At 42.6% G+C, this 144,179-nt stretch overlaps 5 protein-coding genes across 11 annotated transcripts in view; 2 read left to right on the top strand and 3 right to left on the bottom strand.

Moving 5' to 3' along the window:
- The window catches only part of LOC149972812 (uncharacterized), a 25,248-nt gene extending 8,453 nt beyond the window's left edge, over positions 1-16,795 (bottom strand). Inside the window, exons 1-2 of the mRNA XM_090215581.1 lie at positions 16,481-16,795; positions 16,088-16,172 (exon numbers count right to left, since the gene is read on the bottom strand). Coding sequence (XP_090071707.1) covers positions 16,088-16,160 — 73 coding nt within the window. The 5' untranslated portion in view covers positions 16,161-16,172; positions 16,481-16,795. The remainder of the gene's footprint in view (positions 1-16,087; positions 16,173-16,480) is intronic.
- A 1,223-nt stretch (positions 16,796-18,018) lies between these two features.
- LOC110501415 (uncharacterized) lies at positions 18,019-23,579 on the bottom strand. The gene is given in 17 exon segments (XM_090216399.1): positions 18,019-19,048; positions 19,237-19,303; positions 19,426-19,605; positions 19,855-19,980; positions 19,983-20,995; positions 20,997-21,259; positions 21,261-21,315; positions 22,283-22,305; positions 22,307-22,414; positions 22,452-22,469; positions 22,589-22,649; positions 22,652-22,810; positions 22,978-23,015; positions 23,017-23,098; positions 23,101-23,186; positions 23,361-23,435; positions 23,563-23,579. Coding segments are annotated over 17 exon segments (2,577 nt in total). The 3' UTR covers positions 18,019-18,842.
- On the bottom strand, positions 23,413-24,927 carry LOC118936396 (ribosomal RNA processing protein 1 homolog A). The gene is made up of 3 exons (XM_036958774.2): positions 24,128-24,927; positions 23,920-23,981; positions 23,413-23,797 (listed from the first exon to the last, which is right to left on the bottom strand). The coding sequence occupies exons 1-3, from the start codon at positions 24,200-24,202 to the stop codon at positions 23,662-23,664; spliced, it is 273 nt and encodes a 90-aa protein (XP_036814669.2). The 5' UTR covers positions 24,203-24,927; the 3' UTR covers positions 23,413-23,661.
- A 35,264-nt stretch (positions 24,928-60,191) lies between these two features.
- LOC110501413 (glucose-6-phosphate exchanger SLC37A1) lies at positions 60,192-96,235 on the top strand. Of its 4 annotated transcripts, none has more exons than XM_090215579.1 (21): positions 60,323-60,458; positions 64,814-64,901; positions 72,865-72,946; positions 73,210-73,283; positions 73,620-73,725; positions 73,981-74,059; positions 80,596-80,731; positions 80,904-80,980; positions 81,119-81,285; positions 81,427-81,485; positions 82,075-82,155; positions 82,253-82,381; positions 85,897-85,987; positions 89,189-89,251; positions 89,499-89,584; positions 89,808-89,856; positions 90,046-90,119; positions 90,251-90,329; positions 90,478-90,575; positions 93,687-93,763; positions 94,864-96,235. In XM_090215579.1, exons 6-21 carry the CDS (start codon positions 74,013-74,015, stop codon positions 94,877-94,879), a joined length of 1,329 nt encoding a protein of 442 aa, XP_090071705.1. In that variant the 5' UTR covers positions 60,323-60,458; positions 64,814-64,901; positions 72,865-72,946; positions 73,210-73,283; positions 73,620-73,725; positions 73,981-74,012; the 3' UTR covers positions 94,880-96,235. The 4 variants fall into 4 exon arrangements, with proteins under 4 accessions (XP_036814651.1, XP_036814650.1, XP_090071705.1 ...); XM_090215578.1 differs by having other exon boundaries at positions 64,814-65,051; XM_036958756.2 differs by lacking the exon at positions 73,210-73,283 and having other exon boundaries at positions 60,192-60,458.
- A 446-nt stretch (positions 96,236-96,681) lies between these two features.
- LOC110501414 (high affinity cGMP-specific 3',5'-cyclic phosphodiesterase 9A) lies at positions 96,682-132,456 on the top strand. 4 transcript variants are annotated; one of them, XM_036958760.2, is made up of 19 exons: positions 96,682-97,350; positions 109,190-109,260; positions 109,596-109,673; positions 111,135-111,178; positions 112,710-112,764; positions 113,066-113,136; positions 122,089-122,173; positions 122,661-122,721; positions 123,729-123,803; positions 123,984-124,070; positions 124,224-124,328; positions 124,988-125,070; positions 125,189-125,345; positions 125,434-125,547; positions 125,774-125,878; positions 131,570-131,698; positions 131,813-131,908; positions 132,028-132,086; positions 132,203-132,456. In XM_036958760.2, the coding sequence occupies exons 1-18, from the start codon at positions 97,288-97,290 to the stop codon at positions 132,073-132,075; spliced, it is 1,527 nt and encodes a 508-aa protein (XP_036814655.1). In that variant the 5' UTR covers positions 96,682-97,287; the 3' UTR covers positions 132,076-132,086; positions 132,203-132,456. The 4 variants fall into 4 exon arrangements, with proteins under 4 accessions (XP_036814655.1, XP_090071706.1, XP_036814653.1 ...); XM_090215580.1 differs by lacking the exon at positions 123,729-123,803 and adding an exon at positions 123,577-123,651; XM_036958758.2 differs by having other exon boundaries at positions 96,690-97,350; positions 109,563-109,673.
- Positions 132,457-144,179: the final 11,723 nt, after the last annotated feature.

Here is a 144,179-nt window from a genome sequence, read left to right as displayed (position 1 = left end):
GGGGGCCGAATACTTTCACAAGGCACTGTAGATGTGCTGTAGCCACTCAGGTAGTTTAAATTATTGATTGAGGACCTCTATGTAGTTGAATGTGATTGCTTTTATTAAATATGTTTATTTTTGTTTATTGTGCTGAATTATATTGTTTTATACACATGTATGTTGTTTTAATATTCTGTTTTTATTGTGATGTGTACAGGGCTATCTTGTTTAAATAAAGGTTCAATTTAAAAAAAATACTGTCTATCAGACGGTGTGGAAGACTGGCGGTGTGGAAGACTATATCAGGCGGTGTGGAAGAATGGCGGTGTGGAAGACTATTCTCTCTGTTTCCGCAAGGCAAGCTGTACAGGAGCTTCAAGTCTGACACCATCAGCCTCTTGAATAGCTTCTATCCCCAAGCAATAAGACTGATAAATAGCTAATAAAATAGCTACATGGACTATATGAGTTAAATTCAAATCTTTGACTTATTTACAATTTGCACTCTCTACCTGCACACTCACAGGGCCCTACACTGCCAACTCAGTATAAATGTACGTGCATATTATGTGTAACTCTACACACACGCACATCCACTCACATACAAGCTGCAGCTACTCTGTTTATCTTATATCCTGTTGCTTAGTCACCTTACCCCTATACATATCTACCTCCATCACTCCAGTATCCCTGCACATTGTAAATGTTATTGGAACTGACCCTGTAAGTGTATATAGTATTCATATTTAATGTGTTCTTATTATTTCTTGGGTGTTTTTTCTAGTATTACCTTGTTATTGATTATTGCATTGTTGGGTTTTGAGTTTGCAAGAAAGGCATTTCACTGTATTTGTGCATGACACTTTAAAAACTTGATTACTTTTATTATTACCTGTTATTACTTTTATATTAGTTCTCTATTTTCTTTCTCTCTGCATTATTGGGAAGGGCAGTAAGTACGCATTTCACTGTGACTACACTTGTTGTTTACGAAGCATGTGACAAATACAATTTGATTTGATTTAGACACCCACTCATCCCAGCAATCCTCCATTCGTCTCATTTGATTGCATTCCCTATTTTCCAGCAACACTTTAGAGACCTCTTCCTGAGATTAAGTGACTGATACAGCTTTAATGCCTGGTCAGTCTATATATATATATATATATATATATACACACACACACACATATACAGTGAGCACCATAATTCATTAGACAGTGACCATATTTTTGTGAAGTACAGACTGTCCGCTTTAATTTGAGGGTATTTTCATACATATCGGATGAACTGTTTAGAAATTATAGAAGCTTTTGTACATAGCCGCCCCATTTTCGGCATCAAAAAACATTGGATAGTTTAACAATGTAGAATAAAGTAATCATTGTTAATATTTGGTTGCGTATTCTTTGCATGCAATGACTGCTTGAAGTTTGCGATGCATCGACATCACCAGACGCTGGGTATCTTCCCTGGTGATGGCTGCAGTACAAGCCTGGCAGAGCATCTTGAGTTCCTGCTTGTTTCGGGGACTTACTGACTTCAGTCTCCTCTTCAGCATGTAAAATGCATGTTCAATTGGATTCAGATCCGGTGATTGACTCGGCCATGCATCGATGAAGACAAGTGAGCCTGTTCCACTGGCAGCCATACAGCCCCAAGCCATAACACCCCCTCCACCATGTTTCACAGATCAAGTGGTATGCTTTGGATCATGGGCATGTCAATTTTTCCCCCACACTTTCATCTTTCCATCACTTTGGTACATGTTAATCTTTGTCTCATCTGTCCACAATACTTTTTTCCAGAACTCTTGGGGCTCTTTTAGGTGCTTTTTAGGAAACTGTAATCTGGCCTTTCTGTTCTTCAGGCTTATCAGTGGTTTGCATCTTGTAGTGTACCCTCTGTAGTCCTGCTGGTGTAGTCTTCTACATATGGTTGACTTTGACACATCTACACCTGCTTCCAGGAGATTGTTTTTGATCTGTTGGGCTGATGTCGGGGGGGGTTTCCTCATCATAGAGAGTATTCTCTGATCATCCGCTACAGTGGTCTTCCTCAGTCTACCGGTCTTTTGACATAATTGAGTTCACCGGTTGTTTTTTCTTGTTAATGATGAACCAAACTGTTTACTTGGGCATGGCCAGGGTTTTTGCAATGTTCCTGATTGATCGATTTTCATTTCTGACCCTTATGACGGCCAGCTTCATTTGCATCGACACTGCTGTTTTCCTCATGTTGTCACACCCCAACAACCTCCTCCAAAGGCTATAGCAAAGTCTAGAATCAATACGATTCATCAACAGCTCTCCTGCATTCACTTATGACACAAATGAATACACCTGCCTAACGACACACATCTGTGAAGCCAATTCAACAAATACCTGTCGTACCTTCAAATGGGTGGACCATGTACAATAGGTGCGTCAATTCTAAACGGCTCATCCGATATGTATGAAAATACCCTCAAATTAAAGCTGACAGTCTGCACTTCACCCTCAATGTATCCTTTCAAACAAAGTGCTAGAGTACAGAACCAAAATAACAAAAAAATGGTCACTGTCCAATGAATTATGGTGCTCACTGTATATAAAAAGTATACTTAAACCTACGTTGTTGTAGATTGCCATCTTCCCGTCTTCTCTCTGTGTAATCACTTTAGCTGCTCAAAGCTCTGTTTTCACTCTAAATATGACTAGCTATCAACTACTGTCCTAATCTTTAATAATGCATTGCAACACGTCATTCTACTGCCGGGTCGGACTACCCTTTTTTTCCAGAACAGCCTAAATTCTTTAGGGCATGGAAACGTTGCTAAATTGGTATCAAGGGACCTAACGTGTGCCAGGAAAATATTCCCCACACCATTACACCACCAAACTCTACTGTTGACACCAGGCAGGATGGACTCATGCAGCTTATGCCAAATCCTGATTCTACCATTTAAAATGTTAAGAACAAATTCTTATTTTCAATGACGGTCTAGGAACAGTGGGTTAACTGCCTTGTTCAGGGATAGAACAACAGATTTTTACCTTGTCAGCTCGGGGACTCGATCTTGCAACCTTTCGATTACAAGTTCAACGCTCTACCCACTAAGCTACCTGCCGCTCCTGTTGAATCATACCATCAGCATGACCAAACAGGAACCGGGATTCGTCAGACCAGGCAATGTTTTTTCACTCCTTTATTGTCCAGTGTTGGGGATTACATGCCCATCCGTGACAAGGACCGACGAGTTGTGCGTTCTGAGATGCCGTTCTGCACTGCGCTATTATTTGCATGTTTGTGGCTCGCCTGTTAGCTTGCACCATTCTTGCCACTCTCCTTCGACCTCCCATCAATGAGTTGCTTTCACCCACAAGACTGCCGCTGACTGGATGTTTTATGTTTGTCGCACAATTCTCTGTAAAACCCTAGACACTGTCGTGCGTGAAAAGTCCAGAAGGGCGGACGTTTCTGAGATACCGGAACCGGTGCTCCTGGCACCTATGATCATACCATGGTCAAAGTTGCTTCGGTCATTCATTTTGCCCATTCTAACATTCAGTCAAACAATAACTGAAAGCCTCAATGCCTGTCTGCATGCTTATATAGCAAGCAACAGCCAAGGCCGTCTTTAGGAGCGAACCATTTTCGTGAACCTAATAAACTGGCCACAGTGTACACAACCGGTCAAAGGTTTCAGAACACCTATGTATTCAAGGGTTTTACTTTATTTTACCATTTTCTACATCGTAGAATAATAGTGAAGACATCAAAACTATAGAATCATATAGTAACCAAAAGTGTTAAATGAAAATAAATTTTACATTTGAGACTCTTCAAAATAGCCACCCTTTGCAATGATGAAAGCGTTAAACTCTTTGCATTCTCTCAACCAGCTTCACCTGGAGTACTTTTCCAACACTCTTGAAGGAGTTCCCACATATGCTGAGCACCTGTTGGCTGCTTTTCCTTCACTCTGCGGTCCGACTCATCCCAAACCATCTCAATTTGTTTGAGGTCGGGGGATTGTGGAGGCCAGGTCATCTGGTGCAGCACTCCGTCACTCTCCTACTTGGTCAAATAGCCCTTACACAGTCTGGAGGTATGTTGGGTCATTGTCCTGTTGAAAAACAATTGATAGTCCCACTAAGCCCAAACCAGATGGGATGGTCTGCAGAATGCTGTGGTAGCCATGCTGGTTTAAGTGTGCCTTGAATTCTAAATAAACATAGACGGTGTCACGGGCAAAGAACCCCCACAGCCTAACAACTCCTCCTCCATGCTTTACGGTGGGAAATATACATGCAGAGATCATCCGTTCAGCCACACGCATCTTACAAAGACACAGCGCTTGGAACCAAAAATCTCCAATTTGCACTCAAGACCAAAGGACAAATTTCCACTGGTCTAATGTCCTTTGCTTGTGTTACTTGGCCCAAGCAAGTATCTTCTTCTTGTTGGTGTCTTTTAGTAGTGGTTTCTTTACAGCAATTCAACCATGAAGGCCTGATTCACACAGTCTCCTGTGAAAAGTTGATGTTAAGATGTGTCTGCGAAGCATTTATTTGGGCTGCAATCGGAGGTATAGTTAACTCCAATGAACTTATCCTCTGCAGCAGAGGTAACTCTGGGTCTTCCTTTCCTGTGGAGAGCCAGTTTCATCATAGCACTTGATGGTTTTTGCGACTGCACTTGAAGAAACTTTCAAAGTTCTTGAAATGTTCCGTATTGACTGACCATGTCTTAAAGTAATGAGGTACTGTCGTTTCTCCTTGCTTATTTGAGCTGTTCTTGCTATGATATGTACTTGGTGTTTTAGCAAATAGGGCTATATTCTGCATACCCCACTACCTTGTCACAACACACCTGATTGGCTCAAAAGCATTAAGGAAAGAAATTCCACAAATGAACTTTAAAAGAAGGCACACCTGTTAATTGAAATTAATTCCAAGTGACTACCTCATGAAACTGGTTCAAAGAACCCCAAGAGTGCGTAAGCTGTCATCAAGGCAACGGGTGGCTATTTGAAGAATATCAAATATATTTAGATTTGTTTAAACACTTTTTTGGTTACTACATGATTCAATGTGTGTTATTTCATAGTTTTGATGTCTTCACTACTATTCTACCATGTAGAACATTGTCAAAATAAAGAAAAAGCCTTGAATGTGTTCTAAAACTTGACTGGTTGTGTATATACTGTGGATAGAGAAACAACAGAGAGAGAGACATTACAAGTCCAGGTCAGTCTTTGAATTCAGAGACAATTAAATTCCTCTGAATTCTAATGTTGGGAATACAATTCTTGGAATTTACTTAATTCAATATTATCCCCAACAATTCCAATTCACTCCATCTTTCAGGTTGATCATGTCACTGTTCAGACAGCCTAGCTATACTGGAAATATTGTCACGGATCCCCCCACCGGTAATGTTGCTCATTCCGTGCACCAGTTCGAGGTCTATGTCACCGGCCTCTAGGTGTCACTGAACAGTCTGATTACGCATACCTGGTTCCCATTCCTCCTGAATAGTAATTGTATATGTGCCCACTGTTCACCATTGTTTTGCCGGTTATTGTTCCCATGTCCGTTGGTCTGTGCTTTGTTATTTTGGCTTTCGTGCTGCGTGTATTGTGCACTTGTTATTAAGTGTCTCGTCCTGTGTATTGTTGTGCATATGTCATTACGGGTCCCGCCCTGTATAGTGTATTGCAGGTCTCGTCCCGTGTATTTATTAGAGGTTTTACCTCACTCTTTTGTTTGGGTTACATCCCTGTGTTTTTTTATACAAGTTTGTTTTGGGCTTCGTTCTCGTGCCTTTTCATGGCATGTTGTATATTTTGGGTGGAGTATTAAACCCCCTATTAGGAATTCCTGCACCTGTCTCCAATCATTTCTAAAACGTGACAGAATAACCTACCCGAAAAATACAACATGCCATGAAAGGCACCCAAACAAAAGAGCGAGGTTAAACCTCTAATAAATACATGAGACGAGACCCGTAATAACATATGCACAACAATACACGGGACGAAACAAGTACACAATACACGCAGCACTAAAGCCGAAACAAAGCATAGGTACTCACAAGACCAACGGACATGCGAACTAACCAACTAAGAGGGCCAACTGAGTTCCATGGGGATTTTTCATTCATGATATTAAATGGTACTGTGTATCAATACCACTCTCAATTATTTCTGAGCTCCAAGATATGCCTCAAAACCCCCAATTTAGACACCCACTCCAAGCCATCTAATTGAGCCGCCCCGGTGAGTGACTCATCCTCTAATTGCATTTCCTATTTTCCACCAACACCTTCGAGACTTTCCTGCAGCCTTGTCTCAAATTAGTAGGAAATCTTATGTTCGGTATGGTTACATAGGACCGAAGGTTACTTAAGTCAAAAAAACGAAAGGAGGGTGGTTGGTTGAGGTGGATGGATGGATGAGCATATAACGCAAATGTCAGACAACTTTACCTTTTTAGCAACTTTCCAAATTAATATTTTTAGCTACTTTGCAACTACGTAGCATGTTAGCTAACTCTTCCCCTAACGCCAACCCCTAGCCTAGCTAACATTAGCCAGCAAGCTACTGTTAGCCACACCAAATTGGAATGTGTAACATATTGTACGAATTCCATTTTAGAAGATTTATAAAATAATTGTACGTTTTTCAAATTGGGAACATATATGAAAACGTAACATATACTACGAAATGGATGATGGACATCACAAATTAATACCATGTAAAACATAACATATATTAAACTGAGTATCTATAATTTACGTGCAGAATAATACAAAATGCTTTGAGACCAGGTTGTTTCCTGGGATTAATATACTGATATGCGGTGTTGAGACCACATATTGAGTGTCTCGGTCTTGTGTCAGATAAATTTGTCTCAGGCAATGAGAACTCATAATTTCTTCCGAGATCAGCTGAGACAAACTGAGTAAAAACCTCATAATTATCAGCTCCCATTCAGTCAGCACATAAAACTGCTTGGTCAGGCCAACAACATCCTCAGCACCGAGAGAACGATATATTTGTAACTTGTCAGCTCAGGGATTCAACACAACAACCAGTATATTACTGGCCCAATGAACCTAGCTGCTAGGCTACATGCCGCCCAACTCAAGGTGCAGCTGTGTAATGATCATGCTTTTTAAATCAGCTTCTTGGTATGGCACACCCGTCAGGTGGATGGATTACCTTGGCAAAGGAGAATTGCTCACTAACAGAGATGTAAACAAATTTGTGCGCAACATTTGAGAGAAATGTGTTTTTTGGGCGTATGCAAAATGTATGGTGTCTTATTTCAGCTCATGAAACATGGGACCAACATGCTTTTATATGTTTTTTCAGTGTATATTCATGTACTATTATCATCTTCCTCTCTTCCATTCTCTATGTGTAATTACTGTAACCGTCTCACTTGTTAAATATGACCAGCCCAATTGATCGACCGCTGTCCTACTCTTTAATAATGCATTGCAACACATAATGCTATCAACCAAGCTGTGCGTGATTAATCAGTAAAATTAACGATTCGATTCAATAATGGAATCCAATTATCTCCTCGTGCAGAGATAGAGATTTATACAGAGACAGATTTCAGAGAGAGACAAATCGAGATTAAATATTCTGTTGACTCTATCCAACTGAATAGAATCTCTGAATGCTCTCAGAATACGAAAAAAAAAACAGTTTTTAGAACAATAATGATAGCCATAGACAATTTCTGTTTTGACACAGTCCTCTACATAGAAATATAACCATAAGGATGGAGAGAGATGCTGTCAACAAAGCCTCCCAGGAATGTGTGTTAGTGTTGCAAGATGAAGCAAACTCTATCCTGAGGACTGTTCGATTTAATTACGATACGGATGACATAACTGTCATCTCACCAGTGTCCGTTCTATAAATTATATTATAATATGTGGGGCTCCGGGCAACCATGTGGTCTGTTGGGGACATTAACTAACCATGCCATGTTTGGTTCCAAGGACGTTCCCCCCGGCTCCTACAAGTCTCCCCCCCCACAATGTTAGAAGCAGGAAAAATGTTCCCTCACAATACATCATTATTTTTATTTTTTTAGAAAAACTAGTTGCCAGATTCGTTGAGGGACTTTCATTTTGAAAAGGCTGAGTCACTTCCTCCGGACCCACTGACTGTTTCTTCTCACTCTGGCACCGTGTGAATGATAAAAAGCACAGTGTGCAGCAGCACCATCATTACTCACCGCACCAGGGAAAATGATTGTTGTTAGCAACAACAAAGTTTATCTAAAAAGTACATGAATGGGAATAAACTTTGATATGTTAGAACGAACGTGAGCAACTATAAGCTTTATTTGTGGCTAGTAGCTACTTGGCTTTATAATTCATGTTTAGACATGTTTCATCTATATTACTAGCGAACACTGGGTAGTTCTGGCTGTGTGAAAAACTGATAGTGAAAGTTTTGAAGCCAAGAATACTTGCTAGCAACAGAATTACTTGCACATTAACTGTCTTAGTCTTCATCATAGGGTCAGCAAGTTAGCAAAGGAGTGCAAAGAAAAGTAAGTAAGTTTCTTGGCAATTGCCGCACACGTCCACTGGCAAATTAGCTGGCAACTTTCAGTGCTTTCAGCTTAGATGTCTATAACTTCATCACAGTGATTAATGGTCATGAAGGTGTGTTCCATGTGTTAAGACTTTGTTTGGTGCTATCATGATCATGGCAGAAGACAGACAGGCAGAGAGGGAGAGAGAGAGGCCACAAACCAACAGGTAAGATAATGAGAAGTGCCTCTCCAAACCCATAGAGTTCATAGACTGATTCATACTATGACAGATCAACAATCTGAATTATCATCTCTGATGAAATGATAGTCTAGAAGGTGTATTGCATGTGTTAACTTCATGCAGGAGAGAGGCAGCCACGATGATACCCACAGACAGACAGGCAGGCAGAGAGGCGCCACAAACCAACAGGTACGAAAGCGAGAAGTGCCTCCCCAAGCTCATAGACTGATGATCTGTCATAGTGTGAATGAACCTGAATTATCATATATGACCTCTGATTAAATGATAGCAGCTTACATCTCGAGGGTGTATTGCATGTGTTAAGTTAATGCAAGTGCCCCTCTGCAAGCCCCCCCCCCCCAGATTTGTACATCTGTCCATTTTTAAGTTAATACTTGTCAGTACCCTTTTCTCAAAGGTCATTTAAATACTTTTCTTCTTTTTTTATCCGGGGGCATGCCTCCAGACCCCCGTAGCAAAATGTGTGTCCCCCAATGTCGGAGTCGCTCCTACCTCCCTGCTTGATTCAATGTGGGGAGGGCTGTCTGAAACTCAAAGACAGATCCTTGAAAGAGGCCAAATGAATGGTGTAACAAAATTAAAGTTGATCGATAAGCAACAGAAAGGGAATGAGTGTTCTCCAGGATGCTGGAGAGAGGTCTGTTCTGCCCCTGACACTTTCTGTTCCCCCACTCTCCTGGATCGTTACCAAGGCTGTTTTGATTACACCACTCAATGAAACATCTCTGCAACACATTTTCTCTCTATCTCGCTCTGCACACACACACTCTCCCTCTTTGTCACTTTCACTCTCGTAAAATGTGTCACATTGTCAGGGCCTTGCACAGACCTTTATTTATTTGTACCTTTATTTAACTAGGCAAGTCAGTTATGAACAAATTCTTATTTTCAATGACGGCCTAGGAACAGTGGGTTAACTGCCTGTTCAGGGGCAGAACAACAGATTTGTACCTTGTCAGCTCGGGGATTTGAACTTGCAACCTTTCGGTTACTAGTCCAACACTCATGCACATGCCCCAACACTTTGGTGTGCTAAATTTTTTATTTTTTTTTAAAGAGCACCACCCCCCAAAAAAATCATGCAACAAGGGTCACAGACTCGTTGAATAATTATTACAAGAGGAGAATGCACAATCTGATGAGTAAAGGATTATGGTAAGAAAAGCCAACAATTCCAGTCAAAATAGAATATTGTAATACATACTGTAGCCTACCATTACTATATCCAACCAAACTCCATGTGTTGCCATTATCATCTATCCCAATGTTTTTCAAACATTTTGACCCCAAAACACTTGCCACCCCAGCGCACCCACATGCACACACAAACATGCGGGCACAATTGCTGCGCAAATGTAGCCTGTCATTACAGCCATAAACGATTATGCACTTTCAAAACACCAGATAGGCTACAGAAATGGAAGTGAAATCATTCATGTTAGCAGCCAATATCAACTAGGGATATATCATGTCACTTCTCTGGAGCACAGAGCAAGCAAAATAATGAGCTTACTTGTAGAGTAGGTTACAGGATCAGATGGAAAGCATGCACCGAGCCATCACTACGGAGGGCAGCCTGCCTGCAGAGTGCTCGTTGCCAGCCTGGTAACCCTGTTCTTCCTCACAAATATCGTAATAAATTTGCCAGAAAATTGTTACATCTTCATCCCATAATATTGAAGGCAATGTTACAGTTGCTTATCTTTAGACATAGGTCTATGGCTACTGACTATCTGAAATATGAAAATGATCAATCAAATCGCCAGGTAGCCATATTGTTCTGGAAAATATGAGTCAGTAGTAGATTGCTAGCGTATTTTATATGGATGATAAATGTAGGCTTCCTCTGTTTTTGCCAGGCAAAATTGGAGGAAATTAAACAAGTTATTTCTGGTCATTAATCAAGACTTGCAACTTTTTGGTCCTGAAGCATAGATGAGAATTTTATGACTTGCCATATGGGTTCAGAACAATGACAAAACAATAATCCAAATCAATTTGTGGGGGGGAAATTATACCTCCACCGAAAAGGGCACTTTGGACACTGGAAGGGGAATGTGCTCTGCACAGGTAGAGTAGAGCCCCACCTGTGAACGTGCCTGAACACAGTGACACTGAGGGTGTTCTATTAACCTGAGCTGTGGTGCACCGGTCTATGGCCCGTGAAGTGAACAGGCAAAAGCAGTGAGGGAAGAGAGCCCTTCTGAAATGTAACAGTAATCTGCACCGCTCTGTAGTTTTATAGCACACCGTAAAGGGGTTAGTTACCCTTAAAGAAAACACATGATTTCACATGTAAAATGTCCACGTTTTGTACAAGTAACATTTTATTTCACGTGAAATAATGTGAAACCATGTGGTTTTGGAACACTTCACATCTGATGATATTTCACATGAAGTTACACGTGGCTATTTTTCCTGATAACATTTCACAGGTGATGCCCTACAAAAAAAATAGTAATTAAGATGTCCCCGGAATGTCACGCAGTCAGTGTTTTCAACGTACATATTTGACACATGATTACATTGTGTATGTTCATTTATACAGTAATTATTATTCAACATGTTCTCACCTGGGATTTGAACTCACAACCTCTTGGTTCAATGGCATTACGATCTTCCTGCGACGCCACCATGTCTGTGTCAGTAACTCGTTTCACCTCCATTTCTACACTTTGGACCACTAGAAAAACGATTATATTTGTCGTAGTGATTCAGGAGTAACATTAAAACAGAATACCAACTAACATTAGATAACTATACAGAAAATCCTCAAATTGCTGAAATAAGTACATTAAATCAATGAGAGAATAGTCAGTTTAACTGAAATACCAGTGCAGATGGCACTATTTTGTGCATAGATGAATTATAGATCATTAATCTGTATGGGACTTCTGAGAATGCTACAGACTTCATGGCACAGCAGAAAGATCAGTGTTTCCCAAATCCAGCGGTTGTGAGTTCAAATCCCAGGTGGAAAGTCCTGACTAAGTGATCATGTCAAATGTAATCATACTGATTAAAGATGTTTACACTATTTTAACTGTACAGCATACCACTTACCTTGAAGAAAAAAAAGAAAAAAAAACTAAACCATTTATTTACTTGCCTTACAAAAAGCATTAAGTGTAGCGTCACATGTGAAATACCTTAGCTGTTTTTACACGTTGAGCTGAAAACAAAAGACACGCGAGGTCAGTTATTCACATGTGAAAATCGAATTTGCAGTTTTACATGTGAAAACTGTTTAAATACTGTCACGTGTAGTTTCTCTATGGTATTACAACTTTAAATGTAGCATCCCGATTTTGTCACATTACCTGAGATTGTGTTTTCACGTGTTTAGTTTTATGTTATCACATGTTGCTTTTAAATGTCGTCACATTAATGTCACATAAGATCACATGAAATTCATGTGGTACTTGAATTTGACAACAGCTTCCAGGAAACTTGTGGCAAGTAAAATTCTGTGATTTATATTACAGTACACCTATTGTAATATAAATACGGTATAAAAGCAAGTACTGTGTAATGACAGTACAATACCGTAAAATGTACTGTATTAAACTGTAAAAAAGTCAACGCAACCGTTATCGGGATGACTGGATGAAATTCATTGAGGGGAGGGGCTTTGTATTTCAGAGTATTTTACTGTAATTAAAAGGGATTGGTGCAAGCAGGTTGGATGCTAGGTGTTTACACATTACAGTATATTAATGAATATTTGGTGTTTGATATCACTTGCACTTCCAGAGGCCTTAAAGGCTTCCAAACTGGCAGCGATTACAGGGCAAAACAGACCAAAAGGACAAGGCAAAATGCTCAACCATTTAAGGTTTACGACTTGCTGCCCTATTCAGAATTGATAGAGCATTCTCACTCACAGGTGCAACAAAAACAGCCTCTTATAAGGCACGCCTCAAAATATGTTAAATACCATGCACCCACAAGCGGTCAAAAGGTTATTGGTGCTCTAAAGATACAGTACTGTATCTTGTGGCGTGGAGTATCTCGAGTACCAACTCGAATACAGCAATTCTCTCCCCACCCACAACATTTTCCCACAAAATGCACAATAATTTACAGTATGTTGCATTAAAAAATTCCAGAGAATTTTTCTGTCGATAATACCCCAAATTGCTGTATAATTTACAGTTTTCAGTTACAGCGGACATACAGTGCCTTGCGAAAGTATTCGGCCCCCTTGAACTTTGCGACCTTTTGCCACATTTCAGGCTTCAAACATAAAGATATAAAACTGTATTTTTTTGTGAAGAATCAACAACAAGTGGGACACAATCATGAAGTGGAACAACATTTATTGGATATTTCAAACTTTTTTAACAAATCAAAAACTGAAAAATTGGGCGTGCAAAATTATTCAGCCCCCTTAAGTTAATACTTTGTAGCGCCACCTTTTGCTGCGATTACAGCTGTAAGTCGCTTGGGGTATGTCTCTATCAGTTTTGCACATCGAGAGACTGACATTTTTTCCCATTCCTCCTTGCAAAACAGCTCGAGCTCAGTGAGGTTGGATGGAGAGCATTTGTGAACAGCAGTTTTCAGTTCTTTCCACAGATTCTCTATTGGATTCAGGTCTGGACTTTGACTTGGCCATTCTAACACCTGGATATGTTTATTTTTGAACCATTCCATTGTAGATTTTGCTTTATGTTTTGGATCATTGTCTTGTTGGAAGACAAATCTCCGTCCCAGTCTCAGGTCTTTTGCAGACCATTCTTCCAGAATGGTCCTGTATTTGGCTCCATCCATCTTCCCATCAATTTTAACCATCTTCCCTGTCCCTGCTGAAGAAAAGCAGGCCCAAACCATGATGCTGCCACCACCATGTTTGACAGTGAGGATGGTGTGTTCAGCTGTGTTGCTTTTACGCCAAACATAACGTTTTGCATTGTTGCCAAAAAGTTCAATTTTGGTTTCATCTGACCAGAGCACCTTCTTCCATATGTTTGGTGTGTCTCCCAGGTGGCTTGTGGCAAACTTTAAACGACACTTTTTATGGATATCTTTAAGAAATGGCTTTCTTCTTGCCACTCTTCCATAAAGGCCAGATTCGTGCAATATACGAATGATTGTTGTCCTATGGACAGAGTCTCCCACCTCAGCTGTAGATCTCTGCAGTTCATCCAGAGTGATCATGGGCCTCTTGGCTGCATCTCTGATGAGTCTTCTCCTTGTATGAGCTGAAAGTTTAGAGGGACGGCCAGGTCTTGGTAGATTTGCAGTGGTCTGATACTCCTTCCATTTCAATATTATCGCTTGCACAGTGCTCCTTGGGATGTTTAAAGCTTGGGAAATCTTTTTGTATCCAAATCCGGCTTTAAACTTCTTCACAACAGTATCTCGGACCTGCCTGATGTGTTCCTTGTTCTTCATGATGCTCTCTGCGCTTTTAACAGACCTCTGAGACTATCACAGTGCAGGTGCATTTATACGGAGACTTGATTACACACAGGTGGATTGTATTTATCATCATTAGTCATTTAGGTCAACATTGGATCATTCAGAGATCCTCACTGAACTTCTGGAGAGAGTTTGCTGCACTGAAAGTAAAGGGGCTGAATAATTTTGCACGCCCAATTTTTTCAGTTTTTGATTTGTTAAAAAAGTTTGAAATATCCAATAAATGTCGTTCCACTTCATGATTGTGTCCTACTTGTTGTTGATTCTTCACAAAAAAATACAGTTTTATATCTTTATGTTTGAAGCCTGAAATGTGGCAAAAGGTCGCAAAGTTCAAGGGGGCCGAATACTTTCGCAAGGCACTGTATGTTAGAATTTTCAAACATGTTTTTATTGGGAAGACAGATAAAGCGTTATCAAAAACAATCACTTTTGCATGTGAAAAAAATAGTAATTTTTTTTCTAAGAGTGTAAGATTCTATCTGAACCTAAAAAGCTTTCTTAGGCTGTCCCCATAAGACAAGGGGGGGGGCAACTAGATTCAGCCGCAAGCCAATTTTTGTTGGACTGGATGGTCGGAACATAATTATAATAATTTATACACTGCAAATTGACCACAACAAAAAGAGATTGTATATGAAAATAACAATTTCATACCTTGATTACATTGAGACACGATCCCTTATGTCTCTTTTTTTTATTTCTTATTCATGGAGATACTTGGGAACAGATGTCTAAATTAAACTTTTTTCCTTCTGAAGTCCTAGTGATTTTACAGTCTTTTTTGACAAAACATTTTTTTGCTGAATAAAAAAAAACTTGGGGGGACCAAAATAAATCACGGGCCTGTTGAAGAACTCTGCCATAGAAGAACCTTTGTTGGTTCTAGGTAGAACCCCTTTGGTTCCAACAAGAACTGTTTTGGGTTTCATGTAGAACTAGGCTACAGTTTCAAAAAAATTGTAATCACTTTTCACCCGGTGCAAACAGATAATTGAATCCCTTCATTGGTCAACAGTCACACCATGTGACTGTGGTCACACCCCATGTGACCATTTACCTTTGTAGTCTGGTCTCCTTCACCACCAGCAGTTACCATACCCGGTGTGCTAGGTGGTTACTACTTAAAGTCCCCAGGACATTCACAGTATCATGCAAGACTGCCTTCTCTTCTTGTGCACCAGAGGCATGGAATATTCTACAATCCATGCTTCATCTGTATATGTTAGTGCCACTGAATGGAATATTCTACAATCCATGCTTCATCTGTATATGTTAGTGCCACTGAATTAATTTAAAATATTGATGGGAGACTGTTACTGAGGAGTGTACATTTTTTAGGCTGGATCATGTTGTTGTATGTTTTAATTATGCAATGTATTGATTGTTGCTGCCTTCTTGGCCAGGTCTCCCTTGAAAAAACAAGACTCTGGGTCTCAATGGGCTTTTCCTGGTTAATTTTTTAAAATTTGAATTTGAATTTCCCCCCACCAAAGCTGTAATGGTCTTTTAGGACAGAAAGGCAAACTGAGTGGATTTTAAAATGGGAAACAACACCAACTCGGCTTTGAAGCAGACCTGACCAAATAGGTTGATTTGTTTCAACAAGGATGAATAATAACATAGGCCTAATTCAAATTCCTCAGAGCCCATTGGATAATTTCTCTTCGGATCCCTCAAATCAGTTACAGCTGCAGTGCCTGTGGGGCACATAGCAGCTGTGAATCAAATCAAATCAAAAATATACCCTTATTCAACATTCAATATGAAGTATGGCTGCAGCAGGTATCCACTAACCAGCCCCTGGCAGATTGTGTCCTTTGGTTTTAACATCCATTCAACTATTTACCAGCAACCAGGTTTCATCTCTTACCTTGAACAATGGAGAAAGACAAAAAGGCAAACAGCAGCACTCCAATGGAAACACATACACGTTCTGTGGTCATCTTTATAAAGTCCTGTATGGCAGATTGAATGATACAGTTCAGTAGTTGAACGAATGCAGAGCCTTCAAATAAAAATGATACAGGACATAAGACTGTGTGAAGGACGTGACTATATAGCATAGAACCAAAAACAATAACACGGCCAATATTGTAATTCAGAGGTCTACTACATACCCTAAGATGAATAAATGGCAAGCAACACGTGCGAAACAAGACAACTAAGACCTACCTAAGAATGCGCTGAGAACTGTTCAAATATCTAAAATGTACAATTATTCAATTGCGGTTTAAATTATGTGCAATAACTTCGTTATGCCTACCTCAATTATTTTAAATCTTCATGGGTTGTGCGCATCGTCCTGGTACGATAAAAAACCCTACACAACCGCAGGCGGATTACACAAACACATATATTTGAAGTGAGAGAGAACATAGCGATATTAACGTTAGTAGTCAAAATAAATGTACTTCTGTTTCTTGGTAATATTTTCCGAACTTGAAGCGCTGCGATGGATAACGCGTCTAGACCCAAAATGCATCCGTATAAACCCCAATTTGAAACATAAAGTTACATCTTCCGTCGCTGCTGAGCACACCGAGGTTTGCCGCACGAATTTAACTGACGCGTTTTAGCTGGTTCTCCTGAAAGTGCCTCTGCTTACATACTGAAATAGATTGTCTACTTAAGATAATACCACCAAATGACGGGATTTTTTTTCTTAATTAAAAAAAATCAGATAATCAAAATCATGTAGCCAACTGTAATGCGCGTTATTTCTGCATTATCATTCCCATACAATGAACAATTTTTTTTGCATAACAAAACAAATGTAATGCTGTTATCACTTGCAGCAAATGGAGTAACTGTAGAATGAAGCATGTCCACACACGAAGAGATGAAAGAAAGAAGGACAAAGTGGCAGAGGGAGAGAAGAAGCTGAGCCAGAGAAGATGAGAAAGACCTATAGTACAACTTGAAGAAACAGTAGATATTCCAACTGAAAATTTGGAGGAACAGAGGGGCAAATGTAAAGTTCCACTATCATGCAAATTACCACATTGAAGCTATTTACTAGAAACATTAAATTATATGTTAGTGTAGCATATGTAACGAGGCCACTTAAAGTGAGCGCTCAGATACATTGCAAAAGCTTTTAGTTGTTATGGCCTTTCAATTTAGGCAGACTGTCAAGCAGTCAATCCATATGTACATGATGTTCTCAAGACTGTGCATAGCAAAGTATAGTACAATGAATTCCCTATAGGATATTTCCTGATGAACAGAACCTAGACAGAGCCTACAAAAGGTGTCTTTTGCCATCCATTGATCTTACAGAATTGCAAACTAACCTAACCTACAGTAATTGGTTTGGATGAGTGGGTATTCACTGGATTTGAAAACGTAAGTGAACTGTATAAAATTGTCAGCACCAAGTCAGTTCTAATTTCAGACAAATTCCCCAAGAGACCACATTGGTCAAAAGTGCTTCGAATTTGATGCTTATGTTTTTGTCTGACATTAACATTGGAAGCTCTTAGTGAAAGGACAATCCTGTCCATCAAACTCCAACACTTTTTTCACCAGAAACATGTCTATGGCTTGGTATTTTCCAGAGGATTGGGTTTTATCTGTACTTCTCCCTCCCGGTTCCCCATATCTCAGTACAGCACAGGAGGTTGGAAGCACCTTAATTGGGGGTAATGGGTGGAGCAGAATCGATTCAAATACGTGGTTTATAGGTATTTGATGCAATTTCATTTGTGCCAGCAAAGTTTGGTAATATTTAGATACCAAATGTGCGTACTGGCAATCCTTGATTATGGCAAACACATTTTGAAGGGAAATAAATGGGCAGAATTAATACATTTGTTTTATTTAATAAAAACGAACTAGTGGCATCCAGGAAAAGAGTTGCATTTTTTGGGGTGGTGACAATGGTTTGTGAGGATTACAGTTTAACCCTGGGGTGCGTTTAACCCCAAGCCACCCTATTCTTTCTTCCCTGTAAGGTCTGCCTTCTTCTCCCTCAGCATTTGGCTGAGGCACATCTAACGCCATGCTTAATACAGTATTACAATTCTGACTGGGCAAATCACAGCAATAAACTTTTCAGTTTGTGCTAAGGTACATAAAAACAGGATTTGGCCATGGGCTTTTGAATTGACCTTCAACTTAGAGACAAAAATGGAAATGAGGCAGCTGTTATTTGTTCAGAATCTTATAGCTGAATATTTGATACTATTCAACCTGTTTCATCAGATGAACTCATGAATTTAGAGTTGAATATGGCAGAATGGATCATCAATTTCCTGATGAACAGAACCTAGACAGAGCCTACAAGGCTGAACAGCCTGTCTGGTCCCTACAATCCCCTAATCAGTGCAGGTTGTTCAACCCTTCTATATCGTGGACATAAAATTATTACCACAGCAATTCTTGGTACAGTGGTACACCGTCTGACCTACATCATTGAATAAATCAACTCGTCTCCACTTATGGGTTATAATCCACATCGCTGCCTGCCAATCCAAACGTTCTACTTGCCAATCAAACTTCAATCCAAGTTGACAGATTGATAGCCTAGGTGTCAGCCCATTTCTGATTTGCCCACCTTGTCATGTCTTTCCAAACAGCCAAAACTTTTCTTGCAGAATGAAGTGTCCTCTGTCTCACCAGTCTCCTCATGGACGACTAGAAAAAGTCAGCAGCAGAGTAGGGCGTTTGGGGCTGGCTTTCGGGATGCTCTTGGTCTTCTTCTTGGTGCTGTTGGTAAGAGAGGCCACTGGGGACTTCAGCACTCCAAACAGGGGTTTCTGCTGGGGGTCAAATGGCACTCTGGACGACCCTTCTGGACTCACCAGCAGGCTGCGATCGGTCTTCCTGAATTCTGGGAATCATAAATGGGCAAAAACAAATAGGAAAGTCTCCTCAAAACTATGGAACTTTGAACTGTAAATAAATGAGGACACATAAGCTAGATTATCAATGAACACGGGACAACCAAGTAAATACATTGGAAAATAGAGGTCTTGTCCGTTGTATGAGTAAATAAGGTGCTATCCGGTCCCCTCATACCTGCAGCTTTGTTTTTATGAAGTCCGAAGGTAACCTACTTGGATTCAGATTTTGGAGTCTGACACTTCTGTGAAAGAAAATGATGAAAAGGGATGACACATTTGTGAACAGATGTTAACAAGGACAGATGGTGATGAAGTAACTTGATGTAATAATAGGCATCTTCTGTGTTGAACCAGTGTTTAGTACCTTCTTGCTGGACAACGATGTGCTGGGGCTTCCCTTTGCTCTCTTGAAGAAGATGGGTGTAGGGATGGTGGCATGGTTCTGGAACGTAATGAAGTCAGCCTCCTCCCCTCCCTTATCCTTCTTGGGCATCATCATTTTTGTTTTCTTGGCGTTCACCGGTGTAGACGGCTCTTCGCTGTCCTGAGGAGAGGATGAAACAAAAAGCTATTTAAGTAAAGTCAAATTTATAAACAAGAAACCTGTTCAATGGCTACAAGCACATGGCTAACTAGGTCAGATCTGCTACACTTAAGCTAACTAAAATGTTATGCATTTAGGAACGAACTTCCAAACATGTGCATATTTGATTGAGGGGGACATCCATCAAATGTGGCAGGCTGATTCAACCTGGGCCTAGGAAGTGAAGTCAAATGGGAACTTAAAACTCACGTTGACTCTAGCAGCCTCTGCCTCAGCTTCCAGCTCCTCAGTCTCGACCTCAATCACTACCGGGAACTTCCGCTTCTACACGGGAGTCTCCAGGTCAACCTTTGTGGGCAGCTTCTCTGCTCCACTGCCATGGTGTCTGGCTCCTGCTCCTCAGATACCGGCGCTGCCTTCTTTTTCTTCTTGAGCGGAGTTGGTGTGGAAACCTCTACAAGCTCCGCCTCAGCGTCTACAAATGTGCGGTTGGAGTCTGCTCGCGTCTTTGTTTTACCCTCGGCCTCCACGCTCTGTTCTTCAGCTTTGGCCGTCTTCTTTTTGAGCAGGGTTGGTGTAGCGACTTCTGCCGGCACAGTCTCAGCGACTACAAGTATGACGGCCGTTTCAGTTTCTGGTTGCATTTCACCCTCGACCTCCACACTCTCCTCTTCAAACTTGGCCGCCTTTAGTTTCTTCTTTTTCAGGGAAGTGGTGGCGATGCGGACGTCAGCTGGAGGCTCCTCAGCTGGAGTGGCCATTGGTTTAGGGCCAGCTGGTGTCGTGTCTACCGGTGCTGAGTCTGTTTCAGCGACCTCTTCCTTTGTGCTCTCAGCACTCCGTTCAGCCTTCTTCCTCCTAGTCTTCTTTAGTGGGGTGGCCATAATCTCTTCTACAGCATCTGGCTTCGTCTCAACCTCCTCTACGGTGGTCTGTTCCTCAGGGTCCTGCTTGGTGCTCTTCCTCCTGCCCTTCCTCTTGGTTGTGCTAGTAGTAGCAGTCTCAGGGGCGCTCTCTGGCTCTGTAGCCCCCTCTGCAGCCTCTCCGTCCTGGGTAGCTGGAGCAGGCTGGTCTTCTGTCTCCGTGGCTTTCACACTAGCCTCCGACACATCTGTATTAGTCTCTGGTTCTGCTACCGCTTCCTCCTGTACAGGCGTTTTAGACTTCTTGATCTTTTTCTTCTTGGACGACGTGCTGTCTGGTAACGGTGTCTCGGATTGAGTCTTCTGTTCCATCTCCATGACAGATGATAGGCTCCCCACCACTACATCCTGTGGAGTTTCTGATTGGACCTCTGTCTCCACGGCAGTTACCTCTGTGGGAGTATCAGTGACCTTCATAGGAGAGGTGTCCTCCTCCAGGACAGCCTCTTGCTTCTCCCCAACATCAGTGCGCTCGGCCCGGGGTAGAGGTTCTCTTTACCCCCACCTCTCCGGCCTCTACAGAGTCTATTGGGGCAGAGAGCACAGTCTTTGCTTCTGTAGGTGCTGCCTTCTTAGCGTCTGTCGTTTCACTCTTTGTTGTAGGAGGAGTTGTGTCCACCTCAGCCTTCACTTCTGACTCCTCCGCCACACTGTTTTGCTCGTCACTCTTCACTTCTCCCATGCTCCTCTTCTTCCTCGTGGTGGTGTCCCCGGGTGTCTTTGCTGGTTCTCTCGTCCGATGCTGCACGCTGGTCTGACTTCCCTGGTTTTGAGTCGTTTTTCTTGCCTGAAGTAGAAAATATGGAGATACATCATTGCTAAGAACTACACTGAACAAAATAATGAACACAACATGTAAAGTGTTGGTCCCATGTTTCATGAGCTGAAATAAAAGAACCCAGAAATTTTCCATAAGCACAAAGTCCTTACTTCGCTCAGATGTTGTGCACAAATGTGTTTACATCCCTGTTAGTGAGCATTTCTTCTTTGCCAAGAGAATACATCCACCTGACAGGTGTGGCATATCAGTAACCTGATTAAACAGCATGATCATTACACAGGTGCATCTTGTGCTGGGACAATAAAAAGACACTAAAATGTGCAGTTTTGTCACACAACGCCACAGATGTCTCAAATTGATGGAGCATGCAAATGGCATGCTGACAGCAGGAATGTCCACCAAAGCGGTTGTCAGATAATTGAATGTTCATTTCTTTACCATAAGCCACCTCCCAATATAATTTTTGAACATTTCTCAGTACGTCCAGCCGGCCTCACAACTGCAGACCACGTGTAACCACGCCAGCCCAGGACCTCCACATTCAGCTTCTTTACCTGCAGGATCGTCTGAGACCAGCCATCTGGACAGCTGATGAAACAGAGGAGTATTTAGGTCTGTAATAAAGCCCGTTTGTGGGGAAAAACTCATTCTGACTGCCCGGGCCTGGCTCCCCTGTGGGTGGGCCTGGCTCCAAGTGGGTGGGCCTATCCCAGGCCCACCCATGGCTGCACCCCTGCCCAGTCATGTGAAACCCATAGATTAGGGCCTAATTTATTTATTTCAATTGACTGATTTCCTTATATGAACTGTAACTCAGTAAAATCGTTGAAATTGTTGCGTTCATATTTATGTTCAGTGTACATTCAACACTGAAAAAATGTATAAATAAACAAAGACACGTAATATCTATGGCAATCACGGTAACAAAGACTTCAGGTGAAAGGTTAGTGTATAAATAGTGGGTTTGATGTACCTTTACGTTTCTTGGCTGGTGAGCTCTTCCTCCTCTAGGGCTCTTCCCCTCTTCATCCTCTTTCTGCTGCCAAACATTTCATTGTCATCCGTTGACACTTCCTCGGGGTACTCGTCCTGTGGGAAGACTCCTGAGAGAGCGAGAGGAAGACAAAAGGAAAAGAGCGACGTCACTGAGATCCCGGAGACTGCAGGGGAACAAAACCGAAAAAATAGGAATGCCAGTCAGAATACACAAGCTGAACCAATTCCTCTTAATCCGAGTTCATTTCAAGCTCTTCTAATGTAAGTGTGTGCTTTTACTTACGTCTTGATGACTTTGTAGAGTCTCTGTCTGTTGTGGCTGGGGGTGTTGCTACGGCTGGCTAGCCAAACAGCCTGTCCGCCAGGGCAGAGTAGTCAAACTGGAGAACAGGTCCAATCCCCCAATCTTCTGGTATCTCAGACTCCAAATCGCTCTCCAGATGGAGCATTTCATCTTCTTCATCCGCCAGACTATATTCATCATCTGCCTCAGATGATACGGTGCCTAAAACCACAAAGGGAGGAGAGGACCAGACTTAAAATATTGAATACCTGGACATTTTTAATTAGAGGTCTTGTATCATTAATAAGACAATTCCATATAATGCAATGTAGACTTGTGGAAGTCAAGCTAATTTCTCTACCAGTTAGTCCTCAGAACTTCATGCCTACAGTTGGTCTGCTTTCCAGAGGTTTTCATGGGGATTTCATAGCAGCTTTTTCTCTTCCTCTTCTTCTTCTTCAGAAGCCTGTCCCGAGTCAGACTCCTCAGACCCTCCACCTGTAGCATTCACTCCTTCAGCAGGTCTTCAATGACGAAGGGAGCCTGGTCCACGATGGCACTGAAGATGCTGCCGCAGATAGCCTTGAGCAGGATCCGACTGGGACAAAGGAAACAAGGGGAGGAGAAAAAGAGAAGGGGAATGCGCAGAGTGAGTTAAAACAACAGTCAAAGGGTGATGGTCATTAATGTGAAAAGGGTCATAGATAAAGACAGTGGTATTACTCAAGGGGCTGTTGTCACCCCTCGCACAAAAGTTCCCTGTAACACTCACTCTTTGGTTTTGGATGCTGTTTTGCAGAACGGGTCGATAAACGTCAGGTTCTGAGCCGCAATCACAACAAAAGCGCTAAATCATTCAACTGTGGTGGAATCAATCTCAGCATGAAACTTAGCTCACACACACTATGAATTCCTAAAAACCAACAAACCCTAACCATTATGAAAGCCATATCATTATCATACTTTAGTAATACCACGTCTCTACCTTCATAAGCAGATTTATTACGTCACAATTACATTACTAATTGTAGCGGCAAAACTAAATCTCGATCAGCACTTACAGTAACCATGGGTTATACCTCAGCTGAGCCAACTGCAGCCAGCTCGGTCATGTAGAGGTCCAGTATGTGAAACTGCAACCCACAAGGGGCTCCGCTGGTGCTGTGGAGGACCTGAGCAGTCAGGAGCTCCAGAAACCTGGTCACCACACTGTAGAAAGACAAAACAAGTTATTTGAACATCACAGGAAGGATGCACGCAAAATGGCTTAAAGGGACATTACAGTTCAAAATCATAGTTTATCAGGTGTTTAGGGTCAAATAATCACCCACCTGGTCTCCCATTCTTTCATCTTCATCATTTCAAAAGAGTTCCTTAACACAAAACGAACCAGCTGTCACAGAGAAAGACAAAGAGAGGGAATGTAAGGATGTAATTTCTTCATGTCTAAATTATTTTTACAGTTTATTCTCCAGCTATATGTGATGATTTATTGGGTAAGGAAAAGCTGATAACATTTTGATGGATGAAAATACTGACCTGGAAAAACATATCCATGCGAAGCCTGTCAATGCCAGTCCATTCTCTTTTGATGGTCTGCAGGAAAGTCTCCATAAACAAAAACACAACAAAGGGGATTAGAGAGTCAATGGAAAAAATAAACAAATCTCAAATTGGAGTCAATTCTCCGAAAATTTGTTCACAGACCCATAGGAAATATTTAAAAAATGAAGAAGTGGCTTGTCCTGCATCCACAGGCAATAAAAGAGGCCCTTCCATAGTTTAAGTAACTCGTCGCCTGTGAAACCACCTAGAAAAAAGTAAATCGGTGAAACTGGATAAATTACTAAAGTTACTATAAAAGGAAGTTGGCAACTTTGTTGGTCGCATCGTTACTGGGCTTGTGCGACTTTTCTTTAATGTGTTCTACATCTTAAGACCTTTTACATAATTGTTTGCCCTAACGACAAGTTAACTATTGTATTGTTAAACCGTGAAATTCCGATGGTTTAACAAGCACAAACGAATCAAAGGGTTAGAAAACTAGCAATACGAAGAGATAATGCGGACATGCTGAGTATCCCTTCCACCGTCATGTTAAAAGAGAAGTGCGTGGTCCAATTTCTCCGTAAGCCCGTTAGCCTCACCGTTGATTTTCTGTGACCTAACACTGATATATTTTCTTAGCTTCTTGATGGCCTTTGTCCGTATGGGCTTCTCGTTAGATGCCGATCTCTGCTTCTTGTTGTATTGGCGCCATGTTCCCACAAATTCAAGTGGAAACACATTTCTCTCTGCTTTCCGCACGCGTTTTCCCTCGTCGCAGAATGATGACACTTAAAATAAATTGCCGCTATTCTGCATTTCGTCACAGGGCGGCAATGTTCACTCAACTTTGACTCGTCAACTAAATCAATGGCTACAGAGGGACCTATCTTTAAAAGGTAGAGTCCTAATAACCAAGGCTGAAGGTATCTCTAGACTAACATATGGTGCGCTATCTTTATATCTTGACCGTAAAATAAGCAAGGAGATAGACCAGATGCTTTTCAACTTTCTTTGGAGAAACCGTACCCATTACATTAGGAAAACTGTTGTAATGAACACTTATGAGAATGGAGGACTGAATTTTCTGGATTTTACTACTTTAAATAATACTTTTAAGATCAATTGGATAAAACAATTTCTAAGAAGACCCACTTCTATCTGGAATTGTATTCCTCATCATGTCTTCTCTACTTTTGGTGGCCTTAACTTCATGTTGTTTTGCAATTATAATATTGACAAAGTTCCAGTGAAGCTTTCTGCTTTTCATCGGCAGGTTTTCTTGTCATGGTCCTTAATTTTTAAACACAATTTTCTCCACACAGATATTATATATGGAATAATCGGGATATATTGTATAAAAATACCTCTCTGTTTTTAGAATATTGGTTCCAAAATAATATCCTATTGGTGAGCCAACTGGTAAATGCAGAGGGTCTTTTACTCAGTTATAAAGAATTCTTATCACTTTACAAGGTCCCTGTAACACCTAAAGATTTTGCAATTGTTTTAGATGCCATTCCCTCAGGTGTTGCTATGTTATTCAGGAACCTGTCAAGACCTGACCCTCAGAGCCTACCTTCTGTTGACCCTGTTGACTCATCAGTAGGAAAGATTTGTTTCTCTTTTGGTCCATTCAACAACAGAGCGATACGAACCTTGTTTCAGCAGGATGTTGTATCTATCTATACCATATGTCATGCCTTATTGGAATGGATTTATTGAGAATATCTGTTGGAAAAAAGTTTGGATGTTGCCACACACATACCTACTTGTTTACAAAATTAAGGAAGTTTCCTTTAAAATTATTCATAAATATTATCCTGCCAACCACTATATGAAGAAGTTTAAGGAAAACATCAACTCAAATTGCTCCTTTTGTAATGACCACCCAGAAACAGTGTTGCATCTTTTTTGGCATTGTATGCATGTAAGAAAACTGTGGCAAGACATCAGTAGGTTCATAATTGAACACATTTATGAAGATTTTACACTATTGTGGAGAGATGTACTGTTTGGATTCTTTACATACAATAGAAATAAGCGGAATCATTTTTATGTAATTAATTTCATTATTCTTTTGGCCAAATTTCATATACACAAATGTAAATTTACAAACAGAAAACCAAATTTTCATACCCTACAAAAATAAATTGAACTGTATTTTAAGACAGTTAAATGCTCTACTAACAAAAAAGCTGTTAGAATTGTAAGTATATGCATGTCCCTTAAGGTCCTTGTGTAATTGTAATGTGATATTGTACCCCCTAGCTCGATTGTCTATTGTGTGTAATCTATGTATGCTTGTGTTCCCTCATGTGCTTTATGTATTGATTTGAAATTAATAAAAAAAAATTAAAAAAAATTTGACTCGTCATTTCTACCCTGACAGAGTCCATGGAGGCTACTTATAATCACACTCAACCTTTTAATACTGAGAGAATTCCTCAGTGACATGCAAATCCCAGAACAGTAATTATGAGATAGACACTTAGGCTACTATAGTAACATCTTTATAATTGAAATAAACTGAACAAAAACATTAACGCAATTTCAAAGATTTTACTGAGTTACAGCTCATATGAGGAAATCAGTCAGTTGAAATCCATTAACAGCTCACTGCCCTAATCTATGGAATTTACATGACAGGGAATTTTTATTTTATCTTTATTTAACTAGGCAAGTCAGTTAAGACCAAATTCTTATTTTCAATGACAACCTAGGAACAGTGCCTGTTCAGGGGCAGAACGATAGATTTGTACCTTGTCAGCTCGGGGGTTTGAACTTGCAACCTTCCGGTTACTAGTCCAACACTCTAACCACTAGGCTACCCTGCAGGTATACATCTGTTGGTCACAGATACCTTTAAAAAATGGGCCGCACAATGTATCTCTGGATCTCGTTATGGTATTTCTGTGCATTAAAATTGCCATAGATAAAATGCAGACCACGATAAAAAAAAATTATGTACAGTGGCTGTATTAATTTGGTATCTATCGTCCCACAATGGTCCCATAGTCTGTTTGGAATAGGCTGTTTCTTTCTCGCACAGAACGACAAGCTGACCAATAGAATAGGTCAACTTTTCTACTATGGGGGATAGCAGATTGACATAGGCTAGTGATTTTGCGGTTCTTACTCGTCTGGTTGGCTGACGAAAAGTTAATGTGTTCAGTTATTCTATTATCAATATGCGCCTTGGAATTCAATAAGGACGCGTGCCTTTGCATCCCTGATGTGTCTGTCTTCACTTGTAGCCTACGTCAGAGCTGCAAGGCCTGTGAATAGGACCAGATCAAGTGACCGGCATTGGCTAATAAGAATTTAAATATCTGAGACAGCCACGTGAGTGAGAGGTGCTTTGGAGCACAGCGATTGGAATTATAATTATTATATTCAGCACAACGGCCACAAGGCATATGGATTTTTTAGGGAGCATTACAGCCACACAAGGGGGCATCGGCGGGCACTACAGTGGCGCAGATGAACAGCTACACAGCACCTTCTAACAGACTTCCTCTACACACCCCACCCACCAAGATCATTAAATGTTCTTTCCAGTCTGTTTAAAAGAAACGAGGACTGTTGCATTGTTGTTTAGTTGAGTACAGGACAAGTTATCTGTTTTACAATTACTTATCTGTTATGTGATTCTTATTGCTTTAACTATTTACTCTGCAAAGTGTTTTTAGAAAATGTTTTATTGTTCCTGCCTTTAGTGTTGTGAATGCAGATATACCCCTTTTATGTCCCGCCTACCATGTGGGGTGATTGGCAATAGTGTTGGCCAATCATCAGTCAGTACCACAATCATGTTCTGTGTAACTGTCATTTTGGGGGAGTTGAAATGTTGTATGGCCCTGGCATAGAATCCAGATTGTTCTGTGCTGGACCTAGTCAGTCATAAAAGTGTGTGTTGTTTGTGTACAATAAAAATCATGGAAAGAAGGTTTGTAATGGTCCTTCCATCCACATCCTCCACATCAGCTGTACAGTGAGTTATTAGTTAGCTAGATTCACAGTGCTAGACAGGTTAAGGTTAGCTGCTGAGATTATTGAGCATTAGCTAACATTAGCTCACACAGTGAAGATCTCAAACCACAACAACATTTCCTGAAGGGAGGGCCATCCATTTTCATTTCAGAGAGGTCCAAATTTCTCCATGTAAACCCTTAACATAAATAACATTCACTCCCTAACCCTAAAAAGACGTGTATCAATTTAACCTTTTGTTTTTTGGAAATATGAAAGACAAGGTCCTTATGCCTCCAAAACCGTATGGCAAGCAATGCGTGTTAATGTTCAGACCGAGCATCAGGGCTCTTAACAAAACTCCCCTGTACAGAAGACGCCTTCATTCAATGACTCTTATGTGTAATGTAATGGAACTGAGAATCATGATCAAGGGCTAGTTGACTGGATACTTCCTGGGCTTAAAGAAGAATCCCCATTCAAAGTCTCCTGGGCAGCGTTTACCCAGGCAGCCCAATTCTGATATTTTTTCTCTTCACTAATTGGTCTTTTTGTGATCTAATGTGACTAAAGACCAATTAGTGGAAAAAAAATATCAGAATTGAGCTGCCTGTATAAATGCAGCCTTGTAGTGTAATCCCAGATTCTGGTTCAGTTGCTAGCTAGCACTGCCAGCTCAAAATCTGCGGTTGTGAGGCCGTTATGCATTTTCTACTTAAGTGATAATGCCTTTGAAGCCGGTGTTTGGAAGTTATATTGGCATGGGTGTTGGAACCGAGACGAAGTCGAGGACCGGCAAACCATGCCAATATATCCCCCGAACACCAGCTTCGAGGGAATTATTACTTTTATACAACGGTTTACCAACATATTCAAATAATGATTGACATATTATCATAAAAAAAACATTATATTTCAGTCTTCCACAAGATATAGTCCTGACACAAATCTAGGGTTGCTACCCAAGGCGTCTTGTCGTTCGCTCTATTGGTTCGGTTGCTAGAGACGCGACCCAGTTGTTCAGTCTTTTTGTTCTTTATCTATGGACGGGACCCAGTTCTTCATTCTAAATTCCTATTCCTTTCTTGCTAACTTACAGTCTCGTCAAAAAGTAGAGCCAGAATAACAGCAAACTAGCTGCACTTCATTTCATTTTATCTTTTTTCAATCAAGATTTCTTTGTATATATCCATAAAAAATGATGCCAGCTTATTCATGATTTCGACTGGCTGAGAAACAATGCCTGCCTGTCTGTCTCGTCCCGACTTCCGAAACGTTCATTACTATAGGACAGCTGGAGATCTATGTTTTTTTGTTTTATTTTTATTTGTTCTTTTTTTAAAATGTTGCTCCTTTTCTCCCCAATTTTCGTGATATCCGATTGGTAGTTACAGTCTTGTCCCATTGCTGCAACTCCCGTACGGACTCGAGAGAGAGGTGAAGGTCGAGAGCCATGTGTCCTCCGAAACACGACCCTGACAAACCGCACTGCTTTTTGACACGGCGGAGGTCTTTGTGGGCTATACTCAGCCTTGTCTCAGGATGGTAAGTTGGTGGTTGAAGATATCCCTCTAGTGGTGTGGGGGCTGTGCTTTGGCAAAGTGGGTGGGGTTATATCCTTCCTGTTTGGCCCTGTCCGGGGGTGTCCTCGCATGGGGCCACAGTGTCTCCTGACCCCTCCTGTCTCAGCCTCCAGTATTTATGCTGCAGTAGTTTATGTGTCGGGGGGGCTAGGGTCAGTTTGTTATATCTGGAGTACTTCTCCTGTCCTATTCGGTGTCCTGTGTGAATCTAAGTGTGCGTTCCCTAATTCTCTCCTTCTTTCTCTCTCTCGGAGGACCTGAGCCCTAGGACTACCTGACATGATGACTCCTTGCTGTCCCCAGTCCACCTGGCCGTGCTGCTGCTCCAGTTTCAACTGACCTGAGCCCTAGGACCATGCCCCAGGACTACCTGACATGATGACTCCTTGCTGTCCCCAGTCCACCTGACCGTGCTGCTGCTCCAGTTTCAACTGTTCTGCCTTATTATTATTCGACCATGCTGGTCATTTATGCACATTTGAACATCTTGGCCATGTTCTGTTATAATCTCCACCAGGCACAGCCAGAAGAGGACTGGCCACCCCACATAGCCTGGTTCCTCTCTAGGTTTCTTCCTAGGTTTTGGCCTTCCTAGGGAGTTTTTCCTAGCCACCGTGCTTCTACACCTGCATTGCTTGCTGTTTGGGGTTTTAGGCTGGGTTTCTGTACAGCACTTTGAGATATCAGCTGATGTACGAAGGGCTATATAAATACATTTGATTTGATTTGATTTGACTGCTTTTTGACACACTGCTCTCTTAACCCGGAAGCCAGCCGCACCAATGTGTCAGAGGAAGCACCGTACAAATGGCGACTGTGTGCAAGGACATTCCGACCGGCCAAACCCTCCCCTAACACGGACGACGCTGGGCCAATTGTATGTCGCCTCATGGTTCTCCCGGTCGCGGCTACAGAGGTATCGTATTTGAATATTGAAACAATGTTGCAAATGTCGGAACAAGTTTAATACAAATTTCCGCTGTTGAAAACGAAATGTTAGTCTAAAAGAAATGTGAGGTATTGTTTAAATGCTTTTTATAGAGGAGATCAAGTCCATAAAGTGCCTGGCTGGGCTGATGAGACAGTGGATTGCGCAGTCAGATAGAACCGAGTACATCGGCTAAATCTATGACGTTAAAATGCCTGTGGTAACTTGTGGAATAGATGCCAGCAGGAATGCGGTTTTAACCAATCAGCATTCAGGATTAGACCCATCTGTTGTATAATTGGGCAATAAAGCCTGAGGAGGTGTGGTATATGGCCAGTATACCATGGCTAAGTGTTGTTCTTAAGTGCGAGGCAATGCGGAGTGCCTGGACACAGCCCTTAGCCGTGGTATATTGACCATATATCACAAACCCCTGAGGAGCCTTATTGCTATTTTTCAACTGTTTACAAATGTAATTAGAACAGTAAAACTAAATGTTTTGTCATTCCTGGGGTATACGGTCTGATATACCACAGCTGTCAGACAATCAGAATTCAGGACTCAAACCACAGTTTATTACAAGTTATAGCACACTTTTACTCACACCAAGGTAAACCTGATCATCATCAAAATCATCTGATCCGACATCTTTAGCTACTCGTTTCTCTGTGAAACATTCCTCTTAAGTAAAAATTAAACCAATGGACTCTTCTGTTTACAATTGTCATGACAAGAGGGGTTCATTTTTTCTCACCCGGACACCTGTGTAGACATGTTTTGCACTGGCTGAAAGTTGATTGCATTTGATTTGGAACCCGGCTGCCTCCCGGGCTCGAGCCATGTGCCCCATTCAAAGCCCAAGGCGAAGTCGGCTCAAAATAAAAGCATAAAAAAGCATGTGTAGTAATTAGTAGGATTCAGTGGTGTGTATTCATGGGTGCCAAGGGAACCCAGGCTTCCCCCCAAAAATAACAAAATAATGTATCTTTCGTCTCTGTGTTTCATAAATGTTCTTCAATTTGCAAGAGGTTGAATGTATCTCACCGGAGACAGCATCCAAGCGAGCGAAACAGCGCCCCTCTGTCTGTATGTGTAGGGCATTTATCTGATGCTGTCTGGTCAGAAAGAGTATGACATTGTTGCTGCCTCTAGCAGTGAATGCAAGGGAAGCCAAGTGAGCATTTGGCCTCCCTTGATAAAAAATAAAATAACAATAGCCAATCAGCATTGAGCTAAACTGAGTGAGCTGTGAATGGTCCTGGTGTACCAACAAAAATTGTCAAAGGAAGACAAACGCCATGCTTGACAGGATTTTTTTTTTTATTGTTGCATCTTGTTGTGTTGTTGTCCTCTGGTGGCTAGCTAGGTAACTAAAATTGTTTCTAAATTAGCTATCGATGGAGATTGGTATTTGGACTTGTGGTTTTACTTAATTCTCCATATTGGCCAATGATTATAAAGACGATTCTGATCCAACCCTAAATTCATACATTCATTGTGCCTATGTAGCTAGATGTAGTATGCTAATGTTAACTACAGTAGCTGGCCTGGAGTATCATTGCCCATGAAAGGAAGTTAGGCTAGCGAGCAAGTATTTTTGCTAGGTATTGTCACGCCCTGATCTGTTTCACCTGTCCTTGTGATTGTCTCCACCACCTCCAGGTGTCGCTTTTCCCCCCAGTGTATTTATCCCTGTTTCCTGTCTCTCTGTGCCAGTTCATCTTGTATGTTTCCAAGTCAGCTAGCGTTTTTCCCATTCTCCTGCTTTTTGCATTGTCCTTTTTCTAGTCCTCCCGGTTTTGACCCTTGCCTGTTTCTGGACCTTGTACCCGCCTGCCTGACCATTCCACCTGCCTTGACCATGAGCCTGTCTGCTACTCTGTACCTCCTGGACTCTGATCTGGTTTTGACCGTTTGCCTGTCCACGACCATTCTGTGGCCTACATCTTTGGATTAATAAACATTGTAAGACTCCAACCATCTGCCTCCCGTGTCTGCATTTGCGTCTCGCCTTGTGCCTTGATAGTACGAACTGGCCATGACAGACCCAGCAGACTTAGACCAGCTCCGCCACGCTGTCTCCCTGCAGGGGGCCACCATTGGGAGACATCAGGAGTTGCTACAGTGCCTTTTGGAAGAGCTCAGTTCCTTGACAGAACGCCACAACCATGGGTTAAAGGCTATTATGGAGCAAATCAGGGAGTTAGCTCAGAGACTACCTGCCACCTCTGGAAAAACCCAAATCACCCAGTAATTTTTTTCTATATCTGTGGGGAGTTTGTAACAGCCTATCCCGACTCCCAGTGAACCCCGCTTACCTCCTCCAGAGCAATATTCTGGGAATCCTGGTACCTGTTGGGGTTTTCTTTCTCAGTGCTTGCCTATTTTTGAGCTACAGCCATCTTCGTTTTCTTCAGACCGATCGAAGATAGCGTATATAATTACGCTAATGTCGGGAAGGGTGCTCTCCTGGGCTACGGCAGTTTGGGAACAACAATCTAACAATGCTAAGGCACTGGACGACCACTCTATAGGGGAAGTCACCAAATCAAATCAAATCAAATCAAATAAAATCAAATTTTATTTGTCACATACACATGGTTAGCAGATGTTAATGCGAGTGTAGCGAAATGCTTGTGCTTCTAGTTCCGACAATGCAGTAATAACAAGTAATCTAACTAACAATTCCAAAACTACTGTCTTGTACACAGTGTAAGGGGATAAAGAATATGTACATAAGGATATATGAATGAGTGATGGTACAGAGCAGTATAGGCAAGATACAGTAGATGGTATCGGGTACAGTATGTACAAATGAGATGAGTATGTAAACAAAGTGGCATAGTATAGTATAAAGTGGCTAGTGATACATGTATTACATAAGGATACCGTCGATGATATAGAGTACAGTATATACGTATGCATATGAGATGAATAATGTAGGGTAAGTAACATTTATATAAGGTAGCATTGTTTAAAGTGGCTAGTGATATATTTACATCATTTCCCATCAATTCCCATTATTAAAGTGGCTGGAGTTGAGTCAGTGTCAGTGTGTTGGCAGCAGCCACTCAGTGTTAGTGGTGGCTGTTTAACAGTCTGATGGCCTTGAGATAGAAGCTGTTTTTCAGTCTCTCGGTCCCAGCTTTGATGCACCTGTACTGACCTCGCCTTCTGGATGATAGCGGGGTGAACAGGCAGTGGCTCGGGTGGTTGATGTCCTTGATGATCTTTATGGCCTTCCTGTGACATCGGGTGGTGTAGGTGTCCTGGAGGGCAGGTAGTTTGCCCCCGGTGATGCGTTGTGCAGACCTCACTACCCTCTGGAGAGCCTTACGGTTGAGGGCGGTGCAGTTGCCATACCAGGCGGTGATACAGCCCGCCAGGATGCTCTCGATTGTGCATCTGTAGAAGTTTGTGAGTGCTTTTGGTGACAAGCCGAATTTCTTCAGCCTCCTGAGGTTGAAGAGGCGCTGCTGCGCCTTCTTCACGATGCTGTCTGTGTGAGTGGACCAATTCAGTTTGTCTGTGATGTGTATGCCGAGGAACTTAAAACTTGCTACCCTCTCCACTACTGTTCCATCGATGTGGATAGGGGGGTGTTCCCTCTGCTGTTTCCTGAAGTCCACAATCATCTCCTTAGTTTTGTTGACGTTGAGTGTGAGGTTGTTTTCCTGACACCACACTCCGAGGGCCCTCACCTCCTCCCTGTAGGCCGTCTCATCGTTGTTGGTAATCAAGCCTACCACTGTTGTGTCGTCTGCAAACTTGATGATTGAGTTGGAGGCGTGCGTGGCCACGCAGTCGTGGGTGAACAGGGAGTACAGGAGAGGGCTCAGAACGCAACCGTGTGGGGCCCCAGTGTTGAGGATCAGCGGGGAGGAGATGTTGTTGCCTACCCTCACCACCTGGGGGGGTGCCCATTCAATTACGGGTTTCTGGTAACCATAGTGAGACCATACAGTTCCTCCTCATTGCATCTCTCCATGTTCCAGTTGTGTTGGGATTTTCCTGGCTACAAAAACACAATCCTGTGATTGACTGGACAACCAGATCCATCCTGGGTTGGAGTCCTTTTTGCCATTCCCACTGCCTTCAAGCAGCACAGCCTTCCCCAAGTCGTCCTCCTCAGGATGTTAGACTGTGGATGTCTCTGCTATTCCTACTGAATACCATGACCTCCTGGAAGTATTCAGTAAGGCACGTGCTAATTCCCTTCCCCCACACCATCCTTATGATTGTGCCATTGACCTTCTCCCAGGCATTACACCACCTCGGGGTCGGATGTATTCTCTGTCCGGACCAGAGACCAAAGCTATGGAGGTGTACATAGAGGAGTCTCTGGCCACAGGGGCCGCCCGTCCTTCTGCATCTCCTGCTTGTGCAGAGTTTTTCTTTGTGGAGAAGAAGGACAAGACCCTGCGCCCATGCATTGACTACCGGGGACTTAACGATATCACTGTCAAAAATCGTTACCCCCAACCTCTCCTCTCATCGGCGTTTGAAGCTCCCCAGGGGGCTACCATGTTTTCCAAGTTGGACCTTCGGAATGCCTACCACCTGGTTCGGATACGCAAGGGGGATGAGTGGAAGACAGCCTTCAACACAGCCAGTGGACATTATGAGTACCAGTTCATGCCATTTGGACTCACCAACACCTGCGCTGTCTTCCAGGCTTCGGTCAATGATGTGCTTCGGGACATGCTACACCAGTTTGTGTTTGTCTACCTGGATGACATCCTGTTTTTTCCCCGATCTGCCCAAGAACATGTCCTCCATGTGAGACAGGTACTTCAGCTCCTCCTGGAGAACCAATTGTTCGTGAAAGCCGAGAAGTGTGAGTTCCACCGCTCTTCTATCACCTTTCTGGGATATGTCATTGCCGAGGGCAATGTTCAGATGGATCCTGGAAAGGTGAAAGCAGTGGTGGATTGGTCTCAACCAACATCCAGGGTGCAGTTGCAACGATTTCTTGGGTTTGCAAACTTCTACCGCCATTTCATTCGGGATTACAGCACCCTGGCGGCTCCCTCTCGGCACTCACCTCCCCCAAGGTACCGCTCAAATGGTCTCCAGCTGTCGACAAAGTGTTTGTGTACCTGAAGCATCGGTTCACAACAGAACCCATACTCATCCATCCGGACCACTCGCGTCAATTTGTGGTGGAAGTGGATGTTTCGGATGTTGGAGTGGGGGCCATCCTGTCCCAGCGATCTACCCAGGACCAGAAGCTTCATCCCTGTGCCTTCCTGTCCCTGTCCCATCGAACTCCCGGTGGTGAAGATGGCGTTGGAGGAGTGAAGGCACTGGCTGGAAGGAGAAGAACAGCCATTCCTGGTCTGGATCAAACACAAAAACTTGGAATATCTCCATTCAGCCAAGCGCCTCAACTCAAGTTAGGCCCGGTGGGTCCTCTTGTTTACCAGATTCAACTTTACAATTTCCTACCGTACTGGGACTAAAAATGTGAAGCCTGACGCTTTCTCCTGCCTATACAGTTCCTCTGCCACACCCTTGACTTCTGAAACCATTCTCCCTAACTCATGCCTTGCTGCCACTGTGGATTGGGTTATTAAGAACCTGGTTCGCGAGGCACAACGCTCCCGGCCTGGACCTGAAGGGGGCCCGGCTAACCGGCTGTTTGTCCCTAACCCAGTCCGGTCCCGGGTCCTGGAATGGGCTCATTCCTCCAGGCTGACCTGTCATCCAGGGTCCCGTCGTACACTAGCCTTCCTTCGACAATGTTTCTGGTGGCCCACAATGATCCCTGACGTCTCTGCCTTCGTCATCGCATGCACTGTGTGTGCTCAAATCAAGACTCCACAGCAAGCTCCTTCTGGCCTCCTGCAGCCACTACCGGTTCCTCATCGTCCCTTGTGTCATATCTCTGGACTTTTTCACTGGGCTCCCTCCGTCTGATGGCAACACTATCATTCTAACGGTAGTCGACCGGTTCTCCAAGGCCACCCATTTCATCCCTCTCCCCAAACTACCTGCTGCCAAGGAGACAGCCCAGCTTATGGTAGGGCATGTCTTCCGGATCCATGGACTCCCAGTAGACATGGTCTCCGATTGGGGTTCTCTGTTCTCGTCTCAGTTCTGGAAGGCATTCTGCACCCTCATTGGGTATACCTGGAGAAGAGCCAGGGCGGCTATTCTCAAGACCAACTTCAGGTATCGTCGACAAGCGGACCGTCGCAGGACACCAGCTCCCCACTACCGCATTAGGCAGAGGGCATTGATTTCCATTCGGGATCTGCCCCTTCGGGTAGAGTCCCACAAGCTGACTCCCTCCATTGGTCCTTTTCCCATCTCCAGATTCCTGAGTTCCACTGCTGTCCATCTTGTGTTACCCTCCGTATTCACCCTACCTTCCATGTGTCTAGGATTAAGCCTGTGTCTCACTGTCCTTTTAAGTATTCTGTCTCCAGGCCCATCCCTCCCCCCAGGTTATCGGTGGCCAGCCAGTGTGTATGGTGAGACTCCCCCTGAAGGTTCGACCACTGGGCAGGGGTTTCCAGTACCTGGTTGACTGGGAGGGTTATGGCCCAGAGGAGAGGTACTGGGTCCCGGCTAAAGACATCTTGGACCCGGCCCTCATTGCCAATTTCCACCGCCGACACCCCGGTCAGCCAGGTATGCGCCCAGGTAGGACACCAGGTGGCGTCCCCAGGGGGAGGGGGGCTACTGCCATTCCCTGATCTGTTTCACCTGTCCTTGTGATGGTCTCCACCCCCTCAATGTGTCGCTTATTTTCCCCAGTGTGTTTATCCCTGTATTTCCTGTCTCTTTGTGCCAGTTCGTCTTGTATGTTTCCAAGTCAACCAGCGTTTTTTCCGTTCCACAGCTTTTTGCATTCTCCTTTTTCTTGTCCTCCCGGTTTTGACCCTTGCCTGTTTCTGGACTTTGTACCCGCCTGCCTGACCATTCTGCCTGCCTTGACCACGAGCCTGTCTGCCACTCTGTACCTCCTGGACTCTGATCTGGTTTTGATCTTTTTGCCTGTCCACGACCATTCTCTTGCCTACCCCTTTGGATTAATAAACATTAAGACTCCAACCATCTGCCTCCTGTGTCTGCATTTGGGTCTCGCCTTGTGTCTTTCCAACAACAACAAAACTAAAAGTGTGTACTGTATGACAGAGGCATAGTCATAGACCATTTCGGCAACATGAAAGAGAATGGCATTGACGTTTCTCTACAAGTAGGGTGAGTCAACATGTTCTTTCTACTTGCATGCACACACACCACACACACACACACACACACACACACACACACACACAGAAATCAGTACCATGGACAGCTACATCTTATTTAACTTACGTTAATTCTACTAAAGAGTTTTTGTTATCTGTAAATTGTCACTGTATTAGACTAAGCATAGATGATTAGATTATGTTGAAATGGTGCTGGAATAGTGGAGGCAGCTCCTGTTTTCTTTGCGTCTTGCGGTAAGTCTCCGTGGTTCTAAATCAAGTTGTTTAATATTCCGAAAATGTCGGAAACATTACCTTGCTTGACCATGCTGTAGGTCATGTAACTGTTTGTTATATGCAATATGTTTTGTGGACTCCACCGGATAGATGTAGCTCTCCGGTTTTGTAATGAAACAAATGTGTGGTTGAATTTATTCTGCCACTGAGTCTTCTTATTGTCTCAGCCTATTATGATGGTGTCAAGGCATATGAACTAACCGGTTATACAGCAAACAATGTAATTATCACAACGCAGGTTGTAATATGCCTTTTTTTCTGGCTTGGCTTCACCGGTGATTTTACCCACGCACCGCTACAGGTATGATTCCGTGTTTTCCATGCAAAAGTGATTGCTTTTGATAAAGAAATGTTTTATCTGCCTTCCCAATGAGTTAGACAATTCAAACAGTTACTTAGGGACTATAAATATGTTTCTGGACGATGCACTATGCTTCCTTGTTGACATAATGACCAAGTGGTACAGATTACTGTTCGATTTGATATCAGCGTTCCTCCCTCCCCACTTGATGTGTGACGGGCCTTTGCCAGGTGCCCCGCGGCTCAGCATAATCGAAACCGTTCAATCCCACTGGTCGCCCAACCTCTCCTTTGGTCTACAAATGACGTCAGAATAGTACAAGGAACTGCTGTGTCTGATGTCTCTGGTTAGATATAAAACATGCCTTTTGGTGTGGGAATGAAGTGAACCAACAAGGGAATTACATTTTTTTTTAAGTATCTGCTACTGGAAAACCAAAAAAGGCCTGTAGTTGGCCTGTTTGAAGAGGATATAATGATAAGGATATCTAATCCAGTTCAAATAGGCCAGCTTAGCCTTGTTTGGTTTTCCAGTAACAGATAAATATTGTCAATAAATTATAAACCTAAAAAGCCTTTACGTGGAACCAAAAAAGTTATAATCTAAATGCAAGAGTTTTTAAGATCTTGTTTATATATATTTTTGCGTATGATTTGATGTTTTCCCCAATTTTCCAGGTCGGTCAAATGTCTGAACCCCAGTCCCACATTGAGGTAATTATTTTATGCTGGCCCGGGTTGAATCGGGCAAAGGCCTGTTACATAATCGTGCGAAAGTCGGGAGGGAGGAGCGCCCTTCTCAAATAAACAATAATCTGCGCCGCTCTGCCATTTTGTCAACAAGGCAGCATGGTGTATTGTCCAGACATATACAACATCTCTTTTCCATAAAATAAATGTTTAAACCCATACAGAAAACTCATGTATTATAATATATGTTCATACAGTATATGGGGGGGAATTCAAAATATATATGCATATACTGTACAGAATATATCTATGAAATGTATAACATGAGCACTCATATACAGTATTTACATAATCTATGTTAATACAATATATTTTTGAGCCACATGTATCAATCTGAATTGTAGTGTTGAGTCTACTGATCTCTGGTACCTTGGCATTAGGTTCCCAAAGGGGGGTTTGCATACAAAAGTTAGAATTGGCTTTAGTAAGAAGGAAATCCTTGCACTTTTAGCACAATAACCATACGGTCCAAATGATAAGTATTATGACCTGGATTTTGTGCCTTATATTATTTTCAGAAGGAGGAACTGTGGTTACATGCATAGGTGGAGACGAGCAGGTTGTGTATGCATGCAGTTGTGTGTGGGCGGTAAAAACTAGGGTCAAAACAAACAAATGATCTAATACACTTGTTCAAACAGTTGTAACTGCGCTCTCACGCTTATCAAGCTAATGATCTAATAACTGGTGTCAACATGCTTCATTTCGTTTGGTGGCTAGCTGAAGTCGGCTAGGCGAACTGAACGAGTGTGCTCGCATGCTCCCTAAAGAAAAGCTTGAAAAACAAAAACACGAAGTGGAAAGCGGAAATATTACCCTGGGACAGTAGAGGGCGATGAGCAGGTAATAGCCATCTACAGCCAAACAAGGAAGACACGGGTGGGAAAATAAAATAGTGTACACAGTATGCGTTTCAAACTCATAAAGGACAAAGGCTGCGTTTCAAACTCATAAATCACACATCCTCCTCCACTTACGCCCTTGGGGAAATCCCCGTCACCATCTTGGCCGTTGGTCCAAATGATTAGCCAAGCAAGGGAAGTTGGCAACGTAAGCCCCTCAACCGTTGTTTTTTATCGAGTTTGCTAGTGTACAATTATGTTCACTCCGGGCCTGAAACACTCCATAATTCAATTTGCGATGATTGTACATCCGCTAAGAAAAGTTTGCCAAAACTTAAAACCAACATTAATATGGAGAAGTCAACATAAAAGTGTAAGTAAAAACGAATGTAAATAAGTTAGAAATGTGCAAGTAGAGATACTGGGGTGCAAACGAGCAAGAGAAGAAGTAACAATATGGGGATGAGGTAGTTGGGTGTGCTATTTACAGATTGGCTGTGTACAGGTACAGTGATCGGTAAGCTGCTCCTACAGCTGAGGCTGAAAGTTAGAGAGCGAGATATAAGACTCCAGCTTCAGTGATTTTTGCTATTTGTTCCAGTCATTGGCAGCAGAGAACTGGAAGGAAAGGCGGCCAAAGGAAGTGTTGGCTTTGGGGATGACCAGTGAAATATACCTGCTGGAGAGTGTGCAATGGGTGGGTGTTGCTATGATGACCAGTGAGCTGAGATAAGGCAGGGCTTTACCTAGCAAAGACTTATAGATGACCTGGAGCCAGCGGGTTTGACGACAAATATGTAGTGAGGGCCAGCCAACGAGAGCATACAGGTCGCAGTGGGGGTAGTATATGTGGCTTTGGTGACAAAACGGATGGCACTGTGATAGCCTACATGAGTAGAGTGTTGGAGGCTATTTTGTAAATGACATCGCCGAATTCAAGGATCGGTACGATAGTCAGTTATACGAGGGTATGTTTGGCAGCATCGGCGAAGGAATGCTTTGTTACAAAATAGGAAGCCATTTCTAGATTTAATTTTCAATTGGAGATGCTTAATGTGAGTCAAGAAGGAGAGTTTACAGTCTAACCAGAAACCTAGGTATTTGTAGTTGTCCACATATTCTAACTCAGAACCGTCCAGAGTAGGGATGCTAGTCAGGCGGGAGGGTGCGGGCAGCAATCGGTTGAAGAGCATGCATTTAGTTTTACTAGCATTTAAGAGCAGTTGGAGGCCACGGAAGGAGAGTTGTATGGCATTGAAGCTCGTTTTGGAGCTTTGTTAGCACAGTGTCCAAAGAAGGGCCAGATGTATACAGAATGGCTTCGTCTGCGTAGAGGTGTATCAGAGAATAACCAGCAGCAAGAGCGACATCATTGATATATACAGAGAAAAGACTCGGCCCGAGAATTTAACCCTGTGGCACCCCCCTAGAGACTGCCAGAGGTCTGGACAACATGTCCTCTGATTTTTACTCACTGAACTCTATCTGAGAAGTAGTTGGTGAACCAGGCGAGGCAGTCATTTGAGAAGCCAAGTGTAACCAGAAGTGGTCTTGTGATAATTGTTTGTTTCTGCTGGCTTGAGGGAGAAGGTGCTCTGCGTTAAATGAATGGGGGCAAGAAATGTGAAATGTTTTGCTCTCAAGAAAAGTGTGCCATTGAAAGGAGTGATTACTGCGGTAGCAGTAAATGTAAAAGTTGACCAACTGAATTGGAAGATTCCTGGTGTTTGTGATGCTCATCGTTTGGTGCGACACAGACAGGGTGGCATGAGTGGTGAAACAGAGGAGTCATTTTCTGTTCTTTTGAATTTTTATGTGGAGTCTTTGCCCAACAAAGTGATGTTAGGATATATAAATTATCATGTACGTGCTTTTGTGCCAAATACATTACGTTGTTACAGGTGTCAAGCTTATGGGCATGTGGCAGCAGTGTGTAGGTGGGAGGTACCTTGGTGTGAGAAGTGTGCATAAGGACATAATACAAAGAAATGTGTAGCTTTGGGGAAGGTAGTGATATGTGTTAATTGTAGGGGTGCCCATGGAGCTGGGGATCAGAAATGTTCCGTGCGAGAGAGGCAGGTTGAGGTTTCCAGGGTTAGAGTTGTGCAGAAGTTGTCAAATGCTGAGTCAGGGAAGAAAGTAGAGGAAGATGGGTCAAGGGGTAGGGATCCTGAAAGAAGTGGTGTGAGTAGTAGATCTGTACCAGTACAGAGGGATAGGCCAACAAGTGAAATATGTTCCAGTAAGATTGGATTTTTCGCAGATATTTGAGATTGTGGTGGCAGCTGCAAAGAGGTATTTGGGTGTGCGAGACATAACATCAGGAGAGTTACAGGGTGTGTTAAGTGGTGGTGTCCCATCCTTTCAGGTTGTTGGCCTGAGGTAGGACTAAATAGATTTAAATAGTGGAGTAGGGTGGTGTTATTATTCTTCTTCTTTTTTTCTGAGTGTAGCGTTAGATGGTAGGGGATTTATTTTTTCAAGCAAAGTTGTACTCCAGCCTAGTAGGTGGTGGTAATGCCACATTTATTGGATGCCAACTGCCGTTAAACCTCATCAAAGAAGACACACACACACACACACACACACACAGAGAGAGACACTTGACGTGGGGAGGAGTTGGAAATGTCGGCGAGTAGTGCGGACAAAATGGAGGAAAAGGATGAAAAGTTGGTGAAGCAACAGCTGTGCTGGAATGCGAACAATGTGTGTGTCAATTCTGATGGTATGGAGCAGGAGTATGAGGGTCAAGGAACGTAATGGTCGGTTGTGGAAAGACATGGGAAGAAGAGAGATCATGATACAGAAAGCAATCTTGTAAAGAAAGCAGAAAGAGGGCCAAGGTAGGAAGCAAGAGTAAAGCGTTGGAGTGGAAAGTGGTGATAGTTTTTGATGAGACTACATGGCCTCACTTACACCCTATCCAACTAACTAATACAGTAGAAAAAGAGGTAGGTGAAGTGAAATTGGCTCGGTTCATTGGAAATGGTAGATTGTTAATATTTTGTGGTAGCCTGGCAAAGCAAGAGAAGACTCTGAAAATAGAAAAGCTTAATGGGAAGAAGATTAAAAGCCATGTCCCTGGTGCTTATGCTAGGTTGAGGGTAGTCATCATTGATGTCCCAATATCTATTTCCATAGATTATATTAAATCAAATGTGAAGGGAGTGATGGAGGCCAAAAGGTTAATCAGTAGGAAAGAAGGTAAAAGAAGTGAAAGCCTATCAGTGCTGCTGAGGTTTGAGAATGTTATGCCTGGGAAAGTACAGATAGGATTTATTTGTTTCAATGTGAGATAATTTGTCCCATCCCTTTAAATGCCAAATAATGGGATTATGTAGCTAGCGGTTCAATGTATAGGAAGGTAAAGAGTTGTCAAGTGTGGAGGGGAACATGATTATGGTCAATGTGGGAGCAATGTGAGGGTTAAGTGTTGTAATTGTGGTGGGGAACATAGTGGTGCAGAAAGAGGCTAGAGAGGCTCAGAGATATATAGTTAGTCATGATTGCATGCAGAACCTGTAAAACAGATTGGTGGAACTACATTGTGGAAGGATGGAGCTTCCATGGTTGCCACTGTAGTAAGTTGACCTAATGTCTGGGTTGGTGTTTCTGCTGGATCAGGCATGGTTAGGAGGCCTCTTCAGAAATCTTGCGCTCATGAATGTGCAGTGTCAAAGGACACTTTGATAATGAAAAAAAGTTGACTGCATAGTTTTTATTGGTAAGGTTATCAATACGACTCGGGTTGTGGAAAAATACACTGCTCAAAAAAATAAAGGGAACACTTAAACAACACAATATAACTCCAAGTCAATCACACTTCTGTGAAATCAAACTGTCCACTTAGGATGCAACACTGATTGACAATAAATTGCACATGCTGTTGTGCAAATGGAATAGACAACAGGTGGAAATTATAGGCAATTAGCAAGACACCCCCAATAAAGGAGTTGTTCTGCAGGTGATGACCACAGACCACATCTCAGTTCCTATGCTTCCTGGCTGATGTTTTGGTCACTTTTGAATGCTGGCGGGGCTTTCACTCTAGTGGTAGCATGAGACGGAGTCTACAACCCACACACGTGGCTCAGGTATTGCAGCTCATCCAGGATGGCACATCAATGCGAGCTGTGGCAAGAAGGTTTGCTGTGTCTGTCAGCGTAGTGTCCAGAGCATGGAGGCGCTACCAGGAGACAGGCTAGTACATCAGGAGACATGGAGCAGGCCGTAGGAGGGCAACAACCCAGCAGCAGCAGGACGGCTACCTCCGCCTTTTTGCAAGGAGGAGCAGGAGGAGCACTGCCAGAGCCCTGCAAAATGACCTCCAGCAGGCCACAAATGTGCATGTGTCTGCTCAAACGATCAGAAACAGACTCCATGAGGGTGGTATGAGGGCCCGGCATCCAGAGGTGGGGGTTGTGCTTACAGCCCAACACCGTGCAGGACGTTTGGCATTTGCCAGAGAACACCAAGATTGGCAAATTCGCCACTGGCACCCTGAGCTCTTCACAGATGAAATCAGGTTCACACTGAGCACATGTGACAGACGTGACAGAGTCTGGAGACGCCGTGGAGAACGTTCTACTGCCTGCAACATCCTCCAGCATGACCGGTTTGGCGGTGGGTCAGTCATGGTGTGGGGTGGCATTTCTTTGGGGGGTCGCACAGCCCTCCATGTGCTCGCCAGAGGTAGCCTGACTGCCCTTAGGTACCGAGATGAGATCCTCAGACCCCTTATCCGCTTCCTCTTATGTCTTCAGCCTTCGAGATCCTGCAGGGAGCCAGGTTTTTTACTAAGTTGGACCTTCGTAACGCTTACCATCTCGTGCGCATCAGGGAGGGGGACGAGTGGAAGACGGCGTTTAACACTCCGTTAGGGCACTTTGAATACCGGGTTCTTCCTTTCGGCCTCGCTAACGCTCCAGCTGTCTTTCAGGCATTAGTCAATGATGTCCTGAGAGACATGCTGAACATCTTTGTTTTCGTTTACCTTGACGATATCCTGATTTTTTCACCGTCACTCCAGATTCATGTTCAGCACGTTCGACGTGTCCTCCAGCGCCTTTTAGAGAATTGTCTTTTTGTGAAGGCTGAGAAGTGCTCTTTTCATGCCTCCTCCGTCACATTTCTCGGTTCTGTTATTTCCGCTGAAGGCATTAAGATGGATCCCGCTAAGGTCCAAGCTGTCATTGATTGGCCCGTCCCTAAGTCACGCGTCGAGCTGCAGCGCTTTCTCGGCTTCGCAAACTTCTATCGTCGTTTCATCCGTAATTTCGGTCAGGTGGCAGCTCCTCTCACAGCCCTTACTTCTGTCAAGACGTGCTTTAAGTGGTCCGTTTCCGCCCAGGGAGCTTTTGATCTCCTCAAGAATCGTTTTACATCCGCACCTATCCTTGTTACACCTGACGTCACTAGACAGTTCGTTGTCGAGGTTGACGCGTCAGAGGTGGGCGTGGGAGCCATTCTTTCTCAGCGCTCCCTCTCTGACGACAAGGTCCACCCTTGCGCGTATTTTTCTCATCGCCTGTCGCCGTCGGAACGTAACTATGATGTGGGAAACCGCGAACTGCTCGCCATCCGCTTAGCCCTAGGCGAATGGCGACAGTGGTTGGAGGGGGCGACCGTTCCTTTTGTCGTTTGGACTGACCATAGGAACCTTGAGTACATCCGTTCTGCCAAACGACTTAATGCGCGTCAGGCGCGCTGGGCGCTGTTTTTCGCTCGTTTCGAGTTCGTGATTTCTTATCGTCCGGGCTCTAAGAACACCAAGCCTGATGCTTTATCTCGTCTCTTCAGTTCTTCAGTAGCCTCCACTGACCCCGAGGGGATTCTCCCTGAGGGGCGTGTTGTCGGGTTGACTGTCTGGGGAATTGAGAGGCAGGTAAAGCAAGCACTCACTCAAACTCCGTCGCCGCGCGCTTGTCCTAGGAACCTTCTTTTCGTCCCCGTTCCTACTCGTCTGGCCGTTCTTCAGTGGGCTCACTCTGCCAAGTTAGCCGGCCATCCTGGCGTTCGGGGTACGCTTGCTTCCATTCGCCAGCGTTTTTGGTGGCCCACCCGGGAGCATGACACGCGTCGCTTCGTGGCTGCTTGTTCGGTCTGCGCGCAGACTAAGTCCGGTAACTCCCCTCCTGCCGGCCGTCTCAGGCCGCTTCCCATTCCCTCTCGACCGTGGTCTCACATCGCCTTAGATTTTGTCACCGGACTGCCTTCGTCAGCGGGGAAGATTGTTATTCTTACGGTTGTCGACAGGTTCTCTAAGGCGGCTCATTTTATTCCCCTTGCTAAGCTTCCTTCTGCTAAAGAGACGGCACAAATCATCATCGAGAATGTTTTCAGAATTCATGGCCTTCCGTCAGACGTCGTTTCGGACAGAGGTCCGCAATTCACGTCTCAATTTTGGAGGGAGTTTTGCCGTTTGATTGGGGCTTCCGTCAGTCTCTCTTCCGGCTTTCACCCCCAGTCTAACGGTCAAGCAGAACGGGCCAATCAGACTATTGGTCGCATCTTACGCAGTCTTTCTTTTCGCAACCCTGCGTCTTGGTCAGAACAGCTCCCTGGGCAGAATACGCCCACAACTCGCTTCCTTCGTCTGCGACCGGGCTATCTCCTTTTCAGAGTAGCCTCGGGTACCAGCCTCCGCTGTTCTCATCTCAGTTCGCCGAGTCCAGCGTCCCCTCCGCTCAGGCTTTTGTCCAACGTTGCGAGCGCACCTGGAAGAGGGTCAGGTCTGCACTTTGCCGTTATAGGGCGCAGACTGTGAGGGCTGCTAATAAGCGTAGAACTAAGAGTCCTAGATATTGTCGCGGTCAGAGAGTTTGGCTCTCCACTCAGAACCTTCCCCTTAAGACCGCTTCTCGCAAGTTGACCCCGCGGTTCATTGGTCCGTTCCGTATTGCTCAGATCATTAATCCTGTCGCAGTTCGACTTCTTCTTCCGCGATATCTTCGTCGCGTCCACCCGGTCTTCCATGTCTCCTGTGTCAAGCCCGTTCTTCGCGCCCCCGCTCGTCTCCCCCCCCCCCCCCCATCCTTGTCGAGGGCGCACCCATCTACAGGGTCCGTAGGATTTTGGACATGCGTCCTCGGGGCCGTGGTCATCAGTACCTAGTAGATTGGGAGGGGTACGGTCCTGAGGAGAGGAGTTGGGTTCCCTCTCGGGACGTGCTGGACCGTGCGCTGATCGATGATTTCCTCCGTTGCCGCCAGGTTTCCTCCTCGAGTGCGCCAGGAGGCGCTCGGTGAGTGGGGGGGTACTGTCATGTATTGTCATGTTGTGTCTTGTTTCTGTCCTTTCCCTTCACCCTGTCTCCCTCTGCTGGTCGTTATTAGGTTACCTTTTCTCCCCCTCTTTCCCCCAGCTGTTCCTTGTCTCCTCCTAACTACCTCGTCACCCCTTTTCCCACCTGTTCCCTTTTTCCCTCTGATTAGTCCTCTATATCTCTCTCTGTTTTTGTTTCTGTCTTTGTCGGATTCTTGTTTGTGTTATTCATGCCTGAACCAGACTATCGTCATGTTTGCTGCAACCTTGTCCTGTCCTGTCGGAATCTGCCGGTCCATCTGAGCCTACGTATGTTTTGTTATTAAAGAAGCCCTGTTTACGTTAGTTCGCTTTTGGGTCCTCATTCACGCACCTTAACACTTATATTATTTTCAGAAGGAGGAACTGTGGTTACATGCATAGGTGGAGACGAGCAGGTTGTGTATGCATGCAGTTGTGTGTGGGCAGTAAAAACTAGGGTCAAAACAAACAAATGATCTAATACACTTGTTCAAACAGTTGTAACTGCGCTCACAAGCTTATCAAGCTAATGATCTAATAACTGGTGTCAACATGCTTCATTTCGTTTGGTGGCTAGCTGAAGTCGGCTAGGCGAACTGAACGAGTGTGCTCGCGTGCTCCCTAAAGAAAAGCTTGAAAAACAAAAACACGAAGTGGAAAGCGGAAATATTACCCTGGGACAGTAGAGGGCGATGAGCAGGTAATAGCCATCTACAGCCAAACAAGGAAGACACGTGTGGGAAAATAAAATAGTGTACACAGTATGCGTTTCAAACTCATAAAGGACAAAGGCTGCGTTTCAAACTCATAAATCACACATCCTCCTCCACTTACCCTCGTCTTATGCCCTTGGGGGAATCCCCATCACCATCTTGGCCGTTGGTCCAAATGATTAGCCAAGCAAGGGAAGTTGGCAACGTAAGCCCCTCAACCGTTGTTTTTTATCGAGTTTGCTAGTGTACAATTATGTTCACTCCGGGCCTGAAACACTCCATAATTCAATTTGCGATGATTGTACATCCGCTAAGAAAAGTTTGCCAAAACTTAAAACCAACATTAATATGGAGAAGTCAACATAAAAGTGTAAGTAAAAACGAATGTAAATAAGTTAGAAATGTGCAAGTAGAGATACTGGGGTGCAAACGAGCAAGAGAAGAAGTAACAATATGGGGATGAGGTAGTTGGGTGTGCTATTTACAGATTGGCTGTGTACAGGTACAGTGATCGGTAAGCTGCTCTGACAGCTGAGGCTGAAAGTTAGAGAGCGAGATATAAGACTCCAGCTTCAGTGATTTTTGCTATTTGTTCCAGTCATTGGCAGCAGAGAACTGGAAGGAAAGGCGGCCAAAGGAAGTGTTGGCTTTGGGGATGACCAGTGAAATATACCTGCTGGAGAGTGTGCAATGGGTGGGTGTTGCTATGATGACCAGTGAGCTGAGATAAGGCAGGGCTTTACCTAGCAAAGACTTATAGATGACCTGGAGCCAGCGGGTTTGACGACAAATATGTAGTGAGGGCCAGCCAACGAGAGCATACAGGTCGCAGTGGGGGTAGTATATGTGGCTTTGGTGACAAAACGGATGGCACTGTGATAGCCTACATGAGTAGAGTGTTGGAGGCTATTTTGTAAATGACATCGCCGAATTCAAGGATCGGTACGATAGTCAGTTATACGAGGGTATGTTTGGCAGCATCGGCGAAGGAATGCTTTGTTACAAAATAGGAAGCCATTTCTAGATTTAATTTTCAATTGGAGATGCTTAATGTGAGTCAAGAAGGAGAGTTTACAGTCTAACCAGAAACCTAGGTATTTGTAGTTGTCCACATATTCTAAGTCAGAACCGTCCAGAGTAGGGATGCTAGTCAGGCGGGAGGGTGCGGGCAGCAATCGGTTGAAGAGCATGCATTTAGTTTTACTAGCATTTAAGAGCAGTTGGAGGCCACGGAAGGAGAGTTGTATGGCATTGAAGCTCGTTTTGGAGGTTTGTTAGCACAGTGTCCAAAGAAGGGCCAGATGTATACAGAATGGCTTCGTCTGCATAGAGGTGTATCAGAGAATAACCAGCAGCAAGAGCGACATCATTGATATATACAGAGAAAAGACTCGGCCCGAGAATTTAACCCTGTGGCACCCCCCTAGAGACTGCCAGAGGTCTGGACAACATGTCCTCTGATTTTTACTCACTGAACTCTATCTGAGAAGTAGTTGGTGAACCAGGCGATGCAGTCATTTGAGAAGCTAAGTGTAACCAGAAGTGGTCTTGTGATAATTGTTTGTTTCTGCTGGCTTGAGGGAGAAGGTGCTCTGCGTTAAATGAATGGGGGCAAGAAATGTGAAATGTTTTGCTCTCAAGAAAAGTGTGCCATTGAAAGGAGTGATTACTGCGGTAGCAGTAAATGTAAAAGTTGACCAACTGAATTGGAAGATTCCTGGTGTTTGTGATGCTCATCGTTTGGTGCGACACAGACAGGGTGGCATGAGTGGTGAAACAGAGGAGTCATTTTCTGTTCTTTTGAATTTTTATGTGGAGTCTTTGCCCAACAAAGTGATGTTAGGATATATAAATTATCATGTACGTGCTTTTGTGCCAAATACATTACGTTGTTACAGGTGTCAAGCTTATGGGCATGTGGCAGCAGTGTGTAGGTGGGAGGTACCTTGGTGTGAGAAGTGTGCATAAGGACATAATACAAAGAAATGTGTAGCTTTGGGGAAGGTAGTGATATGTGTTAATTGTAGGGGTGCCCATGGAGCTGGGGATCAGAAATGTTCCGTGCGAGAGAGGCAGGTTGAGGTTTCCAGGGTTAGAGTTGTGCAGAAGTTGTCAAATGCTGAGTCAGGGAAGAAAGTAGAGGAAGATGGGTCAAGGGGTAGGGATCCTGAAAGAAGTGGTGTGAGTAGTAGATCTGTACCAGTACAGAGGGATAGGCCAACAAGTGAAATATGTTCCAGTAAGATTGGATTTTTCGCAGATATTTGAGATTGTGGTGGCAGCTGCAAAGAGGTATTTGGGTGTGCGAGACATAACATCAGGAGAGTTACAGGGTGTGTTAAGTGGTGGTGTCCCATCCTTTCAGGTTGTTGGCCTGAGGTAGGACTAAATAGATTTAAATAGTGGAGTAGGGTGGTGTTATTATTCTTCTTCTTTTTTTCTGAGTGTAGCGTTAGATGGTAGGGGATTTATTTTTTCAAGCAAAGTTGTACTCCAGCCTAGTAGGTGGTGGTAATGCCACATTTATTGGATGCCAACTGCCGTTAAACCTCATCAAAGAAGACACACACACACACACACACACACACACACACACACAGAGAGAGACACTTGACGTGGGGAGGAGTTGGAAATGTCGGCAAGTAGTGCGGACAAAATGGAGGAAAAGGATGAAAAGTTGGTGAAGCAACAGCTGTGCTGGAATGCGAACAATGTGTGTGTCAATTCTGATGGTATGGAGCAGGAGTATGAGGGTCAAGGAACGTAATGGTCGGTTGTGGAAAGACATGGGAAGAAGAGAGATCATGATACAGAAAGCAATCTTGTAAAGAAAGCAGAAAGAGGGCCAAGGTAGGAAGCAAGAGTAAAGCGTTGGAGTGGAAAGTGGTGATAGTTTTTGATGAGACTACATGGCCTCACTTACACCCTATCCAACTAACTAATACAGTAGAAAAAGAGGTAGGTGAAGTGAAATTGGCTCGGTTCATTGGAAATGGTAGATTGTTAATATTTTGTGGTAGCCTGGCAAAGCAAGAGAAGACTCTGAAAATAGAAAAGCTTAATGGGAAGAAGATTAAAAGCCATGTCCCTGGTGCTTATGCTAGGTTGAGGGTAGTCATCATTGATGTCCCAATATCTATTTCCATAGATTATATTAAATCAAATGTGAAGGGAGTGATGGAGGCCAAAAGGTTAATCAGTAGGAAAGAAGGTAAAAGAAGTGAAAGCCTATCAGTGCTGCTGAGGTTTGAGAATGTTATGCCTGGGAAAGTACAGATAGGATTTATTTGTTTCAATGTGAGATAATTTGTCCCATCCCTTTAAATGCCAAATAATGGGATTATGTAGCTAGCGGTTCAATGTATAGGAAGGTAAAGAGTTGTCAAGTGTGGAGGGGAACATGATTATGGTCAATGTGGGAGCAATGTGAGGGTTAAGTGTTGTAATTGTGGTGGGGAACATAGTGGTGCAGAAAGAGGCTAGAGAGGCTCAGAGATATATAGTTAGTCATGATTGCATGCAGAACCTGTAAAACAGATTGGTGGAACTACATTGTGGAAGGATGGAGCTTCCATGGTTGCCACTGTAGTAAGTTGACCTAATGTCTGGGTTGGTGTTTCTGCTGGATCAGGCATGGTTAGGAGGCCTCTTCAGAAATCTTGCGCTCATGAATGTGCAGTGTCAAAGGACACTTTGATAATGAAAAAAAGTTGACTGCATAGTTTTTATTGGTAAGGTTATCAATACGACTCGGGTTGTGGAAAAATACACTGCTCAAAAAAATAAAGGGAACACTTAAACAACACAATATAACTCCAAGTCAATCACACTTCTGTGAAATCAAACTGTCCACTTAGGATGCAACACTGATTGACAATAAATTGCACATGCTGTTGTGCAAATGGAATAGACAACAGGTGGAAATTATAGGCAATTAGCAAGACACCCCCAATAAAGGAGTTGTTCTGCAGGTGATGACCACAGACCACATCTCAGTTCCTATGCTTCCTGGCTGATGTTTTGGTCACTTTTGAATGCTGGCGGGGCTTTCACTCTAGTGGTAGCATGAGACGGAGTCTACAACCCACACACGTGGCTCAGGTATTGCAGCTCATCCAGGATGGCACATCAATGCGAGCTGTGGCAAGAAGGTTTGCTGTGTCTGTCAGCGTAGTGTCCAGAGCATGGAGGCGCTACCAGGAGACAGGCTAGTACATCAGGAGACATGGAGCAGGCCGTAGGAGGGCAACAACCCAGCAGCAGCAGGACGGCTACCTCCGCCTTTTTGCAAGGAGGAGCAGGAGGAGCACTGCCAGAGCCCTGCAAAATGACCTCCAGCAGGCCACAAATGTGCATGTGTCTGCTCAAACGATCAGAAACAGACTCCATGAGGGTGGTATGAGGGCCCGGCATCCAGAGGTGGGGGTTGTGCTTACAGCCCAACACCGTGCAGGACGTTTGGCATTTGCCAGAGAACACCAAGATTGGCAAATTCGCCACTGGCACCCTGAGCTCTTCACAGATGAAATCAGGTTCACACTGAGCACATGTGACAGACGTGACAGAGTCTGGAGACGCCGTGGAGAACGTTCTACTGCCTGCAACATCCTCCAGCATGACCGGTTTGGCGGTGGGTCAGTCATGGTGTGGGGTGGCATTTCTTTGGGGGGTCGCACAGCCCTCCATGTGCTCGCCAGAGGTAGCCTGACTGCCCTTAGGTACCGAGATGAGATCCTCAGACCCCTTGTGAGACCATATGCTGGTGCGGTTGGCCCTGGGTTCCTCCTACTGCAAGACGATGCATGTGGCTGGAGTGTGTCAGCAGTTCCTGCAAGAGGAAGGCATTGATGCTATGGACTGGCCCGCCCGTTCGCCAGACCTGAATCCAATTGAGCACATCTGGGACATCATGTCTCGCTCCATCCACCAGGAGCATACAGGAGTTGGCGGATGCTTTAGTCCAGGTCTGGGAGGAGATCAAATCAAAATCAAATCAAATCAAATATATTTATATAGCCCTTCGTACATCAGCTGATATCTCAAAGTGCTGTACAGAAACCCAGCCTAAAACCCCAAACAGCAAGCAATGCAGGTGTAGAAGCACGGTGGCTAGGAAAAACTCCCTAGAAAGGCCAAAACCTAGGAAGAAACCTAGAGAGGAACCAGGCTATGTGGGGTGGCCAGTCCTCTTCTGGCTGTGCCTGGTGGAGATTATAACAGAACATGGCCAAGATGTTCAAATGTTCATAAATGACCAGCATGGTCGAATAATAATAAGGCAGAACAGTTGAAACTGGAGCAGCAGCACGGTCAGGTGGACTGGGGACAGCAAGGAGTCATCATGTCAGGTATTCCTGGGGCATGGTCCTAGGGCTCAGGTCCTCCGAGAGAGAGAAAGAAAGAGAGAATTAGAGAGAGCATATGTGGGATGGCCAGTCCTCTTCTGGCTGTGCCGGGTGGAGATTATAACAGAACATGGCCAAGATGTTCAAATGTTCATAAATGACCAGCATGGTCGAATAATAATAAGGCAGAACAGTTTAAACTGGAGCAGCAGCACGGCCAGGTGGACTGGGGACAGCAAGGAGTCATCATGTCAGGTAGTCCTGGGGCATGGTTCTAGGGCTCAGGTCAGTTGAAACTGGAGCAGCATCACGGCCAGGTGGACTGGGGACAGCAAGGAGTCATCATGTCACGTAGTCCTAGGGCTCAGGTCCTCCGAGAGAGAGAAAGAAAGAGAGAAGGAGAGAATTAGAGAACGCACACTTAGATTCACACAGGACACCATCCACCACCTCATCAGGAGCATGCCCAGGCGTTGTAGGGAGGTCATACAGGCACGTGGAGGCCACACACACTACTGAGCCTCATTTTGACTTGTTTTAAGGACATTACATCAAAGTTGGATCAGCCTGTAGTGTGGTTTTCCACTTTAATTTTGAGTGTGACTCCAAATCCAGACCTACATGGGTTGATAAATTTGATTTCCATTGATAATTTTTGTGTGATTTTGTTGTCAGCACATTCAACTATGTAAAGAAAAAAGTATTTAATAAGAATATTTCATTCATTTAGATCTAGGATGTGTTATTTTAGTGTTCCCTTTATTTTTTTGAGCAGTGTATATATTTAAGATTTGAGATTCTTCAAAGTAGCTACGCTTTGCCTTGATTACAGCTTTGCACACTCTTGACATTCTCTCAACCAGCTTCACCTGGAATGCTTTTCCAACACTCTTGAAGGAGTTCCCACATATGCTTAGCACCTGTTGGCTGCTTTTCCTTCACTCTGCGGTCCGACTCATCCCAAACCATCTCAATTTGGTTGAGGTCGGAGGATTGTGGAGGCCAGGTCATCTGATGCAGCACACCATCACTCTCCTTCTTGGTAAAATAGCCCTTACACAGCCTGGATGTGTGTTGGGTCATTGTCCTGTTGAAAAACAAATTTTAGTCCCACTAAGCCCAAACCAGATGGGATGGCGTATCACTACTGAATGCAGTGTGCCTTGAATTCTAAATTCTAAATAAATCACAGACAGTGTCACCAGCAAAGCACCCCCACACATAACACTTCCTCCTCAGTGCTTTACGGTGGGAAATACACATGCGGAGATCATCCATTCACCCACACACGTCTCACAAAGACACGGGGGACTCCAGACCAAAGGACAGATTTCCACCGGTGTCCTTTTTTTGCAGCAATTCGATCATGAAGCATTTATTTGGGCTGCAATTTGTGAAGCTGGAAACTCTAATGAACTTATCCTCTGTAGCAGAGGTAACTCTGAGTCTTCATTTCCTGTGGCAATCTTCATGAGAGCCAGTTTCATAATAGCGCAGGATGGTTTTTGCGACTGAACTTGAAGAAAGTTATTGAAATTTTCCGCATTGACTGACCTTCATGTCTTAAAGTAATGATGGACTGTCGTTTCTCTTTGCTTATTTGAGCTGCCATAATCTGGACTTGGTCTTTTACCAAATAAGGCTATCTTCTGCATAAAACAACTGATTGGCTCAAACGCATAAAAAAAAAAAGAAATTCCACAAATTAACTTTTAACAAGGCACACCTGTTAATTGAAATGCATTCCAGTTGACTACCTCATGAAGCTGGTTGAGAGAATGTCAAGAGTGTGCAAAGCTGTCATCAAAGCAAAGGGTGGCTATTTGAAGAATCTCAAATATAAAATATATTTTGATTTGTTAAACACTTTTTTGGTTACAGCATGATTCCATATGTGTTATTTCATAGTTTAAATATCTTCACTATTATTCTATAATGTAGAAATGAGTAAAAATTAGTAGGTGTGTCAACTTTTGACTGGCACTGTATGTACAGTATTTGAAACACTGCCGATTTTGCAGGTTTTCCTACTTACAAAGCATATAGAGGTCTGTAATTTTTATCATAGGTACACTTCAACTGTGAGAGACGGAATCTGAAACAAAAATCCAGTAAATCACATTGTATGATTTTTAAGTAATTAATTAGCATTTTATTGCATGACATAAGTATTTGATACATCAGAAAAGCAGAACTTAATATTTGGTATAGAAACCTTTGTTTGCAATTACAGAGATCATACGTTTCCTGTAGTTCTTGACCAGGTTTGCATACACTGCAGCAGGGAGTTTGGCCCACTCCTCCATGCAGACCTTCTCCAAATCCTTCAGGTTTCGGGGCTGTCGCTGGGCAATACGGACTTTCAGCTCCCTCCAAAGATTTTCTATTGGGTTCAGGTCTGGAGACTGGCTAGGCCACTCCAGGACCTTGAGATGCTTCTTACAGAGCCACTCCTTAGTTGCCCTGGCTGTGTGTTTCGGGTCATTGTCATGCTGGAAGACCCAGCCACGACCCATCTTCAATGCTCTTACTGAGGGAAGGAGGTTGTTGGCCAAGATCTCGCGATACATGGCCCCATCCATCCTCCCCTCAATATGGTGCAGTTGTCCTGTCCCCTTCGCAGAAAAGCATCCCCAAAGAATGATGTTTCCACCTCCATGCTTCACTGTTGGGATAGTGTTCTTGGGGTTGTACTCATCCTTCTTCTTCCTCCAAACACGGCGAGTGGAGTTTAGACCAAAAAGCTCTATTTTTGTCTCATCAGACCACATGACCTTCTCCCATTCCTCCTCTGGATCATCCAGATGGTCATTGGCAAACTTCAGACGGGCCTGGACATGCGCTGGCTTGATCAAGGGGACCTTTCGTGCGCTGCAGGATTTTAATCCATGACGGCGTAGTGTGTTACTAATGGTTTTCTTTGAGACTGTGGTCCCAGCTCTCTTCAGGTCATTGACCAGGTCCTGCCGTGTAGTTCTGGGCTGATCCCTCACCTTCCTCATGACCATTGATGCCCCACGAGGTGAGATCTTGCATGGAGCCTCAGACCGAGGGTGGGTTACCGTCATCTTGAACTAATTCCATTTTCTAATAATTGCGCCAACAGTTGTTGCCTTCTCACCAAGCTGCTTGACTATTGCCCTGCAGCCCATCCCAGCCTTGTGCAGGTCTACAATTGTATCCCTGATGTCCTTACACAACTCTCTGGTGTTGACCATTGTGGCGAGGTTGGAATCTGTTTGATTGAGTGTGTGGACAGGTGTCTTTTATACAGGTAACGAGTTCAAACAGGTGCAGTTAATACAGGTAATGAGTGGAGAACAGGAGGGCTTCTTAAAGAAAAACTAACAGGTCTGTGAGAGCTGGAATTCTTACTGGTTGGTAGGTGATCAAATACTTATGTCATTCAATAAAATGCAAATCAATTACTTAAAAATCATACAATGTGATTTTCCAGATTTTTTTTTTTTAGATTCCGTCTCACACAGTTGAAGTGTACCTATGATAAAAATGACAGACCTCTACATACTTAGTAAGTAGGAAAACCTGCTAAATTGGAAGTGTATCAAATACTTGTTCTACCCACTGTATATATCCCATAGCACAATGTGTGTATATTTTCATTTACAATTTAATTCATCCATTAAATAAATAATACTAGCACATCAAATTACGTTACTATTGTACACTAACATTCTCCCCTATTAACACAAGACATATTTAGGCATACTGTGTTAAGGCAAATTTGGTTTATTTGAAAATAACATATTTATTGTTGATAACGTATTGTCAAAAGCACGTAGGCAATATAATTTCCTAACAATATTGTTTAAATACTTAAATACAGCCCACTTACTCCTCAATCGAATCAAGGACATCTTGGTAATTATTTTCATAGTTTCCTTAGAGACAATCTGGGGCAGACACTCTCTAAATCCGTGTCTGCCAAACGAACACATTAATATCTGTGTCACAGCCGAGCTCTCAAAATCTATGCCTGTGTTTCACTCTATGTATGGTCCGTGCTATCCGGATTCCTTGGGACGTCCCTACCATGACCCCTAAACTATAACTCTTATCTTAACCATTTCACATTTCTACTTGATTGAGGTAGGGACATCACAAGGATCCCAAATAGCAAGTATCCTCTGGGAAAGCCTATGAACTCCTCTATTCGACTGAAAGCCACAGACACAACTCTTATGGTTATGTAATGTAGGCTACTGGGAACTGGTAACAACATAGTCTGTGATTGGCCAACAACATTTAGATCTGTATACAGCAAGATAAGATAACATGCTTTCCCATGGGGTGTTGAGGGAAAGACAGATTACCTATAGATTGGACATAATATTTTTTAGGCCATTAGCGATAACAGGAAATACACAAGCCGTAGGCTACACTATTGCTCAAGGTGGCTACATCCGAATGTTGGCTTGCACGGGAAAAACTAAGTTTCTAACATTTATGGTTGAGATTTAATTAATATACATTTAAACCATGCACCTTATGACTTTCATTAACACGCAGGCATCACGCAGACGTTAGTAAGGCATTGGTATGACGACATGTAAGTTACACGTTCAATGGTAGGTGACAGCCACACGATGGTACTGTTAACTAGGCTGAATTTAGGCCTTTATCACCCCGCATAGGAGAGCATAGATGTGAGAAGGAATACAATGTGGCTGCTATGAAAGTGAACTGTGTTTATGATTGATCAGGGGTGTATTCATTCCGCCAATTCTGTTGAATAACTTTTCTTAAACGGAAGCAAACGGAACGAAATGGAGATAAACATACCTGAATTTGTCCAGTAGAAGCTCTCGTTTGCAACTGTTTGATTAATGATTACACCATAGATCAGCTAGATACAGGCAAGAGTGTGCAAGGCGGTATTGAATGTGTCACTGTCTGTCACCTCAAATTTTCTCTTGACCTGTGCTCTTGACATTATAAACTTTCATTCACAGGCTAGGTTGTAGCAACCTCATGATGTGTACAGGGAAAATGTTAGTATCATGTAGTAGCCTAAACCTATCAATGTTACATTGAACTGGGTGAATGGAATATGAATGAGAGTCATCCAATATGCTGTATTATAAGGCCATGCTCATGAAAAGTAAAGATCATCCTCCCTCTTAAACGGCACCGACCGCCACTAATATATAATGTACAGTGTATATAATATATATTATCTTGTTACCTCTCATTCACAGGTATCCAACTCAATGAACCATGGAGTACCTGGAAGTACTGACACCCTTGTTGTCGGAGAGTCAAAGAATGCATTTGGCATCATGGCTGCAAGGATTCTTAGTCGTCCAATCAGTGTACCCCTGAAATGGTCATGTGTGGCCCTCCACAACTATCTGTCCTCCACGGATGAAGCTCATGAGCCAAATGCAAGATACGTGGCTCTTCTGTATGTTGTCAGCACTGGATGTTCAAATAGAATGCATTGAAATTGACCTTTGTATTGAGATGAAGAAATGCCAAAAGAGCTTTTTCAGCACACAAAAATAATCCATTATTCTTTCTTCTGGGCTCTGAAAGTAAACCACAATACAAAAGTGTCTGCTGAGAACAGATAAGCCAACATGTTTCTATGGCCTAGCTGCTACTCTCTAAAATATACTATGCACAGTCATCAAAAAGAAAGAGGACCAAGTGTTGACCATGCTATGCACAGTGTTGGTATTCGCAGGGGATTAAGGATAACATTGCATTGAATTCGAAAGGCATCATGTCTGCACGCAACTCCATGTCTCTTCGCATGAATATACTCTGTACATATATGTAAATATATTTTGAATTCCCCTCATATACTGTGTGTACATATATTATAATATATTAGTTTTTCCGTATGAGTTCAAACATTTATTATATGTTTCCATATTTTATTTTATGGAAAAGAGATTGTATGTGTCTGGACGATGCACTACGCTGCCTTGGTGACCAAATGACCGAGCGGCGCAGATTACTGTTCGATTTGATAACAGTGCTCTTCCCCTCACGTTTTTGTACTATGACGTGGCAGGTTTTGGCCGGGTTCAACCGGGCCAGTATAAAATGACTCCCTCAATGTGTGACTCGGGTTCAGACACGTAACCGATCGAGAATATTGGTAAATACATAAATAAACCCGCAAAAAAAAAAAAAGAATAAAGAAACATCAATATGTTCAAAACTGTTGCATTAAGATCCTAACTTTTTTTTGTTCCATGTAAAATATTTTCAGGCTTATCATATATTGACAATATGTATCCGTTACTGGAAAACCAAACAGGGCTAATCTGGCCTATTTGAACAGGATGATATATCCTTATCATTAAATCCCATTAAAATAGGCCAACTACAGGCTTTTTGGTTTTCCAGTAACAGATACATGTTTTATCTAATTCCCTTCTTGATTCACTTTGTTGCCACACCAAAATGCTTTCAAAAATATATATAGCCAGGAACATCAGACACAGCGGTTCCTTGTACTATTCTGACGTCATTTGTAGACCAAAGGAGCGGTTGGGCGACCAGTGTGATTGGGCGGATTCGATTATGCTGAGCCGCGGGGCACCGGGCAAAGGCCCGTCACGTCATCGGGAGAAAGCGGGGAGGGAGGAGCCCTGATATCAAATCAACCAGTTGTCTGTGCCACCTGGTCATTATGTCAACAAGGCAGCATGGTGCATCGTCCAGAAACATATTTATATTCCCTAAGTAACTGTTTGAATGTTCTGACTATTTTTCATTGGGAAGGCAGATAATAAAAAAATAAATAAAAAGCCATCACTTTCGCATGGGAAACAAAGAGTCCAACTAATTACTACACATGCTTAGATACGTCACTTTTGCTTTGAGCCTACTTCGCCGTGGGCTTTGAACGGGACACGTGGCTCACGCCTGGGAGGCAGCGCGGTTTCATATTAAATGCAGTCACATTTCAACCAATGCAAAACACGCCTACACCGGCGAGATTTATCGAAACCCCTCACTGAAGTGTGACAGTTACACCTTGGTCTGAAAGAAGAAGGAAGTTGTAGTTGACAACCTGCCGCCTTTTTGGACGAGAAACAAGACGTGTCTTTTGGTTTCCCCCCTGTATTTCAACCACGGCAAGTTTGATAATGTCTCTCGGTGTCTGTGAATTGATGGGCGCGGCGATTTTCCACAGATAGACCTCCTTTTCTGTCAAGCGTCGAACGCACGAGGATGAGCAGAAAGTGAATTGGAGAGCACGGTTACGTGCACACAATAATGCGATTATTGTGTATAACGTTAGTCGAATTAATAGAATAGTTAGATTCACAAATTTACATGTTTTGCAAGAATAACGATTAACCTAATAGTCATATTTTACATGGGCACATCTGAAATCAAGCTACCTGATGGCACTGATCAATGCAGACCATGTTAGTTTTGGGAAGGATATTTTATTCTAAGTAAGGACATACATTTTGTATGTGAAAACTACTTCAAGACCCACACATTTTTTTCCTGACTCATTTCGCGAGGGAGGGAGGCTCGCTCGGCTGGTGGTAGGACATGGGCAGATTAAATAAATTGCTCGAAGGCGGATTAAAAGTGTTTACATTTCGAAAGATTGCCCAGAAAACTAGGTGTTTTAATCGGTTTTGACCTTATGACGATTTAAGATGAGCAGAATAAGGTGTTTACATGACTATTGCATAATGCCTACTACCATACTCAGTTTAATATCGAGTTATTAGTGTACATATAAACATATGTAAGGAAATTGGAGAAACGATTGGTTACAAAGTAGCTGATGATCATAATCATTGAAAACATAGTATGGACGGTGGCTTACTAGCAAATGTCCTGCAGTATGCTTCTCTCTTTGATGGCTGTCACACAAGGACGTCCTATTTTGATTATATATATATATATATATATATATATATATATATATATATATATATATTTTTTACAACAACCCAAGATAATTAGTATTTGGCTCTGTATACAACTGATCTCAATTGGGATGCTAGATAATAAGTCCCTAAATTAGGAAAAATATATTTATTTTAAAATAACAGGTTACACCAGTATTGACTACTGAAGTTCAGTTGCCTAATTAACTTCAGTAAATCATTTAGAGGCTCTGCAACTGCCACACATCTAAATATAAAGCCTGGTCCAGTTGATGTGCAGTCCAAGATTCCAAGTATGAGGTTTTGCAATTAGCTCTACTGCAGGCTGCTGTAGTGAATGGTTGTGGTGGAGCAAAAGTTTTAGCGTGTTACTTAGTAGCCTATGTAGAATTAATCCATTCAACTTTCACTTTAAGTACTAAAATGACGGTGACCATATCAGTAGTGTAAATGACTAATGTCGTGGCAGAGACCCATGATGGAGTTAAATTGTACAGTAGGTGTAGCTACAAGCAAGCCAAGCTGTCGCTAGATACACAGTTGGTGGTTCAGTGCTTGGCAACGTCATGTTTTCAGACCAAGATTCCAGCATAGTAGGTTATTCATGTCTGGTAATAAAAGCAATGATACTTCTGCTCTCCTCTGCTACACATCTGATCCCCAGAGTACGAAACAGAAGTTGTTTGAATGCCAGGAATATATCTGATCCCTACTGAGATGAGTTGCTTGGTGGAAAGTTTACTGTAGCCTACAATGCCTTCCTTGGACATGTGCAGTGCATTTGGAAAGTATTCAGACCCCTTATTCCACATTTTGTTATGTTACAGCCTTATTATAAAATGTATGAAATATTATTTTTCTCACCAATCTACACACAATACCCCATAATGACAAAACAAAAACAGTTTTTTAGACATTTTTGCAACTGTAGTTCAGTTTTGTATTTGTAATATCACATTTGCATAAGTATTCAGACCCTTTACTTAGTACTTTGTTGAAGCACCTTTGGCAGCAGTGACAGCCTCAAGTAGGGTTGCACATTTTGGGGAATATTCAGAGGTGGAAACTTTCCTTGGGCATTTAACCGGAATACCAGATACACGGCACGCCACTGTATTAATACCATTTAAATGTAGATGTTTTTTGCATTGGATAAACACCTTTTACCTTATCATAAGTAGACATAATTGCAAATGTTTAAATCATTCCAAAATAAAAATAAAAAACAATTTAGTTACGAATTAAACTTTTAATTAAATTAGTTGACTCTTCACATGGGATGATTTCACTGAACAACAAAATAAAGGGAATATTGAATAATCCCAAATGATCCATTGTATGTTTTCAAATTTAAATTGATAGTCTAGAAACTAAAGCTTTGGTTGTCTTCCTCTCAGCCTTCCATGTCTTCTCCCTGGACCTCCTCAATGCCCACCTCTTGAACATCAGACTCTGAGGCCTTATCTTCACTGTCACTTCCCAACCTTGTTGAGGATGGCTCATTGTCAGGGTCAAAAAGACTCAAATTTGCCTGGACAGCCACCATTTTTTCAACCCTTGTATTGGTCAGCCTGTTGTGTGCTTTTGTATGTGTGTTCCCAAACAAGGACCAGTTGCACTCTGAGGCGGTTGATGTTGGTGGGATTTGGAGGATGATGGAGGCAACAGGGGAAAGAGCATCAGATCCACAAAGTCCCTTCCACCAGATGGCTGATGCAATATGGCAGTCGTGCCAACATATCGCATCTCCATCCCAAAGCCCTTGCTTTGGCAGCTTCAATGTGGTGCTCTTATTCTTCTCACTTTGCTTGGTGAGGTAGATTGCTGCTATAATTTGATGACCCTTCACATAACTAACCATTTCCTTGGCTCTCTTGTAGAGTGTGTCCATTGTTTTCAGTACCATGGTGTTCTTGAGGAGCAGATTCAATGCATGAGCATCACAGCCAATGGGTGTGATGTGAGGGTAGGACTCCTTCACTTTAGACCAAGCAGCCTTCATGTTCAAAGCACCAGTGCAAATAACTATTGTGGTCCTAGGTCATTGATGACTGCCTTCAGCTCATCTGCAATGTAGAGACCGGTGTGTCTGTTGTCCCTTGTGTCAGTGCTCTTGTAGAATACTGGTTGAGGGGTGGAGATGATGTAGTTAATTATTCCTTGTCCACAAACTTTTGACCACCCATCAGAGATGATTGCAATACAGTCTGCTTTCTATATGATTTGCTTAACCTTCACTTGAACTCTGCATCCAGCAAATTAGTAGATGAAGCATGTTTGGTTGGAGGGGTGTGTGCTGGGCAAAGAACATTCAGAAAAACTTCCAATATACATTGCCTGTGAACATCAGAGGTGAACCAGTTACATACACAGCTCAAGCAAGACATTCATCAGCATTTCTCTGACTACGTTCCTCCATTGAGTCAAAAACACTTCTGATTCCAGGAGGACCATGAGTTGTTGCTATCGATAAGGTCTCTGATTCATCATTTTCACCTCGACTAGAAGTAGAGGAACTTTTGTCAGAGGTTGCTTGTTGTGAGCGCTGAGGGAACTTTATGCACTTGGCCAGATGATTCTGCATCTTTGTTGTGTTCTTCACATATGATTTGGCACAGTATTTGCAAATATACACAGCTTTTCCTTCTACATTAGCTGCAGTGAAATGTCGCCACACATCAGATAGTGCCCGTGGCATTTTCCTGTAAAGATTAGGGAAAAAAGGAGTAAAAAAACAACATACAATTCCATGTACAGATAAATAGTTAAGCAGTTAGAAAAGGAGTTGTTTAATCTAAGAAATGTTTTAAAATAAAATGTGAATGGAAACAGGTGAATTAACACTCCCTCAGTTAGCAGGCTCAAGCAAGCTAAAACCCACACGGTAGCAAAAACGAACTAGCAGAAATTAAGTTAGAAGGGATTTAAACACACTTTGCTGTAGGCTACTGTTTACTAGTAAACAAAAAATCGTGCATGTCATAAAATATTCACCCCACCCAGTATTGTAATCAAAATGTACCAGAAAGCATGAAGTCCTTGGCTCAGACAGTTGTAGTAGTGTGGGCTCAATAGCATCTCATTAGTGTGCAAGATCCTGAGAATCAGCTGTGCATGTGATGGAAGAGTGCACTGTGCATGCAGAGGGTTGCAATTCCATTGAAATGGGGAGAGTTTAACCAAAATATGCCACAAGACTGAGAATTGCCTTGTGTATTTGATGAATTTAAGCAAAATTCCCAGCAAAGGGTCTGATTACTAATGTAAATAAGGTGTGTGTGTATATATATATATATATATATATATATATATATATATATATATATATTTTAATCAATTTGTCTAAACCTGATTTCGCTTTGTCATTGTGGGGATTGCTGAGTAATTTCCTTTATTTAATCAATTTTAGGATAAGACTAACGTAACAAAATGTGAAATAAGTCAGGAAAGTATTCAGACCCCTTAACTGTACATCGACAAAGTTGAAGTTATAGAACTTACATTATGGAATGGAGAGAGATGCCAATTTCAGAGACCCTGCTCTGTTTGAAACGTTCTTTTGTTGTTGTGCCTTTTAGGAGAACACTTCTGAGGGGTTATTCCAGAAGGTTCTTGGCCATGTCTCCCAGGCCTAGTGTTGAGCTCACAGGGTTCTTCTGGCCAGAGGTGAGCTGCAGTTCTGTGTGTTGGTCATCATTGCTGTGAGATCTACCTATCTGTTGACCCCTGACCCCGCAGTGCCCGTTATCACCCAATCATCATGGCCCCAGTGCCACCTGGCATCCGCTTTTTGGCCTCCTTCAACAGAGACCAGTGGTGAGTTTTGTATGTCTGTCTGTCAGATCAATACTTTCTGTTGGTTTGTCAGTACAGGTCTGGCTTACACGTGAACTGGCTTACACGTGAACTTAGTTGTAAATTGTTGATGACTTATGATGAAGAGACCTCAGGGCTCAAGCCATAATGTTCACGTGTGTGCCTGTGCAGGAGTGTACATGTGAGTGTGTCTGTGCTTGTAGCTGTTTCTATTTAGTCCTAATTACGTGTTTTCTGCAAGAGAGTGAATTGGCCGGGACACAGAGAAAGAGAACACTGTGCAAATAACAGAACTGTCCTCTAAGTTCCCATACCTCATGTAGAGTAAGGGCATACGTACCATCTACTGTATAGCCCTGTATACTTACAGGAAGCTTAATGATCATGTATCCCAGTCATTATTAGGGCCAGGAGTTGTTCCTGCTCAGGAAAAACTCCTGATCTTATTTATTATCAAGAACACTGTTCTGAACCTGACTTTGAAGTATTTCTTATAGCTTTATCACATTTAATTGCGTTCAGACTGACTTGTTATACAGTGTGAGTGACTGGCTGTAGCCAGTCCAGTCTCCCTCTGCACTGTCTCCTATATCATATTTTTTATTTAACCTTTTATTTAACTAGGCAAGTCAGTTAAGAACAAATTCTTATTTACAATAACGGCCTACCAGGGAACAGTGGGTTAACTGCCTTGTTCAGGGGCAGAACGACAGATTTTTACCTTGTCAGCTCGGAGATTCGATCCAGCAACCTTTTAGTTACTGGCCCAATGCTCTAACCACTAGGCTACCTGCCACCCCGTATGTCTGGTCCTATCAGAGAGTTGGCACCAGAGAACATGACTGACGTTTTACATTCTCCCAACCAATTGTGCAATTTTTGGGGATTTTTTTTTTGCGTTTTGTGGAACTTGGTTTTTAACTTATTGTGTACATAATGTTGGTGCTACTGTCTCTTATGACTGAAAATAACTTCTGGACATCAGAAAAGCAATTACTCACCGTGGACTGGAAGAAACTTTTTCCTTTAACGAGTCCAACGAGAAGAATATCCTGCTTTCACTGAAACAGTCCCAGATCCAGGCTCTTGCACGAAAAGGGGACGCAGATCGGGTATCCTTCTGAGAAGCCGGAGGCGAGCGAGTAAACTCCCAATGCCTTCCATTCTTCTTGCTAACGTGCAATCGTTAGAAAATTTAAATTGATGACCTACTATTAAGATTATCCTACCAACGGGACATTAAAAACTAACATCTTACGTTTCATCGAGACGTGGCTGAACAAAGAAACAGACAATATAGAGCTGGCGGGATTTTCCCATGCAACGGCAGAACAGAGACGCTACCTCTAGTAAGATGAGGAGTGGGGGTGTGTGTCTTTTTGTCAATAACAGCTTGTGCCTCTAATATTAAAGAAGTCTCGAGATATTGCTCGCCTGAGGTAGAGTACCTTATGATAAGCTGTCGACCACACTATCTACCAAGAGAGTTCTCATCTGTATTATTCGTAGCCGTCTATTTACCACCACAAAGCGAAGCTGGCACTAAGACCGCTCTCAAACAACTCTATAAGGCCATAAGTAAAGAAGAAAATGCTCCACCAGAAGCGGTGCTCCTAGTGGCCGGGGACTTTAATGCAGGCAAACTTAAATCAGTTTTACCACATTTTTAACAGCATGTCACATGTGCAACCAGGGAAGAAAAAAAATCCAAGACCACCTTTACTCCACACACTTTTGTCGCACTGCTTTGCTTTATCTTGGACAGGTCACAGTTGTAAATTAGAACTTGTTCTCAACTGGCCTACCTGGTTAAATAAAGGTGAAATAAATCAATAAAAAACACACAGATGCATACAAAGCTCTCCCCTGCCCTCCATTTGGCAAATCTGATCACTGTCCTCCTGCTTACAAGCAAAAACTAAAGCATGAAGTACCAGTGACTCGCTCAATACAGAAGTGGTCAGATGCCGCGGAAGCTACACTACAGGACAGTTTTGCTAGCACAGACTGGAATATGTTCCGGGTTTCATCCAATGGCATTGAGAAATACACCGCCTCAGTCATCGGCTTCATCAATAAGTGCATCGATGACGTCATCCCCACAGTGACTGTAAGTGCAGTGCCTTGCAAAAGTATTCATCCCCCTTGGCATTTTTCCTATTTTGTTGCATTACAACCTGTAATTTAAATGGATTTTTGTTTGGATTTCATGTAATGAACGTACACAAAATAGTCCAAATTGGTGAAGGGAAATGGAAAGAATTACTTGTTTAAATAAGTTCTCAAATTAAAATCGTAAAAGTGGTGCGTGAGTATGTATTCACCCCCTTTGCAAGGAAAAGGTCTGGTGCAACCAATTACTTTCAGAAGTCACATAATTAGTTAGTCCACCTGTGTGCAATCTAAGTGTCACATGACCTGTCACATGATCTCAGTGCATATATATACACCCGTTCTGAAAGGCCTCAGAGTCTGCAACACCACTAAGCAAGGGGCACCACCAAGCAAGTGACACCACGAAGACCAAGGAGCTCTCCAAACAGGTCAGGGACAAAATTGTGGAGAAGTACAGATCAGGGTTGGGTTTTTAAAAAATATCCTAAACTTTGAACATCCCACGGAGCACCATTAAATCCATTATTAAAACATTTAAAGAATATGGCACCACAACAAACCGCCCACCAAAACTCACGGACCAGGCAAGGAGGGCATTAATCAGAGAGGCAACAAAGAGCCCAACGATAACCCTTTAAGAGCTGCAAAGCTCCACAGCGGAGATTGGAGTATCTGTCCATAGGACCACTTTATGCCATACACTCCACAGAGCTGGGCTTTATGGAAGAGTGGCCAGAAAAAAGCCATTGCTTAAAGAAAAAAATAGGCATGTGGGAGACTCCGCAAACATATGGAAGAAGATATTCTGGTCAGATGAGACTAAAATTGAGCTTTTTGGCCATCAAGGAAAACTCTATGTCTGGTGCAAACCCAACACCTCTCATCACCCCTTGAACACCATCCCCAGTGGGGATGTTTTTCATCGCCAGGGACTGGGAAACTGGTCAGAATTAAAGGAATGATGGCTGGCGCTAAGTACAGAGAAATTCTTGAGGGTAACCTGTTTGTCTTCCCCCAGCTGCTACTCGCTGTTTGTTTGTTACCTATGCATAGTTACTTCGCCCCCACCTACATGTACAGATTACCTCAACGAGCCTGTACCCCTGCACACTGACTTGGTATTGTTCTTATTGTGTTACTTTTTATTATGGCTATTTATTTTAGCCTACTGGTAAATCGTTTCTTCTTCTTGAACTGCACTGTTGGTTAAGGGCTTGTAAGTAAGCATTTCATGGTAAAGTCTACACTTGTTGTATTCGGCGCATGTGGCAAATAAAGTTTTATTTGAGTTGGGACAGTGGTGGTGTTCTGTGGTGTCACAGAGCCACTGACATGTTTTTCACTAAATGACTGGCAACAAGGAAGACACACAGCCAGTGTCCTAACTGTCCCCTTCCTGTCATGTCTTATGAACACAACCCCCTCCCCACTCGACACATGGAGAGAGAGATACAAACACGCACACATGCTGCCCAGCTGTTGTGAATGTGTAAAGGCAATCAGTGATTCTTCCCTCTGGCTACTTTCCACTCCTTAGCAATTGGTCTCTAGGAATGGTTTATGGTGGTGTTAAGACATCCAGACTGCCATAAGTGGCTGTGTTTGGCTCGTGCAGGGGCAGACCCACGTCGAGGTGGCTGCGTTTGGCTAGGTCAGGGTCGTCCAGGGGCAGACCCACGTCATGGTGGCTGTGTTTGGCTAAGTCAGGGGCAGACCCACGTCGAGGTGGCTGCGTTTGGCTAGGTCAGGGGCAGACTCACGTCGAGGTGGCTGCGTTTGGCTAGGTCAGGGGCAGACCCACGTCGAGGTGGCTGCGTTTGGCTAGGTCAGGGGCAGACCCACGTCGAGGTGGCTGCGTTTGGCTAGGTCAGGGGCAGACCCACGTCGAGGTGGCTGCGTTTGGCTAGGTCAGGGGCAGACCCACGTCGAGGTGGCTGCGTTTGGCTAGGTCAGGGGCAGACCCACGTCGAGGTGGCTGCGTTTGGCTAGGTCAGGGGCAGACCCACGTCGAGGTGGCTGCGTTTGACTAGGTCAGGGGCAGACCCACGTCGAGGTGGCTGCGTTTGACTAGGTCAGGGCCAGACCCACGTCGAGGTGGCTGCGTTTGGCTAGGTCAGGGGCAGACCCATGTTGAGGTGGCTGCGTTTGACTAGGTCAGGGGCAGACCCACGTCGAGGTGGCTGCGTTTGACTAGGTCAGGGGTTAGACGTGTCCGGATATGTTAAACTCAATTTGTTTGCCAATTGCACAAGTCCACAAGGAAATGATTGAGTGAGTGGGAGAGTTAAAGGAACGGCACATCCTGGCCTTTGTTATACTTACCAGTTCTCACTGTGTACTTTAACATTGAATTACAGTTGAAGTCAGAAGTTTACATACACCTTAGCCAAATACATTTAAACTCAGTTTTTCACAATTCCTGACATTTAATCCTAATAGAAATTCCCTGTCTTAGGTCAGTTAGGATCACTCATTTATTTTATGAATGTGAAATGTCAGAATAATAGTATAGTGATTTCTTTCAGCTTTTATTTCTTTCATCACAATCCCAGTGGGTCAGAAGTTTGCATACACTCAATTAGTATTTGGTAGCATTGCCTTTTAAATTGTTCAACTTGGGTCAAATGTTTTGGGTAGCCTTCCATTATCTTCCCACAATAAGTTGGGTTAATTTTGGCCCATTCCTCCTGACAGAGCTGGTGTAACTGAGTCAGGTTTGTAGGCCTCCTTGTTCGCACACGCTTTTTCAATTCTTCCCACAAATTTTCTATAGGATTGAGGTCGGGGCTTTGTGATGGCCACTCTGATACCTTGACTTTGTTGTCCTTAAGCCATTTTGCCACAACTTTGGAAGTATGCTTGGGGTCATTGTCCATTTGGAAGACCCATTTGCGACCAAGCTTTAACTTCCTGACTGATGTCTTGATGTTGCTTCAATATATCCACATAATTTTCCTTTCTCATGATGCCATCTATTTTGTGAAGTGCACCAGTCCCTCCTGCAGCAAAGCACCTCCACAACATGATGCTGCCACCCCCGTGCTTCACGGTTGGGATAATGTTCTTTGGCTTGCAATCCTCCCCCTTTTTCCTCCAAACATAACGATGGTCATTATGGCCAAACAGTTCAATTTTTGTTTCATCAGACCAGAGGACATTTCTCCAAAAAGTACGATCTTTGTCCCCATGTGCAGCTGCAAACCGTAGTCTGACTTTTTTATGGCGGTTTTGGAGCAGGGGCTTCCTCCTTGCTGAGTGGCCTTTCAGGTTATGTCGCTATAGGACTTTTAATGTGAATATAGATACTTTTGTACCTGTTAAAATGCTGGAGGAAACGAGGTCCTTTGCTGTTGTTCTGGGATTGATTTGCACTTCTCGCACCAAAGTACGTTAATCTCTAGGAGACAGAACGCGTCTCCTTCCTGAGCGGTATGACAGCTGCGTGGTCCCATGGTGTTTATACTTGCGTACTATTGGATGTACAGATGAACGTGGTACCTCCAGGCGTTTGGAAATTGCTCCCAAGTATGAACCAGACTTGTGGAGGTCTACCATTTTTTTTCTGAGGTCTTGGCTGATTTATTTTGATTTTCCCATGATGTCAAGCAAGGAGGCACTGAGTTTGAAGGTAGGCCTTGAAATACATCCACAGGTACAGCTCCAATTGACTCAAATGATGTCAATTAGCCTGTCAGAAGCCTCTAAAGCCATGACATTTTCTGGAATTTTCCAAGCTTTTTAAAGGCACAGTCAACTTAGTGTATGTCAAATTCTGACCCACTGGAATTGTGATACAGTGAAATAATCTGTAAACAATTGTTGGAAAAATTACTTGTGTCATGCACAAAGTAGATGTCCTAACCAACTTGCCAAAACTATAGTTTGTTAACAAGAAATTTGTGGAGTGGTTTAAAAACAAGTTTTAATGACTAAGTGTATGTAAACTTCGGACTTCAACTGTATATTACAAAGATTTGCAAATTACTTTGCTTGTGTCTTGGTGACACCCTCCCAGGTGAAATGTTTGATCTCCATTCAGCTCATTTACGCCACTATAAACAAAGCCAGCCAGTCAGTCCAGCCAAGAGGTCCAATGTCCAGTTGTCTTCCACCCTCTCAGAATATAAGTTAACATAAACTCAGCAAAAAAAGAAACGTCCCTTTTTCAGGACCCTGTCTTTCAAAGATAATTCTTTGTAAAGGGTTTTAACACTGTTTCCCATGCTTGTTCAATGAACCATAAACAATTAATGAACATGCACCTGTGGAAAGGTCATTAAGACACTAGCAGCTTACAGACGGTAGGCAATTAAGGTCACAGTTCTGAAGACTTACGACACTAAAGAGGCCTTTCTACTGACTCTGAAAAACACCAAAAGAAAGATGCCCAGGGTCCCTGCTCATCTGGGTGAACATGCCTTAGGCATGCTGCAAGGAGGCATGAGGACTGCAGATGTGGCCAGAGCAATAAATTGCAATATCCATACTGTGAGATGCCTAAGACAGCGCTACAGGGAGACAGGATGGACAGCTGATTGTTCTCGCAGTGGCAGACCACATGTAGCAACACCTGCACAGGATCGGTACAGCCGAACATCACACCTGCGGGACAGGTACAGGATGGCAACAAGTGCCCAAGTTACACCAGGAACGCACAATCCCTCCATCAGTGCTCAGACTGTCCGCAATACACTGAGAGAGGCTGGACTGATGGCTTGTAGGTCTGTTGTAAGGCAGGTCCTCGCCAGACATCACCGGCAACAACGTTGCCTATGGGCACAAACCCACCGTTGCTGGACCAGACAGGACTGGCAAAGAGTGCTCTTCACTGACGAGTCACAGTTTTGTCTCACCAGGGGTGATGGTCGAATTCACGTTTATCGTCAAAGGAATGAGTGTTACACCAAGGCCTGTACTCTGGAGCGGGATCGATTTGGAGGTGGAGGGTCCATCATGGTTTGGGGCGGTGTGTCACAGCATCATCGGACTGAGTTTGTTGTCATTGCAGGCAATCTCAATGCTGTGCATTACAGGGAAGACATCCTCCTCCTTCATATGGTACTCTTCCTGCAGGCTCATCCTGACATGACCCTCCAGCATTACAATACCATACTGCTTGTTCTGTGCATGTTTTCCTGCAAGACAGGAATGTCAGTGTTCTGCCATGGCCTGCGACGAGCCCGGATCTCAATCCCATAGAGCATATCTGGGACATGTTGGATCAGAGGGTGAGGGCTAAGACCACCCCCCCACAGAAATGTCCGGGAACTTGCAGGTGTCTTGGTGGGGGAGGTGGGTAACCTCACCAGATACCGACTGTTACTTTTGATATTGACCCCCCCCCGCCTTGTTCAGGGACACATTATTCCATTTATTTTAGTCACATGTCTGTGGAACTTGTTCAATTTATGTCTCAGTTGTTGAATCTTGTTATGTTCATACAAATATTTACACATGTTTAAGTTTGCTGTTAATAAACGCAGTTGACAGTGAGCGAATGTTTCTTTTTTTTGCTGAGTTTATCTAAGGACATATCTAGGATCAGATTACCCTAAACCCAAACCTCACACTGACCATTGTGGGAATGATTCATCCCTGACCGCTCTCAGTGGTCAGGGATGAATGCTACCCACTGATGACCTCCTCCTATCCAGCCCTTCTCACTGCTGCCCCCTTGTGTTGTGTTGTCTCCCTCCAGGTACCGAGCCTTCACATTTAGCCTCACCTTCCTGCTGTACACCAGCTTCCACCTGTCCAGAAAACCCATCAGCATCGTCAAGGTAACGTGTGTGTATGTATGTATGTATGTATGTATGCATGTATGTATATATATTTATATATCTGATGTCCCTATAGGGAATTTACTGGACTATACTGGCATATCACATAATAAGAGATTTACTAAATATACACTCCTATCCACACATTAAATATACATGTTATCAGCACAGGTGTTATTGTAACCTGAACAGCCTCAATGTGATTCATCCTGCTACTATATCTGGGGCGCAACATTCTGAAATTGCATTTTCGTCCCCCCCAGTTTTATCATTGGAATATGATACAAAACGAGGCAACGGTGTGCTTTCGAACCATGGGACGCTTCCGAGCTGTCGGGTAGGCTGTTTGGAGTGTTTATCCGACTGGATACAAAATAAATTGTCCCCCCCCCACCCCCAAAGTTGCGCCCCTGTCTGTCACAGTATATCAGAATGACAGTATCCCTCCCAAAGCAGAGCCAGGGATCAACTATTTATGTAACCAATGTTATCCACCATTGTTTACCTTGGAACCATAGCATGGCTGGAAGCACCTTGACATTTAGTATTAAATATATTTTAGATTAATGTTTGACCAGCTATATATGTTGGGTTTACTGTAGTTTGTGCTTTTTTTTTTCAGTGCGTGCACACACACGTGAATGTTTGCTCAATATGATTATTTGTTCCACAGAGTGAGCTGCATAAGAACTGCTCAGCTCTCAATGAGCTCTCCACAGCCAGTAGTAACCAGCTGCCAAACCTCCACACAGCTGCAGAGTGCAGCTGGAAACCCTTCGGTGAGACCCCACTCAACCCTTGTTTCCCCCCCCCCCCCCCCCTCCTCTTTCAGTCTCTCAATCCCTCTTTCTCCCACTTGCTCTACTAAATGTTATGCATCCTCTATCCCTACACTTATCACTAATCACACATTTGTTACTATTCATTCACACATTGTTGTCGATCCCCATAACCAAACCCAGGAGCCTGTATTCAGATGAGTGGTCCTTGGTTGAATTGATGTCATTCTCATGTAAAACTACCTCCATATCTAGATAAAAGCAACTATAAGCAGCTGCTGGGAGCCATGGACTACTCCTTCCTCTGTGCCTATGCTGTGGGCATGTTCCTCAGGTAAGGCTAAAACTAGGCTGTCCACATTACCTGATCAGGAATACCTCTGGCCTCTAGTTATCGGATAAAGCGCTTCCCCCATCTCTCATCCTTCAGTCAGTCAGTCACACTGCAGAGTCTAGGGCTGTTGCGGTGACCGTATTACCGCAGGTGGTCACGAGTCTTGAAGGCAGTCAAATTCCACATGACCGTTTAGTCACAGTGATTAGGCTTCTCCAAGCTCTGATGCTGCTGATGGTCATTAGTAACCTACCAACTTGCTAACTGCCTGGTACTCCGCACTCTATTGTCCCTCTCATCACTCTGACATCAATGCAAATGTCTTCGAAAATCCAATCAAACACTTCATGAGAGTTCATGAGCTCATGTTGTGCAACGTTTTTCTATAGGCTATGAAATGGTGTGAGAAAACAAGAGTGATGGCCTCTTAAAAAGAGGATCCTTTAGCTTTCTATAGGCTAGGCCTACTATAATTTATTTCTCAACTTTCCTAATATTAAGTACATTGCTTATTTTACAACAGGAGGATAGCCTACCTGGCTGGCATGGAAATGAACCACAGGAAAAGTGTCCTCCTTTTGGTACATAGATGACATGCGTTTCTTTTTTTCTCCTGTCACAGTTCTGAGACGGGTGCATGAAAATGGTCCATTCTAAATCAAAACATGTTTCACACATATATATAGTATATGTAAAGACCAGATTAAATCAAGAATAGTCTGATGGGTGACAATATTAGCATATCACTCGTGAATGATGCCCAGCGTAAGACAATGCCTTTTTTTGTTGTTGCGGCTTTTATTCAAATCATGGTGTCTGTCACACCTTATGTAGCCTGGCCCATAGGCCTACATTTTTTTTGATAAGGTTTGTAATCAACTAACGTGGCCAAAATAACTTCTTAAAATGAAGAACATTCATTCGCTTTACAAGGGGTGTAGAGCCTAACTGGCAGCGTTTGAGTTTCAAGTTTGGGGAGGATAATTGTTCACCATAAAAATGCACCTTTTATAATAAAAGCATTACATGAATAATCACATTTGTGGTCACTTTTGATAATGGTGTTTTCCTGCTAATGGAGCACTTTTGCTTTTAGCCTTCTGCCATGTGCACTTTGCTGCACTTACAGTGTGAAGAAACAGCCTAATAGTTTAGCAACATTTAAAGCTAAACGTTCTGCTCTGTTGCGTCAGCCACATTGCGTCATTTCTTTTTTTTGACTCTCGTGGTTGTATTAATTTGGGACCTATCACATCCCGCAGCTGTCCCGGACTATGTTTGGAATATTTATTTCTCACATAGAGTTGATCAACTTTGGTACTATGGGGGATAGTAGATTGACAGGCTAGTGCTTTTGCTGTTTGTTAGGCCTATTCTTCTTGATGGCTGACAAAGTAAATGTGGACAGTTCTTCCAATATCTTCAATATGCACCTCAGAATTGGATAAGTACGCGCGCAGTTGCGTCCCCAGTGTGTCTGTTTTCACTTGTAACCTAAAAAAAGACCCAATCACGTGATGGAAAGCCATGTGAGTGAGGGGTGCTTTTGAGCACTCCGGGCCAAGGACACAACGGCCACGCCGCAAAAGGCATGGCTTTTTTTCCCGGGTGCATTACGGCCACACAAAGGGGATGCAGCCAGGAAATTCAAGGCATTATCAAGTGCTTGTCAGATTGTGAATGAGAGACGACTGAGGAAGTACGTGTGTGTGTGTACAGTCTGTGAAAAAAAACAAAGCGGAGCTCATGCCATTTCAAGCAACTTTTAAAAAATCATTAGAGTTGCATCATGCAGCCTTACAATGTATTAAAAATCTAAACATATAGTCCAATGTTTGTAGAACAACTAAAGTTACACGAATAACTCTAAAATTAAGCAAATAGAAGTATCTATTTCTTTGTTAGCCGCATGTGCGCACTCCCTCACGTCGTTTGGAGAAAATATCCATTCTATTTTATTCAGCTTTGTTCAGTAGTATTCTTCGTACTATAATATAAAATAATTCCAAGGAATTCTAAGCAACTCTTGTCTGCTAAATGAACTGGTGTAGGCCACAGCCATTTAACATAGCCAGATCAGGACCTAACATAAGGACAACTCAGAGTTACTACTACTGTTGCTACTCTGTTCTTCTGAAATGGACTACATTTCCCTATCATGTTTCTTTAGACCTGTCTAAAATAAATAATGGATTTATTGTGGCGGTGTAGGCTATATTACATGGAGTTATTAGACTTTTAAAAATGTAGATGTTCTACAGGTCTGTATCAGTGGCTTGTAGGCCATGTGCGGAAGCCAGGAGATGCTAAATGTGTTTATGTTAATTAACGGTCAATTACCATGAGAGGGCAGTTATTTGCTTGAGAATCACCGGCTGATGAAATTTTGTGACCTCCACAGCGCTAGCAGAGTCTAGCAGAGTGTTTGTCCCATTTTGTGAATTCTTGGTTGGTGAGCAGACCCTGATTCAAAAATTTGAACTGATATCAATTATTTTTAGTCAGATCCTAATTGGGATATTGAATTTTATGTTCCTTTTTATGGCGTAGAAGGCCCTTCTTACCTTGTCTCTCAAATCAATCACAGAGGTAGGTATAGTTTGTGCTCTAGGGAAATGGTATCTAGATGGAATTTGTATTTGTGGTCCTGGTGACGGGACCTTTTTTGCAACACAATTATTTGTCTATTTTTTTTATTTTACTTTTTTACTGTCTGGGCCCAGGTCTGACAGAATCTGTGCAGAAGATCTACGCTTCCATTCAACATTTTGGGTCAATTAGAAATGTTCTTGTTTTTGAATGAAAAGCATGTTTTTTTTGTCCATTTTAAAATAACATCAAATTGATCAGAAATACAGTGTAGACATTAATGTTGTAAATGACTATTGTTGCAGGAAAAGGCAGATTTTTTAAACGGAATATCTATGTAGACGTACAGAGGTCCATTATCAGCAACCATCACTCCTGAGTTCCAATGGCACGTTGTGTTAGCTAATCCAAGTTTATCATTTGAAAAGGCTAATTTATCATCAGAAAACCCTTTTGCAATTATTTTAGCACAGCTGAAAACTGTAGTCCTGCTTAAAGAAGCAATAAAACTGGCCTACTTTAGACTAGTTGAGTATCTGGAGCATCAGCATTTGGGTTTGATTACAGGCTCAAAATGGCCAGAAACAAATAACTGTCTTCTGAAACTCGTCAGTCTATTCTTGTTCTGAGAAATGAAGGCTATAATATTAACAATGTCTACACTGTATTTCTGATCAATTTGATGTTATTTTAATGAACAAAAATGTTTATTTTGACCCCAATCTTTTGAATGGTAGTGTAGGTGCTGCTGTAGGCCCTCCTTGGTTGGTGACAGAAGCAACAGATCATCAGTAAACAGTAGACATTTGACTTCAGATTCTAGTAGGGTGAGGCCTGGTGCTGCAGACTGTTCTAGTGCCCTCGCCTATGTATGTATGTATGTAATGTAATGTATGTACAGTTGAAGTCGGAAGTTTACATACACTTAGGTTGGAGTCATTAACTCGTTTTTCAACCACTCCACAAATTTCTTGTTAACAAACTATAGTTTTGGCAAGTCGGTTAGGGCATCTACTTTGTGCATGACACAAGTAATTTTTCCAACAATTGATTACAGACAGATTATTTCAATTATAATTCACTGTATCACAATTCCAGTGGGTCAGATGTTTACATACACTAAATTGACTGTGCCTTTAAACAGCTTGGAAAATTCCAGAAGATAATGGCATGGCTTTAGGAGCTTCTGATAGGCTAATTGACATCATTTGAGTCAATTGGAGGTGTACCTGTGAATGTATTTCAAGGCCTACCTTCAAACTCAATGCCTCTTTGCTTGACATCATGGGAAAATCAAAAGAAATCAGGCAAAAAAAAATGGTAGACCTCCACAAGTACGCAATAGTACGCAAGTATAAACGCCATGGGACCACGCATACCGCTTCAGGAAGGGAGACGAGTTCTGTCTCCTAAAGATGAACTTACCTTGGTGCGCTAAGTGCAAATCAATTCCAGTACAACAGCAAAGGACCTTGTGAAGATTCTGGAGGAAACTGGTACAAAAGTATCCTATATCCACTGTAGAACGAGTCCTATATCGACATAACCTGAAAGGCCACTCAGCAAGGAAGAAGCCCCTGCTCCAAAACCGCCATAAAGAAGCCAGACTACGGTTTGCAACTGCACATGGGGACAAAGATCGTACTTTTGGGAGAAATGTCCTCTGGTCTGATGAAAAAAATAGAACTGTTTGGCCATAATGACCATCGTTTTGTTTGGAGGAAAAAGGGGGAGGATTGCGAGCTGAACAACACCATCCCAACCGTGAAGCACGGGGGTGGCAGCATCATGTTGTGGGGGTGCTTTGCTGCAGGACGGACTGGTGCACTTCACAAAATAGATGGCATCATGAGGGAGGAAAATGATGTGGCTATATTGAAGCAACATCTCAAGACATCAGTCAGGAAGTTAAAGCTTGTTCGCAAATGGGTCTTCCAAATGGACAGTGACCCCCAAGCATACTTCCAAAGTTGTGGCAAACCCAACTTTTTGTGGGAATCTTGTGGAAGGCTAACCAAAACGTTTGACCCAAGTTAAACAATTTAAAGGCAATGCTACCAAATACTAATTGCATGTATGTAAACTTCTGACCCACTGGGAATGTGATGAAAGAAGGAAATCTGAAAAATCATTCTCTCAGATATTATTCTGACGTTTCACTTTCTTAAATATTGTGGTGATCCTAACTGACCTTAGACAGGGAATCTTTACTAGGATTACATTTCAGGGATTGTAAAAAACGGAGTTTAAATGTATTTGGTTAAGGTGTATGTAAACTTCTGACCTTAACTGTATGTATGTTGAAGAGGGTGGGTTTCAAGCTGCATCCCTGCTTCATCACACAGCACTGAGGAAAGAAATCTGTTTGTTTTTAAAATTTTAACCGCACACTTGTTTTGTGGATTTTATGTTGTTTATACCGCATTCCATCAATTTATTTAGCCGACCCCTATGTCAAATTGAGTCAAGCTTTTTTCAAAACAAGAAGATTTTATTTTGTTTGTTTTTAGGGTGTGCTGGGTGAATACGTTGTCTGTCGCATGGTAATTTGGTTAAAAGCCAATTTTTAAATTTGCTCAGGATGTTTTCACTGAGGAAATGTAGGAGGCTGCTGTTAATGATAATGAAGAGAATTTGCTGTTGATGCAGATCCCACAGTAGTTTTTGGGGACCAGTCCTTGGTTCCAAGTATTGGGGAAGATGCCAGAGCTGAGGATTGTTAGATTTGTAATTGATCATGTCTATGTTTTTGTTCTTTCTTCATAGGGCCAAAATGAGAAGTGGTTTATCCAGACGCCTCTGTTTTGGATAGTTAGCTCTTCGTGTTGTTGTTTAGTGTGTTCGGATTTTCCCCGACGTGGTTCGATTCTATGGATTCTTCAATAACATTGAGCTGGTTTCTGGTGTGCTGTTCCTTTTTTCCTTAGTATATTCCTGTACCGTTTCAGTGTTTAAACATAGTAAAGGTGTCATGTTTTCTGGGTCTGTTTTTGGTTGGATATGTTTTTCAATTTCTTTCTTAGGTTTTTGCATTCTTCATCAAACCATTGTCATTTTTAGATTTGATGGTGAAGCTGGAAGGTCAAATATACTGTTTTGGCTTTCTATTGCCAGTTTTACGCATTCACTATTGCAGTGAAATGTTTTTTCCTGTTGTTTTTTGGTATGTTTCTACACTACTTTCTTTCCATCTATAACATTTCTTAATAGTGTGCGGTTTGTTTTGGCTTTGTCTCGTGATTTCAGTGTTGCTCTGTTCAAGTAGAGTAGACTGATTTTGCTGTGATCTGGTAGGAGTGACAGTGGGCTGACTGTGAACCCCGCGAGACTCTGGGTTGAGGTCGGCGATAAAGTAATCTACAGTACTACTGCCAAGGGATGAGCTGTAGTTGTACCTAATAGTAATAGCCCCCTCGACGCCTACCATTGACTATGTACAGGCCCAGTGTGCGACAGAACTGCAGGAGTTGTGACCCATTTTTTGTTGGTTGTTTTTATTGTAGTTGTCAAGGGGGGAATATCTCCCCCCTCGCTCCTTGTGTTCTCTTCTGTTTTTTTTTCTTGTCTTTCGCTCTAACCTCTCACTCTTTCCCTCCCTTTCTTTTAGCCCTGAAAGGGTCCTCATTCTGTCTCTCTGTGTTTCCACAGTGTTACAACATGAACACAGTGTGCTTTTCAAGGACCGTGTTGCATAACTAACTCTGTGTCCCAGCAAGGTCAAATGGCTTCTAGCCAAGCTTGTGGTGTGCTGGATGTCATGCCGAATAGTGTTGATATTTTAATGTTTTTTTTTTTCCATTCAAAATTGATGTTTCGTTTTTATATAAGGGGTGGATGAAAAATTCTCAATATGCCAGCCTATTTTTATGCTGAATATGCTAGCCATTTTTGTCAGCCTGCATGAACTTTTCTTATGCATTGGTAAAATGTCATTGTGCGTCCTGCAGTGGCATCATCGGTGAGCGCCTGCCCATCCGTCTGTACCTGACGTTTGGCATGCTGATGAGCGGCCTCTTCACCTGTCTGTTTGGCCTGGGCTACATTTACAGCATCCACAGCCTTGGCTTCTATATATTTGTCCAGGTAAGTCACAAAGTGGACCTACTGTAACTACCTACACATGTACAATATCAGTCATAGAAAAGCCATAGAAAATTCTTGGTCTGACATTTCATAGGAAGACTAGTTGAGAATTCAGAGGACAACAGTTCTATATTCTGAATGTTTTTCTAACTCTGTTTCTCCTCTGCCTCAGGTGGCTAATGGCTTGGTTCAGACGACTGGCTGGCCCAGTGTTGTCACATGCATCGGGAACTGGTTTGGCAAGGGAAGGTAAGCCACAAGATCTGTTAAAATGAAACGATTCCTCCATAGTTCAGATACACTGACATTATAGGAGATGCATTGAATATAAAATAGTTATAGAATATACATTTGAAGTTAGAATACTTTAACTGGTGTCTCCAATAGGAGGGGTCTGATCATGGGCATATGGAACTCCCACACCTCGGTGGGCAACATCTTGGGCTCTCTGATCGCAGGCTACTGGGTCTCCTCCAACTGGGGCTTGTCCTTCATCGTTCCCGGCCTCATCATTGCTGCCATGGGAATCATCTGCTTCCTCTTCCTCATTGAACGTGAGTACTGCTACGTGATTGGTTGGACGAGTGAAAGACTTGTTCCATTTGCCTTTGTTTAGCTTTGATGCAGGATTTATGCGACGGTCAGATTTTTGCCTGCTGATATTAAAACATTTAAACTCTGTGTTTTGTCTGTAGATCCAAATGATCTTAGAAGCATCCATGCTGTACAGAACCCTGCTCCCTGCAGGAACAATGTGAGTACTTAGGATGTCTCTCTTGTTCTCAAAAGCATCTCTACTTAGTATAGACATAATATTTAGGACATTTCAGAGGTATAAATTCACAGATATAGACAGGAAAAAGCCCCCATTTGGTTCAATGCTTAGTTTAAATACTAGTTTGAAAATGTGTGTCCAAGAATGGGATCATTGTGTGGATCACACGTCATCAGAATTTACCTGGATAGCATCACATCTGTCGCACATCGCGCCCGACCGTTTCCTAGACAACTGTCGCCCACTTTAGCTCCTTGCGTAGACGTAGAGTACCTGAGTGTCTCTGAGTGTGGGCTGGCTCTGGTAAAAATGCCTCCCTGGAGACGGACACACAAATCAAAAGGGATGAAACATGATTAACTTTTACCATGTGGGCAGATTCCTTGTATAAGCTTTATTTAGGGTTCTTCTTGATTGACAGGTATCATTTTCAGTCTCCCACGCTACTGTGAACTGCATTAGTTTTCTTCACTAGTAGCTGGTGGAACACTGTGTATAATAGTGATGTTAAACTATAGACTCCGTAACATTGTGGTAAACTGTATTGTACATTTTTTTTCTCATGCAGCAAAAGCTGACAAAGAACTGGAATGGGACGAATGGACACAAGCAACTGTACCATTCATACAAACAGGGAGACAAATATGAGGTGTGCCTGTTTTTTATCGGAGTTTGTCTGTGTTTATGTTAGTGTCTGTTTGTGGATCTGTGTTATTAACCCATGTTTTCCCCTCCATCTCTCTCAGAACTGGGACACAGAGCTGCTGCTCCCTCAGGACAACAGTAGTGTTTCTGTCCCAGTACAGCAGGTGGTGGTGGTGAAGAGCGAATCAGAGCCCTCGGCCATCAGCTTCATGGGAGCTCTACGCATTCCGGTCAGTCGCCTGACCTCTCACACCACCCATATCTCTCACACACAATAGCAAAGGCCCAGGCCCTGTTCCCCAAAGCCAGGGCTGTTAAACTCAATTCCTGGAGGGCCATTTATCTGCTGGTTTTTATTATTGCCTTTCAATTCATGTCCAATTCAAGACATAGATAACCAGGTGCAGTGAGTTTCTAACCAATCAATGACCTTAATTGACCAGTCAAGTACCAGGAAGGGGTGAAAACACGCAGATGAGGACATTGGAAAATGGCGACTGTGCTTTAATCGGAAAGTGCGGCAAGTGAAGTGTGATAAGGAATGGAAAATAGTGAAATCAAAGAATGGATCAAAACAAGCAAAAGTTGTAGTAGAAGACAAGGACCGGTCCAATAATGCATTTCTTATTAAACTGTTTTTTGGACAAGGAGGTTCAGTTGCAAAATCCATTTGTATTATCGAGCACTGAAGAAAGCAGTGGGAAAGGTGGGTTCAATCAAGGTGGCTAGAAGCGGCCTTGTTTTGGTTAATTGTGTCATTGAAGAACAGAAGAAGTGTGGACTGGATCTGGCAAATTTGCCCACATCAGAAGTAACATGTATTGCTCTTCGGAGCTGGGTGCCTGCCAAAGGAGTTGTAGCGCTATGATAAAACCGGCTCTCATGAGGACCGCCACGGGAATGGAAGACCCAAAGTTACCGCTGCTGCAGAGGATCAGTTCATTAGAGCTACCAGCCTCAGAAATTGCAGCCCAAATAAATGCTCCACAGAGTTCAAGTAACAGACACATCTCAACATCAACTGTTCAGAGGAGACTGCTTAAATCAGGCCTTCATGGTCAAATTGCTACAAAGAAACCACTACTAAAGGACACCAATAGGAAAAGAGACTTGCTTGGGCCAAGAAACACAAGTAATGGACATTAGACCGGTAGAAATTTGGCCTTTGGTCTGGAGTCAAAATTTTAGATTTTTGGTCCTAACCGCTGTGTCTTTGTGAGACGCAGTGCGGGTGAACGGCTGATCTCTGCATGTGTGTTTCCCACCATAAAGCATAGAGGAGGTGTGATGGTGTGGGGGTGTTTTGCTGGTGACACTGTCTGTGATGTATTTGGAATTCAAGGCACACTTAACCAGCATGTCTACCACAGAATTCTGCAGCGATACGCCATCCCATCTCGTTTGGGCGTAGTGGGACTATCATTTGTTTTTCAACAGGACAATGACCCAACACACCTCCAGGCTGTGTAAGATCTGTTTTTAACAATAATTTGTGATGGAGTGCTGCATCAGATGACCTGGCCTCCACAATCCCCCAACCAAATTGAGATGGTTTGTGATGAGTTAAACCTCAGAGTGAAGGAAAAGCAGCCAACAAGTGCTGAGCATATGTGGGAGCTCCTTCAAGACATTCCAGGCGAAGCTGGTTGAGAGAATGCCACGATTGTGCAAAGCTGTGGCTATCTGAAGGGTGGCAATTTGAAGAATCTCAAATATAAAATATATTTTGATCTGTTTAACAATTAAAAATATTTAAAAAAAAATTACTACATGATTCCATATGTGTTTTCATAGTTTTGATGTGTTCACTATTATTTTACAATGTAGAAAATGGAAAAACCCTTGAATGAGTGGGTGTTCTAAAACTAGTGACCGGTAGTGTAGATGACGAGTACCTTAGTCAGAGAATTCAATGAATGGTCAGTGCATGTCGCCTATTTAACTAGGCAAGTCAGTTTAGAACAAATTCTTATTTACAATGACGACCTACCAAAAGGCCTCCTACGGGCCTCTGATAAAAAAAAATATATATATATATATATATATATATACAATATAAATATAGGACAAAACACACGAGACACACTACATAAAAAGAGACCTAAGACGACAACATAAGGCAGCAACACATAACACAGCATGGTAGCAACACAACATGACAACAACATGGTAGCAACACAACATGGTAGCAGTAAAAAACATGGTCCAAACATTATTGGGCACAGACAACAGCACAAAGGTCAAGAAGGTAGAGACAACAATACATCATACAAAGCAGCCACAACTGTCAGTAAGAGTGTATATGATTGAGTCTATGAATGAAGAGATGGAGATAAAACTGTCCAGTTTGAGTGTTTTTTGCAGCTTGTTCCTGTCGCTAGCTGCAGCGAACTGAAAAGAGGAGCGACCCAGGGATGTGTGTGCTTTTTGGGACCTTTAACAGAATGTGACTGGCAGAAAGGGTGTTGTATGTAGAGGATGAGGGCTGCAGTAGGTATCTCAGATAGGGGGGACTGAGGTCTAAGAGGATTTTATAAATAAGCATCAACCAGTGGGTCTTGCGACGGGTATACAGAGATGACCAGTTTACAGAGGAGTATAGAATGCAGTGATGTGTCCTATAAGGAGCATTGGTGGCAAATCTGATGGCCGAATGGCGAGAGAACACCCTTACCTGCCAATCTATAAATAATGTCTCTGTAATCTAGCATGGGTAAGATGGTCATCAGAATCTGGGTTAGTTTGGCAGCTGGGGTGAAAGAGGAGTGATTATGATAAATCTAGACTTGGTTTCCTCTAACTTTAGCCAGCAGCTTTGATATGTGCTGAGAGAAGGACAGTGCAACCACTGTATTGGTAATTGAAGGAAGGAGAAAAGCCTATCGATATTATTGTTTGAGGAGACGATACCTGAATATGTGAAGCTTGGATATGTGAGGTATGCGGTGAGAGCGTTTGTGTCCAAACCATCAGTATGGGAATTGTAAAGGATATGGTCAAGTGTCAAATGTTTGCAGGCAGGAGAAGTATGGTATTGAAGAATCAGATAATTTTTTTTGTAGATGTGGTGGGGTTCATACTTCAGACTTCCTTGAGTGCCCTGTTAGGGTGAAGGAGGTTGAGGTGTCAAGGATCAGGGATCTATGTGGAGCCGGTGAAAAAAGTCAAAGGAGCGAGAGGCAACAGTGTTGACGACATGCCTTGCAACCAGTTGCTAGTGTTTTAAGTCAGTCGAGTGATCTGGTTACACTCATTGTGAAGAAGGTAGATATTGTGGCATTTATAGCCACAGTGATTCATTGTACAGCACAAGTGTCAAAGAAGTCCACGAAGCTGGACATCATATCTGCAGATGTTTTTAGGTCTCCAAGACTTCATGGCAGAAGCACTGTCAGGACTATTTTCCTTAGGAAATGTCATGCCCTCACGGGAATCTTCTGAGCCTGTGTGACCTAATTTAGAATGTTAATTTTTTTTTTTTACAGAAAAGCAGGTTGGTTTTGTTTAGTTAATTTATATTGTTCATCAAATTGTTGCGAATACCATTTCATACTGTAGAAAAATACCTGCAGACACATGTTCCTTATACACTTAAATAGATCTGAAAGAAATGCATGGGTACTGTACAAGCACCAGGGAAAACCCATGGCACCTAGCATACACCATACAAAGTACCACGCCATTCTATTCTGGAGAAATGTATAGTTTTTATTTGTTGACAGTATGTTTTTCTTTCTCTCTCCAGGGAGTGATAGAGTTCTCGCTCTGTTTGCTGTTTGCCAAGCTGGTCAGCTACACCTTCCTCTTCTGGCTGCCGCTCTACATCACGAAAACGGGTATGTACATTTACACTACATCAGTGGTTCTGAACTGGTGGATTATGGGTTTTGAATGGGTTTTCATATTTTTTAATAAAAGATACTCCTGTCTGAATTGAAACTAATACCAGGTAGAAAGTGTGTAGAAATGACAATGAACCTACTTTTTTGTTTTATAAATTATTCTCTGGAAACTATTATTCTTCAGTCACAGTATTTTCAATATTAACTCAAAAAAGGAACGTCCTCTCACTGTCAACTGCATTTATTTTCAGCGAACTTAACATGTGTAAATATTTGTATGAACATAACAAGATTCAACAACTGAGACAAACTGAACAAGTTCCACAGACCTGTGACTAACAGAAATGGAATAATGTGTCCCTGAACAAAGGGGGGGTGAAAATCAAAAGTAAGAGTCAGTATCTGGTGTGGCCAACAGCTGCATTAAGTACTACAGTGCATCTCCTCATGGACTGCACCAGATTTGCCAGTTCTTGCTGTGAGATGTTACCCACTCTTCCACCAAGGCACCTGCAAGTTCCCAGACATTTCTGGGGGGAATGGTCTTAGCCCTCACCCTCCGATCCAACATGTCCCAGACGTGCTCAATGGGATTGAGATCCGGGCTCTTTGCTGGCCAAGGCAGAACACTGACCTTCCTGTCTTGCAGGAAATCATGCACAGAACGAGCAGTATGGCTGGTGGCATTGTCATGCTGGAGGGTCATGTCAGGATGAGCCTGCAGGAAGGGTACCACATGAGGGAGGGGGATGTCTTCCCTGTAACGCACAGCTTTGAGATTGCCTGCAATCTATAAGTAGTGCCTTTTAGCACATGTTGTGGTTTCAAATAAGTGAGTTGCCAAAATTCTTCATCAAGAATATGAGTAATATGGAATTATTGACAATGAAAAGGTGTGATTGTTGTTCCCTTATCTAATATAATTGCTAAATTTATTGTCTATAGCATTAAAAATTGTTTTCCAGATTGCATTTTGCCCAAACGCGACTGAGATAACATGGTTCAATTTGGGTCCCAAGGCAAAACCAGTTGAGAACCACTACATTACACTGCACCAACACCCTCACCCACTGCTACATTCGTATAGGAACTCTGTCTGTTTGGTCAAGTATACAGTACATGAATCCAGGGCATTGTGGAGAGCTCTATAAGAAGTGTCAGGGCATGCATTCTTTGCTCGCTACCTGCTAGACTTTGTCTGAGACATACTGAATCTATCTGCAATCTGACATTTACAGTGCAGTCGGAAAGTATTCAGACCTCTTGACTTTTCCCACATTTTGTTATGTTACAGCCTTATTCTAAAATGGATTCTATCTTTTTTTTTCTCATTAATCAACACACAGTTCCCCATAATGGCAAAACAAAAACAGTTTTTTTGAAATTTTTGCAAATGTATTACAAATACAAAACTGATATCACAGTTACATAAGTATTCAGACCCTTTACTCAGCACCTTTGGCATCGAGTACAGCTTTTAAGTCTTCTTTGGTATGAAGCTACAAGCTTGGCACAGCTGTATTTGGAGAGTTTCTCCCATTCTTCTCTGCAGACCCTCTCTAGCTCTGTCAGGTTGGATGGGGAACATCGCTGCTAGATATTTTCAGGTCTCTCCAGAGATGTTCGATAGAGTTTAAGTCCGGGCTCTGGCTGGGCCTCTCAAGGACATCAAGACTTATCCCGAAGCCACTCGTGCGTTGTCTTGGCTGTGTGCTTAGTGTCGTTGTCCTTTGGGGCGAAGGTTCACCTTCCAAGTCTGAGGACCTGAGCGATCTGGAGCAGGTTTTCATCAAGGATCTCTCTGTACTTTGCTCCGTTCATCTTTGCCTCGATCCTGACTAGTCTCCTTGTCCCTGCTGCTAAAAAACATTCCCACAGCATGATGCTGCCACCACCATGCTTCACCGTAAGGATGGTGCCTGGTTTCTTCCTGACGTAACGCTTGGCATTGTGACCAAAGAGTTCAATCTTGGCTTCATCAGACCAGAGAATTTTGTTTCTCATGGTCTGAGAGTCTAGGTGCCTTTTGGCAAGCTCCAAGTGGGCTGGCATGTGCATTTTACTGAGTGTCGTCTTCTGTCTGGCCCCTCTACTATAGAGGCCTGATAGGTGGAATGCTGCAGAGATGTTTGTCCTTCTGGAAGGTTCTCCCATCTCCACAGAGGAACTCTGGATCTCTGTCAGTGACCATCGGATTCTTGGTCACCTCTCTGACCAAGGCCCTTCTACCCCGATTGCTCAGTTTGGCCAGGCAGCCAGCTCTAGGAAGAGTCTTAGTGGTTCCAAGCTTCTTCCATTTTTAAGAAGGATGGAGGCCACTGTGTTCTTGGGGACCTTCAATGCTACAGAAATGTTTTGGTACCCTTCCCCAGATCTGTGCCTCGACATAGTCCTGTCTCGGAGCTCTACGGACAATTTCTTCAACCTCATGGCTTGGTTTTTGCTCTGACATGCACTGTCAACTGTGTGTGCCTTCCCAATTCATGTCCAATCAATTGAATTTACCACAAGTGGACTCCAATTAAGTTGTAGAAACATCTCACGGATGATCGATGGAAACAGGATGCACTTGAGCTCAATTTCGAGTCTCATCGCATAAGGTCTGAATGCTTCTGTAAATAAAGAATCTGTTTTTGATGCAAACATTTCTAAAAACCTGTTTTTGCTTTGTCACTATGGGGTATTGTGTGTAGGTTGATTTTAAATAAAAAAAAAGATTTCTACATTTTAGAATACGTATTTATTTTATTTAACTAGGCATGTCCGTTAAGAAAAAATGATTGTTTACAATGACGGCCTACCCCGGCCAAACCCAGACGACGCTGGGCCAGTTGTGCAACGCCCTATGGGACTCGCAATCACAGCCGGATGTGATGCAGCCTGTATTCGAACCAGGTACTGCAGTGACGCGTCTTGCACTGAGATGCAGTGTCTTAGACCACATAACAAAATGTTGAAAAAGTCAAGAGGTCTCAATACTTTCCGAATGCACTGTATGTCTTGATAATCTGTGGTCAAACCAGCTCTACCTGTTAGGACAGAGGTTCCCAAACGTTTTCACTCGGGGCCCCTTTCCAGCAGTTTGGGAACCACTGTGAGAGGATACCTATGCTTTGTTTGTTGTTTTTGTTAGTATCCTGTGTCACTTATTTAGTTTGCCAGAGGGTGTGTGAAGATAATAGACCTGTCTCTCAGCTCACCTAGATGCCAAGAAGGCCGGAGATCTCTCCACTCTGTTTGACGTGGGAGGAATTGTGGGTATGTTCCCTTTTTTTTGTTTTTTCAGTGGTTGTTTGTAGTTCTGATCCTTTTGTATGACTCTTTCTACGAACCAAATAACTTTATGATCTGGATATTTGTGTACTCCTGTGTGTGTTGCCAGAGATTTGATTTGTAAAAATGCATGAATGATGTCAGGACTTCCTAATTCATCATTGGAATTGAACTACCCGCAAACCACACATCTTGATTGTTGTGCTAATCTAATCTCTTTCTCTGTGTGTAGGGGGAATATTGGCTGGGGTCATATCTGATAAGCTGGGAAAGAGAGCCACCACCTGTGCAGTGATGCTGCTGCTGGCTGCTCCTATAGTGAGTCTCTTTCCCCGTGTGGCTCCATTTCTTTCTCTCTCTTTCTCTGTTTCTGAGAATCAAACCAACTATCCTGGTGTTGCAAGAACCATGCTCTACCAACTGAGCTACAGAAGATCGCTGAGCTTCAGAGGACTGTTGACCATCTCAAGGGCTAAACATAAGCATGCATCATTAATCTTATAGGACATATTTTTTTAAATGTTTTTGTTCTGTATCTCAGCTTTATGGCTTCTCCATGATCAGCGAGTTTGGACTGGGACCGACCATAGGTAAGGATCTATTTATATTACTAAGTCCAGTTTGTGTTGCTCTTGTGAGAGGGATTGTAGACTGACTTCATGAATCACGCTCCTGGGCCCGTTGACATAATGGCTGTGCTATTCTGACTGTCAATAACGCACAGGTGAACAGAGCTATGATCAAGTGGATAATGTTGTGATGGGCCATTTTCTTCATAGGTATGCTACTGGTGTGTGGAGGACTTGTGAATGGGCCATATGCCCTAATTACAACAGCAGTGGCTGCTGATCTGGTAAGTGTGTAGTGAGTGAGTCTTTCTCACTGTTGTTTTACACTTATATAATCCTCCCTAGTAGTAGTGGGGGGGGGGGTCTGTCTCTGACCTCATATCCCGTCCCACTCTGTTTTGACCTTTGAACCTAGGGAACACACAAGAGCCTCAAGGGCAATGCCAGAGCCCTTTCTACTGTCACGGCCATCATTGACGGCACAGGATCAGTAGGTCAGTCTCTCACCTCCATCCATACCAGTAGATCCTATGTGATAAGTTAGCTCCATGAGGGGATAGCTAATGACCAGGGGTTGCTTTAGAATTTAGCATAGGTCTAGCTCTGTGACTTACAAACTGTCCTGTGATCTGTTCTTTTCAGGTGCAGCAATAGGCCCCCTTCTGGCAGGAGTGTTGTCGTCACAGGGCTGGGATCAGGTCTTTTACATGCTGATGGCAGCTGACTTCCTAGCACTGCTGGTAGGTGCTGATGCTTGTTAAAACCTGTTGGGGCAAGGAGTTCCCCTCAGTCCCCCCCCCCCCCCCCCCCCCCGTTGAGCTGAAAAGGTGGTGCAGGGAATTCAATATATACAGTGCCTTGCGAAAGTATTTGGCCCCCTTGAACTTTGCGACCTTTTGCCACATTTCAGGCTTCAAACAAAGATTTGTGAAGAATCAACAACAAGTGGGACACAATCATGAAGTGGAATGACATTTATTGGATATTTCAAACTTTTTTAACAAATCAAAAACGTAAAAATTGGCCGTGCAAAATTATTCAGCCCCCTTAAGTTAATACTTTGTAGCACCACCTTTTGCTGCGATTACAGCTGTAAGTCTCTTCAGGTATGTCTCTATCAGTTTTGCACATCGAGAGACTGAAATTTTTTCCCATTCCTCCTTGCAAAACAGCTCGAGCTCAGTGAGGTTGGATGGAAAGCATTTGTGAACAGCAGTTTTCAGTTCTTTCCACAGATTCTCGATTGGATTCAGGTCTGGACTTTGACTTGGCCATTCTAACACCTGGATATGTTTATTTTTGAACCATTCCATTGTAGATTTTGCTTTATGTTTTGGATCATTGTCTTGTTGGAAGACAAATCTCCGTCCCAGTCTCAGGTCTTTTGCAGACTCCATCAGGTTTTCTTCCAGAATGGTCCTGTATTTGGCTCCATCCATCTTCCCATCAATTTTAACCATCTTTCCTGTCCCTGCTGAAGAAAATCAGGCCCAAACCATGATGCTGCCACCACCATGTTTGACAGTGGGGATGGTGTGTTCAGCTGTGTTGCTTTTACGCCAAACATAACGTTTTGCATTGTTGCCAAAAAGTTCAATTTTGGTTTCATCTGACCAGAGCACCTTCTTCCACTTGTTTGGTGTGTCTCCCAGGTGGCTTGTGGCAAACTTTAAACGACACTTTTTATGGATATCTTTAAGAAATGGCTTTCTTCTTGCCACTCTTCCATAAAGGCCAGATTCGTGCAATATACGAATGATTGTTGTCCTATGGACAGAGTCTCCCACCTCAGCTGTAGATCTCTGCAGTTCATCCAGAGTGATCATGGGCCTCTTGGCTGCATCTCTGATCAGTCTTCTCCTTGTATGAGCTGAAAGTTTAGAGGGACGGCCAGGTCTTGGTAGATTTGCAGTGGTCTGATACTCCTTCCATTTCAATATTATCGCTTGCACAGTGCTCCTTGGGATGTTTAAAGCTTGGGAAATCTTTTTGTATCCAAATCCGGCTTTAAACTTCTTCACAACAGTATCTCGGACCTGCCTGGTGTGTTCCTTGTTCTTCATGATGCTCTCTGCGCTTTTAACGGACCTCTGAGACTATCACAGTGCAGGTGCATTTATACGGAGACTTGATTACACACAGGTGGATTGTATTTATCATCATTAGTCATTTAGGTCAACATTGGATCATTCAGAGATCCTCACTGAACTTCTGGAGAGAGTTTGCTGCACTGAAAGTAAAGAGGCTGAATAATTTTGCACGCCCAATTTTTCAGTTTTTGATTTGTTAAGAAAGTTTGAAATATCCAATAAATGTCGTTCCACTTCATGATTGTGTCCCACTTGTTGTTGATTCTTCACAAAAAAATACAGTTTTATATCTTTATGTTTGAAGCCTGAAATGTGGCAAAAGGTCGCAAAGTTCAAGGGGGCCGAATACTTTCGCAAGGCACTGTGTATATATATATATATATATATATATATATATATATATATATATAACTTTCACACAAGTCCAATACCTCAAATGAAAGATAAACATCTTGTTCATCTACCCATCATGTCAGATTTTTAAAATGTTTTACAGCGAAAACACACAAAACCAAACCAAAGAAAAAACGCAGCCATTTTTTCCAGCCAAAGATAAAATCACAAAAGCAGGATTATAAATAAAATGAATTACTAACCTCTTGAAAATCTTCATCAGATGACAGTCATATGACATGTTACACAGTACATTTATGTTTTGTTCGATAATATGCATTTTTATATCCACAAATCTTGGTTTACATTGATGCCATGTTCAGAAATTCCTCCAAAATATCCGGAGAAATTATAGAAAGCTACGCCAGATAACAGAAATACTCATCATAAACTTTGACTAAAGATACATGTTCTACATATAATTAAAGATACACTGGTTCTTAATGCAACCGCTGTGTCAGATTTTTTTTAAACGTTACGGAAAAAGCCTAACATCGCAATAATCTGAGACGGCGCTCAGACGTAACCGCCATGTTGGAGTCAACAGAAATACGAAATTACAACATAAATATTCCCTTACCTTCGATGATCTTTCATCAGAATGTAGTGCAATGATTCCTAGTTCCACAATAAACCGTTGTTTTGTTCCATAATGTCCAATACTAGTGTCCAATTAGCTGCATTTGCTATCACTTTCAGCTCACGTGCCCAAAAACTGACTGCTGGTCCAAGATAACTCGCACGAAAACTTCCAAAATATATATTCCAGGTCGACTAAACTGGTCAAACTAAGTAGAGAATCAATCTTCAGGATGTTATTATCATATATATCCAATAACGTTCCAACCGGATCATACGTTTTCATCTGGGGCCGAATGGAACAGCCGTAGCACCCACAGAGAAATGCGCCACAGCAAAATGGCATTCAGTCGGGACACTGACTATTTTCCCTCCCATTAGGTCAAAGTTCACAGCAAATGCTCCATTACACTTTCTACTGCATGAGGACATCTAGAGGAAGGCGTAGGAAGTACTTCCAGATCCATATCTTGTTGGGAAAGGAGGGGGCGATGACGTCAAAGTTGCCCCAACTTTCAGAATTTATTTTCTTGTTTGGAAGATTGCCTGCCCTATGAGTTCTGTTATACTCACAGACATAATTCAAACAGTTTTAGAAACTTCAGAGTGTTTTCTATCCAATAGTAATAATAATATGCATATATTAGCAATCTAGGACAGAGTTTGATGCAGTTCACTATGGGCACGCAATTCATCCAAAGTGAAAATACTGCCCCCTATCCTCTTAATGTTTGTCTTATGTGGATCTTATAGAATGTGGCTTTGTGTGTGGATGTGTTTCCTCTGTAGCTGTTGCTGCGGCTGGTGATGAAGGAGCTGACCTCTGGTAACGTGGTTAAACCTCGTTCTGGCAGCACCACTGTAGAGTAAGTGACTTGTTTATATTCTACTTGTTGTAGTATGGCGGTATCGAGTGGTATCTAGGCTTTGTTATAGTAACTGATGCCATTGATCATGTTCTATGATCTATGTTAATGACTTGTATTTCATTTTTCATTGTCTTCTTTTATGTTGTTTGCTGATGACACCATCTTTTTCTCTGATAAAGACCGTCAGAAACGCATCACTAAATTAACTCCAAATAAATTGTGAAAGGTATTGGTGTCATCAGATGAATACAACCTCTTTTCCCCCCAAAAAAACAATTTGGAATCTGTACTACACCTTACTCTATCCATTTATCTCATATTGCAATATATGCTGGGTCAGTACTCATAAAAGCAACCCCAATAACTTCTTCATTCTCCAAAAACATTTTGTGAGGAAGCGCAACTCAGACTGTCGTGCCAGTTCCTCTCCATTCTTTCATCGCCTTGAAATCCTCAAAATGTATATCAACCAAATCTGTTTCTATAACAAATGAATCTACACCCTGTTTCTTTTCAAATGCTATTCAAATTCAATACTGGGGTTCATTATTCTACAAGAACTGCCACTGATCTCCACATCCCTCCTTCCATACAAGATTAGGTGAATATTCCATCACTTAAAGGTTGTTCTTTATGGGAACAGTCTCCTGGACCACCTTAAGCACTGCAACAGCTTCAACTCTTTCAAATATAAATAGAATGCTTGGCTGCTGTTTGACAAATAAAATGGATTACTCTTTTGTCCATAATCATCTCATCATGTAGGCTATACTTGCACTGTAGCCTAACTGTGAGCTGTTGGCTAGAGCACACGTGCCAATAGCAGTGGGCACACTCACTATATAACATAGCATTTTTTTGTGGGAGAAAAAAAAAGAGTTGAAAATGCATTGGAAACCCATTTTAACTTGTTTTTTTTATTTTTATTCGGTACGTCAGAATTTAACCACAAAATGCATTTATATGTGCACTAGGTCATCACGCACAGCCTTTTTATCAATTTGATGGAAACACATCTCTGGTGGGAAACTGCACATTGTTTTTATGCAGATTTTTGTTTAGGGATCAAAGTCTGTTTTTCTGTTTCCGTCTTGTAGGATGAAGGAGCACTAAGCACTTTGCACTAACTCCAGACCGAGAAGTGAAAAGACTGTGGCCCTCGCTCAGCACAGACACACTGCATCCTATACCACTACCCTGGACCGGACCTTTTAACTGAGATGACCTGAACCCACCCTGCCTGTGGTCACCTCTCAACCTTAACCCAATCCCTATAAACCAGGGCCCAGTTATCTGGATTTTAAGTCAATGATTTGTCTGTTCTATTAATATGCCTTTAATACTATCTGATAGTTTTTGAAACACTGAGCCCAAGAGCTAGACAATGTTCACAAAGAGACATAGACAGGCAACACTTCTTTCTAAAGGTCTGTTGTCACTGCGAGCTTGGCTGTATCGCCGTCGATTCAGCAGTAGCTGACATGAACTAGTGTGTAGCAGCACCTATTGGAACCGAATGAAAGTCAATGAAGATGAAGTAGCGGAGTAGAATAAGCAACCAACCAAGCCATCCAGTCCCTCTGAGCACATACCACTTTTTATTTAGATTTTTTTATATACATCTAGAGCATATTGGGCCCACTTCAGCCTTATGTAACCAAAGATTGTGGGGAAATGCACAGTAATTTATATGGAGGAAAAAAAAAAACATTCTGGTGGTCTATGTATTTTCTCTGTTTAGGAAGTATATGAAGGTACTGATATTTTGTGTTCCTATATGATCAGCAAATTATGGTACAGTTTGTTATGTTTTGGGACTTGAATGCTATGAATGTAACATTTTGTGTTTGAGTATGGAATTCTGCATATCAACTCCCGAGGAGGATCAGCCATTTCTCAAATCAGTTATTTATGCAGTGCAATGTTAAACTGTGATAGTAAAAATAACAATGTGTAGAAAACACCAAATGCCATCATCCCAAACCTTAAAATGCTCACATTCATTCTGCCTTTGTGAACATTTTAAAGACGTTCCTGTGACTAATGCTTCTTACCTCCGAGTTTAATGTGCCAAATGAGTGAAGAAAGGTAGCCTATGTACCTTCATGAAAAAGTAATCTATATTCTTATGAACTTTCATTCTGGCAGATGTGGTTAATTCCAATTCACCGCCTGTATTTAACTGAATTGAAATGGAAGGGACCCCATCCAGTAACGTGTCATTGTTCTTTGTGGCGATAGAGTATTTCTTGGTGGAAGCTGAATCATTATCGCAGTGCTTAAATGGTAGTACTTGAAATACTGTGTACCTTTTTTTTTGTTGGTGTTTGTTCATTGGTCAGGCACTTGCTTTGTTCAGTTACTTGTCTGATTCTTACCTGACTCATAAGTACACGGTCTTGGTGACAATTGTCCATTTCTGAAGATATCTTGGTAGATAAATAAAAAGCGAGTGGCTGTGTTGCTGAATTCTCTGGAAGCTTCTTCACAAAAGATCTGTCTTGGTTTCTAAGCATAATGTTGAATTGTTTTGTTCACCAGGCTAAGTGTGTTCCAGTTAGGCTGAGTGGTCTCAAGTCTCCCAGCTGGAGGTGGCAGGTGGCAAACAAAATGTACACTTCTGAAAGCTAGTCCTCCACTCAGTGACACAGGCAGGCACACACAGGCAATCTCTCTTTGTTTCTGAAAAGTACTGCAGGCCAAATCAAATATGAATTATTATTCTCTGAAACTGTCTTTTAAAAAAAATGAACAATCAGTTATTGGGACTGGTAGGTTCTCATAATAAACCAAAACGTAATTATACCGGATTATACACTACAGTCAATGACGGGTTTTATTGAAAGTATTAGTATGTTTTGATTGCCCATGACTTCTCTCCCACGCATAGCATCACAAAACCCCTGAGCTGACTCGAGCCTACAGGCTTGATTTAATATGTCATCAGGGGAAGCGCGTGGGCGCCCATGCAAGAAACTAAATTACATGTGAAACATCTCTTTTTCACGGCGCTTGCTGGCTGCTTTTTGGTTTTCTTTCGTCGGTTCCTTTCTTCTCGTGTGCTTTGACCAAAAATACCGTTTTTAGAGACTATATAGGATTTGAATAGCCATATTATCAATAGAATATGGCCTCGTTTGTTCGTAAAAGGGAATGAACATCGCGAACAGACTGGGGGCTGTGTGGGCAGGCAAACTACCCCACTCACGCGTCCTTGAGGAGCCCCGGTAACTATGGCGATAAGAGAGAACGTACGACGATCCCTGCTCTTCAGTTTTCCCAGTGTGTGTTTGTCTGCGTGCGACTCATTTGAGAGCGGCTGAGGGAGGGGGTTTATGAGATGAGAGCTAGCTAGGTGCTCCAGAGAGAAAGAGATGTTGAAACGCTAACTTCATTTGCCCATTCAGAGAAGGACAGACGGCTCTCGGGTTTTCCAATTCGGGCACGGAACGGAGTGGTAGCCTATAGCCCGCAATCCGACTCCTCGGCAGCGGCGAGAGCGGCTTGAGGGGTGGAGAGAGATGGGATCAGCTTCTTCGGCGTACCGAGTAATCTACCTGGACGTGGATGGCAGAATTCAGAAGGTATAACTGTCAATCAACCGTTATATCATGTCAGCCTGTTTCATCATCAACCTACACCCTGCCCTGTAGGCCTAACTGGGAAGAGGTCCAATATTGCATAGGAAAGATTTGGAAGCACGGTGCAATGATAGTTATGCTGTCTATAGAATAGGAAACCCTCAATAGCATATTGTATAATATTCATATACAAATCGTGGTTAAAATGAATAGCCTAATGTAATTGATAATGCAAAAAAAAATCTATTCACTTTTTGATGGATTATACATATGCCAGACACTTGATTTACTGTTTAACGGATGCGCAGCTTCACTTTTCGCCCCCGCTTCACTTTTATTAAAATATGTATCGTTTTTTGTGTCCCTTGAGGATTTCCCAAACTGGTGCGAGAGAATCAGAGACCAAACCACCTCAGATCACGCGCTTGTTATGTTCGGGCCTCTGATTGGACACTGACGCACAAACGTTCGGGACCTGTATGTGCAGATGTTAATTTTCTTTCGCATTCCAGCATAGCTGAGGACGACGCAAATTCCTACTATTTGTGTCCAGGTTTACCGTGGTGGGACGTCCCTCGTTATAAACAATCGGTTAAATGCACGGTTAACGCATAATATTTTTACCTATTAGAAGCAATTAATACCCGAAACAACGTCATCATCGAACCAAAACGACTGGCCAGAGATCAGGGCATTCCTCAGCAAAGCTTTTCCTGGCAGCCGGATGAGGCAATCGAAGGAGGAAGCAGTGATTTGACTATATAGGCCTACTGTAAAACTTGCTCTGGAATGGATTTATGCTTTTAATTGCGCATTTTGAATATCAGTTATATTCTGTAGATGATGCTATAGTTTATGGCCGGATTGAAATGTACTTTTTCCAATGCTACATTAATTTGACAGACCTTACTTGAATGATTGTCCCTCTTTCTTCAAAGTAAAGGCCTAGTCTATGATAGGCCTATTCATTTTGTATTACTATTTTGTTGCAGGCTATAGGCTAATAGGTCATGAACACATTATAAATTAACATTTTATTTTATTACATTTATTTATTGTTATTCTTGAATTAGAAAAGCATACATATTCTACTATATAGCCTGTATCGCATTAAATGACATTTTTATCCTGTAGATAGGTGTTGAATTGCACTTATTTGATAGCGGTGCTTGACTTACACTAGGAGCCAGTACTCATTTTGGGTGCTGGTACTGTTTATATTTAGGTGCAATACTTTTGAGCTAATATTCTGTAAGAGGAACAGGAGCTCAAGCAGTGGGACATTTGAGGTGCTGGTGAGTTCCTGCCCAAGTCCAGCACTGTTTGAAAGACCTAACTTGAATGATTGGCCATCTTCAGTAGCCTATTTCTCCTATAAAGTGTGGTCTATGATAAGCCTTTTTAATATTTGCATTGTATTCATATTTAATTAAAGCATAGTTAGGCTATACATTTATAGTAATGAACCGATTATACATTTGGTCAAGTTTTTTTCATTTGAAAAAAAAACACTTGATATTGTATTCTATTATACATATGTTAATAATGCTGTTATTGACGTTTATCAGAGATATGTTCAGAATAAAGAAACTGTCATAATGCCCATTCTGTTTCATTTCACGTGATTATATCAATTAACATTGTACCTTCATCTGCATCCTTTTTCAAAATAACACAGGAAAGATTTCCTAGCATAGGTTTTTGCTTGGAATAATATAACTCTTGAAGCCCACATTAGGCCTAAAGCTTGCACAGATGGGTAGGACAATGTGGTAAAGTACAAATGTATTCATTCTCCACTATTTATGAAAAACTCTCACTTGGAGTCCATTTTATTTTGGGGGATTGTTTTTTTTTGCTTCCTCGCCTCACTTTTATGAAGAAGAAAAAAGCAGTTAAACAGTAAATCAACTTTGTCCAGCAATATCAAAAACTGAATTTTCAGAATCTTGTCTGTTGTTTGGACACATTCACTGTCCTCTCTATGTGTATATGCATGCGTGTGTGTTAGATCTTTATCAAGTTTTACACATTTGCACAAGAAACTGCACAGTTTTTGTGAACCTGTGTGGAGTGGCAACATGTAGGGCTCTATTTTTGGCTGGCGTTAAGGCGGCGCTAGTCTCAAACGCACGTTAGTTTGCAATTTTATCATGTAAAAACTGTCAGACTGGCATTTTCTAACCCTAATTTCTAACTTTCTAACTTTTTTCTAATTTTCTAACCCTAATTTGATATCCTTAAAAAACAGTATCCAAAGTACTGATTTCAGGCAGCGCTGATAGGGTTATTTAAGACCAACCAAAATCTGGTATTAGCAGTAATGCAGTTGGTTATGGCATCGGTTTTTACAGCAGAAAGGCAGCCTGTCCAGCCGTGACGCACAATGCGCATGGAGGAAGAGTAGCCCAATGTGCTTTTGGTGCCTGTATATTTCTTTTTTTTTAATATAAAAACGAACTTTTTTCCCCATTTTGTTTTATTTGATTTAAAACCAAGCATACAGTAGCCTTCCCTCCTCTCAATTGAGGCTTTTGTTGTCTGCCCAATGTTATCGCGAAGTAGGCTAGTCAAGACTGTCGATAAAGGGTTTGGCTCCTGAGACCGCTTGTAAATACATCTTAATCACCAAAGCTTTATTAAAATATAAGGTTTGAGAGGAGTAAAACATTGAGCTGACATTTTCTTTTTATCTATGCATTGAAGGCAGGCCCACATTATTTTAGCCATGCAGGTAACGTTTTGGATGTGCGTAAAACCCCATCCATGATGTAGGCTACGTGTCCATGCCCACCGTGAAACGAGAGATGAGTACCTCGGTGAATGGATACCGGTGAACCTCGTATTTAGAAGTTCTGTAACCTGTAAAATTTGAAAAACCCAAGCCCTGACTTAGGCCTACCATAACGAAGGCTAATTCAATAGCAATGTGTCTTTTTTTAATCCTGGCGATTGTATTACATTTTACATTCATGTATTGTTGTAAAAAAAAAAAAATGCTAGTTTTATGTTGAATTTTATTACAACCAACCTTTAGTATGATTCACCTTCCTGGTTTCATGTTGACAACGTCAGTGGCGCGCTTGCAATGCAACTTCTGGAGATGTGTGAATGCGAGGTGACCTGTAAAATGTTTCCGATTATTGTCGTAAAGCATAGGCCTATTGTGGAGCATTATAACGGTGAATGGACATTCGCCCTTTCTAGTTATATTCGATTGTTGTCCAGCTACTGTGAAAAGTTTGGATGTGCGTATAACCCTCCGTAGTCTACATTGTTTTAATATTATATACCCACGGGGAGAAATTGTAGTCTGGAAGTGACGTAGGCTATTTAAAACAAGTGGTTTTGTTTAGAATTTGTTTAGAATTGTTCATTATTTTTTTTAGGCCTTATAAATAATGAATTTAATCTTGCTTACTGATAATGTTTGGCATGTCAATGCTCAGCCACAATTCAATTTACAGTAGGCCTAGCCCCTATATCAGTGTGAATGCTACTGTTGCCATACAATTACTTAGAACAATGTCGAGTGAAATTGGGTTCAAGTTAATGTATTTATCAAAGATATGTCTACATTTTGTTTCTGTAAGCCATTTAACAAACTATGATGGACTAGCATTGGGAGTGGAGTTGATTCCAAGGCAATACATATAAGACCGTAAATACACAACTTGAAGCAACCACATTTCGCCATGGAACACGTTCTGATTGGCTAGTGATGGGCCAAGCCCCAACACACCCACAGTTTGTTTATTCATCAAAATCCGTCACTTTCGCGCCAACGCCAGCAAGTACGCTGATAATTGTGATAGTGAAAATAGCAAAAATATTTCTGACACACCCCTGAACCTATAGCGCTACCACCTGCGCTTAGATTTACCATTGCGTTAGGTTTATTAAAATAGAGCCTGTAGAGTTATATTTTGGTGAAAGCATGATAGCTTATCATTCCTTTGAGTGGAAAAAAATGACAGCTAATCATTAAATGCTTGATGAAATTCCTTCGAGGAAGAATAATTCATTCTAAGATTAAGATGAGAGGACCAGATATTTAATGTGTTTTACAGTGCAAAAGTATTCATCCCGCTTGGCGTTTTTCCTATTTTGTTGCATTACAACTTTTTTAAATCGTTTTTTATTTGGATTTCATGTAATGGACATACACAAAATAGTCAAAATTGGTGAAGTAAAATAAAAAAACAAATGGAAAAGTGGTACGTGCATGTGTATTCACCCCCTTTGCTATGCAACCAATTACCTTCAGAAGTCACATAATTAGAATGCTCACAGGTGGACTTTATTTAACTAAGTGTCACATGATCTCAGTATACCTGTTCTGAAAGGCCCCAGAGTCTGCAACACCACGAAGCAAGGGGCATCACCAAGCAGGCAACAGCATGAAGACCAAGGAGCTCTCCAGACAGGTCAGGGACAAAGTTGTGGAGAAGTACAGATCAGGGTTGGGTTTTAAAAAATATCCGAAACTTTGAACATCCCACGGGGCACGATTCAAATCCATTATTAAAACATTTTAAGGATATGGCACCACAACAAACCTGCCAAGAGAGGGCCGCCCACCAAAACTCACGGACCAGGCAAGGAGGGCATTAATCAGAGAGGCAACATAGAGACCAAAGATAACCCCGAAGGAGCTGCAAAGCTCCACAGTGGAGATTGGAGTATCTGTCCATAGGACCACTTTATGCCATACACTCCGCAGAGCTAGGCTTTACGGAAGAGTGGTCAGAGAACACCATCCCCACAGTGAAGCATGGTGGTGGCAGCATCATGCTGTGGGGATGTTTTTCATCGCCAAGGACTGGGAAACTGGTCAGAATTGAATTAATGATGGATGGCTCTAAATACAGGGAAATTCTTGAGGGAAACTTGTTTCGGTCTTCCAGAGATTTGAGACTGGTACGGAGGTTCACCTTCCAGCAGGACAATGACCCTAAGCATACTGCTAAAGGAACATTCGAGTGGTTTAAGGGGAAACATTAAATGTCTTGGAATGACTTAGTCAAAGCCCAGACCTCAATCCAATTGAGAATCTGTAGTATGACTTAAAGATTGCTGTACACCAGCGGAACCCATCCAACCCGAAGGAGCTGGAGCAGTTTTGCCCTGAAGAATGGGCCAAATACCAGTGGGTAGATATGCCAAGCTTGCAGAGACATACCACAAGAGGCTTGCAGCTGTAATTGCGGCAAAGGGTGGTTCTACAAAGTATTGACTTTGGGGGGTTGAACGCTCAAGTTTTCAGTTTTTTGTTGTTGTCTTATTTCATGTTTGTTTCACAATAAGAAATATTTTGCATCTTCAAAGTGGTAGGCATGTTGTGTAAATCAAATGATACAAACCCCCCCCAAAATCAATTTTAATTCCAGGTTGTAAAGCAAAAAAAAATAGGAAAAATGCCAAGGGGGTGAATACTTTCACTTTGCTGGCCCTTTGTACAATTCCAGTCTGGAAAAGTACAGGAACTGTCTATGTAGACTGCCACAACTATCATCTCCCGCACATTTTAAACCCAGCATGTAGTCTACACATTTCTATACCAGTAGATATACCGGCCATTCTAGATTCCAGGATGAAATGCTAGCCTCCGTGCTTCTACGTCTGTATTGCTTGCTGTTTGGGGTTTTAGGCAGGGTTTCTATATTTGCATTTGGCTGATGCAAAAAAGGGCTTTGCAAATACATTTGATTTGATTGAATGCTCAGGTTTCGTACATATATGATCAAAACTTCAGCATGTAGGGGCCACATCTTAACTTGAGATTTGTTTGTGTAAATCACTGGAACAGTCGCCACATGAAACCTCAAGTGACTTACTTTCATCTTATGTAAGGATTTGGCCTAAGGACAGTTTTGTATAGTGTCACAAACTCCTTATTCTACAATGGTTGATCAAAACAAGTATTGTGATTGGTTGAGACTCGTTCTAAACCATACTAAAAAAACTGTTTTAGCACGGGTAAGCCTATAATGCAAAATTGGGAATCTTGTTCCCTGCTCCTCCACAGCCCAGCCAGCCAATTCATTAACTTGATCTCCCCTGTAAAAGGCATCTAGACATTTTTTCCCCTTGCTTCCAGCCTAACATTTGGTTTGCAACATCTGGGGGTTGTACAAACATTGCTGTCTGTCTCTCAACATTTGCAACATAGTTTCAATAGTGAAATTTGTTCAAAGTCATTTAGCACGCCCTCTCGTGTGCAATTGCTTTAATCTCACACAGACTATACCCATGTCAATTAGCCTCCACAAACAGAGCCAGAATGGTGGGTCTAGATCCCGTCCAGAGGGCTCTTTACACTTACACCCAGTGGAGTGGAGGAGACTGAGGACCAGGACAATAAAGGAACAAGACTTTTATGCTCCACTCCGATGGCACTTTGCATTTATTGCAGACCGTGTCACTTGTTATGGAATTCATTCCAAGTCTGCATTATGTTTGTTTGGTGTTTTTCTATGAGCCTGTTTGTTCAGCTGGTGTAGGAAATGCTGTGGTGTAGGCTCGTAGTCAGTGACTACATCTGTGAGCTCATAGAGATAAGTCAATTCATCTCTGACTGTGTGTAAACTTTTGTTATGGATTTCTGATATTGTTCGGTTGCCATTGGTCAGTTGTTGCTGGGGTAAAAATATGGCACCTCCTCTCTTTCTCTCCCCCATCCTCTGTTGTTTTCTCTCCCTCTCTCGTTCTCTTGTGTCTATGTGACGCTGCATTTTTCTCACACTGTTGATCTATCAATCGCACACACACACACACACACACACACACACACACACACACACACACACACATTCTCTCTCTCCTTTCCTTGATCCCTCTCACACACTCCTCTCTTTCTCTCTCACGCTTGCATTCCTTTATCTCCCTCTTTCTCTCTCTCTCTCTCGCTCTCTCTCTCTCTCATCTCTCTCTCCTCTCTCTCTCATACTTATTATCACTGCTCAATCATTTCTAAATATGACTTCCCATCAGACTAAATTAGTGTCGTACCTTACTTCTCACAGCTCAGTCATAACAACAGGGACCTATCGGATCTTATCATAGTTCCAGCACAGCTCTGTGCACAGGAGCACATTACTAACCACTTTTCCATCCACAGTTTTTATGCGAGTGGAGTCTTACCGTAGGACCAAAAAATGACAGCTTTAATGTAAACGGGAAGTTTCAGTGCAATTTTAGAAATGCCGACAGAATTTGTTTGTTTGACATGGTTGGATCTTTCTGTGTCGGTAAAATTAATTATGCGAGAAATGGCATTGGAAACACCTTTTATGCACAAGTATTGATACAATAACCATCATATCAAAGTCAACTTGGAGTTATGCGATGACTTGGTGTGTGGTCCTCCCACTACGACTCAGGAAACCATGCAGTTTATTAGGCTATAGATGAAATAAGTTATGATGGGTAGTGAAAGTGCACGGTGATGACCTTGATGCTCCTTTCCAATAAATATCGACAGTCATATTCTGGTGACATGATGATCGATGCTTGACTGCTGTTTGAGAAATCTGAATATTCCCACTCTTATTTCATTATGTAGACTAACCTACCCGCACAGCCTACCCATACTGTATCTGCGAGCTGTTGGCTACAGCACACATGCCAAGACCAAAGTAGGCACATTTGCTATTCATTGCAACAATTTTTGTGACAAAACTATCAGTAGAGTTGAAAATGCGATGGAAACACATTGAACTTCTAGATTTTCATTCGGTACATGAAAACTTAAGCGAAAAAGTACATTTTGGGTGCACTATGTCATCACAAGCTGATTTTTATCCACAACAAGTCACTTTTGGTGGTAAACTCTGCCGAGTCCCCAACAACCAGATGTTCCGGTTTTCAGGGGAAATGGAAAGAGAGCCTGTGACCCCACTTCCACTTTTGGACTAAGAAGGCGACACTCCATCTTAACTCTTCCCCACTCCTGGCCTTTGTCTGACCTGAAAGTTGATGATGTTTGACCTACATTATAATTTGGACTCGAACATTGTGGTTTTAGGGTCTATGTTGGTTTGAACTCATTAATTATCAGAGATTGTTGTTTTTGTACTGATGCACAGATCATTTGCATCTTAAGGCTATAGCCAGATGGGTTCCAGGCTCCAGTCCATAGTGAATAATGAGGAGTGTTTCATTCACTTGCAGTGTGACTGACTGTGTAGCGCTGCCATTGTGTGTTTTATTATCTAGCTTCCTTGTTCAGAAATTATGCTGATTAGTTCCTGCTTTACGTGCTCCATTGTTCTTCTGCATGTTCTGTGTGTGATTGCATTTGAATACGGTATTTCCTGTGCCGTTGGATAATCAGGAGTGTGGATTTATGTAATTTTGCATGTTGGTTTAGGTGTCCATATACAATGCCTTCGGAAAATATTCAGAACCCTTGACTTTTTCCACATTTTGTTACATTACAGACTTATTCTAACATGGATAGTACAAAGAAAAATCCTCAGCAATCTACACAATACACCATAATGACAAAGCGAAAACAGGTTTTTAGAAATCTTTGCACATTTATTAAAGATAAGAAACAAAGACCTTATTTACATAACTATTCAGACGCTTTGCTCTGAGACTCAAAATTCAGCTCCGGTGCATCCTGTTTCCATTGATCATCCTTGAGATGATTCTACTACTTGATTGGAGTCCACCTGTTGGAAATTCAATTGATTGGACATTATTTGGAAAGACACAAACCTGTCTATATAAGGTCCCACAGTTGACAGTGCATGTCAGAGTAAACACCAAGCCATGAGGTCGAAGGAATTGTCAGTGGAGCTTCGAGACAGGATTGTGTCGAAGGCACAGATCTGAGGAAGGGTACCTAACAATTTCTGCAGCATTGAAGGTCCCCAAGAAGACAGTGGCCTTCATCATTCTTAAATGGAAGAAGCTTGGAACCCCGAAGACTCTTCCAGAGCTGGCCACCCGGCCAGACTGAGCAATCGAGGAGAAGGGCCTTGGTCAGGGAGGTGTCAAAGAACCAGATGGTCACTCTGACAGAGCTCTTGAATTCAGCTGTGGAGATGGGAGAACCTTCCAGAAGGACAACCATCTCTGCAGCACAATCAGGCCTTTATGGTAGTGGCCAGACAGAAGCCACTCCTCAGTAAAAGGCACATGACAGCCCGCTTGGAGATTGCCAAAAGGCACCTAAAGACTCTCAGATCATGAGAAACAAGATTCTCTGGTCTGATGAAGCCAAGATTGAACTCTGGAGGAAACCTTGCACCATCCCTACGGTGAAGCATGGTGGTGGCAGCATCATGCTGTGGGGATGTTTTTCAGCGGCAGGGACTGGGAGACTAGTCAGGATCTAGGGGGGAAATGAACAGAGCAAAGTACAGAGAAATCCTTGATGAAAACCTGCTTCAGAGCACTCAGGACCTCAGACTAGGGCAAAGGTTCACCTTCCAACAGGACAACGACCCTAAGCACACAGCCAAGACAACGCAGGAGTGGCTTCGGGACAAGTCTCAATGTCCTTGAGTTGCCCAGCCAGAGCCCCGACTTGAACCCGATCAAATATCTCTGGAGATACCTGAAAATAGCTGTGCAGCAACACTCCCAATCCAACCTGACAGAGCTTTAGAAGATCTGCAGAGAAAAATGGGAGAAACTCCCCAAATACAGGTGTGCCAGGCTTATAGCGTCATACCCTAGAAGAGTCGATGCTGTAATCACTGCCAAAGGTGCTTCAACAAAGTACTGAGTAAAGGGTCTGAATACTTATGTAAGTTGAATATTTCCATTTTTTTTTTTTTTTTAATAAATTAGCAAACATTTCTAATGACAAAGGGGGAAAAAAACAATTTAATCAATTTTAGAATGAGGCTGTAACGTAACAAAATGTGCAAAAAGTCAAGGGGTCTGAATACTTTCCGAAGGCACTGTATAGAAACTCAACAAGAACAGAACTCGGGTATTAGAGAGGAACTGGTTATTCATCAGTTATTATTAGATGACATGGAGGGTCCATAAACATCCAGGTTTGTCAGCACTATCTACGGACCTGGTTCCTCATACAAGAGAGATCCTATGCTTACCCTACCACCTTATGCTCTCTGTCCTTTAGCATACTCTCTGCTGTCAAGCTAGCGTCATCCATCATCGAAAACAGAAGCGGGCAGCAGCGCCAGGCTATTACATGAGCACCTCCACATGTTTAAGCACACACAGCAACATACACACACACACACACGCAATGAAGAGAGTCAGAGCTCTACGTGCATCATGCCATCCTTCCTAAGCATGACAGATGACAAAGACAATGTTTACCCCTGACCCACTTGTATTACTTTTACCAAAGGGCTGTTGTATGTCGCTGTATATTATGCATACGGAGTAGGTTTCCTTGTTGCATCCGCTCAGATGTTAAGGCACTAGTACTGTTACTGTAGAGAGGAGATGGACAGGATGTTATGGTAGGTCTACTACACGTCTCTAGAGAGGAGATGGACAGGATGTTACGGTAGGTCTACTACACATCTCTAGAGAGGAGATGGAACAGGATGTTACTGTAGGTCTACTACACGTCTCTGGAGAGGAGATGGACAGGATGTTACGGTAGGTCTACTACACGTCTCTAGAGAGGAGATGGAACAGGATGTTACTGTAGGTCTACTACACGTCTCTAGAGAGGAGATGGACAGGATGTTACTGTAGGTCTACTACACGTCTCTAGAGAGGAGATGGACAGGATGTTACTGTAGATCTACTACACGTCTCTAGAGAGGAGATGGACAGGATGTTACGGTAGGTCTACTACACGTCTCTAGAGAGGAGATGGACAGGATGTTACGGTAGGTCTACTAACGTCTCTAGAGAGGAGATGGACAGGATGTTACTGTAGGTCTACTACACGTCTCTAGAGAGGAGATGGACAGGATGTTACGGTAGGTCTACTACACGTCTCTAGAGAGGAGATGGACAGGATGTTACTGTAGGTCTACTACACTTCTCTAGAGAGGAGATGGAACAGGATGTTTCTATTCTTTGTTGAATTACAATTTCACACCAGTGAAAATGGAGCCTACATAGCCTTTATGTATTTCTCTGAAAACGGATATGGGAAATTGATTAACAATAACTAAGTGAAAAGTTATGATTTCTATTGTATTTCATGGTGAATTGTCTGTTTGTGAACATAAGTGGCTCTTGCTTACGTGTCTCTGAACTAAACACATCACTGTCTAACACACCTGACAGCCTGCCACTGACAGACAGGTTTCTGGAGTGCTCTCTGTCTCTCTCATCAGCCCCCCCCCCCTCCTCTCTTCCTTCTTACCCTACACATTTCTCCGTCTCCTTCTTACCCTTGTTGCCTTGGTTCCTTTTGTCACCTATTGTCGACTTTGTTGCCCCTGCCAATGGCATAAGAATCAAGATGCTTTTATCTACATGGGTCAAAGTCGTCTGTGTTGGTGAACCTGGGGCTGACACGAGAAATGACTGACGGAATGAGAGACCTGTTCTTCGTCTCTCCCTAGTGGGGGGGTTGGTCCATTTTTGCACTGTACTCTGGTGGTGCTTGAGAGGATAGTAGACTGACTAAATACACCGGTTTGGTGGTCTGCTGTTCCACCCCGATTACTGGGAATGCATTCCACGTCTGGTATCAGTATCTCCAACACTTCTGCATATATATTTTAGAATATATACTCTTAGAGAAAAGGGTTCCAAAAGGGTTGTTTGACTGTCCCCATAGGAGAACCCTTTTTGGTTCCAGGTAGAACCCATTTTGGTTTCATGCATTATATGTCACATATGTACTAGATCGTGACTATGTTTCATGTCTTTGCTACCCTTCCCGTAGGTGGTCTTCAGCAGATTCTGCAGCCCGTATGATATCAAGGAGTTATTCTGTACCGCTCTAGGTCTTCCAAGGTAATTCTCTGCTCTCTTTTCCCCTCTTCAGTTCTGCTGTGAAGCTTAGAGTCGTCTCTGTCAGCGTCCTGTCGGGATCCTTTAATCTCCCTGTCTGCTAGGCTGCTTTTCTAATGTTGTTTTGAGGATCACTTCTATTAGATGCCACGTTGAGAACTCATATTAGTGACAAGATAATACTCTGTAGTGAGTGGCCTAGTCTTGACTAGCTTTCATCTTTCCCTTGGTTTCCTTGATTGATATTTGGAATGTGCCCAACACCTACACTCTCTTCATTGAACCATAGTGGGACACATCCTCAGAGAGAGTGTCCCTGCTTTGTCTGTTTTGGACAGGAACACCACCTTGTCTCTGCTGGATTCCACGGGAGCCATGGTGTCCATCGACCCCACCATGCCACACAACACCGAGAGGTAGGCCCTGATACATCTACATTCAGGGATGGAACTGCAATTCTTTACTAGCTAGCCCTGGTCCAATATCTGTGCCATGTGATATTTTAAAAGATACATTTTCACTAGCCCGGGGAGCTAGTGGGACACATTTTCTACTAGCCCGTTCTGAAAAGTACTAGCCATGGGCTAGAGGGCTACCTTCATTTCCATCTGTGTTTACATTTATAGCAGAAAAATACATATGCTGGTCCTTAAATGCATAATCTGTCATTTTGGCAGTCTAAACTCATAAGAAAAAGTTAAATTCATCAAGGGTAAAGGTTTATATTATTGATTTAAATGTCCATTCAACAGCAGGAAATATCCCAGATTGTGCCCTATTGCCTAGGACTTGTTAGGCTGAAAATACTAACCATGGTCAGGGTGTGATCAGTGAGCTAGACACTGCTCACACACACACACACACACACACACACACACACACACACACACACACACACACACACGCATGTTTTACTAACCCTAACCCTAGGCCAAATGGCCTAACTCCTAATTCTAACCCTAAACCTAACACCTAAAATGCTGACCAGACCGCTCACGCCATTGCGTGCATGTTGATTTTGTCCACCCACATCAGACGCGATCAGGACACGCAGTTGGAAATATCAAAACGAACTCTGAACCAACTATATACATTTTGGGACAGGTCGAAAAGCATTAAACATGTATGGCAATTTAGCTAGCTAGCATGCTGTTGCTAGCTAATTTGTCCTGTGATATAAACATTGGGGTTTGTTATTTTACCTGAAATGCACAATGGTGATTGGCAACCAACTTTAAGGTGCATTACCACAACCAACTGGACTGGAGTGTGGACCTCAGTTCATCCTTCAATCACCCACGTGGGTATATGATCCTAAAAACCAATGAGGAGATGGGAGAGGCGGGACTTGCAGACGGTCAAGCGTCACAAATAGAACCAAATTCTATTTTAGCGCCTGGCTACGTAGACGCGCGCGAGCAGTGTTGGTGCAATTATTGAATAACATGTATGTGTACATTATTTTACAATGCTTGCTCACGTGACGTGAGCGGAACGGTCAGCATGTAAGCCTAAAATAGCATTTTTCCTTGTAGGAACCGGCAAAATGTCCCCACCTTTCCTTGTTTTACTATCCTTGTGAGGACTTCTGGTCCCCACAATGATAGTAAAACCAAAAAGACACACACACAGCCCCCAGCGTGTCCTCACACTTCAGACGCTGAGTAAGAGAGTGGGAGGAAGAGGACATTCACAGCATGTCTGATTAGGAGGAAGGGGGAACACATTTGAGTGCTGCACCACTTGCTGTCTAAACTGACTGGTGTGTTTGTGTGTGTGTGTGTGTGTGTGTGTGTGTGTGTGTGTGTGTGTGTGTGTGTGTGTGTGTGTGTGTGTGTGTGTGTGTGTGTGTGTGTGTGTGTGTGTGTGTGTTGAAGGTCACCGTACAGAGTGGTACCCCTGACTGGAGGACAGCTAGCTGGTGAGTCCCAGAGGGCCATTGGCTTTTCACACACATGCACTGACTATGCAAATAGACAAGCTTCGCTGACATCACATATGCAATAGCTTATTAGCATATGCATAGGTACCATTTCGTATATAGCATATATGTAAGCAAGCATGAGTACATACACAAAGCACAGCACACTATCCCACATACCTGATGTGCACACTGCACATAAACAAGCATAGTCATCAAAACGTGTAGGCAATAGACACAAGGATGTAAACACACTCAGACACACACACACACACACTATTTATTTATTGTTTTGCTTGGTTAGTGAAGTTACATGGTTCATGACCTCCGTTTATGGGAAATGTCACCTAGTAAACCTGGCTGATTTAACAGTGTGATGAGAACCAGTTCCCCAGTGCAGGGAAGGCGACAAAACAACATCCTTATTTTCGGTCATCACTCACACACAAGAGTACACAGACAGGCCAGCTGAACATCTGGGAAAAATTCCATGAACAGCAGCTTGTGTCTTTGTTCCACACTTTTTGAAAGCTTTATTTTAGCAGGCCCAAGATTTCTTGGACAAGGGAGCCCTGCACTTTTTTACAAATACCACATAATACAAATATTAAACATTAAAGAGAACCAATCACATTCCTCAGTAAAGAGGTCCTCAATCAACAATGTGAACTGCCCAAGAGGCACCGGTACGTCTAGTGGTATGGTGTTACGTTGTACAATAGGACAGCATTAATGTGACACAGTGTACATTAGGACAGCATTAATGTGACACTGTGTACAATAGGACAGCATTAATGTGACACAGTGTACATTAGGACAGCATTAATGTGACACGGTATACATTAGGACAGCATTAATGTGACACGGTGTACATTAGGACAGCATTAATGAGACACGGTGTACATTAGGACAGCATTAATGAGACACGGTGTACAATAGGATCAGTCCAACAGGTGCCAGATGGTTTTACTAGTTCACATACCTGCACTTTTATTGGCCTCTCAGGTGAACTTTGGCCATAAGTCTGCACTGCACCAATAGCAGAGCTTTGTTTTTGTCATGGAGTTATTTTCTGTGTGTGGGAAGGGATATTACAAGTGCCTTGTTAACATATCAAGCTGGCACCATCTCGAAACGCGACTACTGCGTTCAGTAGTGAGACAGAGAAAACACTCTCTCTTCTTTTGCCATCTGTTGTGTTTGTTTCATTCTCTTGTTGTTGCTGGTTTACATAAGGTGTGTGTGTGTGTGTGTGTGTGTGTGTGTGTGTGTGTGTGTGTGTGTGTGTGTGTGTGTGTGTGTGTGTGTGTGTGTGTGTGTGTGTGTGTGTGTGTGTGTGTGTGCGTGTGTGTGTGTGTGTGTGTGTGTGTGTTTTGCGTGTGATAAAAGGGGCACTCGATATCTGTTACACCCCCAGGCTCTGATATAATGAAATGCTTCAGACGTGTGCAGTGTTGTCGTTACAGCACAGAGAGACGTGCATGAGTTGTGTTTTTCCTGTGTGTAACGTAGCACCATCTTTTTCTTCCAGATAAAGAGGAACTCTTCCAGAATGTATTGACACAGGTGGCAGAGCAGTTTTCCAGGTAAGAGCACTGATGTAGCTTTTGTGGAAATGTTGCCTCTGGCTTGGTAAATGCTTTTTGTTCCCTTCTTCTCGTAAATGTATGCTATTTGTGTGTCACTGTATTATTGTGTGCTGCTTTCAGATAATGATTGCTCTATGTCCCTTTTGCTCTATCTTTCCCTCTCTCTCTCTCTCTCTCTTTCTCTCTCTCCCCCTCTATCTTATTTTCTCACTCTTTTTCCGTCTCTTTCCCTCTTTCTATCTCCTCTTTCTTTTCTTTCCCCATCTCTCTCTGTCTGTCCTCCACTCTTTCTTTGCAGAGCGTTTAAAATCAACGAGCTGAAGACGGAGGTGACGAACCGCTTGGCCATGTTGGAGAAGAGAGTGGAGTGTGAGTACTGTGTCTGTCTGTGTGTTTATTTCTCCCTAGAGAGGAGACAGCCTCTGCTTAAATCGCAGTATTGTTACCTACCATGGGGAATACTACAGAACAAATACACTGAATGCAGAAAATAGAAGAATACAGTATGGTCCTTTTAACAGATGATTTTGTTCTATGGTGACTCTTAGTTAAAGAGTGGCATACAATGGAGAAAAAAAACAACTTAAATGTAATACCAAGCAGATGCCCTGAAACCATATTCCAAAAATCTAATAATATAAAACGTTATTGGTCACATACACATGGTTAGCAGATGTTAATGCGAGTGTAGTGAAATGCTTGTGCTTCTAGTTCCGACCGTGCAGTAATATCCAACAAGTAATCTAACAATTTCACAACAACTACCTTTTACGCACAAGTGTAAAGGAATGAATAAGAATATGTGCATGTAAATATATGGATGAGCGATGGCCGATTGGCATAGGCAAGATTCACTCTCAGTAAGTTGATGTGTGGCCCGTGTATGAGGCAATCGAACCCTCACTGAAACTCTGCAATAAAGCGTGCAGTGAACATTGTTCTACTACTGTATGTGAGCAGGCATATTTTAATAGGTTTTAATCGCCACTCATTAACTTGGCTGGATGGGAAATGTTAATAGAAATGGTAGCCCTGGGAGATTGAGTCATAAAAAATGTCCCTTTAACATCATAAAAAAATTAAATAAAGAAGTTAAAGGGAAATTTCACCGCTGCTCTATTTCACTATACACTGAGTGTACAAAACATTAGGAACACCTTCTCTTTCCATGACATAGACTGACCAGGTGAATACAGATCCGTTATTGATGTCACCTGTTAAATCCACTTCAATCAGTGTAGATAAAGGGGAGGAGATACGTTTAAATAAGGATTTTTAAGCCTTGAGACAATTGAGACAAGGGTTGTGTATGTGTGCCATTCAGAGGGTGAATTGGCAAGACAAAATATTTAAGTACCCTTGAACAGGGTATGGTAGTAGGTGCCAGGCGCACCTGTTTGAGTGAAACACTGCTGGGTTTTTCACACTCAACAGTTTTCCATGTGTATCAAGAAGGCAGGCCAGTGGTTTAAACGGGTCATTGATGAAAGGGGAAAATGGAGGCTGACATGAATTGTGCAGAGCAACAGATGGGCTACAGTTAGTCAACTGACAGTCCAGTACAACAATGGTGCCCAAAGACCCATAAAAGAATGCACAACTCATCTTACCTTGACATGAATGGGGTATGGCAGCCGACGACCTTACAGAGTTCTACTTCTTTCAGCAAAAAAAAATAACTGTGGTTGCAGTGAGCTAAGGAACGAAAACACTGAACACTGGAGAATTGGAAAAACATTGCCTGGCCTGATGAATCCCGGTTCCTGCTGTTTCACGCTGATGGGAAGACTAGGGTATGGAGAAAACCACGAGTACATGCGTGTCAACATTGAAGGCTGGTGGTGTGTTTTGATGGCACGCATTGGGCCCCTTGACTAAAGTGGAGCCAAGTTTGAATGCCACAGGATATCTCAAAATCATTTCCAATCAGGTGCATCCCTTCATGGCAGCAGTGTATCCATCTGGAAATTATTTTTTTCAGCAGGATAATGCCCATGATTGTCCAGAAATGGTCCCACGAACATGACAGTGAATTCAGCTTACTGCAGTGGCCTGTCACCAGTCACCAGATCTCAATCCAATTGGGGCGGCAGGGTAGCCTAGTGGACTAGTAACCGGAAGGTTGCAAGTTCAAACCCCCGAGCTGACAAGGTACAAATCTGTCGTTCTGCCCCTGAACAGGCACTGTTCCTAGGCTGTCATTGAAAATAAGAATTTGTTCTTAACTGACTTGCCTAGTTAAATAAAGGTTAAAAAAAGAAAAGAAAAAAAAAAGAAATCTGTGGGATGAGATGGATCGAGCTGTTCGGAGTGGAAGCCATGGAGTCAACATGGGCCAGCGTCCCTGTGGAACGCTTTCTACACCTTGCAGAGTCCATGCCCTGAGGAATCGAGGCTGTTCTGAGGGCAAAAGGGGGGTGCAACTCAGTATGAGGAAGGTGTTCCTAATGTTTTGTATACTCAGTCCATTAATATGTTGTTAATATATTATATGTGTCATAGACATTTTGCATCTCCTCACTACATGCAAATACGAGCGTTTCTGAATTTCACCAGTTGAAACAGGGCAGCTAAATATCCTGGTTGTAAGCAAACCACAATATCCAGAATTTGCAGCGATTCCAGGACATTCCCAGGGCAAAAATTCTGAAATATATCTATAGTGCATAATTATCTCTGAAACACTCTCTCATCCCTTATAATCAAATCAAAATCCAATCAAGTCTAATTTTATTGGTCACACACATTTTTAGAAGATGTTATTGCGGGTGTAGCGAAATGCGTGTGTTCCTACCTCCAACAGTACAGTAATATCTAACAATTCACAACAATACACACATCTATAAGTAAATAATGGAATTAAGAAATGTATAAATATTAGGGCAAGCAATGTCGGAGTGGCATTGGCTAAAATACAGTAGAATAGAATACAGCGTTGGCAGACAGCACCAGCCTCTCGAGAGCCCTGCGGTTGCGGGCGGTGCAGTTGCCGTACCAGGCGGTAATACAGCCCGACAGCATGCTCTTAATTGTGCATCTGTAAAAGTTTGACAGTCTTAGGGGCCAAGCCAAATTTCTTGAGCCTCTTGAGGTTGAAGAGGCGCTGTTGCGCCTTCTTCAACACACTGTTTGTGTGGGTGGACCATTTCAGATCAGTGATGTGTATGCCGAGGAACTTGAAGCTTTCCACCTTCTCCACTGCTGTCCCGTCAATGTGGATAGGGGCGTGCTCCCTCTGCTGTTTCCTGAAGTCCACGATCAGCTCCGTTTTGTTTTGTTGACGTATTGTTGTGAATTGAGAGGTTCATTTCCTGGTACCACTCCGCCAGGGCCCTCACTTCCTCCTTGTAGGCTGTCTCGTCATTGTTGGTAATCAGGCCTACTATTGTTGTGTCGTCTGCAAACTTGATGATTGAGTTGGAGGCGTTTGTGGCCACGCAGTCATGGGTGAAGGATCAGTGAAGTGGAGGTTGTTTGCTACCTTCACCACCTGGGGGCGGCCTATCAGGAAGTCCAGGACCCAGTTGCACAGGGTGGGGTTCAGACCCAAGTTTGATGATGAGCTTGGAGGGTATTATGGTGTTGAAGGCTGAGCTATAGTCAATGAACAGCATTCTTACATTGGTATTCCTCTTGTCCAGATGGGATATAACAGTGTGTAGTGCAATTGTGATTCCATCGTCTGTGGATCTATTGGGACGGTAAGCAAATTGAACTGAGTCTAGGGTGTCAGGTAAGGTAGAGGTGATATGATCCTTAACTAGCCTCTCAAATAACTTCATGATGACAGAAGTGAGTGCTAGGGGGCGATAGTCATTTAGTTCAGTTACTTTTGCTTTCTTGGGTACAGAAACAATGGTGGACATCTTGAAGCAAGTGTGGACAGCAGACTGGGATAGGGAGAGATTGAATATGTCCGTAAACACTCCAGCCAGCTGTTCTGCGCATGCTCTGAGGACGCGGCTAGGGATGCCGTCTGGGCCGGCAGCCATGCTAGGGTTAACACGCTTAAATGTCTTACTCATGTCGGCCACAGAGAACGAGAGCCCTGGAGTTGTTGAATTGCGACTCCACTTTCTCTGTACTGATGTTTTGCTTGTTTGATTGCCTTACAGAAGGAGTAACTACACCGTTTGTATTCAAACATATTCCCAGTCACCTTGCCATGGTTAAATGCGGTGGTTCGCGCTTTCAGTTTTGCGTGAATGCTGCCATCTATCCATGGTTTCTGGTTTGGGTAGGTTTTAATAGTCACAGTGGGAACAACATTCCCTATACACTTCCTGATGAACTCAGTCACCGTGTCCGTGTATACATCATTGTTATTCTTACAGGTTACCCGGAACAAATCCCAGTCCAAGTAATCAAAACAATCTTGAAGCATGGATTCTGATTGGTCAGATCAGTGTTGAATAGACCTTAGCGCAGGTACTTCCTGTGCATATAGGAATGGGGGAGCAAAATGGGCGGGGGAGGGCCTTGTAGGTATCCCGGAAGAGAGAATAGCAGTGGTTGAGTGTTTTCCCAGCGCGAGTACTGCAGTCAATGTGTTGATAGAACTTCAATAGTGTTTTCCTCAAATTTGCTTTATTACAATCCCCAGCTACAATAAATGCGGCCTCAGGATATGTGGTTTCCAGTTTGCATAAAGTCCAGTGTAGTTCCTTGAGGACCATAGTGGTATCGGCTAGAGGGGGACTATAAACAAATATCATTTTCTTGGGAGGTAATACAGTCGGCATTTGATTGTGTTCTAGGTCAGGTGAACAAAATGACTTGTGTTTCTGTACATTATCACAGTCACACCATGAGTGGTTAATCATGAAACATACACCACCGCCCTTCGTCTTCCCAGAGACTTCTTTATTCTTGTCTGTGTGATGTACTGAGAACCCATCTGGCCGTATGGATAGGGACAGTATATCCAGAGAGAGCCATGATTCCATGAAACAGAGTATGTTACAGTCCCTGATGTCTCTCTGGAAGGAGATCCTCGTCCTGAGCTTGTCTACTTTGTTGACCAGAGACTGAACATTAGCCTTCTGAGTCGGACTACAAGTCCACTCTGAATACCTCTTCTCTGCCGGCGGCGTCTTGGAGCAGCCTCTGGGATAAGTTATATTACCCAGGGGGGTGCGAACAAAGGATCTAATTCGGGAAAATTGTATTCCTGGTCGTAATGCTGGTTACTGCCGCTCTGATATCCAAAATGTATTTCCGGCTGTATGTAATAACACAATTAGCCCAGAATGTTTTTTTTATGTAAGTAACACCCCAAAAAACTAAATACTGCAAAGTTGCTTAGGAGCTAGAAGCAAAGCTGCCATGTCTGTCGGCGCCATCTGTATGCTTTTTAGGGAGACTGGAAAAACACCCCAAATAGTGTCTAGCGGGAAAGTTTCCTTTTAAGGTTAAGAAAAGTAACGTACACCCCTGAAGGAGGGGGATTTAACTATTTAGTAGGGTTTGAATGGGGTGTTTTGTCTTGAGCTATTTAGCAATGCAAATTTGTTCAGCTTTAAAACATACTTGTGTCTCGTGGTTGTTAAACAGTGTTTTTACATTTCAAATAGTGTACAAAACTGTCTACTAACCAAGTTTGGATCTTTGATTTTATATGTGAGCTTTTTTTTAACATAATAGACTGACATACCATACATTCTCTATTCACCTGTTATACACGGGGTGGGTCTAATCCTGGATGCTGATGGGTTAAAACCGCGTTCCAGCCAGTGCCTATTCCACAAGTTACTACCGGCTAAGGCTATGACGTTGAAATGCCTATTTACTGTTCCATCTCACTGTGCTATCCATCAACCCAACCAGGCAATTTATAAACTTTATAAAAATCTCCACTGTAGAAAATCATCTTAGACATGATCTCTAATTTATTTTGGACTAGAATTTGTTTTTCAACAGCGGAGATTTGTATAAACCGTGCTATCTGTCTCTGCGACATTTGCAACATTGTTTCAATATTGAAATTCGATCTCCAGCTGTCCCATATTAATGAACGAGTTGTGAGTCGGGACGAGACAGAGAGGCAGGCAGCTTTTCTTAACCAGCCGAAATCATGAATTAGCGTAATCTTTATGGATATGTATACAAAGAAATGTCAATAGAAAAACAGGTCAAGTTAAATGAAATGCAGCTAGTTTGCTGTATTTCCAGCTTCAGTTTGAATTGATTTTGTTAGCTGTGTTGTTGGCTAGCTCCTCTAAACAGTGTCCTGACGAGAGAGCACATTTTCATTAGCTCATTGTTATAGATGTATCCAAATGCTAGAAAACAGCTTAAATAAATGCAAATCATGCTACTTTTCTGTTATTTGGGTTTCACTGTTTGACGTGACTGTGTTAGCCCAAGTTGGCTGGCTAGCAAGTAAGGGGATAACAACTGGCAATAGAGGGGCCTCCCGAGTTGCGCAGCGGTCGAAGGTGTTGCGGTGTCACGACAGCATGGGGTTTGATCTCAGGCTGTGTCACAACCGGCCATGACTGGGAGTCCCATAGGGCGGCACACAATTGGCCCAGCGTCGTCCAGGTTAGGGGAGGGTTTTTAGGGGAGGGTTTGGCCAGGGGGGCTTAACTTGGCTCATCGCGCTCTAGTGGCGGGCCAGGCGCCTGCAAGCTGACCCTCATCGTCAGTTGAACAGTGTTTCCTCCGACACATTGGTGCAGCTGGCTTCCGGGTTAAGTGAGTGTGTGTTAAGAAGCAGCAGGACTTGGAGGGTCATGTTTGGAGGATGCATGACTCAATCTTCGCCTCTCCCAAGCCCGTTGGTGAGTTGTAGCGATGAGACAAGATCGTAACTGGATTACAATTGGATATCACAAAATTAGGGAGAAAACTGGCTTCTGAGGTTTGACATTTCCAGGTTGAAATTTCTGACTTGATTTTCCCTTATGAAAAATGTATCAGCCTCTACACAAATGTCCATTAATTATAATCAACATAATAATTCACATTTCCTGTTGCAGCAGGATTATTTTCCTGCTGTGGCAAACTGGCTCAAATGAACCTCCTACATCAGTATTATGTTCTCTACTCTAGTTTAACCTCATATTATTATTTTCTGACCTCATGTTATTCACCTGGACATTGACCAAAGATAAATCACATAGAAAAACTATAGACTAGGTGGGAATTATGCTTTATCATAAACTTGTACAATGCTAGCTGTAGCCTTGACATGTATAGCCACTGCTAGACACTATACAGTTAAAGTCGGAAGTTTACATACACTTAGGTTAGAGTCATTAAAACTCATTTTTCAACCACTCCACAAATTTCTTGATAACAAACTATAGTTTTGGCAAGTTGGTTAGGACATCTACTTTGTGCATAACACAAGTAATTTTTCCAACAATTGTTTACAGACAGATTATTTCACTTATTTTTTTATTTTATTTCACCTTTATTTAACCAGGTAGGCAAGTTGAGAACACGTTCTCATTTACAATTGCGACCTGGCCAAGATAAAGCAAAGCAGTTCGACACATACAACAACACAGAGTTACACAAGGAGTAAAACAAACATACAGTCAAGAATACAGTAGAAAAATAAGTATATATACAATGTGAGCAAATGAGGTGAGATAAGGGAGGTAAAGGCAAAAAAAAAGGCCATGGTGGCGAAGTAAATACAATATAGCAAGTAAAACACTGGAATGGTAGATTTGCTGTGGAAGAAACTTATAATTGACTATCACAATTCTACCTCTGAGAGATGAACGTACTTCGGTGCGAATAGTGCAAATCAATCCCAGAACAACAGCAAAGGACCCTGTGAAGACGCTGGAGGAAACTGGTACAAAAGTATCCATATCCACAGTAAAACGAGTCCTATATCGACACAACCTGAAAGGCCGCTCAGCAAGGAAGAAGCCACTGCTCCAAAACCAGACTACGGTTTGCAACTGCACATGGGGACAAAGATCGTACTTTTTTGAGAAATGTCCACTGGTCTGATGAAGCAAAAATAGAACTGGTTGGCCATAATGACCATCGTTATGTTTGGAGGAAAAAGGGGGAAACTTGTAAGCCGAAGAACACCATCCCAACCGTGAAGCACGGGAGTGGCAGCAAGCATCATGTTGTGGGGTGCTTTGCTGCAGGAGGGACTGGTGCACTTCACAAAATAGATGAAGTCATGAGGGAGGACAATTATGTGGATATTTGAAGCAACATCTCAAGACATAAGTCAGGAAGTTAGAGCATGGTCGCAAATGGGTCTTCCAAATGGACAATGACCCCAAGCATACTTCCAAAGTTGTGGCAAAATGGCTTAAGGACAACAAAGTCAAGGTATTGGAGTGGCCATCACAAATCCCTGACCTCAATCCTTTAGAACATTTGTGGGCAGAACTGAAAAAGCGTGTGTGAGCAAGGTGACCTACAAACCTGACTCAGTTACACCAGCTCTGTCAGGAGGAATGGGCCAAAATTCACCAAATTTATTGTGGGAAGCTTGTGGAAGGCTACCCAAAATGTTTGACCCAAGTTAAACAATCTAAAGCCAATGCTACCAAATACTAATTGAGTGTATGTACACTTCTGAGTATTTCTGTAGGGGATGATACACTCTTCCTAAGGGAAAATCAAGTCTGAAATTTCAAAGTGGAAATTAAAAACTTCAGAAGCCTTTTTAAACATCAAATACACTACACATTTTAAATGACCTGCATTGCTGGAAAGTTATCCTACAACATGGTGATCAAATTAAGATCCGACATCTATGCTAGCTGTCCTTGACCCTATGGTAAATCATAGTGCTGCCTATTTAATCTATTTCTGTCCATTTTGTTGTGTGCAAGGAAGTTTGTTTACACTGTCCCACACTATGCTCGCTGGCTTCCCTTTGAGCTTTGATTTGATGTGTTAGATCTCTCTAATCAGATTGTAAAAACAGATATAAAATTGAATTGATATAGATGGCTTGATATGCCTCATTCCGTCAAAGTACCGGTAGTACATTGGATTTCCTCCAATTTTTGCACACTACTGTATGTTTAAAAGGCCTTTATGGCCTTCAACTGTTCTGTCACAATTTGTTCCATACACGCATGGTGCCCCAGCCTCACTGTGCAGTCCAGTGGGAACATTTAATCAGTAATCAATCTTTAATCATTACATCGTCCTTCACTGTGAAGTACTGCTACTGTGATGGCTGGGGGGGGTGTTTTGAGGTTAATTTGTTCCGGGTGACTGACTGCTTCAGGCCCAGGTCACCTGATTATTGGTTACATAGGATATATTAACCCCTCTTTCTCTCTCTCTTTTTTTCTTTCTTTCTTTCCCTCTCTCATTCTCTCTCTGCAGTGGAAGGGATGAAGGTGGTGGAGATAGAGAAGTGTCGCAGCGACATCAAGAAGCTCCGGGAGGAGATGGCCTCCCGGAACAACAGGTTAGTCACATGGTTATCTGATCATCTTTGAACCTTGACCTCTAGCTTTGACTTGAATCATGATAACGATTAATCTTGACCCTTTAGCTTTGACCTGAATCCTGATAAAGATGTCCAATGTAAGCCTAAATGGTGTTTGTTTTCTGCGTCTTATATTGAATAGTCTTTCTTAGCTCCTAGTTAGAGGAAGTTAGTAGAGGAAGTGTTGGAGGAAAACTTCCTCTCCCCTGTCTGTCATTAGCAGGGCTTTAAAATGACTGCCCCCAGATCAGTAAGTAGCTTTGCACGTGCCTTGGCTTGTGCGAGCAGTAATGGCTCATACTGATATTGTTACAGACTGTTACATCCTGTTATATAGGCCTACTGATATTCTTACGAAGGCTTGCTTATATCTTAATATTTAATATTTCATTACAGTCTTCGCACTATGTTGTGTGTGTCTATGGTTGGATTTTATTAATTGGTTACTGCTTGCTTTGTACTGTAGTCATTTCCTGGATGACAACAAGAAGCTGACACCTCGCAGAGATGTGCCCTCTTACCCCAAAGTAAGTGAGTGGTCTGCAAATTCCTCCTACTTCATTGTCACTGTCAGTCTGTGTTTTGTCATTGTCAATGAGCTTGTTATCAGGTATTGTATGTCCATAGCGTCAGAACACCACTTTTGAATGTCCAGAATCAGTTGTGTGATCCTCTGGTCCTCCGTAGCGCAGTTGGTAGATCATGGTTCTTGAAACATCAGGATAGTGGGTTCCATTCCTGGAAACACCCATACGTAAAAAAATGATGCACACATGACTTTGGATAAAAGCATCTGCTAAATGGCATTCCAATGAAAATAGTGTGAGAGATGCACCTCCTATTATCAGACACAGCATCAAAGATGATTTCCATTTAAAAAATGGTCAAGGTTCCTGTCTGTGTAAGTGGGCGTTCCCTCACTTGCGTGAGCATGATTTCCCGTGTGAGCTCACGGTTCCTCTGTAATATCTGGCGTGCTCATAAGATAGAGGGAACGCCCACTTACACAGACAAAATTGCTTTCAATGGGAAACTGCCCAACAACAGTCATCTCTGGTCTACTTATTCCCCCCACCCACGCTCACCCGCCCCGCCCTACCAGAAAAAAATTACCCTGTGAGATGTTCATTTCCGTCTCTGACAGCTTGTCCCTAGTTAGGTGTACCCATCTTAGATGTGCCTGTGTTTCCCCTAGATTTCATTGGTAGGCGGAGTGCAAAGGACCTAGTGGCAAGCTGCCTCACTTAAAGAAATACAGGGTGAAACTAACTGAGGTTAAACCTGTAGTCAGGTATGCCCAGGTGTGTGTGTATGTGTGTGTAGAGGTGAGCCCACAGCCAGCGGAGAAAAACAGGGTTAACTGGGAGCTCTGTCGCCTGCAGTACATGCTCTCGCAGCAGACCATAGATGCCCTCAGAAAGCCTGCCTTTGGCCTCTGGCTGTGGGAGTCCAACGAGGTAAGATGCTGACTTCACTTTGTTCTTCTCTCTCCGCCCCTTCTGTTCTCTATCTGCATGCGTGTGCGTGTGTGTAGTACCACCTGTCTCAGGAGACAGTGGAAGCTCTCAGACAACCCACCTTTGATGTGTGGCAGTGGGAGCCCAATGAGGTGAGGACAGGGGGTTGGGCCCTAGAGGTTCAACTTCCATAAACACTCAACTCAACCATAGAGTTGTTGACCATAGAGGATCAACTACAACCATATATAACTGTTGACCATATGTGGTCAACCGCAACAAAGTATCGCTCACCTTCGGTCTCACTCCTCCTCCTTGCTTCATGTGACCAGATGCTGAGCTGCCTGGAGCACATGTACCACGACTTGGACCTGGTCAAGGACTTCAACATGAACCCCATCACACTGAAGCGGTGGCTGGTAAGACGGCTAGAGATATCTACAACTTTTCAGAATCTGCTGCTGCTCCACTTGTTTCATGTTACGAGTGGTAGGTTTGTTGTCGCTGTCTAGTGGTCTCACACATTCACTCATTCTTCCCTCTTTCTCTCATCCCCTCCTCCCTCCCTGCAGCTTTGTATCCATGACAACTACAGGATGAATCCCTTTCATAACTTCCGTCACTGTTTTTGTGTCACCCAGATGATGTACAGCATGATCTGCCTCTGCAGCCTACAGGTAATACCGCAGTAATACCACAGTAATACTAGAGAGAAGCTGAGAGATGTGTCTGAAAGATAAATTCTACTCCTTTGGAGATGCTCTCTTAGACAGTAATACCACAGTAATACCAAAGGTAATACCAAAGGTAACACAGACGGTAATACCACAGTAATAATACTACAGTAATACAACAGTAATACCACAGTAATATACTACAGTAATACCTCAGCGCTATAAAAGGGCAGCACTAATACTGGAGGGATGAGAATGAGGGGTTGGTGAGGAAGAATTATGTTTGTACTTGAAGAGGAGGGGCGAGGGGGAGGGAGAGAAAAGCTGAGAGGTGTCTGAGAGATAAATTCTACTCCCTTGGAGACGCTCCCTTAGACATCATCTCGAACCCTGTTGTCATGGACAACCATTCATGACAGGTTTATAAATCAAAGCCTATAATGGCCGATTACAAGACGCCCATGTTAATGATGTGCTAATGAGATCTCACAAACACACACTCTTTCACACAACACACACTCACTTACACAAACATGCATGTACCTACGTGTGCATAGTTGCATGATGCACACACACAAACATACACACACACATGCTAACACAGATGGCCCATTAGTTGTGCCACTTATAATAATAATAATTGTGAATTGTGTGTCTTCCAGGAGACGTTCACCCAGGTGGACATTCTGATTCTGATGACAGCTGCAGTGTGCCACGATCTGGATCACCCCGGATACAACAACATGTAATCCATGCTTTTATTCTCGCTCTCTCTCTCTCTTACTCTACCACTGCCATCTGTCTATCCTAGTTCGATATAGTCCACGTTCCATTCAACAAACAAGCCCCTCTCTGTCTCTCAGGTACCAGATAAATGCACGGACGGAGTTGGCAGTACGCTACAATGACATCTCCCCTCTGGAGAATCACCACTGTGCCGTAGCCTTCCAGATCTTCTCCCAGCCCGACTGCAACATCTTCTCCACCTTTGACCCCGAGGCCTTCAAACAGATACGCCAGGTAGTGTGTGTGTGTGTGTGTGTGTATGTGTACTACTATAGCAGTAGTCTAGTCTATATTCTGATCTAACCGCCTATTTCTGTCTTAGGGAATCATCACACTGATACTGGCCACAGACATGGCACGACATGGCGAGATACTGGACTCCTTCAAGCATAAAGTGGACAGCTTTGACTTCACTGATGAAGAGCATGTCACTTGTGTAAGGATACACATGACTATGTATTTGTCCCTACCATAGAATGCGTATTTTCCACTCCCTTACAGTTTGTGCAGTGTCTTTGTCCTACTGCCCGATGCAGTAATGCTATATTTACAACTTCACTATGTATGTTTGTTAGTCCTTTGTGCTGCTATCTATGTGAAAAAATCGAGTAGACCCCTTCCCTATACTGAACTCTGCACTGTGTGACCTTTGGCCCGCCCAGCTGAAGATGGTGCTCATTAAGTGCTGTGACATTTCTAACGAGGTGCGACCCATGGAGGTGGCTGAGCCCTGGGCGGACTGTCTGCTGGAGGAGTACTTCATGCAGGTATGTGAATCCCTATCTATACTGTACACTTACCTACCTATGCATGTATTTCAACAGTAGTTCTAACATGTTTAATTTGGCTCTATACTCCAGCATTTTGGATTTGAGATTAAATGTTTCATTTGAGGTGAAATTTGTCCAAATACTTATGACATCTTCAAATGGGGGGACTAGATATATGAAAAATACCCTCAAATAAAAGGTGACATTCTGTACTGTCACTGAATGTGATTTAATCTCAAATCCAAAATACTGGTATAGTATAGAGCCAAATAGAACTGTCCAAATACATACAAATACATACAAAGGGGAGTTTTTTATTTATTTATATAGTACATAGCCTACTGTGTAAACCCCCATATACTGTATACGTGTTTTTATACAGTGCATAGCCTACTGTGTAAACTCCCATATACTGTATATGTGTTTTTATACAGTACATAGCCTACTGTGTAATTCAAGGTATGTGTCATACCTGCCTCATATCTCAATATTGATACATTAGTCTGTGTGAAAATGGAACAACACATTTCCTGAAACATTGTATTTTGACATACAGTATACAGTGCCTTCAGATATATCCCTCAACTTTTTCCACATTTTGCTGTGTTGCAAAGTGGGATTACAATTGATTGAATTGCCATGTTTCTAACATTTGTAAAATAAATATGAAAAGTTAAAAAAAAAAAACGAATATAGTATTCAACCCCCTGAGTCAATACATGTTAGACTCACCTTTAGCTGTGATTACAGCTATGAGTCTTTCTGAGCTTTGCACACCTGGATGGTACAACATGTATTATTTGTTTTATTCTTTACGCTCTGTCAAGTCGGTTGTTGATCATTGCTAGACAAACATTTTCAGGTTTTGCCATATATTTTCCAGACGATTTAAGTCCAAACTGTAACTAGGCCACTCAAGAACGTCCAATTTCGTCTTGATAAGCAACTCCAGTGAATATTTGGCTTCCTTTTTTTCACTCTGTCATTTAGGTTCATTTTGTTTAGTAACAACAATATTGTTGATCCATCCTCTGTTTTCTCCTATCACGGCCATTCAACTCTTTCACTGTTTTAAAGTCCAAAAGCTGAAGAACATGCGCACATCCAGGTACTTTCCACAGGTGCTGGAGTTGTAGCCAAACTCCTGGAAAACAGAAAGGAAAACACTGCTCACTGCTGCTCATGCTCCCAGGTGATATTTATTTAGAACTACGTTTCGACCCTTAGGTCCTCATCAGGCATCAACATCTCAGGTGGGTGTAGAAGGTCCTATGTATAGGGGCAGTACTCAGTGACTTCCTGAAACATTAGGTAAACAAAAAAAAAATGTTTAACACATTTCAATGTATCAAAATATATGATCACACTATCACGACTCAGGATATGACCCAGATGCAGAGGAGGAGGCGGAGAGTACAGTTGTCATAATATTTATTATACAAGGGGACAGGCCAGGCCAGGGCAGGGCAGGGCAGGGCAGGTCGAGGGCAGGCAGAGGTCAGTAGTCTAGGGCAGAGTCAATGAGGTACAGAATGGTAGGCAGACTCAGGGTCAGGGCAGAGTCAATGAGGTACAGAATGGCAGGCAGGCAGAATGGTCAGAACCGGGAAGACTAGAAAACAATAACTAGAAAGACTCAAAACCGGGAAAACACGCTGGTAAAACTTGACGGGACAAGACGAACTGGCAACAGACAAACAGAAAACACAGGTATAAATACACAGGGGATAATGGGGACAAATGGGAGACACCTGGTGGGGGGTGGAGACAGGCACAAGACAGGTGAAACAGATCAGGGCGTGATACATACACAAGGAATGTGATCAATATTTACAGTAATATACATACACATACAATATTCAATTAGGATTCAAAAAAACTATTAGGACATATTGAAACTATAAAAACAGTTTCAAGTCAAACTCCTCGTTAAGGCCAAGAGGAGACAGTGTGTTCAGCCTGTGGATCCAGAAAGAATCCCTTTGAAGAAGTTTACTCTCAATGTCCCCTCCCCTGCATAACATCTTGACCATTTCTATTCCAATGTATCTCAGAGAACTAATAGGATGTCCAGTACAAAATGAACAGAAACCATATTTCTTGTCTCACCTGTCCGTATATTGCTACGGTGCTCACTGATCCGTGTCTTAAGGCTTCTACGGGTTTCCCCTATGTAAGACAGACCACAAGGACATTTCCAACATGTAAATAACATTGGTGGATATGCAGATAATCAGGCCCTTTTAACTTAAATCTTTGTCCCGTGCGGTTGGTGGGTAAATGAGTTGCATTTGTACGTGAAGCTGCATTGAGCTCATTGGCCACATTTGTAATTATCCTCCGGAAAGTCTCCCTTTTCTCTGGTGGGTAATCAGATTTAACCACGATGTCTCTCACGTTTGTGCGTCTTTTTAAAGACCGTATGTGGGGATATTTAAAAATGGGTTTCAATTGTGGGTCATTATCAATAATGTACCAGTCCTTCCTGATAATGTCCTTAAATGCCTTCCCCAATGTTTCAGTATCGGTGAGTATTGGGTGAAGCATGATGGGACACATTCTGCTTTTTCTTGAACTTTTGTTTGAAGGTTTTCTAACTGTGTCCTTCAAACTGATCATTGACATGTTTTACCCGATTGTCTTTGTACCGCATTTCCTTAAACCTTTGCGTGAGGTCCGTGGTCTGGTTCGGATAAGAGGCATCAGAGCGGCATTTTCTTCTGATACGACTGAATTGACTTATAGGGAGACTTTTAATAAGTGGACGTGGATGAAAGCTGTCACCTCTGAGGGTGTTCCTGTCCGTAGGTTTCGTATAGACATCTGTGGAGAGGGAGGTTTTGTCCTTGATAACCATCACATCAAGAAAACTGATTTGTGATAGGTCATAGTTAATGGTGAAATGAAGGTGTTCATTCATATAGTTTTGATAAGCATGGAATTCCAAAAGTTTGTCCTGGGTGCCTGCATAGTTCACGAAAATGTCAACCAAATATCTCAGAATTAGGAGAATATTGGAGAGAAAGGGGTTAAGGTCTGGATTCAGCACCAACTGTTTTTCAAACATTCCTAGAGATATATATATATTTACAGTATAGCAGTCAAAAGTTTGGACACACCTACTAATTCAAGGGTTTTTCTTCATTTGTTACTATTTTCTAGAGTAATAGTGAAGATGTCAAAACTATGAAATAACACATATGGAATCATGTAGTAAGCAAAAAAGTGTTAAACAAATCTAAATATATTTCATTTTAGATTCTTCAAAGTAGCTACCCTTTGCCTGGATGACACCTTTGCGCACTCTTGGCATTCTCTCAAAGGAATGCTTTACCAACAGTCTTGAAGGAGTTCCCACATATGCTGAGCACTAGTTGGCTGCTTTTCCTTCACTCTGCGGTCCACCTCATCCCAAACCATCTCAATTGGGTTGAGGTTGGGTAATTGTGGATGCCAGGTCACCTGATGCAGCACTCAATCACTCTCATTGGTCAAATCACAGACACCAGCACCAGCAAAGCACCATCACACCTCCTCCTCCATGCTTCACGGTGGGAACCACACATGCTGAGATCATACGTTCACCTACTCTGCATCTCACAAAGACACGGCGGTTGGAACCCGAAATCTCAAATTCTGACTCATCTGACCAAAGGACAGATTTCCACCGGTCTAATGTCCATTGCTCATGTTTCTTGTCCCAAGCAAGTCTCTTCTTATTATTGGTGTCCTTTAGTAGTGGTTTCTTTGCAGCAATTTGACCATGAAGGCCTGATTCACGCCGTCTCCTCTGAACAGTTGATGTTGAGATGTCTGTTACTTAAACTCTGTGACGCCTTTATTTGGGCTGCAATCAGAGGTGCCGTTAACTCTACTGAACTTATCCTCTGCAGCAGAGGTAACTCTGGGTCCTCCTTTCCTGTGGCGGTCCTCGTGAAAGTCAGTTTAATCACAGCGCTTGATGGTTTTTGCAACTGCAGTTGAAGAAACTTTGAAAGTTATTGACATTTTCCGCTATCTTCTGTATACCAACCCTACTGTACCTTGTCACAACACAACGGATTGACTCGAACGCATTCAGAAGGAAAGAAATTCCACAAATTAACTTTTAACAAGGCACACCTGTTAATTGAAATGCATTCCAGGTGACTACCTCATGAAGCTGGTTGAGAGAATGCCAAGAGTGTGCAAAGCTGTCATCAAGCCAAAGGGTGGCTACTTTGAAGAATCTCAAAAATAAAATACATTTTGATTTGTTTAACACTTTTTTTTTGGTTACTACATGATTCCATATGTGTTATTTCATATGTTGTATGTATTCACTATTATTCTACAATGTAGAAAATGGTAATAATGAAAAACCCTTGAATGTGTACTGTAGGTGTGTACAAGCTTTTGACTGGTACTGTATATCTAGAAATGTTTGAAAAACAGGTAGTGCTGAATCCAGTGATGCCGAAACCCAATAAATTACTGGAAGTTTATGTATAGAGTGTGCGACTCTATTTTTTTATAGCTCATAGTTTAGTCAGCACATAAAATAATTATCTCTGGGTGTGTGCCAGCTCATGTTTTTTTATTCAAGTATATAGAATGGTAACATGAAGAGTACACAGAATTTAATTTTCAGGTATATGGTCCACAATTTCTTTTTAAATATGTAAAATCAATAGAGTCTCTAGCATACGTGGGGAGGGAGATCGCCCAGGGTTTCACAAAATGGTTTACAAAGGTAGAGATATTCTCTGTCCGTTACTACTCACAATGGGCCTGCCTGGTATAGGTGGTGTCATGCTCTTGTGAATTTTGGGTAGCGCGTATATGACAGGTATGTTTGGGCAGTCAACTTTCATATACTCATATTGTCTTTGTAATTTCCCCTCCATTCAAAAATTGACAATTTAATATGGATCAGAGTTGAATTGATTAGTAGGGTTCTTTGGGAGTCTTTTGTAAAATTCATCATCACCATGTTGTCTCAGAATTTGTTTTAAAGTCACAATTGGCCTCATGGAGAAATTCATGAGCGGTTTTCTTTCTCTCCAGCAACTGAGTTAGGAAGGACGCCTGTATCTTTGTAGTGACTGAGTGTATTGATACACCATCCAAAGTACAATGAATAAGTTCACCATGTTCAAAGGGATATTCAATGTCTGCTTTTTATTTTTACCCATCTACCAATGGGTGCCCTTCTTTGCCTCTGAAAACATCCGTGGACTTTTTCCTTGGTTAAATCTGTGTTTGAAATGCACTGCTCGACTGAGTAAGCTTACAATTATCTGTATGTGTGGGATACAGAGATGAGGTAGTCATTAAAATATATGTATGTATATATTGTACACAGAGTGAGTCCATGCAACTTATTATATGACTTGTTAAGCACATTTTTACTCCTGAACTTATTTAGGCTTGCCATAAAGTGGATGAATACTTATTTACTCAAGACATTTCAGCTTTTCATTTTTAATGAATTTGTAAAAATGTGAACTCATCGGATATTGTTGGTATGCCAGTGACACACAATCTTGACTTCATCCATTTTAAATTCAAGCTGTAACACGACAAAATGTGGGGAAAGTAAAGGGCTGTGAATACTTTGAAAGTACTGTAGATACACTATTTACCATTTGTATAAAGAATTATGGATTGCACTGACATCTTTCTCTCTCTTCTCCACCCTTTCCACAGAGTGACAGGGAGAAGGCAGAGGGTCTGCCTGTGGCCCCCTTCATGGACAGAGAGAAGGTCACCAAACCCACCGCTCAGATCGGTTTCATCAAGTTTGTCCTCATCCCCATGTTTGAGACCGTCATGAAGGTGAGCCATGGATGGATGGGACTATAAAAAGAGAATGTTGGAGTGATAGGACTGTGATGATGATGATGATGATGGTAAACGCCTGCCTCCTTTCTCTCTCTGTGTGTGTCTCAGCTGTTCCCTCAGATTGAGGATGTGATGGTCCAGCCTCTGAGAGAGTCGCGAGACAGATACGAAGAGCTCAAGCAGATTGACGATGCCATGAATGAGGTCAGAGGTATTTGTGTGTGTACATGTGTTTTTTATTTTTTTTATATAAGAAGGACATGTTTGCATGTTCTTATGTGTAGCAGCGGTGACTAACAGTCCTGTGAATGTTTCTACTTTAGGTGCAGAAAAAGAAAAGTGAGAACTTGACTATGGGGAAGAAGAAATGAAAAGCACAAAGGTAGGTGTTTTTAAACTGGCTGCATTGAGCAAAGTCTTTCTCTATACTGTATGGCTCTGGTGCGGTGTAGATGAAATGAATGTGTGTTCCTCTGTTTTAACTCAAACTTCCTACAGTGGTAAAGGTTGAGTCAGCATAGTCTGAGGAATGGGACCAGAGGAAGATGGAAACAGACCAAGCTACTTGACTGACTGGCCGGATGGACAATCCAAAAGCTTTTATCAGGGAATGTCGACTTGTACAGCAGACTACTTCAGTGAACAATATTTAGATTTTCTCTTGTTTTTTTTATGTTGTTTTATACAGAATGTACAGATTTTTAGTTGCCTTCGTTGTTTCCTACAAAATAAAAGGTTTACTTTAATTATAACCTTTCACATAATGTTTTTTATTTTGTTTTAAAACATATATTGCCATTATTAAAGCTTATTAGTCTTATTTCTAGACGTATTTATGTTCATTTTAGCTGTGGATAAGTTTCATATGATTAAGATAGACAGAATGGATGAGGAGCACTTGTTACACTCTCTGTTCTACTCTTTGCCATGTAGCGCGTCAGCCTGTGCACTCAGCATTCTGAACATTCCAAACATCATACACACGTGGCCTTGTTGCTGTAGATCAGAAATGTGCCTTCCTTCCATATGCCTCCACTCCCTGTTTACTTTCTGCATATTCCTAGCGAACATAGCAACTATTGAAGGTTTAAGGAGCTGTCAGTGTGGGGGTGACCCATACAAAACGTGACTTAGTCAAACAGGATGTTGAAACACCTAAAGCCTTTCAATGCAGAACATACATGCCAAACATACAAGGGTTTATTTTAAGAAGAAAATGCATGGTAAGAGTATTATGGAGGGTAGACAATGAATGACAGATATGCACTGCCACTGCAGCATGATCAGAATCCTGTTCCCCTGGTTAGACGTTGCATTCATCAACCAATGGTTGCGTGCCACGTCAACAACTTTGATGTCGGGCACCAGATTGCTGTGTGGTTAGCTGATAAGTAAAATACCTATCCAGGCATGGTGAGATCTGGCATGAGTCAACAATGCCTGGGCAGGGGAACGTGCTCATGATGGCAACATACTGTACTTTGACAGTGGAAGGACTTGGGCCCCCAGTGGTCAAGGTATGACACTACAGGCACATCCTGACTAGTTCAGAGGGGTATTAGTATTTCAGAAAGATGGTTTAACAAATTCAGGGTTCCCTGAACATATCTGGCTTGTGTTAACCAGGTGAGGGAGTCCAGGATTCCTTGGTTCCAGAACAGACGCTTCTCATTTAAGTTGTTAGCCTAAGTGGAGCGCAGATTGGTTGATCGGGCGCGTGCACGCAACATGAAAAAAGGTCCTCAAGTCGATGACAGAAAAAACAATTGATACGGAGTCAAAAGACAGAGCCCAATATTTCACGTCTACAACAAGAAACAGTTGTAAGAACACACAACGAATATGTTCATATATTCACGAAAACAAGTAATACATCCACTGCCGCAAAAACCATAGAGGGAACCTGGCAGAAAATGGCAGACAGAGCTTGGCCAAGTGTAGTGACACAATTCCAATGTCCAATGTCTAGCTCACACACATGGCTGATTAGTAACAACACTTTGCACTTTATAGAGCACTTTTATTGCACCGCTGGTGATATTAAAGTGTCAAGGCTTTGGCCTAATATGGAAGTTGTTGTAGCCTATGTCACAATTGCAGGTCCATTTCATAGCCTAATGTAGGATTAATAATAATGTATTGAATTCATAGTGCTTTTCATGACAACATGGGCAACAATGAGTTCTCTGTTTAGTTATAACCCAATGGAGGTCACAGGTCATCTGACAAAAGAAGGAAGATCATTTCATGACTGTTTATGAAAATGATTTGATTTGTGTAGGCTACAGTATTCAATAGCTAGCTACCTGTTTGTTTATGCTGTGAATCGATTTTCTCCCCTTCATTTTGGTCTAGAATGGTCTTTGAATGGAGGATATGTGTCCCACCTATAGCACCAATGACGTTTGGAAAATCTGCGGGATGAATTTGGCTATTTATCATGTTTATTATGTTGCTTAGCTTTATTAATTTGAGGTTAGCAAAGCATCGCTGGCAGTCAACCTATCACAGCCTACTTACTATACCTGCAATTCTGTAAAAGTCCTCATTGATTATTATAGGGACAGCTTGATGGCCAGGGAATGCAACAAATACATACACATATATATTCAATGCGATGTAGACTCTTTTTACGGTTCTACACACAGTTGCCTTGCCAAATAGTTGAGCATCGCCCACATTGTACAGGAAACTTCCAGTGGAAAAACATACACAGAGTTTGTATAGCAGTCATAGCAAAACCGCGTTGAGTTACATTTGGTATGGGTTGAGTAAATTGACCAGATATATTATTGACTGTGCGGAAAAATAATTCTGAATTCTTTATGGTCTAAAGGATGTATTCTAGGTCCAATAGTTCGTTCCTACTGGAGAGCCCGGCGAACAATTCAGGCTCCGATTTCAAGTGGATTTTCCAAGAAGGGATAGGCGGTAGTGATGAACAAGAATCTGTTTGGCGGAGAAGTCTTATATTTATTCACCGGACAGGCTAAAATCAAGTTGACGTAGTAGGTAGCAGGTTTGATTCAGAGCATTCGTTGCTATGGTTTCTGACCAGGCTCTCTTTCTGGAGCCTGGAAAGTTTTCACAAATTCGGTTTTGACACATTTCGCTAAATCACTAATCCGGTTTTCTGGAATAGTCCTCTGGAATACCCCTCAAGTGTTACGATACTGATGATTTGTCGCGACAGATTATGTTTCTACTGTTGTGGCTAGGTGGAGTAGGCCGACAGTGCCATCTAGTGGCCACATCAGGGAAAACCGTTAAATCAAATGTTATTTGTCACATGCGCTGAATACAACAGGTGTAGACTTTACTGTGAAATGCTTACTTACGAGCCCTTTCCCAAAAAGGCAGAGTTAAAAATTAAGAAAAAATATAACAAAATAACAATAACGAAACTATATACAAGAAGTACTGGTACCGAGTCAATGTGCAGGTGTAGGTAAGGTAAAAGTGACTAGGCAATCAAGATATATTATAAACAAAGTATCAGCAGTGTGTGTGTGTGTGTGTGTGTGTGTGTGTGTGTGTGTGTGTGTGTGTGTGTTTGTGTTTGTTTGGGGCGTCAGTATGCATCTGTGAGCATTTGTTGTGTGTGTGTGTGTGTACTGTATGTATGTGTGTGTTGGAATGTCAGTGAATGTTGGGAGTAAAAAAAATATGAATGTAAAGTCTCCTCTAAGTCTGACTACTTTGTATTAGAACTACTTAGCTCAGGGGAACATTAGGAGGCAGAAAGGGAGCAGAGTGCATACACACCGCAGGTTAGTTCTGCGCTTTACTGAGGGATGATGAGGGGGCGATGTGGTAATTTGTCGATGTGATGACTCACCCTGATGTGCCTCCCAATGTGGCTGTAGGTTCTCTCTTCAACTCCGGGCTTTCACTGTTGCACTGCAGGGAACAAACAACAACACGGGGGCTCTGTGAACAGTACAAACAACACAGTGAGAGTATAAGAGATACAAACCAAATCTTGGTGTTTGTGTGTGTTTACTAAGCCAATACTGTATAATCTTGTGTTTTTTAAGTCGTGTTTGCTCTACACCTGTACCTTCCAGCTGCTGAAGGGCAACAACCGCTCCTCTGCCCCTTAATCCATCCCAAACAGCTGCACTGAGGGAACTCTGAATCCCAGTTCCACTCACACAAAGCAAGTGTCATCTACAGTGGGGAGAACAAGTATTTGACACACTGCTGATTTTGCAGGTTTTCCTACTTACAAAGCATGTAGAGGTCTGTAATTTTTATCATAGGTACACTTCAACTGTGAGAGACGGAATCTAAAACAAAAATTCAGAAAATCGCATTGTATGATTTTTAAGTCATTCATTTGCATTTTATTGCATGACTTAAGTATTTGATCACCTACTAACCAGTAAGAATTCCGGCTCTCACAGACCTGTTAGTTTTTCTTTAAGAAGCTCTCCTGTTCTCCACTCATTACCTGTATTAACTGCACCTGTTTGAACTCGTTACCTGTATAAAAGACACCTGTCCACACACTCAATCAAGGACATCAGGGTTAAAATTGTAGACCTGCACAAGGCTGGGATGGGCTACAGGACAATAGGCAAGCAGCTTGGTGAGAAGGCAACAACTGTTGGCGCAATTATTAGAAAATGGAAGAAGTTCAAGATGAAGGTCAATCACCCTCGGTCTGGGGCTCCATGCAAGATCTCACCTCTTGGGGCATCAATGATCATGAGGAAGGTGAGGGATCAGCCCAGAACTACACGGCAGGACCTGGTCAGTGACCTGAAGAGAGTTGGGACCACAGTCTCAAAGAAAACCATTAGTAACACACTACGCCGTCATGGATTAAAATCCTGCAGCGCACGCAAGGTTCCCCTGCTCAAGCCAGCGCATGTCCAGGCCCGTCTGAAGTTTGCCAATGACCATCTGGATGATCCAGAGGAGGAATGGGAGAAGGTCATGTGGTCTGATGAGACAAAAATAGAGCTTTTTGGCCTAAACTCCACTCACCGTGTTTGGAGGAAGAAGAAGGATGAGTACAAGAACACCATCCCAACCGTGAAGCATGGAGGGGGAAACATCATTCTTTGGGGATGCTTTTCTGCAAAGGGGACAGGACGATTGCACCGTATTGAGGGGAGGATGGATGGGGCCATGTATACCGAGATCTTGGCCAACAACCTCCTTCCCTCAGTAAGAGCATTGAAGATGGGTCGTGGCTGGGTCTTGCATGACAAGGACCCGAAACACACAGCCAGGGCAACTAAGGAGTGGCTCCGTAAGAAGCATCTCAAGGTCCTGGAGTGGCCTAGCCAGTTTCCAGACCTGAACCCAATAGAAAATCTTTGGAGGGAGCTGAAAGTCCGTATTGCCCAGCGACAGCCCCGAAACCTGAAGGATCTGGAGAAGGTCTGTATGGAGGAGTGGGCCAAAATCCCTGCTGCAGTGTGTGCAAACCTGGTCAAGAACTACAGGAAACGTATGATCTCTGTAATTGCAAACAAAGGTTTCTGTACCAAATATTAAGTTCTGCTTTTCTGATGTATCAAATACTTATGTCATGCAATAAAATGCAAATTAATTACTTAAAAATCATACAATGTGATTTTTCTGGATTTTTATTTTAGATTCCGTCTCTCACAGTTGAAGTGTACCTATGATAAAAAATGACAGACCTCTACATGCTTTGTAAGTAGAAAAACCTGCAAAATCGTCAGTGTATCAAACACTTGTTCTCCCCACTGTACACATGTTGCTTATGAGTGCAATTCCCACTACTTTTGGATTATACATGGATTTTAAGGCTTGCATGAATGTCCTGCTTAATGTTTGTGTCATCTCAAATCAACTGCATTATACTTAAAAAACACTTCAACCAGTAAAATGGCTATTTGGCTAGCTTTTCCTACAGCCTGTATCAATGAGTGTTAGCATTATAGCTAACCACTGCTGCATACAAAATAGTTATTTTGCAAAGCTCACAACCAAATATAATCTTAGTGACTGTTCAATCAAGAATCAAAACAGCGTTGTAAGTGAGAACCCCAAAAATGTATTTTATTTAGAATAAATGATGGCAATAGCTTTATTACTGCCGCATCTGTGCGTGACGGCATTACTTTAAGGACCCAAACAGCTTTTGATTTACAATACCAGTTTCCTTTTGTCGTTGAAAAACGTCCTGTTAAACTGGCTGATTTCCACAAACAAATGCTTCATTGTTTGTCCCCTCAATACAAACAAATGTTCCACTCATATGTATATTTATATGGAATAATCTTGTCATAAAATATTAAAACAAGTCACTGTTTTTAGAACATTGGTTTAGGAAGGACATTTTACTTGTGGGCCAGCTGCTCAATGTTTGAGCTCCCTGTCTCACCAAAGGGAAATTAAATGATGTGTAAAGCAATACCAGATGGTGTTCTAACCCTTTAGAAACAAACTGTGGTCAATACAGATCCATCACTTGTAAATTCAACCATAGTAGTTACAGTAAGTAAGTGATTAGAGAAGCTTTTTATGACAGTGATGTTCCAATAGCAAAATGTAGGTGGAACTTGCAATATGTTTGCAAATTGGCCAAAGGTATGGACTTATATATACAAAGTATGTAAACACCCTTTCAAATTAGTGGATCCGGCTATTTCAGCCACACCCATTGCTGACAGGTGTATAAAATTGAGCACACTTCCAATGCAATCTTCACAGACAAACATTAGCTGTAGAATGGCCCATACTGAAGAGCGCAATGACTTTCAACTTGGCACCGTTATTGGATGACACCTTTTCAACAAGCCAGTTCGTCAAATTTCTGCCCTGGTCTACTGTAAGTGCTGTTATTGTGAAGTGGAAACGTCTAGGAGCAACAACGGCTCAGCCGTGAACTGGTAGGCCACACAAGCTCCCAGAACAGGACCGCTGAAGCTCGTAGCGCATACAAATCATCTGTCCTCGGTTGCAAGTATCCTTATTACACCTTTAACATTAGAATGGCGCCGGAGGGGATGTCTGCCATTTTACGGGCACCTAACCAAGTGCTATTTTGTGTGTTTTTTCGCATTGTTTATAACTTATTTTGTAAATAATGTTGCTGCTACCGTCTCTTATGACCAAAAATAGATTCTAGATATCAGAACAGCGATTACTCACCTTGAACTGGACAAATATGTTTTATTTAATGTGTCCCACACAAGGGATATACTGTTTCTCCAAGACTAGGCTCAAATCCTTGTTATTCACGTGAAGAAAAGACGGAGGTACAGTGGGCGGAGATCGGGGTACCTTGTGAGAATTTGTTGGCGAGTGGGTAATCCGCCTGTACCTTCTGTTCTATTGGCCAACGTGCAATCACCGGAGAATAAACGATGAGCTCCATTCGAGACTATCCTACCAACGGGACATTAAAAACTGTAATATCTTACGTTTCACAGAGTCGTGGCTCAACTATGACACAGATAATATACAGTTGGCTGGCCACACTCAACTCTAGACCACCTTTACTCCACACACAGAGCCCTGTCCAAAGCTCTCCCTCCATTTGGAAAATCTGACCATAATTCTATCCTGCTGATTCCTGCTTACAAGCAAAAACTAAAGCAGGACGTACCAGTGACTCGCTCAATAGAGAAGTTGTCAGATGACACAGACGCTATGCTACAAGTCTGTTTTGCTAGCATAGACTGGAAATGTTCCAGGATTCATCCAATGGCATTAAGGAGTATACCACCTCAGTCAATGGCTACATCAATAAGTGCATTGAGGACGTCATCCCACACAGTGACCGTACGTACATATCAAAATCAGAAGTCATGGATTACAGGCAACATCCGCACCGAGCTAAAGGTTAGAGCTGCCGCTTTCAAGGAGCGGGACACAAATCCAGACACTTATAAGAAATCCCGCTATGCCCTCAGACGAACCATCAAACAGGCAAAGCATCAAAACAGGACTAAGATTGAATCCTACTACACTGGCTCTGACGCACGTCGGATGTGTCAGGGCTTGCAAACCCAGCCGCGAGCTGCCCAGTGACGCGAGCCTACCAGACGGGCTAAATGCCCTTTATGCTATCTTCAAGGCAAGCAACACTGAAGCATGCATGAGAGCACCAGCTGTTCCGGACGACTGTGTGATCACGCTCTTCTTAGCCGATGTGAGCAAGACCTTTAAACAGGTCAATATTCACAAAGCCGCGAGTTCAGACGGATTACCAGGACGAGTACTCAGAGCATGCGTGTACCAACTGGCAAGTGTCTTCACTGACATTTTAAACCTTTCCCTTACAGAATCTGTAATACATACATGTTTCAAGCAGACCACCATAGCCCCTGTGCCCAAGAAAGTAAATGTAACCTGCCTAAATGACCACAACCCCATAGCACTCACATCGGTAGCCATGAAGTGCTTTGAAAGTCTGGTCTTGGCTCACATCAACACCATCACCCCGAAACACTAGACCCACTCCAATTTGCATACCACCCCAACAGATCCACAGATTACACACTCCACACTGCCCTTTCCTACCTGGACAAAAGGAACACCTATGTAAGAATGCTGTTCATTGACTACAGCTTTGCGTTCAACACCATAGTGCCCACAAAGCTCATCACTAAGCTAAGGACCCTGGGACTAAACACCTCCCTCTGCAACTGGATCCTGGAATTTCTGATGGGCCGCCCCCAGTTGGTAAGGATAGGTAACAACACATCTGCCATGCTGATCCTCAACACAGGGGCCCCTCAGCGGTGTGTGCTTAGTCCCCTCCTGTACTCCCTGTTCACCCACGACTGCGTGGCCAAGCATGACTCCTACACCATCATTAATTTCGGTGTTCCTCAAGGTTCCGTTTTAGGACCACTATTGTTTTCACTATATATTTTACCTCTTGGGGATGTTATTCGAAAACATAATGGTAACTTTCACTGCTATGCGGATGACACACAGCTGTACATTTCAATGAAACATGGTGAAGCCCCAAAATTGCCCTTGCTAGAAGCATGTGTTTCAGACATAAGGAAGTGGATGGCTGCAAACTTTCTACTTTTAAACTTGGACAAAACAGAGATGCTTGTTCTAGGTCCCAAGAAACAAAGAGATCTTCTGTTGAATCTGACAATTAATCTTAATGGTTGTACAGTCGTCTCAAATAAAACTGTGAAGGACCTCGGCGTTACTCTGGACCCTGATCTCTCTTTTGAAGAACATATCAAGACCATTTCAAGGACAGCTTTTTTCCATCTACGTAACATTGCAAAAATCAGAAACTTTCTGTCCAAAAATGATGCAGAAAAATTAATCCATGCTTTTGTCACTTCTAGGTTAGACTACTGCAATGCTCTACTTTCCGGCTACCCGGATAAAGCACTAAATAAACTTCAGTTAGTGCTAAATATGGCTGCTAGAATCCTGACTAGAACCAAAAAAATTGATCATATTACTCCAGTGCTAGCCTCTCTACACTGGCTTCCTGTCAAAGCAAGGGCTGATTTCAAGGTTTTACTGCTAACCTACAAAGCATTACATGGGCTTGCTCCTACCTATCTCTCTGATTTGGTCCTGCCGTACATACCTACACGTACGCTATGGTCACAAGACGCAGGCCTCCTAATTGTCCCTAGAATTTCTAAGCAAACAGCTGGAGGCAGGGGTTTCTCTTATAGAGCTCCATTTTTATGGAACGGTCTGCCTACCCATGTCAGAGACGCAAACTCGGTCTCAACCTTTAAGTCTTTACTGAAGACTCATCTCTTCAGTGGGTCATATGATTGAGTGTAGTCTGGCCCAGGAGTGTGAAGGTGAACGGAAAGGCTCTGGAGCAACGAACCGCCCTTGCTGTCTCTGCCTGGCCGGTTCCCCTCTTTCCACTGGGATTCTCTGCCTCTAACCCTATTACAGGGGCTGAGTCACTGGCTTACTGGGGCTCTCTCATGCCGTCCCTGGAGGGGGTGCGTCACCTGAGTGGGTTGATTCACTGATGTGGTCATCCTGACAGTGCTGCTGCTCCAGTTTCAACTGTTCTGCCTTATTATTATTCAACCATGCTGGTCATTTATGAACATTTGAACATCTTGGCCATGTTCTGTTATAATCTCCACCCGGCACAGCCAGAAGAGGACTGGCCACCCCACATAGCCTGGTTCCTCTCTAGGTTTCTTCCTAGGTTTTGGCCTTTCTAGGGAGTTGTTCCTAGCCACCGTGCTTCTACACCTGCATTGCTTGCTGTTTGGGGTTTTAGGCTGGGTTTCTGTACAGCACTTTGAGATATCAGCTGATGTACGAAGGGCTATATAAATAAATTTGATTTGATTTGATTAAGTTTGCTGACGACACAACAGTGGTAGGTCTGATCACCAACAACGATGAGACAGCCCATAGGGAGGATGTCAGAGACCTGGCAGTGTGGTGCCAGGACAACAAACTCTGCCTCAACGTGAGCAATACAAAGGTGCTGATCGTGGACTACAGGAAAAGGAGGGCCGAACACGCCCCCATTCACATCGATGGGGCTGTAGTGGAGCAGGTCGAGAGCTTCAAGTTCCTTGGTGTCCATATCACCAACAAACCATCATGGCCCAAACACACCAAGACAATCGTGAAGAGGGCACAACAACACCTTTTCCCCCTCAGGACACTGAAAAGATTTGGCATGAGTCCCCAGATCCTCAAAAAGTTCTACAGCTGCACCATCGAGAGCATCCTAACCGGTTGCGTCACCGCATGGTATGGCAACTGCTTGGCATCTGACCGTAAGGTGCTACAGAGGGTAGTGCATATGGCCCAGTACATCACTGGGGCCAAGCTTCCTGCCATCCAGGACCTATATACTAGGCAGTGTCAGAGGAAGGCCCAAAAAATGATCAAAGACTCCAGTCACCCGCGTCATAGACTGTTCTCTCTGCTACCGAACGACACATCCAAAAGGCTTCTTAACAGCTTCTACCCGAAGCCATAAGACTGCTGATCAGTTAATCCAGGTGGCCATTTGACCCCCCCACCACCCTTTGTTTTTACACTGCTGCTACTCGCTGTTTATTATCTATGCATAGTCACTTTACCCCTACCTACATGTACAAATTACCTCGACTAACCTGTACCCCCTGTATATAGCCTCGTTATTGTTATTTTATTGTGTTACTTTTCATTTTATTTTATTTAGAAAATATTTTCCTAACTATTTCTTGACCTTCATTGTTGGTTAAGGGCTTGTAAGTAAGTATTTCATGGTAAGGTCAGCTGTTGTATTCGGCGCATATGACAAATCAAATTTGGTTTGAAATGGTTCAAATATTGCACCTTTAGTAACTAAAAACTGGAAGCCCTATACAGTGTGTAATCTTCATATAGGGCTAACCCCCATGAATGGGAATGCAAAAACAGATATATTTTTGCTGACATGTAATCACAGATATTGGACTTTTACACGGTCCCTAAACCATTTAAGTGCTAGAAATAAGCATATTGCCTCATTTTTGGCTCTGTTAAGGGAGGAGTTAGACCATCGATAAAAACGAAGGGTGTACCTTGCTCTCTTCCATCATCTGATCCTACAGTAGATACGGTGCATTCGGAAAGTATTCAGACCCCTTCCCATTTTCCACATTTTGTTACTTTACAGCCTTATTCTAAAATGTATTAAATCATTTTTCCTGAATCAATTTACACAAAATACCTTGTAATGACGAAGTGAATAGGTTATTCGAAATGATTGCAAATTTATTACAAATAAAAAACAGAATTACATTATTTACTGAGTATTCAGACCTTTTGCAATAAGACTCGAAATTGAGCTCAGGTGCATCCTGTTTCAATTGATCGTCCTTGAGATGTTTCTTCAACTGGATTGGAGTCCACCTGTGGTAAATTCAATTGATTGGACATGATTTGGAAAGGCACACACTTGTCTATATAAGGTCCCACAGTTGACAGTGACATTCAGAGCTAAAACCGAGCCATGAATTCGAAGTAATTGTCCGTAGATCGCCGAGACAGGATCGTGTTGAGGCACAGATCTGGGGAAGGGTACCAAAATATTTCTGCAGCATTGAAAGTCCCCAAGAACACAGTGGCCTCCATCATTCTCATTCTTACTGCACACATTTAGTTAATTGCTGAAAAGCTTTAAGATAAAATATAAGTCATATTTTCAGGGTCAAAATCAGGTGCAATAATTGACTAATTATTGATGGAAATATTAAAAGTATTAAACATATGGTTTTATAAATCCTTGTGGATTAGTAGAATATTGAAATAAAAGACAGGCCTACTTCTTATTTGTTAAATTCTGAAAACAAACGTACTTAGTCATAATAGAACAACAAATGAGGAAATTCAATTGCCAGGGTTAGAGCTTCCAAGCCCGTTCTATTCATTAATATTTATATGGTAGGGACGTCCCAATGATTCGCGATAGCACGGACCAGCATAGAAGCAAAGACAGTACAGTATGAAGATAATTAGAAACTGTTTCTCCAGTATACATCCTCGATTACGC

Source organism: Oncorhynchus mykiss, chromosome 22 (assembly GCF_057628025.1).
Source record: "Oncorhynchus mykiss isolate SJ-2025 chromosome 22, ASM5762802v1, whole genome shotgun sequence".
NCBI lineage: Eukaryota > Metazoa > Chordata > Actinopteri > Salmoniformes > Salmonidae > Oncorhynchus > Oncorhynchus mykiss.
This window is presented reverse-complemented; position numbering and strand designations above follow the sequence as displayed.

Coding starts and splice junctions, on each gene's coding strand:
- LOC118936396 (XM_036958774.2), bottom strand. CDS start 24,202: ATGGAGACTTTCCTGCAGACCATCAAAAGAGAATGGACTGGCATTGAC. Junction 23,982..24,127: donor GCATGGATATGTTTTTCCAG/GTCAGTATTTTC, acceptor TCTCTGTGACAG/CTGGTTCGTTTTGTGTTAAG. Junction 23,798..23,919: donor ATGAAAGAATGGGAGACCAG/GTGGGTGATTAT, acceptor GTCTTTCTACAG/TGTGGTGACCAGGTTTCTGG.
- LOC110501413 (XM_036958755.2), top strand. CDS start 64,996: ATGGCCCCAGTGCCACCTGGCATCCGCTTTTTGGCCTCCTTCAACAGA. Junction 82,156..82,252: donor AACAGGGAGACAAATATGAG/GTGTGCCTGTTT, acceptor CATCTCTCTCAG/AACTGGGACACAGAGCTGCT. Junction 89,857..90,045: donor TGGACTGGGACCGACCATAG/GTAAGGATCTAT, acceptor TTTTCTTCATAG/GTATGCTACTGGTGTGTGGA.
- LOC110501414 (XM_036958758.2), top strand. CDS start 97,288: ATGGGATCAGCTTCTTCGGCGTACCGAGTAATCTACCTGGACGTGGAT. Junction 109,674..111,134: donor ATGCCACACAACACCGAGAG/GTAGGCCCTGAT, acceptor TGTGTGTTGAAG/GTCACCGTACAGAGTGGTAC. Junction 124,329..124,987: donor TCTGCCTCTGCAGCCTACAG/GTAATACCGCAG, acceptor TGTGTCTTCCAG/GAGACGTTCACCCAGGTGGA.